The sequence below is a fragment of the Phyllobates terribilis genome, unplaced genomic scaffold (genome assembly GCF_046119375.1).
Source record: "Phyllobates terribilis strain yellow unplaced genomic scaffold, ASM4611937v1 Scaffold_3__8_contigs__length_932513732, whole genome shotgun sequence".
In the NCBI taxonomy this organism is placed as follows: Eukaryota; Metazoa; Chordata; class Amphibia; order Anura; family Dendrobatidae; genus Phyllobates; species Phyllobates terribilis.
The window spans coordinates 19,389,571-19,533,749 of record NW_027362763.1 but is presented as its reverse complement, the minus strand read 5'-3'; the positions used below and the strand labels follow the sequence as shown (position 1 = coordinate 19,533,749).

The window sequence follows — 144,179 nt, the reverse complement described above, 5'->3', positions numbered from 1 at the left end:
ACCTCGTCTCTGGGCGAGGAGATGTTCCGCTACGATAGGCACTATGGGCGTAATCCGGTCCTGCATACTCGTCACATGCTCTATAATGCTTTTATGAGGGGCGGGCTCCTGTTCCCATGTCTCTTTGGCTATGTCCAGCAGGCCCCTGGGATGTCTGCCATATAATAGTTCGAATGGAGAGAGTCCCCTGGAAGACTATGGTACCTCCTGGATTGAGAACGTTACATACGGCAACAACATATCCCAGTCCTTCCCATCTTTAGCTACCACTTTTTTAGCATAGATTTTACGGTCTTATTAAATCTTTGTACTCGACTGTCGGTCTGTGGTTGGTAGACTGACATGAGCTACCGTTTAATCTGGAGCAGCTTATACTTTTGTATAGAGAATTTGGAGATCTGTAAGGATCTACTTAGGTAGCCCAAGGTGGCAGAACATGGCAAGTAGCTCCCGGGCAATACGTTTTGCCGAGGTATGATGAAGAGCAATCGCCTCCGGGTAACTAGATGCGTAATCAACTACAACCATTATGTGTTGGCGGCCACGGGCTGATTTTACTATGGGCCCTCCAGATCCATTGCAATCCGCTCAATAATAATAATCTTTTCATTTATATAGCGCCAACATATTCCACAGCGTTTTACAATTCAAACAATTTACAGACATTATCTGTCCCCATCGGGGCTCACAATCTACATTCCCTATCAGTCTTTGGCGTGTGGGAGGAAAACAGAGAACCCGGAGGAAATCCACGCAAACACGGGGAGAACATACAAACTCCGTGCAGATGTTGTCCTTGGTGGGCTTTGAACCCAGGACCCCAGCGCAGCAAGGCTGCAGTGCTAACCACTGAGCCACTGTACATAGTGCTACCCACTGATCCACCATATATAGTGATAACCACTGATCCATCGTATATAGTGGTAACCACTGAGCCACCATACAGTGCTAACCACTGATCCACCGTATATAGTGCTAACCACAGAGCCACCGTGCCTGCTGTGTAGAATTGCAGTATCACCTATATAATGTATATACAGCAGCAGCAGTATCACAAACAGTATATATTGTATACACAGCAGTCCATATACATTATATAGATGCTACTGCTGTATATGCATACTGTATATGGGGCTGGTGAGCGGCGGATCCCGGCTGGGGCTGGCGAGCGGAGGGTTCCGGCTGGGGCTGGCAAGCAGAGGATTCCGGCTGGGGCTGGCGAGCAGCGTATCCCGGCTGGGGCTGGCGAGCGGCGGATCCCGGCTGGGGCTGGCGAGCGGCGGATTCCGGCTGAGGCGGGCGAGCGGCGTATCCCGGCTGGGGCTGGCGAGCGGAGGATCACGGCTGGGGCTGGCGAGTGGCGGATCCCGGCTGGGGCTAGCGAGCGGAGGGTTCCGGCTGGGGCTGGCAAGCAGAGGATTCCGGCTGGGGCTGGCGAGCAGCGTATCCCGGCTGGGGCTGGCGAGCGGGGAATCCCGGCTGGGGCTGGCGAGCGGCGGATTCCGGCTGGGGTTGGCGAGCGGCGTATCCCGGCTGGGGCTGGCGAGCGGAGGATCACGGCTGGGGCTGGCGAGCGGAGGGTTCCGGCTGGGGCTGGCAAGCAGAGGATTCCGGCTGGGGCTGGCGAGCAGCGTATCCCGGCTGGGGCTGGCGAGCGGAGGATCCCGGCTGGGGCTGGCGAGCGGCGGATTCCGGCTGGGGCTGGCGAGCGGCGTATCCCGGCTGGGGCTGGCGAGCGGAGGATCACGGCTGGGGCTGGCGAGCGGCGGATCCCGGCTGGGGCTGGCGAGCGGAGGGTTCCGGCTGGGGCTGGCAAGCAGAGGATTCCGGCTGGGGCTGGCGAGCAGCGTATCCCGGCTGGGGCTGGCGAGCGGGGAATCCCGGCTGGGACTGGCGAGCGGGGAATCCCGGCTGGGGATGGCGAGCGGCGGATTCCGGCTGGGGCTGGCGAGCGGCGTATCCCGGCTGGGGCTGGCGAGCGGAGGATCACGGCTGGGGCTGGCGAGCGGCGGATCCCGGCTGGGGCTGGTGAGTAGCGCGCGAACTCCGGCCCAAAAACCATTCTGACGCTGGTACAGGCCAGGTCAGCGTCAGACAGAGCCCTGTGCGCTCCGCGGCGGCCCTTTAAATCTTTTGAATAAGCCACTGTGTGCACGCTATCTCCCCTGCACGCGCTTAGAAGGGCCGCCTCTGTTGCTTTATCCACTTCACTTTGGCTTTGGCACGCATAAATCCAGATTAATATAAGTATTATAAATGTATGTACTTTTGTGGTTTTGCAGAAAAAAATAATAGAATCCATTTTTTAATCCTAACAGAAAATCCGAGCAAGAACTGTAAAGAAAACGTCATGTTTCTTCTAAATAATCAAGTGGAAGGTAAAGATATCGTGCATCCCTCTTCTGAAGAAAACCTCATCACCCTTAATGTACGTCCAGGGCACATTGCAGATACATCGTATAATCAGCCTAATCCAGAGGAACTGTCTCCTGACCAAGCGCAGACTGTTACCACATGTACAGGTCTGAATGACAGAAAAAGATTTCAGTGTGGGGAATGTGGAAAACAGTTTTCAAAAAACTCCGATCTCTTTACACACAGAAGAAGCCACACAGGAGAGAAGCCGTACTCATGTTCAGAATGTGGGAAATGTTTTATAGATAAATCCCATCTTATTACACATGAAAGAAGTCACACAGGAGAGAAGCCGTACTCATGTTCAGAATGTGGGAAATGCTTTATAGATAAATCCCATCTTATTACACATGAGAGGTGTCACACAGGAGAGAAGCCATACTCATGTTCAGAATGGGGGAAATGCTTTATAGATAAATCCCATCTTATTACACATGAAAGAAGTCACACAGGAGAGAAGCCGTACTCATGTTCAGAATGTGGGAAATGCTTTATAGATAAATCCCATCTTATTACACATGAAAGAAGTCACACAGGAGAGAAGCCGTACTCATGTTCAGAATGTGGGAAATGTTTTATAGATAAATCCCATCTTATTACACATGGAAGAAGTCACACAGGAGAGAAGCCGTACTCATGTTCAGAATGTGGGAAATGTTTTATAGATAAATCCCATCTTATTACACATGAGAGGTGTCACATTGGAGAGAAGCCGTATCCTTGTTCAAAATGTGGAAAACGTTTTACACATAAATCACATCTAGTTACACATGAGAAAAATCACACAGAGCAGCCGTATGTATGTTCCGAGTGTGGAAAGTGTATTACAAGATTTAATATATTTGTTCAACATCAGAGAAGTCATACAGTACAAGAGATGCATTCCTGTTCAGTATGTGGAAAAAGTTTTACAAAAAAATCCTATCTTGATGCACATGGAATCGTTCACAAGAGTGAGAGGCCGTATTCATGCTCAGAATGTGGGAAAAGTTTCAAGAGTAAAGCAGGTCTTGCTACACACGAGAGACGTCACACAGGAACAGGAGAGAAGCCGTATTCATGTTCAAAATGTGGGAAATGTTTTTCATGCAAATCAAGTCTTGCCATACATCAGAGAATTCACACAGGAGAAAAGCCTTTTGTATGTTTAGAATGTGGGAAATGCTTTACAAATAAATCTATTCTTTTTAGACATGAGAGGATTCACACAGGAGAGAAGCCGTATTCATGCTCAGAATGTGGGAAAAGTTTCACACGTAAATCAAATCATGTCATACATCAGAGAACTCACACAGGAGAAAAACCATTTGCATGTTTAGAATGTGGGAAATGTTTTGTTAAAAAATCCTATCTTACCATACATAAGAGAAGTCACACAGGAGAGAAGCCGTATTCATGTTCACATTGTGGGAAATGTTTTGCCGATAAATGGAACCTTGGTAAACATGAGAGAATTCACACAGGATAAAAGCCATATTCATGTTCAGAATGTGTGATGTTTATGCTGATAGCAGATCATGTTACAGTTGAGTGGCTCAATGGTTGGCTCAGTGGTTAGCATTGTAGCCTTGCAGTGCTGGAGTACTGGGTTTCATAACCCACCAAGGACAACATGTGCAAGGGGATTTTATGTTCTCCCCATCATTGCTTGGGTTTCCTCCCATGCTCCAAAGACATTCTGATATGGAATTTAGGTTATGAGCCCCAATGGGGACAGTGATGACCGCAATCCTTACAGCACGGTTGTGCATATCCCACAGCGCTATCATCCATACTAACTGACATATCCAGCATTACAATAGGAGACCATCTGTACTGATGAAGGCCGTTTGATTGGCCAAAACATCAAATTATATACAGTGGATCAACTGTCTGAAATAAATGTGCATATTTTTGCATCAACTGTGGAGTGCCAAGTTTACTTTTATTTTACACTTGAGTGATGATGTCTGTACAGAGCTGCGGAATATGGTAGTAACATAGGTTGAATAAAGACCTTGGTCCATCAAGTTCAACCTTTCTCCCCTAATTGTACTCCCTACACTAATTTAGTAACTTACTGGAACTAGGCCTCACAAATGTATTATTACTAGTGATGAGCGAACATGTTCGTTACTCGAGGTTTATGAGCATGCTCAGGTGTTTTCCGAGTATCTTCAGGGTGCTCGGGTTTTATGTTTCAGTCACTCGGTACGCATGATTTGCGACTGTTTGACAGCTTTAATACATGTGAGGAATGCTTGTTTGTTGGCCATTCCTCACATGTAGTAAAGCTGTCAAACAGTCGCAAATCATCACACGGAGCGATTCAGACATATCACCCAAGCACGCTGAAGATACTCGGCGAGCACCTGAGCATGCTCTTCGAAAGGGTTAACAGAACATACTCGCTCATCACTAATTATTACCATTTTTATTATTACTGCACTATTACAATTAAAAATTAACCCATTTATGATTTTTTTAATTAGTTTTATATTTTTTATTAGTTTATATTACTCTCGTGATTCTAATAATGGTATTACTAAAATCCCTCTGCCTAAATCTGTTGATCCAGAAGAAGGCAAAAACCCCAGAATATATTCAGCCAATTTGTGTCACGGGGAAAAATTCCTTCTTGATCCCGAGAAAAGGCGATCAGTCCTAGACCCCCGGATCATCCGAATTATGATACTAGTTATCTAATTACTATTACCGTACTAATGTACTACTATAGGTGTAAGATTTTGTCTAATTTAATTATAGCCCATAATGTTACCTGTATCGAGGAATTCATTCAGCACTTGTATAAAGCTGTTATAGTGTCGGCCCCTGTATAAAGCTGTCATAGTGTCGGCTCCTGTATAAAGCTGTTATAGTGTCGGCCCCTGTATAAAGCTGTTATAGTGTCGGCTCCTGTATAAAGCTGTTATAGTGTCGGCTCCTGTATAAAGCTGTTATAGTGTCGGCTCCTGTATAAAGCTGTTATAGTGTCAGCCCTGTATAAAGCTGTTATAGTGTCGGCTCCTGTATAAAGCTGTTATAGTGTCGGCTCCTGTATAAAGCTGTTATAGTGTCGGCCCCTTGTATAAAGCTGTTATAGTGTCGGCTCCTGTATAAAGCTGTTATAGTGTCGGCCCTGTATAAAGCTGTTATAGTGTCGGCTCCTGTATAAAGCTGTTATAGTGTCGGCCCCTTGTATAAAGCTGTTATAGTGTCGGCTCCTGTATAAAGCTGTTATAGTGTCGGCCCTGTATAAAGCTGTTATAGTGTCGGCTCCTGTATAAAGCTGTTATAGTGTCGGCCCCTTGTATAAAGCTGTTATAGTGTCGGCCCCTTGTATAAAGCTGTTATAGTGTCGGCCCCTGTATAAAGCCGTTATAGTGTCGGCCCTGTATAAAGCTGTTATAGTGTCGGCTCCTGTATAAAGCTGTTATAGTGTCGGCTCCTGTATAAAGCTGTTATAGTGTCGGCTCCTGTATAAAGCTGTTATAGTGTCGGCCCCTGTATAAAGCTGTTATAGTGTCGGCTCCTGTATAAAGCTGTTATAGTGTCGGCCCCTGTATAAAGCTGTTATAGTGTCGGCTCCTGTATAAAGCCGTTATAGTGTCGGCCCCTGTATAAAGCCGTTATAGTGTCGGCTCCTGTATAAAGCCGTTATAGTGTCGGCCCCTGTATAAAGCTGTTATAGTGTCGGCTCCTGTATAAAGCCGTTATAGTGTCGCCCCCTGTATAAAGTTGTTATAGTGTCGGCCCCTGTATAAAGCCGTTATAGTGTCGGCCCCTGTATAAAGCTGTTATAGTGTCGGCCCCTGTATAAAGCTGTTATAGTGTCGGCCCCTGTATAAAGCTGTTATAGTGTCGGCCCCTGTATAAAGCTGTTATAGTGTCGGCTCCTGTATAAAGCTGTTATAGTGTCGGCTCCTGTATAAAGCTGTTATAGTGTCGGCCCCTGTATAAAGCTGTTATAGTGTCGGCTCCTGTATAAAGCTGTTATAGTGTCGGCTCCTGTATAAAGCTGTTATAGTGTCGGCTCCTGTATAAAGCTGTTATAGTGTCGGCCCCTGTATAAAGCCGTTATAGTGTCGGCCCCTGTATAAAGCTGTTATAGTGTCGGCTCCTGTATAAAGCTATTATAGTGTCGGCCCCTGTATAAAGCTGTTCTAGTGTCGGCCCCTGTATAAAGCCGTTATAGTGTCGGCCCCTGTATAAAGCCGTTATAGTGTCGGCTCCTGTATAAAGCTGTTATAGTGTCGGCCCCTGTATAAAGCTGTTATAGTGTCGGCCCCTTGTATAAAGCTGTTATAGTGTCGGCCCCTGTATAAAGCTGTTATAGTGTCGGCTCCTGTATAAAGCTGTTATAGTGTCGGCTCCTGTATAAAGCCGTTATAGTGTCGCCCCCTGTATAAAGCTGTTATAGTGTCGGCCCCTGTATAAAGCCGTTATAGTGTCGGCCCCTGTATAAAGCTGTTATAGTGTCGGCCCCTGTATAAAGCTGTTATAGTGTCGGCCCCTGTGTAAAGCTGTTATAGTGTCGGCCCCTGTATAAAGCTGTTATAGTGTCGGCTCCTGTATAAAGCTGTTATAGTGTCGGCTCCTGTATAAAGCTGTTATAGTGTCGGCCCCTGTATAAAGCTGTTATAGTGTCGGCTCCTGTATAAAGCTGTTATAGTGTCAGCCCTGTATAAAGCCGTTATAGTGTCGGCCCCTGTATAAAGCTGTTATAGTGTCGGCTCCTGTATAAAGCTGTTATAGTGTCGGCTCCTGTATAAAGCTGTTATAGTGTCGGCCCCTGTATAAAGCCGTTATAGTGTCGGCCCCTGTATAAAGCTGTTATAGTGTCGGCTCCTGTATAAAGCTATTATAGTGTCGGCCCCTGTATAAAGCTGTTCTAGTGTCGGCCCCTGTATAAAGCCGTTATAGTGTCGGCCCCTGTATAAAGCTGTTATAGTGTCGGCTCCTGTATAAAGCTGTTATAGTGTCGGCTCCTGTATAAAGCTATTATAGTGTCGGCCCCTGTATAAAGCTGTTATAGTGTCGGCTCCTGTATAAAGCTGTTATAGTGTCGGCTCCTGTATAAAGCTGTTATAGTGTCGGCTCCTGTATAAAGCTATTATAGTGTCGGCCCCTGTATAAAGCTGTTATAGTGTCGGCCCCTGTATAAAGCTGTTATAGTGTCGGCCCCTGTATAAAGCTGTTATAGTGTCGGCCCTTGTATAAAGCTGTTATAGTGTCGGCTCCTGTATAAAGCTGTTATAGTGTCGGCCCCTGTATAAAGCTGTTATAGTGTCGGCCCCTGTATAAAGCTGTTATAGTGTCGGCCCCTGTATAAAGCTGTTATAGTGTCGGCCATCACTACCTCTTGTGCTCGGCATTCCACAGTCTGACTGCTCTGACTGTAGAGAATCCTTTCCTGTTTAGGTGCCGGAATCTCCTTTCTTCCCCCCGTAATGAGCCCCCTGGTCCTTAGTATGGTCTTTGGAAGGAATAAGTCCTGTGCCGTCCTTTGTACTGACCACACATATATTATACATGTAATGAGATCCCCTCTGAGACGTTGTTTTTCTAAGCTAAACAAGTCCAACTTTTTCAACCTCTCATCATACGAGAGGCCTCCATCAAGTGTAATAGAGGAGAGGCCTCTATCCCGTGTAATATAGGAGAGGGCTCCATCCAGTGTAATATAGGAGAGGTCTCCATCCCGTGTAATATAGGAGAGGGCTCCATCCAGTGTAATATAGGAGAGGTCTCCATCCCGTGTAATATAGGAGAGGCCTCCATCCCATGTAATATAGGAGAGGTCTCTATTCTTATGTTCTGCTACCAGAGCTAAGGAAAGAGAGGAGATCTGTCCCTACGATAGAACTCAGCTTTATCCCTACGATGTAACAGGGGACCTGATCCTGCGATCAGACCTGCTAAAGTCCTAAGCTAGTCTGTACGGAGACCTATAGATGTGGGGAAGGAATCCCTACAAGTACTAAGGACTGGGAGGAAAATGGGACACCTCCTAACAGAAATAGTAGCAGACAGACAAACAAACAAAATATATAGAACACTGAGGTCCGTAGACCAAGCAAACTAACAGAGTTAGATACAGAGCACAGGCTAGCTAGAAAGTAGTTATACAATGAAGTCCAGCAAAGCCAGAAGGGCGGAGCAGGATTAAATAGGCCAACAAGGTCATGTGACCAGCAAAGGAAAAAACCTAAGAGCAAGGTTCTAACAGTACCCCCCCTTCTAAGAGGATCCTCCGGATCCCCTAGGACCAGGCTTATCAGGAAATCTCCTGTGAAACGCTCTAATAAGTCTGGACGCGGAAACATCATCTGACCTCACCCAAGAGTTATCCTCGGGTCCGAAACCTTTCCAGGCCACAAGATACTGCAAACTACCTCTATACCGTCTAGAGTTAAGGATGCGAGAAATTTCATATTCCCCGTCCTCCACCACCGGAGGAACAGAGGCAGAGGCGTCACCATCCGACACAACAGCTTTTTTTAACAGAGAGACATGAAATACCGGATTAATTCTCCAGGAGGTAGGAACCTCCAACCTAACAGCAGATTTGTTGACAACCTGAAGCACCTTAAAGGGCCCTACAAACTTGGGACCCAATTTCTTAGAAGGAATCCTCAACCGCAGATTCCTAGAGGACAACCAAACCATGTCACCAACAGCGAACAAAACCTCCTGTCGTTTCCTATCAAAGTAGTCTTTAGATTTTCTGTTGGCCTCCTGAAGATTACCACGCACATCCGTCCAAACTCTCTCCAAATCACCGGAAAAATTCTCCTCCTCAGGCACGGCAGATCCCAACTTGGAGAACGACCCAAACGACGGATGTCTCCCAGAACAACAAAAAAAAGGCGAACAACCAGCAGAAGAAGATGTATGATTGTTCAGAGCAAATTCAGCAAGTGGCAGAAACTCAGACCACCCCTCTTGATTGTCTGCCACAAAACAACGCAAGAACTGCTCAACATCCTGGTTTTTCCTTTCTGTCTGGCCATTAGATTCAGGATGATATCCGGACGAGAACGATAAATGAACTCCCAACCTATCACAAAAGGCACGCCAAACACGAGCCACGAACTGAGGACCCCTATCAGAAACAATGTCAGTAGGAACGCCATGAAGTCTGACAATTTCCTTGACAAAGGCCTTAGCGAGAGTTTTAGCGCAGGGCAGTTTGACGAAGTGAACCAAGTGACACATCTTGCTAAAACGGTCCACGACCACCCAGATGACAGTAAAACCCTCAGAGGGGGGAAGGTCAGTAATAAAGTCCATAGCCAAATGTGTCCAAGGAGCACTGGGAACCTCCAAAGGACAAAGCAACCCCGCAGCAGGAGTATGTGAGGACTTAGATCTAGCACATATAGTACATTGACGCACCCACTTAATGACTTCCTTCTGCCATCCAGGCCACGAAAAACTGCGACCCACCAGTCTCTTGGTCTCAGAGATTCCGGGATGACCTGCCAACCGAGATTCGTGACACTCAACAAACAAATCTCTCCTAAAGGTCCCAGGCACAAACAACCTCCCATGAGGAGTGTTAGATGGGGCATTCTCCTGTGCTTTAAGAATCTCATCTTCCAAAACGGAGTCCAAAGCAGCTATCACAACACCTTCTTGTAAAATGTTCTCCTCTTTCTCAGCACCGACTATGGGAGAAAAACTGCGAGACAAGGCATCCGCCTTAACATTCTTAGTACCAGGGATGTAAGTAACGGAGAAATTAAACCGCGAGAAAAACAGTGCCCACCTAGCCTGACGGGCATTCAGGCGCTTGGCAGCATCAAGATATATCAGATTTTTATGATCCGTAAGAACCTGAACGGGAAATTCCGCACCTTCCAAGAAGTGGCGCCAGTGTTCAAATGCGAGTTTAATAGCCAATAATTCCCGATTACCAATATCGTAATTCAGTTCAGTCTCCGAAAATTTTTTTGAAAAAAAGGCACAGGGATGTAATCCATCCCCGTTATCCTGAGACAATACTGCGCCAACCCCCACAGAGGAAGCATCAACCTCAACCAAAAACGGCTTAGTCACATCAGGCTGCATAAGGATGGGAGCAGAGGTGAACCTCTCCTTGAGATACACAAAAGCTTCAATGGCCTCAGAAGACCACTGAACCGCATCAGCACCCTTCCTGGTGAGATCGGTCAGAGGTTTGACAATACTAGAAAAATTTTTTATGAATTTTCTGTAATAATTGGCGAAACCTAAAAACCTCTGTATCGATTTCAAACCAATAGGCCTAGGCCATTCCTGTACAGCTTGAACTTTAACCGGGTCCATCTCAAAACCTTCGCTGGAGATAATGTAACCCAAAAAACTAATTCTCTGTACAGCGAACTCACATTTCTGCAGCTTAGCAAAAAGCGAATTGTCCATTAACAACTGTAATACCTCACGTACGCTCCGCCAATGAGACTCCAGATCCGGCGAATAAATCAAAATGTCATCCAAATATACAACCACATTTTTGCCGATCAAAGGTCTAAGGATGTCATTAATAAGATTCTGAAAAAATGCAGGAGCATTAGTAAGACCAAAAGGCATAACCAGATTCTCAAAATGACCCACAGGAGTGTTAAAAGCAGTCTTCCATTCGTCACCCTCCTTCATGCGCAACAGATTGTATGCCCCCTTAAGGTCAATTTTAGAGAACCACTTGGCCCCCATTAACTGGTTAAACAGATCAGGAATCAATGGCAGTGGGTAAGGATTGCGTACAGTAATTTTGTTAATCTCACGAAAATCCAGACAAGGACGTAAACCGCCGTCCTTTTTTTTTACAAAAAAAAATCCAACCGCCACAGGAGACTTAGAAGGCCTAATGTGACCGGCGGCCAAACTTGTCTGTATGTATTCCTCCAAAGCCTTTCTCTCAGGAATAGTAAGATTAAATAAACGACTTTTAGGAAGAGTCGCTCCAGGGACAAATTCAATAGAACAATCATAGTCTCTATGGGGAGGCAAAACCTGCGATTCCTTCTCAGAAAAAACTCTCCAAAAATCCTGAATAGGAACAGGCAATTCTCCCCTATCCAAAGCTGCAATACGCCCGTTACAACACTTGTCATAACATTTATGGCTCCAGGATTTAATTTCATTGGTAGACCAATCCAGTACAGGATTGTGAAATTTTAACCAGGGCAATCCCAATATTACTGGAGAAGGCAAGTTATTCAAAACTACCAAATCCAATTTCTCATGGTGAACACCATTAATAGTGAGAGGAAATTCACAGACCTTGAGAGTAATATTCTTCAAAGGGGAACCATCCACAGAAACCACAGCAATGGGGGATGATAAAGGTTCGGGTTTTAAATTGAGTCTTTCCAAGAATCCCCCATCAATTACATTCAGAGTAGACCCACAATCAACAAACACCCGAAATTCCATTAATTTTTCCTGAGCAATCGTGGAAGCAGCTAAAAATACACCCTTGGAATTTAAACAGGCAATACGGGCATGACTGACCATTTTTTTTTTCTTTCTTCATACGAAGCACACAGCTTTTAATCAAATGACCAGATTTTCCGCAATAGAAACACAAGCCTTCAAAAAATCTACGGTCTTTTTCTTGAGAGCGAGGTGCCACCGATCCAATCTCCATCGGTTCACCACTGTTAGTACACACATTCTCATAACCAGAAACTGACATAGCAGAGGATTTGCTCTCATTAACCCTTGCACGCAGTCTCCTATCCACCCGTATAGCTAATTGCATAGCCTGTTGCAAATCTTCAGGTGTAGGATAAGCAGTTAGCAGGTCTTTAACCCTTTCATTGAGCCCAGCAAGAAATAGACTTTTCAGAGCAGAATCGTTCCACCCTGTTTGAGTAGACCATCGACGGAAATGAGTACAATATTTTTCCACATTACCTGATCCCTGTCTCAAACGTCTTAACTCAGTCCCAGCTGATGCGACACGGTCAGGATCATCATATAATACTCCCAAAGCAGAAAAAAAACTATCCACTGAACTGAAACATGTATCACTAGGTTGCAAAGAAAAGGCCCACTCCTGAGGCTCTTTGCGCAAAAGTGACATTATGAACCCTATGCGCTGGGATTCATCCCCAGAGGACTTGGGTCTCAAACGAAAATACAATAAGCAAGCATTTTTAAATGAAAAAAATTCTCGGTGTTCACCAAAAAATAAATCCGGCAAACATACCTTAGGCTCCAAGAAATGTGCTCCAGGACAGTTACTCACGTGCTGACGGAGCTCGGCCACCTCCAGAGAGAGTCCCTGCAGGCGATGAGCCAAATCCTGAACCGACACCATGATGGAACAGAAAAATCTTTCCTTAGAGAATTTGCTGGCTGGACTTACTGTTATGTTCTGCTACCAGAGCTAAGGAAAGAGAGGAGATCTGTCCCTACAATAGAACTCAGCTGAATCCCTACGATGTAACAGGGAACCTGATCCTGCGATCAGACCTGCTAAAGTCCTAAGCTAGTCTGTACGGAGACCTATAGATGTGGGGAAGGAATCCCTACAAGTACTAAGGACTGGGAGGAAAATGGGACACCTCCTAACAGAAATAGTAGCAGACAGACAAACAAACAAAATATATAGAACACTGAGGTCCGTAGACCAAGCAAACTAACAGAGTTAGATACAGAGCACAGGCTAGCTAGAAAGTAGTTATACAATGAAGTCCAGCAAAGCCAGAAGGGCGGAGCAGGATTAAATAGGCCAACAAGGTCATGTGACCAGCAAAGGAAAAAACCTAAGAGCAAGGTTCTAACATCTATCCCGTGTAATATAGGAGAGGGCTCCATGCCGTGTAATATAGGAGAGGCCTCCATCCCGTGTAATAGAGGAGAGGCCTCCATCCAGTGTAATATAGGAGAGGTCTCCATCCCGTGTAATATAGGAGAGGCCTCCATCCCGTGTAATGTAGGAGAGGCCTCCATCCCGTGTAATGTATGAGAGGTCTCCATCCCATGTAATATAGGAGAGGCCTCCATCCCGTGTAATACAGGAGAGGGCTCCATCCAGTGTAATATAGGAGACATCTCCATCCCGTGTAATATAGGAGAGGCCTCCATCCCGTGTAATACAGGAGAGGGCTCCATCCAGTGTAATATAGGAGACATCTCCATCCTGTGTAATATAGGAGAGGCCTCCATCCCGTGTAATATAGGAGAGGTCTCCATCCCGTGTAATTGAGGAGAGGCCTCCATCCCGTGTAGTAGAGGAGAGGCCTCCATCCCATGTAGAATAGGAGAGGCCTCCATCCCGTGTAATATAGGGGAGGACTCCATCCCGTGTAATATAGGAGAGACCTCAATCCCGTGTAATAATCTAGTTGCCCTCATTTGAACTGACTCTAACTTCTGAATATTAGTGTTGAGCGAGCACTAAAATGCTCGGGTGCTCGTTGCTCGGGTCAGGCACATTGGAATACTCGGGTGCTCGACCCGAGCAACGAGCCCAATGTAAGTCTATGGGAAACTCGAGCATTTTTCAGGCGGCTGCCCCCGGCGGTCTTGAGAGGGCCTAAAAATTGCCCACATCGATGGGAACAGTTCTCAAATGACATGGGAACAACATGGGGAAGACCCCTGGAAGCATTTTTGACTCCCTGGTCACTGCTGTCAACAATGTTGTCAGAGTATTACGCCACTTTTACGGACTCACAATAAAACATACAAAAACGAAACCAAAATGGATTTTCCTGGGAAATATATTAAGGAACATCCTTTCCAGGGTAATGACTTGTATATAAGGCAAACTACATAACCAAAAACAAAAATGCTCCTCCACACCTTGGGCTATGTTCACACGTAGCGTTTTTGATGCGTTTTTGCACTTTTGCATTGCTTTCAACCAAGACAAATGCATTCACCAGGAAATGTCATTTTAACATTTTACAACCTTATCTGGCCATGTGGTGAGTGACACATCATCAGACACATGCATACAGTGCTGAAAAGACATGGGAACAGCATGGGGAAGACCCCTGGAAGCATCACTGACGCCCAGGTCACTGCCTAAAAGTGTGCCCATCATAAGTGATCCTTGGCGCATGCGAAGATGCCTCCCGCCATGCACCTGTCATTGCAGACTTGCAACAATCACCGTCCACGTCCTTGTCCCACTGCAGCGTTCAGTTGTCCCTACCCCATTCCTTGGAATGCAAGCGCAAGTATGCAGCCAGCCACCCACCCACCCACAGGCTGCAATACTATACTGACAAATTTTTGACAGCTGCTTGCTCTAGAAATGTGGCCTTTTAGGCTCGTGGAGGCGGAAGCTTTTCATAACCTCATGCCGGCGGCAGCCGGGTGTCCATACTCGGTCCCCAACCGCCACTATATTTCCCGGTATCGCCTCCACCTTCCACAAGCACGGGTCCCACAACATTACCCGTGCCCTCCCCAGTGCACTTACTGGGAAGGACCGCCTAACCACAAACACGTGGACAGGTGAATGTGGCCAGGGACGGTACGGAGCCAGTCCACAACTTTTTTTGCTGACAGTTGTATTTAGCTCAGTGAAAGGACTGGCATAGAGGGAAACCGTATCTACCCCGGCTGTCATTTCTCCCAGGAAGTCCTGTAAAGCTGCTTGCACTTGAAATGTGGCCTGAACATTACTGCTGGTACTTTTCTGTGGGAATTTGCTTGGCTCCTACCAGCCTGGAATATTTCCAGCAAACTATGGTACGACGCCATGGTATTAGCACTGCCCCCAGTACCAGTAGCAAAGCCATCCCCAATTTCCTTCTCAGGAATTTTATTTGGTAGACTGAGTGGCTGCCCAAATACATTAGTTTCTCACAAAGGAGCTGAAGATAGAGTGGCAGTAGATACAAGTTTCTCCATCCTGTTAGATATTAGAGGGTGAAAAGCAGCACATTGGATCAGTGGTTAGCACTGAAGACTTGCAGTGCTGGGATTCTGGGTTCAAATCCCAGCAAGGACAACATCTGCAAGGACTTTGTATGTTCTCCCCATGTTTGCGTGGGTTTCCACCTCAGTAAAAAAGCAGCTATAGAGTGTCCGGGAACCTTTCCACACACTTTTCTTAGCCAGGACTGCTTCTCGGCAGGGTTGGACGGTCCCACTAGAGAATCCTCTGGTGTGCCTTGGCTTCTACCTCAGGAAAGTTCATGATAGCCCTAACTTTGCAGCTGCTATGGGGCTCTTGAGCAGGGGAGAAAGGTTAGCCCTCAAAATCAAATCCTCTGGTGGGCACAATGTTTTTCAATCTGAAACAGCTTCTCAGTGGGTGTTGTATTTCACCACAGCCATATTCTTTAGCTCGGTTAAAGGACTGGCATAGAGGGAAACCGTATCTACCCCGGCTGTCATTTCTCTGTCACAAGGTTCCGCCCATTGTCACACATGACCATGCCTGGCTGTATGTTCACCGGTGAGAACCACAGATCAGGCTGCTGTGTTACAGATTTCAACAACTCTGCAGCGCTGGGCGGTTTGTCACCTAAGCATTAAGCATGTTATCTTCAGCACTGCCTGTTGCCGCTTGGCCAAGGCATTGCTGCAGTGCTGTCAGTTTGTGACTGATGTGATCATTTCGGAGATGGAGGAGGAGGTGCATGAGCTGAACAATGTGATTACATTGAGGTTAAATTGGTGACGCTGTATTTTATACTAAAGAAAGATCCTATTGTTTTGTTTTCTTTACGTTTTTTTTAAGACAAATGCATTCACCGGGAAATGTCATTTTAACATTTCACAACCTTATCTGGCAATGTGGTGTGTGACACATTATCAGACACTTCCTGTTTCATTTAGTATGGAGGGACTCTGAAAGTCATAAAGCCTATTTTTATAGGGACATCAGACGGCCCTTACTATTCTTAAAAGGCCAGCAGTCGGCCCTAGCTATTGTTCGAGAGCCATCAGCCGGCTATGCTTTGTTGTTCCCATTCTTAACAAGTGGGTCTCCTATACTGTTATTGTGTATCCAGTGACTGCAAGGGCTGCCAAAAATTTGGACGCAACCCAATACCCCTTTGAAGAGACATAGAGGAGGGTCTCAGTAAAAAAAATGTTCCCATTATAAAGGAGAGGGTCTCCTATAGTGGTAATGCCCATGCTGTGACTGCAAGGGCCGGCAAAATTTGGGAAAAACCCCACTAAGAATTTAAAGACACACGGAGCAGGGCCACAGTAACAAGGTACAACATGTTCCCATTAGAAAGGAGAGGGTCTGCTATACACTTATAGGGTATGCAGTGAGTCCAACGGCTGACTAATTTTAGGAAAAACCCCACTAAGAATTTAAAGACACATAGAGCAGGGCCACAGTAACAAGGTACGACATGTTCCCATTAGAAAGGAGAGGGTCTGCTGTACAGTTATAGGGTACGCAGTGAGTCCAACGGCTGACCAACTTTAGGAAAAACCCCACTAAGAAATTAAAGACAAGAGCAGGGCCACAGTAACGACAAATTCCCATTAGAAAGGAGAGACTCTCCCATAGTGTTGGCCTATGCAGTGAATGCAAGGGCTGCCAAAAATTTGGAGTCACTTCAATGCCCCTTGGAAGAGACGTGGAGGAGGGCCTCATAAAAAAATGTTCCCATTAGAAAGGAGCGGGCCTCCTATACTTGTAATGCCCATGCACTAAGTGTATGGGCTGACAAACATTTACCCCTGGGGGTATACATGAACATACTGCACCAAAAAAAATTTTTACGGGCATCATAAACACCCTTTAAAAAAATTAGGTGGGTGTTGCATCACGGACCACGGTCACCCTGGTGATATGGTGGTGGAGGATGAGGAGAAGGAGGAGGACAAGAGCAAATAGCCAAAATCAGGAAGCATATACCCATGTTTGGGTGTGAAAAGGTGTATGGGAATACACCTCCCAAGAATAGACACTGGATTTGAGTTTATGTTACGCTGCTATCATTTGGTGGTGTTGAGAAGTCCGGCCCAATCCAGCCCGTGTTCATTTTTATAAGAGTCAGCCTGTCAGCATTTTCAGAGTTGACAGGCGGATGCGCTTATCAGTTATAATTCCACCAGCGGCACTAACAAACCCGCTCTGATAAAACGTTGGTGGCAGGGCAGGCCAGGACCTCCAAGCCATAGAGAGCCAGTTCATTCCATGTATCCAGCTAGGATACCCAATAATTATAAGGCACAGCGGAATCACGGAGGACGTTGGTACGGTCGGCAAGGTACTCCCTCACCATCTTCCCAAACTTTGCACTCCTTGTGAGAGTACCCCGCGCCTCAGGGCCTGTGTGATGGGAGGGTCTGAGACAACTCTCCCAGAACTTTGACAGTGTTCCCCTGCCTCTGCTGGATTGAAGTTGTGTCTCTCTCGCCTGTACTCCTTGGTTGTCCAACGAAGTGTGCCCTCTGCCGCCGGCGTTTTCAGATGGGAATTTTTTTAATAGTTCCACAACAAGAGCCTTCTGGTACAGCCCCATTTTTGTAGACCTGTCCGCCTCAGGAATAAGAGATATAAAGTTCTCCTTGTAGCGTGGGTCTAGAAGTGTCACCAACCAGTAATGGCTGTCACCCAAAATTTTGAGAAAGCGAGAGTCATGGGAAAGGCAGCGTAACATAAACTCAGCCATGAGTGCCAGACTGCTAACAGGCAAGACTTCCGTGTCCTCACCAAGAGGATGACTGACCATGCTCTCCTCCTCCTCCTCCTCTCTATCCTCTGGCCATCCATGCTGAACAGACGGTATGACAGCTGTGCAGGTAGTACCATCTATAGTGCATGAAACTAGCTCCTGTCCTTCCTCCTCCTTCTCTTCCTCATTGTCACCCAATCCACGTTGGGATGAGATGAGGCTTGGCTGTGTGTAATCACCCTGTATGGTTCCTTGCTCCACCTCATCGTGCTCTGCCTGCAATGCATCCTCTTTGATTGTAAGCAGAGAGCGTTTCAGAAGACAGAGAAGCAGGATGGTGGCGCTAATTTTGGCGTCATCGCCGCTCACCATCTTGGTGGAGTCCTCAAAGTTTTGGAGGAAGGTAGATATGTCTGACATCCATGTCCACTCCTGAGGTCTTATGTGTGGAGTCTGAACTGAATACCGATGGCCTTTTGATGCTGGTACTCAACAACTGCCCTCTTCTGCTCACAAATCCTTCCCAACATCTGCAGTGTAGAGTTCCAACGCGTGGGGACATCACACATCAGTCTGTGAACCGGAAGCTGCAAACGCTGCTGAAACACGGCAAGGGCGGAGGAAACTGTAGCTGACTTTCTAAAATGGGCACACAGGCGGCGTACTTTAACAAGCAGATCTGGCAGCTCCGGGTAGGATTTGAGAAACTGCTAAACCACGAGGTTAAGCACATGGGCCAGGCATGGTACGTGTGTGAGCTCGCCTCGCCTCAGAGCCGCCACCAGGTTCCGGCCATTGTCACACACGACCATGCCTGGCTGTAGGTTCAGCGGTGCGAGCCACAGATCTGCCTGCTCTTTCAGAGCTGTCCACAACTCTTGAACATTGTGCGTTTTTTCACCTAAGCATATTAGCTTCAGCACAGCGTGTTGCCGCTCGGCCGAGGCAGTGCTGCAGTGCTTCCAGCTTGTGACTGATATGGTAATTTCGGAGATGGAGGCTGAAGAGGAGGAGGAGGCTGAGGAGGATGAGGTGCTGGAGCTGTAGACCATGGGGGCAACCCTGATTGACCTAGGGCCTGCAATCCTTGGCGTCAGGAGGACGTGTTCCGTCCCAAAGTCCGACTGGGTCTCGGCTTCCACTATGTTAACCCAGTGTGCCGTCAGCGAGATGTACCCTCCCTGCTCACAAGCACTTGTCCACGTGTCCGTGGTTAGGTGGACTTTACCGGTAACTGCGTTGTTGAGAGCACGGCTAATGTTTTGGGACACGTGTTGTGTAATGCGGGGACGGCACACCGGGAGAAATAGTGGCGGCTGGGGACCGAGTACCGAGGGACGGCCGCCGCCATCAGGTTGCGGAATGCTTCCGTCTCCACGAGCCTAAAAGGCAACATTTTGAGCGCAAGCAGTCGTGAAATGTGAGAATTTAGTAGTGTGGCCTGTGGGTCGTTGGCTGCATATTTGCACTTGCGTTCCAAGGACTGGGGTATGGAAAACTGAACGCTGCACTGGGACAAGGACATGCACGTGCTTCCTGATGCTGCTACTTGAGAGTGTGCAATGACAGGTGCAGGGCAGGAGGCATCTTGCATGCACCATGGACAGGGGATTGGCTTGCATCCACAACAGCGGAAGAAGCAATGGTGCCACCTGCAGACACTGTTCCTGGACCCTGGGGTTCAGCCCACAAAGTCGGGTGCTTTGCTGCCATGTGCCTGATCATGCTGGTGGTGGTCAGGCTGGTCGTTTTGCCACCCCCGCTGATGAGGCCTGGCAGGTGGTGCAAATGGCCTTTTTGGGGTTATCGGCAGAGTCTTTAAAAAACAACCAGACTCGAGAAGACCTAACAGTTGTACTGGCAACTTCCTTCGTGTTGGTATTACGGGGAACGGTTGCCTGCCTTCTGTCTGCGGCCACCACACTGCTTCTTCCTGCCTGTTGGGGTGCTCTGCCTCCCTTCCCCTGTGTGCTTCTGTCCTCGCTCTGCATATCCTCCTGCCAGGTTGGGTCAGTTACTATATCATCCACCACCTTGTCTTCCACTTCCGCACCCTGGTCCTCCTCCTGACTTTCTGGCAATTATGTCTCATCATCGTCCACCTCTTGTGACACTTTCCCACCGTCGCATTCGTGTCACCGTGGCTGCTCAAATATTTGGGCATCGCTACATGCGATCTCCTCTTGCCCCGCTTCAAGTGAACCGGGCGAGAGGCCCGAATCTATAAATGGAAAAGTGAACAGCTCTTCAGAGTGTCCAAGTGTGGGATCAGTTGTCTCTGGGTATTCGGGATGGTGGGAGGAAGGAGGATCAGGGTGAGGAATATGCGGTCCAGACTCACGGCTACTGAGACTTGACCGTGTGGAAGACAGGGTGGTGGTGGTGGTAAGTGACTGGAAGCATTATCCGCTATCCAACCAACAACCTTTTGAAACTGCTCTGGGTTCAATAGTGGTGTGCTGCGGTCCCCTAGAAATTGGGACAGGAAGGTCAGGCGAGAAGATCTGGGTGTTTGTTGTGGCACAATTTCGGCTTGCCCACGGCCTTGTCCTCGGCCTCTGCATGCACCATTACCATCACGTCCAGTTCCTCGTCCCTTGCCATGTGCCTTGCCCATTTTAAATGGAGGACAGTTTCTTCCATGCTCACTACAAATGATTGAGTTTGGAGCGAACTTATATGTGATCCGTGTGATGGAGAAAACAGAGTTTTAAATACCTGGCCTGTAGGTAAGTAGTTTGAACATCAAACTGGTGTGAATTGCTTCACTGACACACTGAAAGAAATTTTTAATGGAGGCCAGAAATGGCAGTATTTTCTGAAAACGTATATGTGATCCGTGTGATGGAGAAAACACAGTTTTAAATAGCTGGATTTCTGGCGCTCTAATATGGAAGGGACCTGGCTGTATTCTGCAGGGCCAACAAGCAGAAAAACGGTGTTCTCTGGATTGCTTTTTAAGCAAATAATGAGGATTAAGATCCAAAGAAAAGTATTCCTGGCCCCTGAGACCTGGGGCCTTTGAATAGAAATATCTAACAGCAGCAGAAGGCAGAACTGGAATGGAGCCTCTTGTGCTATATGCACTGCAGTCTGCTATATACCATGCCTGCCTGCCTATATACCCTGCCTGCCTGATATATCTGCAGATGGATTGGTCCTCAGAAGGACTGTTTGTTAAGATGGATATGTGTAATGTACGATTTTTCTCCCTACACTACCTAATACATGATCAAATCTCTCCCTGACACAGCAGCAGCTCTCCTTTCACTGTCTGATCCGGAGTGACTGTGATGAGACCTGATATATACCTGATGATGCTGTGCGGCCAACCAATCACTGTAATGCCCACAACCAACATGGCTACGGCATTACAGTGCATGGCAGGCAATCCCTGCATGTTCATTGGCTCTCTAAAGAGCGCCAAACATGCAGGGAGGGGACTCGAGTTCCCGCCCGAGCAACTCGGCGAGCGCGGAGCATCTCGAGCAGTGAGATGCTCGGGCGAGCACCGAGCAGTAGCGAGCATGCTCGCTCATCACTAGTCATCGCCGCTCACCATCTTGGTGGAGTCCTCAAAGTTTTGGAGGACAGCACAGATGTCAGACATCCATGCCCACTCATCAATACTTATGTGCGGAGGCTGACCTGAATGCTGATGGGCATGTTAAAGATGGTGCTCAACAACTGCCCTCTGCTGCTCACAAATCCTTCCCACATCTGCAACATTGATTTCCAACATGTGATATCGCACAACAGTCGGTGAGCTGGAAGCTGCAAATGCTGCTGAAGCACTGCCAGTGTGGAGCAAGCTATAGCTGACTTTCTGAAATGGGCACACACGCGTTGTACTTTCACAAGCAGCTCTGGCAGATCTGGGAAGGTTTTGAGAAACCGCTGAACTACTAAATTGAGCACATTTAGTGCTCTCTCATTACTAATGTGTACCCCTGTATGGAGAACAATATCAGCACCAAAGAATTAAAAGATGAAATATAGCCTGCTTTATATACTACAGTACTAGGAAAACCAATTTCGATTATATCTTGTGTACCCCGTGACAAAAATATCTGCACCAAGGAATCAATTTCAGTAAATTAGAAGTAGTATAATGGGGACAGACACCTTTTCCACTACAGCCAACCCAGTAAATGGAGACCCTATCAGGATTCCCCACATTTCTAAAAATTAGTGCCAGACACCAGCAAAGTGACATCAATTTCACCAGAGTAGAAGTAGTTTAATGGAAACAGAAACCTTTTCCACTACAGCCAACCCAATAGATGGAGACACAATCAGGAGTGTTCACATTTAAAAAAATGAGGGCCTAAAACCACCAAAGTGGCATCAATTTCACTAGAGTTTAAGTAGTATAATGGGGACCGACACTGCTTCCACTATAGCCAACGCACTAGATGGAGACCCATCAAGATTCTCCACATTTCCAAACATTAGTGGCAGACACCTGTTGTGCAGGTGCACGAGCTGGTCTAAAAAATGTGTGATAGGACTGACAGAAATTGCTTCTGCCACTTACACTGCTGCTGCTAATATTTTGGCATTGATGAATTGACGTGCCGGAGGTTGGAAGCGTAGAGTTGCGATGAACTCTGTGTGCCTCACTGTTGGCTTTTACACAACCTATCTTAAGGTTGTGTAAAAGCGTTTTTCAATACTCCAGAATTCGCGGGTCCCTTTCCAGGGCGGGAAGCATCTGGCAAAATTTACTCTTACTCTTTACGTGGATCTAACAGAGTGGCAACCCAGTATAGTCAGCATTATTTCGAATCATAACTATACTGGGATCATGTTGCAGATAGTGCAGCAAGAACGCACTCATATGTTGGGCTCTTTCATGAGGTTCAAGCCCATACGGTGTTGGTGGCTGGGTAATTTTGATGCTTCTATCCTCCGTCCCCTCTCGCCAAACCCAAACAGAGAGGGGATTATCCTCTTCATGTTCTGACTGTTGCTTGCCCATCACCTCTTCCTCTTCCATTTGTTCATCACCTTCACTAACAGTTTTTCTGGTATAGCCAACCCCCCTCGATCACAGTGAACCACCCTCCCTTGGCACCCTGAGATGTCCCCTAGTGTATGTCGTTAGAAACAGAAGAAAGTATTTTTTTTACCGTGGATGAGGCCTGTATAACATAGGAGATATTCTCCAAACTATTTCAAACTCAGATCTAGCCTGCTGTATAATGCTAGCAACGGCAAAAAATAGATTTTTTTGACTTTGCACAAGCTCTGAATACAGCTGAAGTTCACCGCCACTAACGTAGTAGCTGACATATAGTAGAGTGTTTGACGTTTGCTACACAAAAAAATCTTTGGTGGACTGTGTGGCTAGCAACAGAAAAAATATATTTGTTTTACTGTACATACAGCTGAAGCTCACCCGCCAAAAAATGACAAACTGGGCTAACACAGCTTGCACTATCACATAAGCAAATGAAACAAAAAGGTCTTTTGTGCTCTGCACTCAGAAGATCTGCGGATAGCTGAATTTCAACCCCACAAAATCAAAAAGTGGCCTATAAGGGCTTGCTTGCTTTATCACGTTAGCAAGGGCAAAAATAGATTGAAGGTCTACATGGAGCACAGACAGTACAATTCTGTCAGAATCTCAGTAATTGCACAAAAAAAAAGGCTGCAAGGTCGACTGAACAGGTACACAGCACAGGACTTATCTACACTATCTGACTTCCACATCTATCTAGCTAATATCTCTCATTACACAGGAGCACATTCTGCAGCGTCTATCTCCTTCAGTGACATGCATAAAATGGCGCTGAGGGAACATGGCTACTTTTTATATAGAGAGGACATGTGATTTGAGCAACCAATTGCAGAAGCCCTTGTGTCTGGACACTGTGGATGCTTCTTGCACTCTGATTGGTTAGCTGCGCTTTTCCGACTTAAAGTTACTGCCTACAGGAAAAAAAAAAACATAGCGCGCCGCTGATCTGACCTGTTCTGAGCTCTCCCCAGCCCCCCCACTCATCTACCATGTCTCCCCGCTCATCATACACAAGCACTATGCTAGCAAAACTGTTAAAAATGCTGTAGTTGACATAACCATGGAAATTCGCCGAACGTTACCGATTTTCCCGAAGTCAACCCATTTTGCTTGCGTTTCCGATCACGAATCCGAATGTGCCACATTTGTGTCGAACTTAAGTTTGGAACTTAAGTTTGGATTTCGACCATATTCGCTCGACGCTAATTACAGGCACCTTCTTAGATCTGTCTCACTCTAGGACCCAGCGGCTACCTTCCTCTTGCTAGTTAACACCCTGGCCTGGGTGTAGAAATACTTTCACTTTGCAATAAGGAGAAGCTGGTGATATTCACATGACCCCTAGTGAAGGCTTGGAGCAAGTGCAGTGCTTCGTCCTCTCTGGTGCTAAGAGGACATGTGTGCAATCTCTCTGAAGTCGACTCAAGCTAAGCTACTTACCCCGTTTATGTCTCCCCTTGCTGTCTTTAGTGTTAGTGGGGACTGACTAGCGCTCATCCCCCCCATTCCCTAGCCAGACCCTAGCTCTAGGGAGAGACAATGTTTTAGAAACCTGCTCGGCAATTGGTGAGCAACCAATATAGGGACGATACGGAAGTACAGGGTGATATCAGATCAGCCTAGGAGTTCTCCATCCCCTCTGTCCTTAGTGTCCGGGCTCCCTTCCCCTCATCCTTTTGTGTTGCACTTTTTCTTTCCTACACTGTGCGTGACATTATTACTGGCCGTGCACATTTAAAGAAAAAAAACAAAACTGACACTTGGGTGTAATTCTGTGTTGTTGTTTTTTTTTTTCAGGTGTTTTTTTTTTCCTTACTCCCTTTAGTATGGGATCAGTTGCAGAGCTCGCAGAGCAGTTCCACTTCTGTCTCTGGGAGGTGAATGACCTCCGCTGTGAGGTTCAGCAGCAGCATCAGCGGTTACAGGTCGCCAATATGGGAGTCTCTGCAGGTAGGCCTGTCCAGCATGAACCCAAGGTTGCCCTCCCGGACAGGTTTTCAGGAGGTAGGGACAAGTTTTCTGTATTCAATGAGACCTGCAAACTGTATTTTAAACTTCGTCCTCAGTCATCTGGTAATGAGGAGCAACAGGTTGGTATTGTGATTTCTCTACTGCAAGGAGATCCTCAGTCATGGGCATTTTCTTTACCACAGGACTCGGTTTGTCTCCAGTCTGTGGAGGGGTTTTTCCGGGCACTGGCCCTCATCTGTGATGACTCTGACCGAGTTGCCTTGGCTGAGTCTAAGCTACGTCGCCTTCAGCAGGGGATTCGGTCAGTGGAAACGTACAGTTTGGAATTCTGCAGATGGGCGACAGATTCCAAATGGAAGGACTCAGCCATTAGAAGATAATTTTGTGAGGGGCTTACTTAAAGGTTGAAAGATGCCTTGGCTCTATATGAAACCCCTCAATCCTTGGAGGCTGCCATGTCGTTGGCCATATGTCTTGATAGACGCCTTCGGCATAGACGAACGAGACCACCTTTTCCGGGGCCTACTTGTCAGGGTTATGTACCTCTGCCAGGGGAGTGGTCTGGCGGTGAACAAGTACTGGGAGAGGTGGAGGAACCCATGCAGTTAGGGGGTGCCTTGACATCATACATTTCCCCGGACATTTGCAAGAAAAAAGGTGAGGCTTGACGGCTTAAGCAGGGTTCTGGTGAGGCTGAAAAGTATTGCACCCTGTTCAGACGATGGTCCGCAGAGGTCAGATGGAATGACCCAGCACTCAAGAGTCAGTTTCTGGGAGGTTTGAATGAAAGGGTTAAAGATTTGCTCATTGCATATCCTACACCTGCCACTCTGGAAACTGCTATGCAGCTAGCTATCCGTGTGGATAGAAGATTGAGAGCCAGGCAGAGTAAAGAGAAGGCGCTTTTAATGTTAGACCCTGTCTCTCAGGCTAGTCACGCCGTCAGCGGGGAACCGATGCAAGTTGGGGCGATGTCCTCCCGTTCCCAGGAAAGGGAGAGGAGGTTCTCTGGGAGGCTATGTTTATATTATGGTGAGGCTGACCATTTTATTAAGCAATGCGAGGCTCGCATAAGGAAGGAAAAAGAAAGGGTCAGCAGGAGCAACCCTCCTGTTCGTATGGCATTTTTACGTTCCGCAGGAGTGTTTTTATCTGGTAATACCACCTATCATGGTCATTCCATTGATTTTCAGGTAATGGTTGATGGTGGCGCTGCTTTTAATTTGATTGATCAACAATTTCTAGTCAAATATAAGTTTGTTTCTGAACCCTAGTCGTCTTCTTTCCCTGTTGTGGCGATTGATAACACTCCCCTGGAGCAGGGGCGCATTTCTCGGAAGGTCACCGGATTCCCACTAATTATGAATATGGAACATAAAGAGCGTATATACTTATTTGTTCTTGCTAATTTTCCGGCTCCAGTGGTCCTGGGCTTACCCTGGTTAAAGGTGCACAATCCATTGTTGGACTGGTCGTCTAGTACTATAAGGTCCTGGGGTCAGGGGTGTTATGGTAAATGCTGTAATGTTCACATTGCTGCAGTTTTGAAGAGGAAGCTACCTGAAGCCATTCAGGATTTCGGGGAGGTATTTTCGGATGTTGAGTCGCAAGCTCTACTGTCCCATAGAGAGTACGATTGCGCTATTGAGTTTGTCCCAGGTACTACACTCCCTAAGAGTCGTTTATGTAATCTGACGATTCCCGAGAGGGAGGCTGTAAAGGAGTACCTACAGACTAGTTTAGCTGCAGGTCATATAAGACCCTCTAAGTCCCCTGTGGCTGTAGAATTCTTTTTTGTTAAAAAGAAGGATGGGGGTATTAGGCCGTGTTTGGATTTACCCATTGCCGCTGATTCCAGATTTGTTTAATCAGCTAACCGGAGCAAAGTGTTTTTCTAAGATTGACCTTCGAGGGGAATATAATTTGTTGCGGGTGAAGGAGGGCGATGAATGGAAGACAGCCTTTAATACCCCGGAGGGTCATTTTGAGTGTCTGGTGATGTCTTTTAACCTTACTAATGCGCCGGTGTTTTTTCAAAATTTCATTAATGACATTCTGAGGCCGTTGCTCGGTAGGAGCGTTATTGTTTATTTGGATGATATTTTGATCTATTCACCCGATCTGGTGTCGCATTGGCAGAGAGTCCATGAAGTTCTACAGATTTTGAATGAAAACACTCTCTTTGCTAAGCTTGAGAGTGCGAGTTTGCGGTACAGAAAATTAGTTTTTTGGGGTACTTTGTCTCCGGTGATGGGTTTGAGATGGGCCCGGTGAAGGTTCAGGCAGTACTGGAGTGGCCGAGGCCTGAATGTTTAAAGTCCATTCAGAGATTTTTAGGGTTTGCTAATTATTACAGAAAGTTCATAAAGAATTTTTCTGTTATCGCTAAACCTATAACTGATCTCACCAAGAACGGTGCTAAAACGGTCCAATGGTCCACTGAGGCAGTTAAGGCTTTTGAGCATCTTAAAGAGAGGTTTAGCTCTGCCCCTGTTTTGATCCAGCCAGATGAGACCAAGCCATTTCTGGTAGAGGTTGATGCCTCATCAGTCAGTAGGTGGGGGCAGTTCTGTCCCAGGAGGGAAAGGATGGGGTGCATCCCTGTGCTTTCTTTTCTAAAAAATTCTCAGAGACGGAGCTCAACTATGATGTAGGGAACCGAGAACTGATGGCAATTAAACTCGCATTCGAGCATTGGCGACATTTTTTAGAGGGGTCTAGACATCTGATACAGGTTTTTACTGATCATAAAAATCTGATATATCTGGATGCTGCTAAACGTTTGAATGCCTGTCAAGCTAGGTGGGCACTGTTTTTTGCCCGGTTCCATTTCTCCATAACACATATTCCTGGGACAAAGAATGTTAAAGCGTATGCCCTGTCTCGTAGTTTCACTCCAGCAGTTAATAAGGAGAAGGAGGAATATATTTTGCAGAGGGAGGTGGTGGTAGCAGCATTGGGTTCTGAGTTGGAGAATAGCTTCCTGGGGGCCTAGAATGCTGCACCAGCAAACACTCCGTATGGTAAATTATTTGTGCCTAGAGCCTTGAGGAGAGCTTTGTTTGCTGAATGTCATGAGTCTCGGTTGGCGGGTCATCCAGGGATTTTGGAAACTAGAAGGTCGATTGGTTGAAGTTTCTGGTGGCCAGAGTGGCAAAGAGAAATCGTCAAGTGGGTGCGTCAGTGTACTGTGTGCGCTAGGTCGAAGGCCTCACATGCCCCGGCTGCGGGGTTGCTGTGCCCTTTGTAGGTCCCTAGTTAACCATGGACGCATCTTGCTATGGATTTTATCACCGATCTGCCAGTCTATGAGGGGTTTTCTGTCATCTGGGTTGTTGTGGATCGGTTTAGTAAGATGTGCCATCTGGTCCCGTTCAATAAACTACCTTGCGCCAAGACTCTAGCTAATGCGTTTGTGAAAGAGATTGTCAGGCTCCATGGTGTTCCCACGGACATTGTTTCCGATAGAGGACCTCAGGTTGTGGCTCACTTTTGGCGTGCTTTCTGTGACAGATTAAAGGTTCATTTGTCCTTCTCATCTGGGTATCATCCGGAGTCCAATGGATAGACCGAAAGGAATAAGCAAGACGTCGAGCAGTTTTTAAGATGTTTTGTAGCAGATAATCAGGAGATGTGGTCGGAATATCTACCACTAGCTAAGTTTGCTCTTAATAACCATACGTCTTCCTCAACTGGGTGTTCTCCATTTTTTTGCTGTACAGGGAGGCATCCATCTTTCGGCCCATTTTCTAAAATTAGGGCGGCGATGCCTGAGGAGGAGAGTTTCTCGGAAAATTTGGAAAGGGTTGGGACCAAGGTACGCCATAACCTTAAAGAGGTGAATAGGAGGTCCAAAAAATATTTTGACAAAAGAAGGGAGACATTGTTTGCAGTTGGGGACATGGTCTGGTTGTCCTCTAAGAACCTGCGTTTGAAAATCCCTTCTAAAAAACTGAGGCCTAAGTTTGTAGGACCCTTCAAAGTGGTTCAGGTGGTCAACTCGGCAGTGGTGAGATTAGACATTACCTCACCCTGGAGAATTAATTCAGTTTTTCATGTATCGTTACTGAAGAAAGCGGACACGCCAGATAAGGAGGCGATGCCGACTGTCCCTCCAGTTGATGAGGACGGCGAATTTGAAATTTCACGCATTTTAGATTCTAAGTGGCTCAGAGGAGGGTTACCATATCTTGTGTCCTGGAAAGAATTTGGTCTCGAGGATAATTCTTGGGTGAAAGCTGAGGACGTCTCGGCCCCAAGGCTGATTAAAGCTTTTCCCAGGAGATTCACGAATAAGGCTTGGCCGAGAGGATCCTGAGGATCCTCATAAAAGGGGAGGTACAGTTAGAATTTGTTTCTTTGGGACCATCCGCCATTTTGTTGTGGTTTTCTGGCTGTTGGTCTTTTTCCCCTGGTATTGGTTTTGAATAAGGTCATGTGATTGTATCACCCTTTGTTACCCAGCACCTGCCTCCTAGGCCTTGCCGGACAACAGTGTTAATCCACAAAAGTTCTGGCTAGGAGGTTTGGTAGTAGTCATTTCGGTGTTTAGTTTTGTGCAGCTCTTGGATTCTCAAGTTCTGCCTACTGAGATTCCTGTATTCCCTTTTTCGTTTCTGTAGCTTCCTCTAGTTTCCTGCTAGGAGGTCACCTGTTTGTTTTTTCCCAGTCCTTAGTTCTTTCAGTGTCTCCTTTCCCTCTTCCTTTTGGTCTACTTTTGAGTTTAGTTTAGGAAACGTCAGTGGGTCTATTCGCTAGGAATAGGTTGCCCACTCCACCGTCGTCTAGTCCTAGTGCAGGGACAGCTTTTCCCCCTTCTGCCCTAGTGTTCAGTTGCAGTTTCGTAACACAGAGGTGGTGCTAGAGAGCAAAACCAAGAACATTTCTGTGTTTGTTGACAGTGGAGCCAGAGTCAGCATGGCTAATGCAGAGTTTATGAAAACTCATGGTCATGCTTGCTGTACTTTAGCTGAAACTATTTCCATCTTCGCCATTGACTCGGCACCACTTGCACAGAAAGCATTTACTCAGATTGCACATAATGTAAAACTGAGGGTGGGGTCAGTTCATTGTGAAATCATCCCTTGCTATGTCCTGGACAGTCTTCCCACACCGATTGTCTTAGGTATTCCTTGGCTTGTTAAACATAACCCGTTGGTGGATTGGCAAACAGGGGAGATTATTGAATGGGGAGAATACTGCCAGGAGAACTGTTTAGATATTTCCCTCGCTACTGTCTCTATGGAAATATTACCTGTCTGCTTTTGAGGATGTTTTTTCTGAGAGGGGGTGTCAGGATTTGCCTCCTCATGCTTATGACTGTCCTATTAACCTGACCCCCGGAGCTAAACTACCGAAGTCCAGACTGTATAATCTTTCTGGGCCTGAGAGACAAGCCATGAAGGATTTCATTGCGGAAAGTCTGGAGAAGGGACATATCAGACCCTCATCTTCGCCTGTGGCAGCAGGGTTCTTCTTTGTGAAGAAAAAAGATGGGGGTCTACGTCCCTGTTTAGATTTCCGGGAATTAAATCAAATTCCCATCCGTGATCTATACCCTCTTCCTCTGATTCCTGATTTGTTCAGCCAGGTTGTGGGAGCTAAGGTGTTCTCTAAGTTGGATTTAAGGGGAGCCTACAATCTGGTTAGAATGAGAGAAGGGGATGAATGGAAAACAGCGTTCAATACCCCGGAAGGTCATTTTGAGAGTCTGGTTATGCCTTTCGGTTTGACTAATGCACCTGCAGTATTTCAGCATTTCATAAATTATATTTTTCATCATTTAGTGGGCAGGTTTGTGGTGGTCTATCTGGACGATATTTTGGTTTACTCACCTGATTTTGAGACCCATCGAGGGCATGTTAAGCAGATATTAAGGGATGACAAACTGTTAGAAAAATTAACACTTCCTTACTTTAGGTCAGTAAGGGTGAGGATACAGTGGGTACGGAAAGTATTCAGACCCCTTAAAATGTTTCACTCTTTGTTTCATTGCAGCCATTGTTTAAGTTCTAAAAAGTTAATTTTTTTTCTCATTAAAGTCCACTCTGAACCCCATCTTGACTGAAAAAAACAGAAATGTAGAAATTTTTGCAAATTTATTAAAAAAGAAAAACTGAAATATCACATGGTCATATGTATTCAGACCCTTTGCTCAGACACTCATATTTAAGTCACATGCTGTCCATTTCCTTGTGATCCTCCTTGAGATGGTTCTACTCCTTCATTGGAGTCCAGCTGTTTTTAATTAAACTGATAGGACTTGATTTGGAAAGGCACACACCTGTCTATACAAGTCCTCACAGCTCACAGTGCATGTCAGACCAAATGAGAATCATGAGCTCAAATGAACTGCCCAAGGAGCTCAGAAACAGAATTGTGGCAAGGCACAGATCTGGGCAAGGTTATAAAAAAATTTCTGCATTACTCAAGGTTTCTAAGACCACAGTGGCCTCCATAATCCTTAAATGGAAGAAGTTTAGGACCACCAGAAGTCTTCCTAGACCTGGCTGTCCAGCCAAATTGAGCAATCATGGGAGAAGAGTCTTGGTGAGAGAGGTAAAGAAGAACCCCAAGATCACTGTGGCTGAGCTCCAGAGATGCAGTAGGGAGATAGGAGAAAGTTCCACAAAGTCAACTATCACTGCAGCCCTCCACCAGTCGGGCCTTTATGGCAGAGTGGCCCAAAGGAAGCCTCTCCTCAGTGCAAGACACATGAAAGCCTGCATAGAGTTTGCTCAAAAACACATGAAGGACTCCCAGACTATGAGAAATAAGATTCTCTGGTCTGATGAGACGAAAATAGAACTTTTTGGTGATAATTCTAAGCGGTATGTGTGGAAAAAAACAGGCACGGCTCATCACCTGCCCAATACAATACCAACAGTGAAACATGGTGGTGGCAGCATCATGCTATGGGGGTGTTTTTCAGCTGCAGGGACAGGACGACTGGTTGCAATTGAACGAAACATGAATGCAGCCAAGTACAGAGATATCCTGGATGAAAACCTCTTCCAGAGTGCTCTGGACCTCAGACTTGGCCGAAGGTTCACCTTCCAACAAGACAATGACCCCAAGCACACAGCTAAAATAACAAAGGAATGGCTTCAGAACAACTCTGTGACCATTCTTGACCGGCCCAGCCAGAGCCCTGACCTAAACCAAATTGAGCATCTCTGAAGAGACCTGAAAATGGCTGTCCACCAACGTTCACCATCCAACCTGATGGACCTGGAGAGGATCTGCAAGGAAGAATGGCAGAGGATTCCCAAATCCAGGTGTGAAAAACTTGTTGCATCATTCCCAAGAAGACTCATGGCTGTACTAGCTCAAAAGGGGGCTTCTACTCAATACTGAGCAAAGGGTCTGAATAATTATGACCATGTGATATTTCAGTTTTTCTTTTTTAATAAATTTGCAAAAATTTCTATATTTCTGTTTTTTTTTTGAGTCAAGATGGGGTGCAGAGTGTACTTTAACCCCTTTACCCCCGAGGGTGGTTTGCACGTTAATGACCAGGCCAATTTTTACAATTCTGACCACTGTCACTTTATGAGGTAATTACTTTATGATTGTGGTAAAATTTCTTCGATATCACTTGCGTTTATTTGTGAAAAAGTCAGAAATTTGGCGAAAATTTTGAAAATTTCGCGATTTTCAACATTTTTATTTTTATGCCCTTAAATCAGAGAGATATGTTACACAAAATAGTTAATAAATAACATTTCCCACATGTCTACTTTACATCAGCACAATTTTGGAACCAAATTTTTTTTTTAGTAGGGAGCGATAAGGGTTAAAAGTTGACCAGCGATTTCTCATTTTTATAACAAAATTTACAAAACCATTTTTTTTAGGGACCACATCACATTTGAAGTCACTTTGAGGGGCCTTTATGACAGAAAATACCAAAAAGTGACACCATTCTATAAACTGCACCCCTCAAGGTGCTCAAAACCACATTCAAGAAGTTTATTAACCCTTCAGGTTCTTCACAGGAATTTTTGGAATGTGGAAGAAAAAAAGTTGTAACATACCTGGTGGCGTACTTGCATAGTGCACCATCTCCCACTATGCAAGATCGCAGTCTTAGCCTTCAGTCCAGTTTGTAAGCCGTGCTCCTGTTCTTACTGTGTTCATGCTCTGGTCTGACTTCTTAGTGCGGCGGCCCGGTTACTTCCTGCTTCTTATAGCTGCTGTGGGCGCACCTCTAATGCATCTCCAGCCTATTGCTGTGAGTCCCTGGATATTTAAACCCCCTCCACCCAGTAGGAGGTGCCTGAGCAACACCTTCACTCAGTTTGTCTTTGCATACTGTCTTGCCAGGTCCTGTTCTGTTACCTCTGTCTTCTAGTCTGTTTTCGCGACTCTGGGGGCTGTACTCCCAGACTCGCTCCTCTATCTCTCCAGTAGCAGTTCCTGTCTGAACTGCACCCTAGCCTGTTTGTACGTCATTCTGGGAGCCGTATTCCCAGACTCTCTCCTGTATCTCTGCAGTAGCAGTTCCTGTCTGAACTGCACCCTAGCCTGTTTGTCCGCCATTTTGGGGGCCGTATTCCCAGACTCTCTCCTGTATCTCTGCAGTAGCAGTTCCTGTCTGAACTGCACCCTAGCCTGCTTGTCCGCCATTCTGGGGGCCGTATTCCCAGACTCTCTCCTGTATCTCTGCAGTAGCAGTTCCTGTCTGAACTGTACCTTAACCTTTTACCTGTTTTGTCTCTATGTCCGTACCTTCCCTTTTCCTGCATTGTCTGAATCTGCACCTAACTCCTACTCATTGTCTCGGTACTTCTGTTTGTGAGTTTTGTGTCCACTCGCTACTTCATAGTAAGTACCTTGTGTGTATCTGGTTCTGCTTGTCCCCTTTCCCTTCCTCCGTATCTTCCTGTATTTTCCAGTCTGTTCCATGTGAACAGAGCCCTGTCCTCTCTGCCTTGTCCACCGCACTTGCGGTTTCTCTCTGCTCTGACTTGTCCACCGCTCCGGCGGTTTCTCTCTGCTCAGACTTGCCCACCACTCCAGCGGTTTCTCTCTGCTCTGACTTGCCCACCGCTCTGGCAGCTTCCCTCTGCTCTGACTTACCCACCGCTCCGGCGGTTCCTCCTGCTCTGCCCTTGCTCACCGCTCCGGCGGTATCTCTGTGCTCTGCTTTGCTCACCGCTCCCGGCGGTTCCTCCGGCTCTGCCTTGCTCACCACTCCGGCGGTATCTCTCTGCTCTGCTTAGCTCACCGCTCCGGCGGTTTCCTCCCACTCTGCCTTGCTCACCGCTTCGGCGGTATTTCTCTGCTCTGCTTTGCTCACCGCTCCAGCGGTTCCTCCTGCTCTGCCTTGCTCACCGCTCCGGCGGTTCCTCCTGCTCTGCCTTGCTCACCGCTCCGGCGGTATCTTCCTGCTCTGCTTTACCCACCGCTCCGGCGGTTCTTCTCTGCTCCGCTTGTCTACCGCATCTGCGGTTCTGTTCCTGAATCTCAGTCTGTACTGGACCCTATCTAGTCTGCGCTCCAACCTGCTAGTGCCTCCCTGTCGGCACTCCAGCCATGCCGGCCAGTACCCCCACCTGCTTGTGTGCCAGCCTACCTGCCTGTTCCTGCATTCCCCGGTGTGGGTCAACAACTGTGACCGGGGTCTGACCTGGAGTCGCACCTGGTCCCTCTGCTCGGTTCCTCCTTGGTTCATGGAGTCGTTAGCCGCCGTGCGACCTTGGTCGGATCAGGTAGATACTTAGTTATGCCCCTCCAAGCACTCCCCGGTTCATGGTACAGTGGGATCACTAGTCACGCTCACGCCAGTCAGCCCGGGCGAGCGTAACAGTTTGCTCTGGCCATGGTTCCCGCTGAGCCCCACGGCCTTTCGCTCTCAGAGACATTTGAATCCTTGTCTGGCAAATACGTGCACCAAGAAAAATTTTTTTCTCAAGCTATGGCCCAGGCGATTTATGCACCAGCCCAAATGGATCTATCAGCACTCGTTCCTGCGGATCCACCACGGTACTATGGGGATCCAAAACAAAGCCGTGCGTTTGTGGAGCAATGCATGCTGCATTTCAAGTTCTATGCTCACTATTTTCCTACCGATCAGGTTAAAGTGGCATTTATGATGTCGTACCTAGCGGGTGATGCCTTGAAATGGATCACCCCCCCTATGGGAAGCATGGGATCCTATCATCTTTGACCTGCAGGCCTTCCTGGTGGCCTTTCTAATGGTCTTTGATGACCCTAACCCTGAAGTTTCTGCTAAAGCTTCCCTTCCCAATATCCCGGAGCAGCCCCGATGGGTAATGTGTGTAGGCAGCCTACCAGTCCTCCTGCCCGAAGAGACTGCAGCCCACCCAGAATCCACACAGGATGACTAAGCTCCACCGAATACTTCTCTTCCCAACCTCAAGAGGCAGTCCAGACGTGCAAGGCTTATAGGTAAACCATCACGCCAGGTTCTGTCCTCCCAAAGACCTCCTGTTTCCCAGCCTGTAGAGGCAGCTCTCCGCACAGAATCCATGAAGGATGACTATGTTCGTCAGGCAAAGCAAAAGCCAGAACTCAGTCCCAAAAACGAATTGCGGTCCTGCTGCGGTGGTTTGGGACCCCCTGACGGTCTTTGTCCAGCAAAGGTTGAAGAATCCCAAGACATTAGGCCTGTAGGAGAGGCTGCCCTTGACGTTAGTGTTTCCTCTCCACAGATGACCATGACTGTCTCCGTGGCAAGTGAAGGCCTCGGATTAACCGGAAGTTTCGGGCTTAAGACCTTCAAGAGTCGGTGTCTGATTCCCGTCCGACAACTTCAGAAGCTGGTTTGGGCATTGTCAGCTGAAGGACGAGCCCTACTCAGAAACAGTCAAAATATGTCTGTACAAATTAAGCTCCAGATTGGAGCATTACACATGAAGAAGTTCACATTCCAGGTGCTGACTGGCTTACCCACAGGTCGTCCAGAGCCGAGACATCTAGTACCCGCTCAGGTCTGGAGATCCTGCATGGTGTATCCTGGGGGACTGCTAAGGTACAAGGGGTGTCCAGTCCCCATATCTTCAGGACAGTCAGCAGTTTCTTCTTCTTCTTCACCAGATCTGCTAGTCGCAGACTCGCTGTGCGCTGAAGTCTCCGAAGGAAGAGAAGCGGAGGCAATGTCCCCACACAGTCTCGACGATTGTACCAATGATCTGGCTTTAGGTACTGCCCCGCCTCACAGACATGTCATCCCTGAAACCAGATTGAAGATGGTCCCAAAGCCAGGACCCTCCATCTCTAATAAATCTGGTCTCAAGTCCATAAAGGCGGTACCTACCTACAAGTCTCTGCTGCCCTCCAACCAGGAGGAGGAACCCCAGTTGCCTCCTGAATCCTCCGGGGTGCTATTTGATAATAAAGGGAGAGAGACTTTCCTACACCCTGTACCTGGTTCTTCGCCCACTTCATCCAGTAAGCCTGGCAAAGTGAACTCTGAAGCAGTAATTACCCCCGAGTCTCTGCACCCTTCCAACCAGGCGGAGGACCTCCAGTTGTCTCCTGAATTCCCCGGGGTGCTACCTGATAAATGGAGAGAGACTTCTCTACACCCGGTACCTGGTACGCCGCCCACCTCTTCCAGTAAGCTTGGCAAACTGTATGACATGGCGGTGGTAACCCCCGAGTCTCTGCACCCCTCCAACCAGGTGGAGGACCTCCAGTTGTCTCCTGAATCCACCAGGGTGCTTCCTGATAACAAATGGAGAGAGACTTTCCTGTGTACTGTTCCTGGTACTTCACCCACTTCATCTGTTACTGAGGATGGCCCGATGCGAGGAAGCATCCTAGTCACCAAGATGATGAGACCAGTTTCGTTTCCTCTAGTGGACAGAAGAAGTAATCCTCTTGAAGAGAAGGATTGGCCTCCAAATTCTCTACAGATGACCCTTGCAGGCTTGAAGAAGAGGGGGTGTAAGGGGGGGTACTGTAACATACCTGGCGGCGTACTTGCATAGTGCACCATCTCCCACTTTGCAAGATCGCAATCTTAGCCTTCAGTCCAGTTTGTAAGCCGTGCTCCTGTTCTTACTGTGTTCATGCTCTGGTCTGACTTCTTAGGGCGGTGGCCCGGTTACTTCCTGCTTCTTATAGCTGCTGTGGGCGCACCCCTAATGTGTCTCCAGCCTATTGCTGTGAGTCTGAACTGTACCTTAACCTTTTACCTGTTTTGTCTCTATGTCCATACCTTCCCTTTTCCTGCATTGTCTGAACCTGCACCTAACTCCTACTCGTTGTCTCGGTACTTCTGTTTGTGAGTTTTGTGTCCACTCGCTACTTCATAGCAAGTACCTTGTGTGTATCTGGTTCTGCTTGTCCCTTTTCCCTTCCTCCGTATCTTCTTGTATTTTCCAGTCTGTTCCATGTGAACAGAGCCCTGTCCTCTCTGCCTTGTCCACCGCACTTGCGGTTTCTCTCTGCTCTGACTTGTCCACCGCTCCAGCGGTTTCTCTCTGCTCTGACTTGCCCACCGCTCCAGCGGTTTCTCTCTGCTCTGACTTGCCCACCGCTCCGGCGGCTTCCCTCTGCTCTGACTTACCCACTGCTCCGGCGGTTCCTCCTGCTCTGCCCTTGCTCACCGCTTCGGCGGTATCTCTCTGCTCTGCTTTGCTCACCGCTCCCGGCGGTTCCTCCGGCTCTGCCTTGCTCACCGCTCCGGCGGTATCTCTCTGCTCTGCTTAGCTCACCGCTCCGGCGGTTTCCTCCCGCTCTGCCTTGCTCACCGCTCCGGAGGTTCCTCCTGCTCTGCCTTGCTCACCGCTCCGGCGGTATCTTCCTGCTCTGCTTTACCCACCGCTCCGGCGGTTCTTCTCTGCTCCGCTTGTCTACCGCATCTGCGGTTCTGTTCCTGAATCCCAGTCTGTACTGGACCCTATACAGTCTGCGCTCCAACCTGCTAGTGCCTCCCTGTCGGCACTCCAGCCATGCCGGCCAGTACCCCCACCTGCCTGTGTGCCAGCCTACCTGCCTGTTCCTGCATTCCCCGGTGTGGGTCAACAACTGTGACCGGGGTCTGACCTGGAGTCGCACCTGGTCCCTCTGCTCGGTTCCTCCTTGGTTCACGGAGTCGTTAGCCGCCGTGCGACCTTGGTCGGATCGGGTAGATACTTAGTTACGCCCCTCCAAGCACTCCCCGGTTCATGTTACAGTGGGATCACTATTCACGCTCACGCCAGTCAGCCCGGGCGCGAACGTAACACTAGTTTTTACATCTCCATATTTTGAGAGCTATAATTTTTCCAGATTTCAGCCGACAGAGTCATGTGACAGCTTTTTTTTTTGCGGGATGAGTTGACGTCTTTATTGGTACCATTTTCGGGCACGTGACATTTTTTGATCGCTTTCTATTCTGATTTTTAGAAGGCAGAATAAACAAAAACCAACAATTCAGGAATTGTTTTTTTGAGGTTTTTTTTATGCCGTTCTGCGTGTGGTAAAATTGATACGGCAGCTTTATTCTTCGGGTCAGTACGTTTATAGCGGTACTACATTTATATATTTTTTTTATATTTTGGCGCTTTTACACAATAAAAACTATTTTATAGAAAAAAGAATTGTTTTTGCATCACTTTGTTCTGAGAGCTATAACTTTTTTATTTTTCAGCCGTTGGAGCTGTATGGTGGCTTGTGTTTTGCGGGACAAGATGACATTTTCAGCGGTACCGTTTTTATTTACATTTGTCTTTTTGATCACGTTTTATTCCATTTTTTGTTTGGCAATATGATGATAAAACATAGTTTTATGTTTCGTTTTTTATTTATTTTTTTATCATGTTCACTAAAGGGGTTAACTAGTGGGACAGTTTTATAGGTCAGGTCGTTCCGGACACGGCGATACCAAATATATGTACTGTTATTGTTTTTTTGTTTTTTTTTCATAAGATTATTTATTTATGGGTACAATATATTTTTATTTATTTTTATTTTTATTTTTTTAATTTTTACCTTTTTTTTTTTTTTTTCACTTTCTGACATTTTTATTACTTGTTCACATTGTCCCACTATGGGACTTTCACTTTTTGCAGCCTGATCGGCTGTATAGCATAGAGAGCAGCAGCATCCCTGTGCTATGCAGCCTGTCAGCGCTTAACAGGGAGAAGTTGCTTTGGTCGTGCACTGCGCCCATAAGGCCCAGGGCACAGACACGTACTAATACGCCCTGGGCCAGAAGGGGGTTAATGAGAAAAAAAATGAACTTTTTAGAATTTACCGAATGGCTGCAATAAAACAAAGAGTGAAAAATTTAAAGGGGTCTGAATACTTTCCGTACCCACTGTAGGAAGAAAAAGCAATCTTGAACTGTGTGGATAAAACAAGAGCTTATGTAATGTTCATTCAAAAGTGATTACAAAAATGAAGAAAAAAAGTTCATAGCACACAAAAAGTAGTATTAAATTAGAAGAGAGAAAATAATTATAGGTTCTTACGTATCCAGTATAGAAGTATGAGATGGTCCGTGGTGAAGATTCTCAAGGTATGAGCAAAACTCCATACATCTCTGCCTCTGCTTATATACCATCTTGCCTCAGACATACATTGGAGATTAGTTTTACAATTTCATAACCCAATATGGCGACTTGCTGATATATTAGTAGCTTCTAACATATTGGAACAAATCTAGTAACTAGTGAGATATGTATTCTGACTATGTTCACAGTATCACATGAAGGTATATTTTAAACATATGCCTAGTGACCTTTAAAGGCTCATTAGTTATTATTATCATTATTTATTATTATAGCGCCATTTATTCCATGGCGCTTTACATGTGATAGGGATATACATAGCAAAAACATTTACATAATCTTAACAAAACGAGTCAGCGACTGGTACAGGAGGAGCGAGGACCCTGCCTGCGAGGGCTCACATTCTAGAAGGGATGGGTGAGGATACTGTAGGTGAGGGTAGAGGCGGTCATGCAGTAATGTGGTGGAGCGGTGGTTACTGCAGGTTGTAGGCTTGTCTTCAGGTTTCTTTTGAAGGCTTCCATGGTAGGCGAGAGTCTGATGTGTTGGGGTAGAGAGTTCCAGAGTAGGGGGGAAGCACGGGAGAAATCTTGTATGCGATTGTGGGAAGAGGAGATAAGAGGGGAGTAGAGAAGGAGATTTTGTGAGGATCAGAGGTTGCGCGTAGGTAAGTACCGGGAGACTAGGTCACAGATGTATGGAGGAGACAGGCTGTGGATGGCTTTGTATGCCATGGTTAGGGTTTTGAACTGGAGTCTCTGGGCAATGGGGAGCCAGTGAAGGGATTGACAGAGGGGGGAGGCCAGGGAATAGCGGGGGGACAAGTGGATTAGTCGAGCAGCAGAGTTTAGGATAGATTGGAGAGGCGCAAGAGTGTTGGAAGGGAGGCCACAGAGCAGGAGGTTGCAGTAGTCAAGGAGGGAGATGATGAGGGCATGCGCTAGTGTTTTTGCAGAGTCTTTGCTGAGGAATGCACGGATCCGGGAGATATTTTTGAGTTGGAGTCGGCAGGAAGTGGAAAGGGCTTGGATATGTGGTTTGAAGGAGAGATCAGAGTCCCCAAGGCAGCGAGCTTGATGGACTGGGGAGAGTGAACAGCCATTGACATTGATGGATAGGTCAGATGGGGGATATGAATGAGAGGGTGGAAAGATGATGAACTCTGTTTTATCCATGTTGAGTTTTAGAAATCTGGCAGAGAAGAAGGATGAGATAGTGGACAGACATTGTGGGATTTTGGTTAGTAAGGAGGTGATATCAGGTCCAGAGAGGTAGATCTGTCTGTCATCAGCATAGAGGTGATTCTGAAAGCCGTGAGACTCTATGAGCTGTCCCAGGCCAAAGGTGTAGATGGAGAAGAGCAGAGGTCCTAGAACTGAACCTTGGGGGACACTGACAGATAGGGGGCGAGATGAGGAGGTGGTGCGTGAGTGGGAGACGCTGAATGTCCTGTCTGTTAAGTATGAGGAGATCCAAGATAGGGCCAAGTTCGTGATGCCAAGAGATGAGAGAATCTGTAGTAAGAGGGAATGGTCCACTGTGTCGTAGGCAGATGACAGGTCCAGAAGGAGAAGGACAGAGTAGTGTCGCTTGGATTTGGCGGTTAGTAGGTCGTTTGTGACTTTGGTCAGGGCAGTTTCAGTCGAGTGATGCGGTCGGAAGCCAGATTGCAGGCGGTCGAAGAGGGAGAGGTGGGAAGACAGTTCAAGGTGGACATGTTGTTCTAGTAGTTTTGAGGTAAAGGGGAGAAGTGATATGGGGCGGTAGCTAGTCATAGAGGATGGGTCAAGGGAAGGCTTTTTGAGGATGGGTGTGATTGCGGCATGTTTGAAACATGAGGGGAAGACATCGGTTGTTAGTGACAGGTTGAAGAGGTGGGTTAGGGTTGGGATGAAGACTGTGGTAAGGTTAGGGATGAGGTGGGATGGGATTGGGTGAAGTTCGCAGGTGGTGAGGTGTGATTTGGAGAGTAAAGAGGAGACTTGACCTTCTGTAATGGTGGAAAAGTGGGGTTTGGAGGAGGAAAGTTGAGTAGATATGAGGAGGGGTTGTGCGGACTTTAGGCAAAAGCTTTGTCTGATGCTGTCAATCTTCTGCTTGACGAATGAGGCAAAGTCTTCGGCTGAGATGAGAGAAGAGGGAGGAGGTGCTGGGGGACGAAGGAGAGAATTGAAAGTGTTAAATAGCTGTTTAGGGTTGTGAGACAGGGAGGATATGAGAGATGAGAAGTAGGTTTGTTTTTGCTGTAGTGAGTGCGGACTTGAAAATAGTGAGGGATTGTTTGAATGCGATGAAGTACTCGATGAAGTGAGACCTTTTCCATTTCCGCTCCGCAACCTTGGAGGCCCGTCACAGTTCTTTAGTAAGTTTGGTGTGCCAGGGTTGCCTGTTGATTGTGCGAGATTTGGTATGTGTGAGAGGGGTGATCGAGTTGAGAGCTGCAGCTATTGTGGTGTTATATGAAGCGGCAGCAACATCTGCATTGTGTAAAGAATTTATGTCTGTAAGAGGGAGGAGGGATTCAGAAAGTGAGTGTAGGTCAAGGTGTTTAAGGTTTCTGCGAGCGTGTGTAAGTTTGTGGAGTGGGGATTGTGCACCTGGAGAGGAGAGGGTAGAGAATGTGAGGAGGTTATGGTCAGAGAGAGGGAGGGGTGAGTTAGAGAGGTTAGATAGGGAACAGAGGCGGGTGAAGATGAGGTCCAGTGTGTGGCCATCTTTATGAGTAGCTGCCGAAGACCATTGAGCAAGGCCAAAGGAGAAAGTCAGGGATAGGAACTTAGAGACAGACGAGTGGGAAGTGTCAATGGGGATGTTGAAGTCACCCATTATGATAGTGGGGATGTCAGTGGAATGGAAGTGAAGCAGCCAGGTGGTGAAGTGGTCTAAGAAAGTGGTGGCTAGCCCTGGGGGTCGGTAAATGAGGGCCAGTTGGAGGTCAGAGGGGGAATAGATGCGCACACAGTGCACCTCAAAAGAGGGGAGTGTAACAGAGGGTGGCAGTGATATTTGGGTGAAAGCGCAGGTATCGGACAGTAGAAAACCTACGCCTCCGCCATGTTTGCCGTTGGGGCGGGGGGTGTGGGAAAGGTGGAATCCGCCATATGAAAGTGCAGCTGGGGAGGCTGTGTCAGAGGGGGTGAGCCATATTTCGGTGATGGCGAGGAAGGAAAGTTTGTTAGTAATGAAAAGGTCGTGGATGTAGGAAAGTTTGTTGCAGACGGAGCGAGCGTTCCATAGAGCCCCTGTTAGTGTAACTGAGGAAGTGGGGATTAGTTGGATGGGTATAAGGTTAGAAGGGTTGCGACAGTTTGTGGAAGGTCGTGGATAGGAGGTAGAAGTAACTGTGGGGATATGGCGAGGAGGACCAGGATTTGGAGAGATATCTCCAGCAGTGAGGAGGAGCAGAGAAAGTGTTAGCAGGTGGGAGCAAGAGAGCGCATGAGGTGGCTGTCTGTGTTTGGAGATCCAGGATTGAATGTTGAGGAATAATTCGGAGGAGGAGGTGAGATGAATGGGGAGGATGGAGGGAGAGATGAAGAGTTCCTTACTAGGTGTAGGGATTTGAGGGGTTACTAGAAAGTGGAGGGCTATAGAGGAAAAAGTGAGAGCTAACAGAAACATAGTTAAAAGAGAGTAAATGGTCAAAGTGTTGGTTACCTGACTCCTGCCCTGACTAACTGCCTCTGAAATAACTGCCACTTATCTTCGAAGCCACTTTGCACAAGAAGACGCGTGCACAACCCTTAAAGAGCTTCTAAATATATAGGGCACACTAAACCATCAGGTGAGGGGCATTGTGGGAGCTGCTTGTGGCTAAATTAGCAGCTGGTCATCTCACAAGGAGATGGCTGGGTGATCAAAGACAGAGCTAGGACTCTGCAGGCTCTGCAGTTTAGCACCTCTAAACATCAGATAATATCTACAGTGGGGAAAGGACAGACATATGTGAGTATTGAGTGGAATGGGACAGATAAAGCAGAAATATCAAGCAGAGTATTCTACCAGTGAGTTGAATCAGGGGAGCAGAGCATTAGATGGCGGCATATACAGCAAGCAGAGGAATTGTGCAGGAGAAGAGCATGTACCTGTGTGAAAAGAGAAGAAGTTATCTCCAAACCCATTTTGACAAGCGTCCTATAGGTTTGACGTACAGAACCAGAACATAACAGAACAGGTGTCTCTGCCAAGGTCCCCGAAATATCTGCATTCTTTCTCTAGAGTAATTGAATCTAAGCAAGGCTCAAACCAAAGCTTTAGAACTTATGAATATATATTTTTTTATAAGAGATTAATATTTGACAGTCCCCCTTGATTATGATTTAAAAAATATCAATCAATTCTAAACTCATTCTCTCACCATTCGTATCACATTCATTCTTTATTCTGAACACCTTGTATCAACACCTGTACTGAACATTATCTGGGTTCCAAAAAACTTCTAAATTAAAAATAAAAAATTCACTCAAAAAGTTATATTTTTCCTTTTTAGCATTTCTCTTAAAATATCATCCTCCTTTTTCATTTCTGTGTTTATCTTTTTATATATTTTTTTAATTTTACACGTAATAAAAATCTGATAAATAATATACAGCAAGATCAAAATAAATATGATTATGATTGGGTTTGTTAATACATTTCCTGCTGCCATTTTCGCTAAAGACTGTGACCAACTAGTTACTGATCTTCCTAGATTTTTCCACCAAGATGAGCCTGACATACTTGTCCATTCATGTTCAATATCATTTAAATGACCTTGTTCATGTTTGAATACAATTTCAGCTTTTTTTAGTTGTTTTAATAAATTTAACAAACCTTTGTCTTTCTTTATCTCATTTGTCCACATATCCCAAAGGAAATTATTTATTTGGGACAAATTGAACTGTATCGGAAGGATTTTCAGATTTCTTGTCCCTATTGATGTAATATTAAGACTTCCTTCCTTCTTGGAGATAGTTTTCACATTTCCCTCCATACAATATAAGCCTATTGTCAGATCTTCAGCATGGACACAAGATGAGAAGAATGCAGAAACAACTTCTTTTTCAGACATAACTTGGAAACAAATTTTGTTCGAGCCTATTGGAGTCACCAAGTCTTGTATCGTGCGCACATTCTCAACTCTGGCATGACATGAGGTATGATTGATTATGGAAACATGAATGAAAAATGACTTTATCCTGTCCAGGTAGACACTTTATCTTAGAAACAAAATGTAAGCATGAAGAAATGTCTAATTGTTCGGTGTTTGTACCATCTAATGCAAAATATGTGTCCTGTAATTTATAATATAGTAATTGTGTATTACTAACAGGAATGCCCAGAACAGTTATAGGAACCATGGTTTCTTCTCTTCCCGATATTGGGATTAGTGATGTTCCTATCCAACGTTCTGTTCACATCCTAACCACTTATTTACCCACAAATCTGTATGATTTAATGCAAAATTATATTCTGTAGGCAAATTTCTCATTATTCCTAAAGGTGTAATTCCACTTTGCAATGCTTGTGCAATCATTTTCAGATTGGTGGAATATTCAATCTGGATTTCTAGACATGCTCTGGCCACTTGGGATTCCTGTTCACTTTTTACTAGAGCTAAAGTAGCATCTTGTAGATGTGACACTGAAGATCCCAGCACAGCAGCCGTGTTCAAAACCATCTTTTCAAGGAGTTGATTCAAACTTTTCTGAATTTTTACCCCTTTACCTCCAATATACCCAATATTTTCCAAATCTGATTTAAGTGTATGAATGTCCATAGTATTAATTAAACTTCCCACTGTTCCTAATCCCCCCAAAATACCTTCTAATATCCCCCTTACTTCTAACCTGTGTGGAAGTTCTTTTCCCAAAGCATTGTTCTATTCCCATCTCCATGTTAATGAGATGTGATTTACACTGGGGATATCTGGAAGATATTTTCCAATTAGTCATATTGAAAGTCCATATCATGGTCATAAATACTCCATCTCTTAATAGAGGTTTAGATTGGAATTGATTGATTTGGAAAAGGTAGATGGTTGAAACCTTGTCTGCGTACATACATTATCTACTGCTGACCAAACATTAACAACTTACAAACAATGTAAATCTAAAAGTCCAGAATCCTTCGGAGATGGATTCTCTAGAGAAAAAACTAAATTCTTATCCAACCATCTCACATTCCCGTATTGACTTCTATGAATAACATTTGTTGGACCATTTGAAAAACTTCCCAAAAATAATTTGTTTCTGGTCCATGTTAACAAAGACTCAGGAGGTAACTCTAACCTTGTGTTGCATTTTAATAAAAGAGGAGACATATTTTCTTGACTATGTACCGCTTGTGGTGTAACCCTTACTTCTGGAGCGATAGTATTTGTTTTTACCCAATCCTCATCTCCTTCTGTAATAGAAAGTAATGAAGGATCCAAAATTTTCTTTAACACAATCTCTGTTTCGGATGTTCTAACTGTCCCTTTTACGAGCATATCATTAGTAATATCACCCGACCATACAGCTTTCTCTTCACCTCTTATCTCTATATTCCAGTATAACACATCTGTAGGATTGCATTCCCATGTGCCTGTCTTATTATTATGTATATAATCTCCTTGTAACTGTGTAAATTTAGACTTCGGTCCTGTGGCAGCATGTAATATTATGTCAGTGTCGTGTATGAAGTGCAGTTCAATACAGCATTCTACACCATAACCCATGCAAATGTTTCCAGTAATATCTACTGAATCGTCCGGTATGTCTTCATCTATTAGATTTTGTAGACTTGATCCTCTTGGTTTCCGTGAATGTAAAGTTCCTTTGATATGTCCATCCACTTCACTAACATTTATTCCATGATATAAAATGTCTTCTGCGTAGATCACGATTGAAATAGTACAAAGTAGCAGAAATGTGGTTCCCATCAGGTAGTAGCTTTTCCTGGGAAACTTCTTTTCTTGAAGGATTGATATTGAATTCCTTCCATCAAGGACATGGTATTCCGTATTCCAGCTCTTATTGGAATCCATTTCTTCCTAAAAGAAATGCAGTATCATTATTTTGCAATATACAATTTGCATTGATCAACATGTACCCACACTTTGTTGTCTGCGGGTATTTCTAACCACGTTGGATGCTTGTTGCACTAGGATCATAACTCGTCCCATGGTGTCGATTATTTCAAAGGGACCTTCCCAGTTACTTTCCCAAGGTCCACTCTTCCTGAAAGTTTTAATCATGACAAGAGCCCCTTTCTTGAATTTGGATTCATATGGTGGCTCCATCCTCTGCATTCTTGATGCAGCATGTGGAAGAATGGTTTTCAAGTTTTCCTGCAACAATTGCAACCATTTGGACCTTGCAACAGCATCTTTTTGAGGTGTGGACAAAAATGGTTCATGTGGGAAAATCAATGGCATTTTCCTTCCTGTCATTAGTTCAAAAAGAGTATACTGAGTTGTGAAGGAAGTTGTTCCTCTAACACTCAATAGTACAAAAGGTACTACATCCACCCAAGTATTACCTTTGACCAATAACATTTTGGCAATTCTGGATTTTATTGTTCTATTCATCCTTTCCACAATACCAGCAGACTGTGGATGGTAAGGTACATGAAACTGTTGTTGTACCCCTAGAATAATACAAACTGCTCGCATGATTTTTCCTGTGAAGTGACTTCCTCGATCAGACGTGATCATTCTTGGGATCCCCCAAGTACAAAAGACATGATTACTAGTGATGAGCGAGCACTAAAATGCTCAAGTGCTCGTTGCTCGGGTCGAGCACATTAGAATACTCGGGTGCTCGACCCGAGCAACGAGCCCAATGTAAGTCTATGGGAAACTCGAGCATATTTCCGGCGGTCTGCAGAGGGCCTAAAAATTGCCCAAATCTATGGGAACAGTGCTCAAATGACATGGGAACAGCATGGGGAAGACCCCTGGAAGCATTTCTGACTCCCAAATCACTGCTGTCAACAACGTTGTCAGAGTATTACGCCACTTTTACAGACTGACAATAAAACATACAAAAACAAATCCAAAATGGATTTTCCTGTGAAATATGTTAAGGAACATCCTTTCCAGGGTAATGACTTGTATATAAGGCAAAATAAATGTACAAAAACAAAAATACTCCTCCACACCTTGGGCTATGTTCACACGTAGCGTTTTGCTCCGTTTTTGCACTTTTGCATTGCTTTCAACCGCGAAAAATGCATTCACCGGGAAATGTCATTTTAACATTTTACAACCTTATCTGGCCATGTGGTGTGTGACACATCATCAGACACATGCATACAGTGCTGAAAAGACATGGGAACAGCATGGGGAAGACCTCTGGAAGCATCTCTGACTCCCAGGTCACTGCCTAAAAGTGTGTCCATCGTAAGTGATCCTTGGCGCATGCGAAGATGCCTCCCGCCATGCACCTGTTGTTGCAGACCTGCAACAATCACAGTCCACGTCCTTGTCCCAGAGCAGCGTTCAGTTGTCCCTACCCTATTCCCTGGAATGCAAGCGCAAGTATGCAGCCAGCCACCCACCCACAGGCTGCAATAATAAACTTAACAGAATTCATGGAAAAAAGTGGTAGTATAGATAAATAAGCTATTTAGTAGAATTATATATATATATATATATATATATATATATATATATATATATATATACACACACTCTGTTTCATTGCAGCCATTTGGTAAATTCTAAAAAGTTCATTTTTTTCTCATTAAAGTACACTCTGCACCCCATCTTGACTGAAAAAACAGAAATGTAGAAATTTTTGCAAATTTATTAAAAAAGAAAAACTGAAATATCACATGGTCATAAGTATTCAGACCCTTAGCTCAAACACTCATATTTAAGTCACATGCTGTCCATTTCCTTGTGATCCTCCTTGAGATGGTTCTACTCCTTCATTGGAGACCAGCTGTGTTTAATTAAACTGATGGGACTTGATTTGGAAAGACACACACCTGTCTATATAAAACCTCACAGCTCACAGTGACGGAAGCCTCTCCTCAGTGCAAGACATATGAAAGCCGGCATAGAGCTTGCTCAAAAACACATTAAGGACTGCCAGACTATGAGAAATAAGATTCTGTGGTCTGATAGAACTTTTTGGTGATAATTCTAAGCGGTATGTGTGGAGAAAACCAGGCACTGCTCATCACCTGCCCAATACAATCCCAACAGTGAAACATGGTGGTGGCAGCATCATGCTATGGGGGTGTTTTTCAGCTGCAGGGACAGGACGACTGGTTGCAATTGAAGGAAACATGAATGCGGCCAAGTACAGAGATATCCTGGATGAAAACCTCTTCCAGAATGCTCTGGACCACAAACTTGGCCGAAGGTTCATCTTCCAACAAGACAATGACCCTATGCACACAGCTAAAATAACTAAGGAGTGGCTTCATGTCAGGAAAACACCAATTTGTCAGACCTTGCAGCTCTCTGGCGCCCCCTTATCCTGCTGGTCAAACACGGTATTGACCGAGGATAAGCACGGGTGCAGCTGCTCTAATTTATGTCGACAATTGCGGCACGTGATGTGACAGGACGTATATATACCACCAGTTCCTTCCAGGAACGTATATATACCTCCGACCAGCCACCCTCAAACCACAATATCACATAAATACTGGTATACTGCCACCACCGATCGCTTAAGAGGTGGATCGGGTACCCGTTAGGTAACATGAATTAGCGGGTGAGGAACGTGTTTGCTCGACATAGGACAAGAAGAACGAAGCTGGTAAATAATAATGATTTACTCCCGAAAGTGGGCAGTGTTTACAAAAGATATACAAGATATTATAAAAGAGACAATGTACATATATGCATAAAACAGTTATTAAAATAAAAGGGATAAGTAATAGCAAAACCTGTGCCACGTGGTGATGGTCTCAGATTCTGTGGGGGGGACAGCTCCCCGGAAATTAGATGTGATTCTTCCACGCAGCGAGGAGGGCATGCGTCTGACGTCCCGGAGAAGACTGACTTAAAATGGCCATTCTGATTTTTAGTAGAGGGGCCAAAACATTAGGAGACACCCATGGTGTTTACCTCACACGGGGGCTCGGCTTTGTGAACCCACCCAGCTGCAGAAGACCTAAAAATCCTTCATATTTCATATCTTGGTGTGGGGGGGTCCCACATCCAAGATGGAGACATCATGTTTGCCGTCACCACTATTCATGAAGATGGATATTAAATATGAAATCTCTATGATGCTCAGAAGCTCAGAACCCATTTCCCGGGCTTCCGGGGGTTTCCCAGTTATGCAAGATATACTATTATAATTGGAAAAAGGTGAGCATTCCAAAAATGTGGTCCCTGTGTTTGTGACCGTCATGTGCATTATTAAAATCGACATTAAACATTTGTACAGCTAAACAATAGGATCTTTGGAGGGAAAATCCCGTTTAGGCCAGAATGCTTGTTCTCTTGGGCTGAGATTTTTTATGGCGGTTAAAAAAATTCATGAGGTTTGGGGGAAGCTACAGTGAGTTCTATGTAAAACTCATACAAATGGACAGGGGGGTGGAGATTTAAGACCTCTCTCATTTTTAAAACTAGGACAATAATACATTTTGCCTGACACCTCCCCCTTTTAGACTGCGCTATGGAGGTAGGACCTTCTGGTACTCTTCCAAGCGTATCTCTGGAGGCTCCCCTCGCCGGGACAACCCATCGGCATTGCCATGCTCGCTGCCTTTGCGGTGTTGAACGGTAAAGTCGTACTGCTGGAGGGTGAGGCTCCAGCGTAACAACCTTCCGTTAGCACTGGACATGGTGTGCAACCAACTCAGGGGGTTGTGGTCAGTCACGACAGTGAAGGGGCACCCGTACAAGTAAGGCTGTAACCGGTTGAGGGCCCATACAATGGCCAGGCACTCCTTCTCTATGGTGGAATAGGCCACTTCCCTCGGCAGCAGTTTCCGACTTAGGTACAACACGGGGTGTTCTTGGTTCCCCGAGTCGACCTGGCTGAGTACAGCACCGAGGCCAAACTCACTGGCGTCGGTCTGTACGAAGAGGGGCCGTGTGCCGTCGACCGCCTTTAGCACAGGAGATCTGCTCAGGGCAGTCTTCAAAGCCTGAAAGGCCACCTCGCATTCATCTGTCCATTTGACTGAATGGGGTAGGCTCCTCCTGGTGAGGTCTGTCAAGGGCTTCGCAAGGCTACTATAGTCTTGTACAAAGCGTCTATAGTACCCTGCGGTGCCCAAGAAGGACTGCACCTGCTTCTTGGTCCTGGGAGTGGGCCAGGACACGATAGCGTCCACTTTCCCATGGTTCTGGCTTCAGAGTACCCCCACCTACCCGGTGCCCCAGGTAGTGGACCTCGTTCATGCCCATCTGGCACTTTCCTGGCTTAATGGTCAAGCCCGCCTGGTGAATGCACCCGAGCTCCTATTCAGATGCTCGAGGTGATCCTCCCAGGTGGGACTGAAGATGGCAATATCATCCAGGTACGCCACTGCGTACCTCTCCAGTCCCTGGAGCAGGTGGTTGACCATTCGCTGGAACGTTGCAGGGGCATTTTTCATGCCAAAAGGCATGACCGTGGATTCATACAATCCGAAGGGGGTGATAAAGGCGGACTTCTCCTGGGCCCCGGGGCTCAAGGGAATCTGCCAATATCCCTGACTCAGATCCATAATGGAGAGAAAGCTCGTGCTGGCTAACCGCTCCAGCAGCTCCTCAATGCGTGGCATGAGTTGTGCGTCAGAGGCTGTGATAGCGTTGAGCCCCCTGTAGTCCACACAGAACCAGGTGGTCCAGTCCTTCTTTGGCACCAGGACTACAGGTGAGGCCCACGTGCTTTTGGACCGCTTAATCACCCCCTACTTCAGCATCTCCTCGACCTCCTGGCGCATGACATGCTGCACCTCGTCGGAGATTCGATAGGCTGTCCGCCGGAGTGGGGCATGATTCCCGGTGTCCACTTCATGGACCGCCACCTCAGTCCTGCCAGGCATGTTGGTGAACACTGCTTGGAAGGGTTTCAGCACTGCTCGCATCTGAGACCTCTGGGGTGCGGATAGCAAGGCGCTTATCTCTACATCCTCTAGGGACCCGCTGGCCTTCGCTTGGGCCAGCATGTCCAAGAGGGGGTCCACCACCTTATCCGACTGGGAGGTGGGCTTCTCAGCGAGGCTCCTTAACATCCCTAGGCTAGCATCTGAGTGCAGAGCTGCCTGAGACTCCAAGCTGGAGGAAGCCAGAAGTGAGGTTAAGGCCACGTCCTCCCTGGGACCCTCTGGGACCGGCTGTGGGTCCATACCTGATTCTGTTATTCCTTTGTCCGAGGAGGGTCCAGAAGGCAGGGCGTTACTTGCGTTCTGGGCACTCTGACTGCGGGTAACAGCGGCTATATAGGCCGTGTCCCGGGGGAATAACACCGTCCCATCAGCCTGTGCGGCTATGAGTACTACTTCCCCATCCTCCTCCATTACCTCAGGCACAGTGCTACGTATGGGGCAGCTACCATCAGCCAGGTCACCATCTGTTGTGACACTGGTCGCGGGCACAGCACCACCTGCTTCATGGTCCATGTGCCTCTCCCCAATACCCTTAGCACTGACACTTGTTCCTGCTAGGGGATCCTCAGCAATATCACCCCGCAGTGTGACATGGCTGAGTTCTCCTGTACCTTCCAATACATCATCATCATCATCATCATCATTATCAGCAGGAAAAGCATTGACATTCACAGTATCAGCATTAACCTTACCAATCGTATCAGATTGGGGAGGGGGGTCAGGGACATAATAAGCCAACATCCTCCCCAAATCAGTTCCCAGCAAAACAATTGCAGGTAGATTTTCAGATACTCCCACTTCCTTCACCCCACTCCCCGCACCCCAATTAATAAAAACCGGGGCCATGGGCAAGGGGCATCGGACGCCCCCAATCCCGGTGACAGTCAGGGTCTTTCCCGGAATAAGCTCTTCAGCGGACACCAGTTCGGGTCGGATGAGGGTTCGTTCGGTCCCAGTGTCCTTGAGGCCTACAGTGACAGTGTCCCCCACCATGACAGACTGCAAGTTTTCACAGGCCCTCCCAACCGGCCCACCCACCAAAAGAACTGATGCATTAGGCCCTGGGGCCTTGGATGGGGGTTTCTTCCTCTGCTTCTCTGGGCAAGTGGCGCTGAGATGACCAGTCTGGTTGCAGAAATAGCACCTGCGGGCATCAGATGCAGGCTGAGCGTTGGTAAAGGGGACAAGGCCTCCGGAAGGTCGGCTGGCAGGGGCAGGGATGGTGGTTGATGGCTTACCCCCTTTCCAGCTGGCGACGACCGGCTTCCGCACTTCCGGTTGGCCTCGTAGGTGTCTGCGATCTGCGTTGCTTTATTGGCATCTGGTGGCTCCCGATCCATCACGAACTGCCGTACCTCAGTCGGACACAGATGCAGGAACTGGTCTTTCACCATCAGATCCTTTAGCTGCTCAAAGGTGGTCGCTGACAGTCCTTGGATCCACTGCTCAAAGTTGGTTCTGAGCCCATGCACCACATCGCATGTAACTGTCGTGCGGTCCACGGAGGTTCCGGAACTTTTTGCGGTACACCTCAGGAGTCAGTTGGAACCTCTGGATTAGGGCCTGCTTAATGGCATCATAGTTCCCATCGAGGCTCGGATGAAGAGCCACAAACACATCCAGAGCTTTGCCTCGCAGCCCTGCAGTTAAGTATCGGGCCCACTGGCCCTCAGGCAGCTGGTATTGTCTGCAAGTCTTTTCAAAACCCCTCAGAAAGGTGTCGAAGTCGCCATCCTTTTCCATCACAGGAAAATGCTCTGGACGGGGCTTAAACAGGGTCGCATTGTTGGTCTCACCGTTCCGTGAGGTGGATGCTGGGATCCCGAGTTGGGCCATCTGCAGTTCATGGGCCCTCTGGGCTTGGGCCTCTCGCTCGGCTCTCTCGGCCTCTCGCTGGGCTTGGGCCTCCGCTCGCCGCTCGGCAGCCTCCTGGTACTGCTGAATTACTTTCAGCCGTCCTTCATGATCCTCTGCAGGAAGTTGCTGTAGAGCCATCTGCAGATAGGGGTCCACGCTGCCCTGATTGCTGATGCGGCGTGCGTCTACAGGAGGGACCCTTGCATCAGTACTGTTCATATCTCGGCTGACCCCTGGCCCTGCTGAGGTCTGGAGAAGGGCTTGCTCGGTCTGCAGTTGCGCCAGTGCAGCAGCCATTTGTTCGCTGTTTTTGCCGAGGGGGTCAATGCCTTTGGTTATACATATTCCAATAAGAGTGTCCTTTTTCTGCTGGCTGTACCAGAGCTCCTCAACTACGACCATGATCACCAAAATAAAAATAGAAAAGAAAAAACGAAGAAGGGTAGGGGTAACTGCTACACATACAGTATTGTCTCAGATCTAATTAACACTGAGTTCGATCTTGAAAACTTTTGTGCAGGGTCCAGATAAGAACCGTGGAAGTTTTTAGTGAGAGGAATGATTGCTCAAACCAGATCACTAATGTCCTATGATCCCACCGCTGCCACCAATTGTCAGGAAAAACACCTTGCAGCCCTCTGGCGCCCCCTTATTCTGCTGGTCAAACATGGTATTGACCGAGGATAAGCACAGGCGCAGCTGCTCTAATTTATGTCGACTATTGTGGCACGTGATGTGACAGGACGTATATATACCACCAGTTCCTTCCAGGAACGTATATATACCTGCATCCAGTCACCCTCAACCACAATATCACATAAATACACCGTATGCTGCCACCACCGATCTCTTAACAGGTGGATCGGGTACCCGTTAGGTAACGTGAATTAGCGGGTGAGGAACGTGTTTGCTCGACATAGGACAAGAAGAACGAAGCTGGTAAATAATAATGATTTACTCCCGAAAGTGGGCAGTAGTTACAAAAGATATACAAGATATTATAAAAGAGACAATGTACATATATGCATAAAACAGTTATTAAAATAAAAGGGGTAAATGATCGCAAAACCTGCGCCACGAGGTGATGGTCTCAGATTCTGTGGGGGGGACGGCTCCCCGGAAATTAGATGTGATTCCTCCACGCAGCGAGGAGTGCATGCGTCTGACGTCCCAGGGTAAGAATGAAGTAAAATGTCCGTTCTGGTTTTCAGTAAGGGGCCAAAACACTAGGAGACACCCATGTTGTTTACCTCACATGGGTGCACAGTTTTGTGAACCCACCCAGCTGCATAAGACATAAAAATCCTTCAGATTTCATATCTTGGTATGGGGGGGTCTCACATCCAAGATGGAGACATCATGTTTGCCGTCACCAATATTCATGAATATGGATATCAAATATGATATTTCTATGACGCTCAGAAGCTCAGAACCCATTTCCTGGGTTTCCGGTGGTCTCCCGGTTATGTAAGATATACCGTCATAATCGGAAAAAGGTGAACATTCCAAAAATGTGGTCCCTGTGTTTGGGACAGTCATGCACATTATTAAAATCGACATTAAAAGTTTGTACAGTTAGACAATAGGATTTTGGAGGGGATTTCCAGTTTAGACCAGAATGCTTGTTCTTTCGGCTGAGGTTTTATGGCGGTCATAAACATTCCTGGTTTGGGGGAAGCAAGAGTAGATTTCTATGGATGTCCCTTCCAAAAGTGCAGGGGGTGGAGATTTAAGACATCTCTGGCTGTCCTTTTAACATTTTTAAAACTAGGACAAAAATACATTTTGTCTGACACATGTCAGTGAAAGTTCACACTAGAGGATATACGTGGCGGTGCTAGTTCACACTAGAGGATACAGATGTCAGTGCCAGTTCACACTAGAGCATATACATGGCGGTGCCAGTTCACACTAGAAGATATACATGTCAGTGCCAGTTCACACTAGAGGATATACATGGCTGTGCCAGTTCACACTAGAGGATATACATGGCTGTGCCAGTTCACACTAGAGGATATACATGGCTGTGCCAGTTCACACTAGAGGATATACATGTCAGTGCCAGTTCACACTAGAGGATATACATGTCGGTGCCAGTTCACACTAGAGGATATACATGGCGGTGCCAGTTCACACTAGAGGATATACATGTCAGTGCCAGTTCACACTAGAGGATATACATGTCGGTGCCAGTTCACACTAGAGGATATACATGGCGGTGCCAGTTCACACTAGAGGATATACATGTCAGTGCCAGTTCACACTAGAGGATATACATGTCGGTGCCAGTTCACACTAGAGGATATACATGGCGGTGCCAGTTCACACTAGAGGATATACATGGCGGTGCCAGTTCACACTAGAGGATATACATGTCAGTGCCAGTTCACACTAGAGGATATACATGGCGGTGCCAGTTCACACTAGAGGATATACATGTCGGTGCCAGTTCACACTAGAGGATATACATGTCGGTGCCAGTTCACACTAGAGGATATACATGTCGGTGCCAGTTCACACTAGAGGCTATACATGGCGGTACAAGTTCACACTAGAGGCTATACATGGCAGTGTCAGTTCACACTAGAGGATATACATGGCAGTGCTAGTTCACACTAGAGGATATACATGTCGGTGCCAGTTCACACTAGAGAATATACATGTCGGTGCCAGTTCACACTAGAGGATATACATGGCGGTGCCAGTTCACACTAGAGGATATACATGGCGGTGCCAGTTCACACTAGAGGATATACATGTCAGTGCCAGTTCACACTAGAGGATATACATGTCAGTGCCAGTTCACACTAGAGGATATACATGTCAGTGCCAGTTCATACTAGAGGATATACATGGCGGTGCCAGTTCACACTAGAGGATATACATGGCGGTGCCAGCTCACACTAGAGGATATACATGGCGGTGCCAGTTCACACTAGAGGATATACATGGCGGTGCCAGTTCACACTAGAGGAAATACATGGCGGTGCCAGCTCACACTAGAGGATATACATGTCAGTGCCAGTTCATACTAGAGGATATACATGGCGGTGCCAGTTCACACTAGAGGATATACATGGCGGTGCCAGTTCACACTAGAGGATATACATGGCGGTGTCAGTTCACACTAGAGGATATACATGTCGGTGCCAGTTCACACTAGAGGATATACATGGAGGTGCCAGTTCACACTAGAGGATATACATGGCGGTGCCAGCTCACACTAGAGGATATACATGGCGGTGTCAGTTCACACTAGAGGATATACATGTCAGTGCCAGTTCACACTAGAGGATATACATGGAGGTGCCAGTTCACACTAGAGGATATACATGGCGGTGCCAGCTCACACTAGTGGATATACATGGCGGTGCCAGTTCACACTAGAGGATATACATGTCAGTGCCAGTTCACACTAGAGGATATACATGTCAGTGCCAGTTCACACTAGAGGATATACATGTCAGTGCCAGTTCACACTAGAGGATATACATGTCAGTGCCAGTTCACACTAGAGGATATACATGTCAGTGCCAGTTCACACTAGAGGATATACATGGCGGTGCCAGTTCACACTAGAGGATATACATGTCAGTGCCAGTTCACACTAGAGGATATACATGGCGGTGCCAGTTCACACTAGAGGATATACATGTCAGTGCCAGTTCACACTAGAGGATATACATGGCGGTGGGACGCATTGAAAACGACACAAGTCAGCAGAAGGGTTAGAATGTGGGATAAACAGCACAATATACTATAGACAATGTCCAGATATGAGAAGGAGAAGAAAATCTCCAGGAGTGAGGAGCCCGGCTGTACAGACACAAGATGGAGGGGGAGAGGGAGGACAAGAGGGAGGAGCAGCACGTAAGGAGGAGACGACCGCCCCTCACTGAGCAACAAGGGGCTGACGTCATCACAGGTCCTTTACCTCCACTAGTAAGATGAGCTCCGCCCCTCCTTGTCACATGGTGCTGACGTCATTACAGGTCCTTCAACTCCACTGGTAAGATGAGCTCCGCCCCTCCTTGTCACATGGTGATGACGTCATCTTAGGTCCTTTATCTCCATCAGTGCAGCAGCTGCAGGTTATTGTCTCTGGTGTCAGCCGCTGATCTACAGAAGCCTCCAGGTCTCCATCTTCTAATATCATCCAACAGCTTCTGTCTCCTGAGCGACGACCGAGGATGGAGGCCGAGACGTCCCGAAGAATCATCCAGTGCGCCCTGGAGATCATCTCCCTGCTGAGCGGAGAGGTAAACCCTAATATATATCTATAATCTGCTGAGCGGAGAGGTAAACCCTAATATATATCTATAATCTGCTGAGCGGAGAGATAAACCCTAATATATATCTATAATCTGCTGAGTGGAGAGGTAAACCCTAATATATATCTATTATCTACTGAGCCGAGAGGTAAACCCCAATATATATCTATAATCTGCTGAGTGGAGAGGTAAACCCTAATATATATCTATAATCTGCTGAGCGGAGAGGTAAACCCCAATATATATCTATAATCTGCTGAGTGGAGAGGTAAACCCTAATATATATCTATTATCTACTGAGCCGAGAGGTAAACCCCAATATATATCTATAATCTGCTGAGCGGAGAGGTAAACCCTAATATATATCTATAATCTGCTGAGCGGAGAGGTAAACCCCAATATATATCTATAATCTGCTGAGTGGAGAGGTAAACCCTAATATATATCTATTATCTACTGAGCCGAGAGGTAAACCCTAATATATATCTATTATCTACTGAGCCGAGAGGTAAACCCTAATATATATCTATTATCTACTGAGCCGAGAGGTAAACCCTAATATATATCTATTATCTGCTGAGCGGAGAGCTAAACCCTAATATATATCTATAATCTGCTGAGCGGAGAGGTAAACCCCAATATATATCTATTATCTGCTGAGTGGAGAGATAAACCCTAATATATATCTATAATCTGCTGAGCGGAGAGGTAAACCCTAATATATATCTATAATCTGCTGAGTGGAGAGGTAAACCCTAATATATATCTATAATCTGCTGAGCGGAGAGGTAAACCCTAATATATATCTATAATCTGCTGAGCGGAGAGGTAAACCCCAATATATATCTATTATCTGCTGAGTGGAGAGATAAACCCTAATATATATCTATAATCTGCTGAGTGGAGAGGTAAACCCTAATATATATCTATAATCTGCTGAGCGGAGAGGTAAACCCCAATATATATCTATAATCTGCTGAGTGGAGAGGTAAACCCTAATATATATCTATTATCTACTGAGCCGAGAGGTAAACCCTAATATATATCTATTATCTACTGAGCCGAGAGGTAAACCCTAATATATATCTATAATCTGCTGAGCGGAGAGGTAAACCCTAATATATATCTATAATCTGCTGAGCGGAGAGGTAAACCCTAATATATATCTATAATCTGCTGAGCGGAGAGATAAACCCTAATATATATCTATAATCTGCTGAGCCGAGAGGTAAACCCCAATATATATCTATTATCTGCTGAGCGGAGAGGTAAACCCTAATATATATCTATTATCTGCTGAGTGGAGAGGTAAACCCTAATATATATCTATAATCTGCTGAGCGGAGAGATAAACCCTAATATATATCTATAATCTGCTGAGTGGAGAGGTAAACCCTAATATATATCTATAATCTGCTGAGCGGAGAGGTAAACCCCAATATATATCTATAATCTGCTGAGCGGAGAGGTAAACCCTAATATATATCTATTATCTGCTGAGTGGAGAGGTAAACCCTAATATATATCTATTATCTGCTGAGCGGAGAGATAAACCCTAATATATATCTATAATCTGCTGAGCGGAGAGGTAAACCCTAATATATATCTATAATCTGCTGAGCGGAGAGGTAAACCCTAATATATATCTATAATCTGCTGAGCGGAGAGGTAAACCCCAATATATATCTATAATCTGCTGAGCGGAGAGGTAAACCCTAATATATATCTATTATCTGCTGAGTGGAGAGGTAAACCCTAATATATATCTATAATCTGCTGAGCGGAGAGGTAAACCCTAATATATATCTATAATCTGCTGAGCGGAGAGGTAAACCCCAATATATATCTATAATCTGCTGAGCGGAGAGGTAAACCCTAATATATATCTATTATCTGCTGAGTGGAGAGGTAAACCCTAATATATATCTATAATCTGCTGAGCGGAGAGGTAAACCCCAATATATATCTATAATCTGCTGAGCGGAGAGGTAAACCCTAATATATATCTATTATCTGCTGAGCGGAGAGGTAAACCCTAATATATATCTATAATCTGCTAAGTGGAGAGGTAAACCCTAATATATATCTATTATCTGCTGAGCGGAGAGGTAAACCCTAATATATATCTATTATCTGCTGAGTGGAGAGGTAAACCCTAATATATATCTATCTCGTCCTGCTCTACTCACGCTCACCGCTCCAGGCGGTCTCGTCCTGTCCTGCTCTCTCTCACCACTCTGGGCGGCCTTACTCTGCTGTGTTTGTCCGCCACATCTGTGGTTCTGTTCCTGAGTCCCAGTGTGTACTGGGTCCTATCCCGCCTGTGTTCTTACCTGCTAGTGCCTCCCTGTCTGCACTCTAGCCGTGCTTGCCTGTACCCCCCTGCCAGCATACCCGCCTGCCTGCATACCAGTCGTGCCTGCCTATACCCACCAGTCTGTGTGCCAGCCTAACCTGTCTGTTCCTGTATTCCCCTGTGTGGGTCAACAGCCGTGTCCGGGGTCTGTCCTGGAGTAGCACCTGGTCCCTCTGCTCGGTTCCTCCTTGGTGCACTGGCGTCGTATGCCGTTGTGCGACCCTGGTCGGATCGGGTGAATACCTAGTTACGCCCCTCCAGGCATTCACTCTCCGGCACGGTCCAGTGGAATCACACGCACACGCCGCTCAGCCCATATATAATGGGAAAAATGGGATGTTAATCAGATTGACATGTTTCTTACATAAAATGTTTGCTATTTGTCATTTTATATATAATAATTTATATAATATATATATATATATATATATATGTATATATATATATATATATATATATATATAACTGAGAACAATGCAGGATGAAGCACTCCTCCTCTTCCTCTTTTTGTAACACCTCCCTCTCTCACTCTGGCAAAGGGCTATAAAAGAAGGGTCAAGTTAATTTTTTCCATACACCTGAAGAAGGCTGTAAACAGCCGAAACGTGTGTGTGTGTGTGTGTATATCGGTTTTATTGTTTTATATTAGTGTGATTAATAATTTTTTTTTTATTATTTTTTTTTTTTTACTTACGAGCAACCTGAAGCTCTTGCACCTTGATCTCACTTGGTGGCAAAGATAGCGTCATCACCTGGTTCTCCCTTTTGGCACAAAAAAAGAGAATGATATTCCTGATACATGAAAATATATAAAGCTTTATATATTTTATAATAGGGAGCATCGTTATACTAAAAGAACTAAAAGAGAGATTCCCTCTAGAGGAAGAAATATATCTAAATATTGGTCAGAAATACCAAAAGTAGATATCCAGGTGGCTAACTTGGCAAAAAGACAAGACAACATTTGAATATTTCTCGCAACTAAGGGACCCAATGGCTCGTATAATGGACAGTCTGCTAAAGAAATCCTGGGAGACTTCAGCAGCCCGACTGAACACAAATGTGGTATCTATGTGTATAGCAGGGACTATGTTCTTCCAGCTGCTTCTACCATCGGGACACTAAAGCATGGGAACCTCAAGGGTAGAGCTGCTCGAATCCCTACCTCTTACTCCGAAGGTTACAGGATTCTTAGCTGACTCCTCTGCAGAGTCGGTAAGAACAGCGGCAAGGTCTTCAGTCTTGTCAAATTCAAGGAGACGAGCACTATGGCTAAAATTGTGGAGCGGGCACATAGCCTCCAAGATTACACTCTGCTCTATTCCCTTTAGAGGAAAATATGTGTTTGGATAAGTTACTGGAAAAGGTGTCTGATAAAAAGAAAACACTGCCGGAACCTAAGGTCATCAGGAAGCGGCACAAAGTCCCCTCCATATAGGGGGAACAGGAAAAACTGGGTGCTGGAGCTATCCTAACAGATGTAGAGGCACAAACATCACGCTTTCCCAGAGTCAATGTCTGGAGCGACAATAACTCCAATTTAGTAGGGGATTGGATTTCAGGATTCTTTTCCCAATGGCAGATGATCACTTCAAATCGCTGGGCTCTAGAATCTGTCAGAGAAGGAATAAAAGTCTAATTCTTCTCCAAACCTCCACTGATTCTGAGAATAACTTCCCTGACTTCACTGCAGTTAAACGCCTTAGCATCAGGAATCCCAAAATTATTAGCTACAGGGTAATAATAAACTTAAAATACCTGAACGTACAGAAGATTCAAGATGGAATCATTAAAATCTACTATTCCCCTAATAAAGGAAATTTTTGCGATGGCGACTGTCAGGACGACACCGGCAGGATCACACAGTATCCCACCGCTGCCACCAATTTGTCAGGGATTCCACCCACACAGTCAGGACGACACCGGGGAGATCACACAATATCCCACTGTGCCGTCACGCTGTCCGTATTTCATCCGGAGTTGCGAGCACGAGATCCAGACTACTCTCTACGTTGGTATCGGTAAGCGACCAGTGAGCGTATGGCTCAACACCCTGGGTTCCACAGCCTGGAATCCTTGTTTAACGCCCTCCGTACGGTCACTGTCAGCTTCACGATAGCCCAGTTATTAATACTCTCTGCCACCACCGGCCGAGTTTAAAGTATAATACAGGCCTGGCCGGACGCCTGCTTTTTGGTAGCGTATATGGCTTCGGGGAAGGGAACGATTACAGAACAAAAGAAACCGAACTATTAAATTTTATATTTAGTCCAAAAGGGAGGCAGTGTTTAGGAAAAATATATACAAGGATGTTACAAGGGAGACATTAAAATACATAGGCAGTTACATAAAATAAACAAGAGGAAAGAGAAGATAACTTGCTTACACTATACGATCGCGGAGACGATTGAATATAGGTGGAGGAGGGGCTCTCCAGATTATGCTGTTATTGAACAGGACCCGTTGCTTATAGTTCTTATTCCCCCCTGGCAATGAGTGCTCCTGTCTTCTCCATGCAGTCTCTTATACCTAAGGGGAGATCTGGCCACACGCCCCTTGTGGTGACATCATGTGGGCCTGTCTCCAGCCTGTACATTTTTATTAAAAACGCTGACTTCTGCGATAACTCGTCGCTCGTTGATCGCAGAAGCTTGCAAAGTACGCCATTTTTTCCATTATGATTTTATCTTTATTTAGATATCACATGTCTGCTATTGTGGTTTTGCGCTGCAGCTCCCTGATTTTGGTAACAGCCCTGGAAAACTACCTATACATTCCTGGGCTGATTTGGTCACTACACATATGGGTCCCGTTACTGTTGGACCTATGGAACTCACAAGATTTCATATTTCAGATCTGAGTCAGTGCGTCTAGAAATTTTCCTTTGAGGCTTGGGAAGCCGCTTCAACAGTTACACGCAAATTAGTGCAAGCCTGCGTTTTAATTACCTCCTGCATCTTTCAGAGACAAGATGCTTGCTTCCTAACGAAGTTATAACACTCCTTGGCTGGCCTTGTTTGCATAAACTATTTCCCAGGCGTGTTTTAATTGGGGCTTTTGTGCTGAGCAGAAGGGGAATAAGGGAGGGAGGTGAACATCTATGTCAGGCAGATATAGACGAACATTTCCCTGATAGTTACATAGTTAGTAAAGCCGAATAAAGACTTGCGTCCATCAAGTTCGACCTGTTAGTTCTGTAATTGCTAAAGTTGATCCAGAGGAGGGCAAAAACCCCAAATGATTTAGCCAATCTTCACCTGAGGAAAAATTCCCTCCCGACTCTGAAACCAGCAGTCAGAATAAATCCCTGTATCAACCTACTATTTTATTTTATTTTTAAGTATATGCTGAAATCTGCCTGGTATCTAGAAAAGCATCCAGTCCCCGCTTGAACTGGTTTAGTGAATCCGACATTACCGTCTCCTCACTCAGTGAATTCCATATTCTCACTGCTCTTACCGTAAAGAACCCCTTCCTATGCTGGTGCTGAAACCTTTTCTCTTCCAGTCTTAGTGAGTGCCCTCTTGTTACCGTAATATCCCTCCTTTTGAACAAATCCCGGGCAAGGTCTCTATACTGTCCCCTAACATATTTGTACACATTTATTATGTCCCCCCTCAACCTTCTCTTTTCCAGGCTGAATAGTCCTAGTTTTGCCAACCTCTCTGGGTATTGCAGTCCCTCCATTCCCCTTATTAATTTTGTTGCCCTCCTTTGTACCTTTTCAAGCTCATTTATATCCTTTCTATATATTGGGGCCCATAACTGAGCACAGTATTCCAAGTGTGGTCTGACCAGTGCTTTGTACAGTGGAAGAACAATGTTCTCATCCTTTGCAGCTATACCTCTTCTGATACATCCCATTACCCTGTTTGCCCTTACAGCAGGTGATATTTAATATTTTATAATATTCCTGACATCTTCCCCTCTTTGAGGTGGCATAAGGGGTGATTTACAGATCGCCCCTTCAGCCCACCTCCTGGCCCACCCTTCCTGCTGATCCGACAAACCTCAGATCCACTTGCCCACGAATCTGAGGGTCCAGCTTTCTGAAAACCCTGACTGGTTTGGGATACATTTTCCCCACACCTCTGACAGGCTATGGGTACCTTCCTCCCATACTCCTGACAGACAGGGGGACACACTGTCCTGTCTCCTGGTTATGCGGCCTACCTTTTTACCTGCCATCTTTTTTACCATGGGAGCTGTGCTCTCTAAGGGGGAGCTATGACTGGCCATGTCCCAGTTCGTCGTGACACTGGTCTTTGGCACGGGACCACTTTACCTATGATCCCCGTGTTTCTCCACGTCCCTGCTCATCACCTCTGGAGCCGTGCTAGTCATGGGGCAGCTACCACCGACCATGTTACCCTCTGGCGTGACACTGGTCACCTGCACGAGACGGCCTGCTTCCTGGTGTCCGTACCTGTTCCCCTTGCCCATAGCACTTATGCTGGCTCGTGTTAAGGGATCCTCAGCAGCATCACCCCGCGGGGTGAGGTGGCTGAGTTCCCTTTTACCACAACACACACTTTTATTAGACATCACATTGACATTTTTGACAGCGGCATTACATGACTCATCCGAGATCAACCAACCGTCCCAGATCAGTTCCCAATAGCACATTAGTGGGGAGATTCTCCGACACCCCCACTTCCCTTAATCCCCTCCCCGCACCCCAGTCCAGGAAAACTCGGGCCATCGGTATGGGACGGCGAACTCCCCCCAAACCCGGTGACAGTCAGGGTCTTCCCAGGAATGAGCTCCTTTGGTAACACAAACTCAGGGCGGATCAGTGTGCGTTCTGCGCCAGTGTCCTTAAGGCCGACAGTGACTGTGTTTCCCACGGTAACGGGTTGTAAGTTCTCCCGGGCCCAGCCAACCGCCCCACCCACAAAAAGAATGGCTGCAGTAGGCCCTGGGGCCTCAGGTGTGGGGTTCATCTTCTGCCTCTCCGGGCAGGCAAGGCTGATGTGACCCGTTTGGTCACAAGTATAACACCTATGGGAGTCAAATGCAGTCCAGGTGCTGGAAGATGGGGCAGGCCCTGCTGAGGGCCGGCTGGCTGGAACACTGGGGGTGGTCGTCGGCTTACCCCCTTTCCAGCTGGCAGTGGCTGACTTGCGCACCTCTGGTGTGCGGTTGGCCTCATAGGTATGCGCAATCTGGGCTGCTTTGGCAGCTTCCTTCGGCTCCCGGTCAAGCACAAACTGCCTCACTTCCACTGGGCAAAGATAAAAAAAACTGGTCCTTCACCATCAGATCCTTCAGGTCCTCGAAGGTGGTGACTGACAGTCCTCGGACCCACTGCTCAAAGTTGGTTCTGAGCCCGTCTACAACATCACTGTAGGTGTCATGTGGTCCATGTTGGAGGGCTCTGAACTTTTTCCGGTAAACCTCCGGAGTCAGCTGGTACTTTTTTTTTATCAGGGCCTGCTTGACTGCCTCATAGTCTCCATCTTGTTCTCGAGGGAGGGAAGCAAACACCTCCAAGGCTTTTCCTCGGAGACCTGGAGTTAAGTACCTGGCCCACTGGTCCGTGGGCAGCTGATACTGCCTGCAGGCCTTTTCAAAGCCTCGCAGAAATGTGTCCAAGTCCCCATCCTTTTCCATCACAGGGAAGTGCTCAGGACGGGGTTTCAAGCAGTTGGCACTGTTGGACTCACGGGTCTGCATGGAGGATGACTCCTTCTGAATCAGGGCTAGCTCCAGCTGGTGTTGTCGGTCAGCTTGGGTCTGGCGCTCCTCCCGGTCAGCTTGGGCATGGCGCTCAGCAGCCTCTCGGTCAGCTTGGGCATGGCGCTCCTCTCGGTCAGCTTGTCGCTCAGCAGCCTCTCGGTCGGCTTGGGCCCGTTGCTCTGCTCGCTCCTGGAATTTCAGGATCCGCTGCAGTCGTCCATCACGATCATCTGCGGCGAGCTGCTCCAAGGCCATCTGCAGGTGGGGGTCCACACTACCCTGGTTGCGGGTATGGCTGGCAATCACAGGTGGGACCCTTGCAGCAGCGCCATCCGGGCCTTGGCTGGCCGCCCCATCATCAGGGCTCTGCTGTCGGGCAGGCTCTGCATCACCTTGCAACAGTTCAGCAATCATTTGGGCCTTGTTTTTGCCTGTGGGGTCAATCTGAATCAGCTCACAGAGGGCGGTGATAGTGGTCTTCACCTGCTGGTGATACCAGGGCTCTCCACTTGTAGCCATTATTGCCAAATAAAAGATAGGATAGAAAAACAAGAGAAGGGGAGGGGATGCAACTGCTACACGTACAGTAATGTCCCAGATAAAAAATTAAAACACGGAGTCTGATTTCTTAAAATTCTGCACAGAATTCTCGCAAGAACCGTGCAAGTTTTCAGTGACGGGAATGATTGCTCAATCCAGCCACTGATGTTTTGTAGTATCCCACCGCTGCCACCAACTTGTCAGGAACGGCACCAGCAGGATCACACAGTATCCCACCGCTGCCACCAATTTGTCAGGAACGGCACCGGCAGGATCACACAGTATCCCACCGCTGCCACCAATTTGTCAGGAACGGCACCAGCAGGATCACACCGTATCCCACCGCTGCCACCAATTTGTCAGGAACGGCATCGGCAGGATCACACAGTATCCCACCGCTGCCACCAATTTGTCAGGGATTCCACCCACACACAGAGGGATGACACCAGGGAGATCACACAATATCTCACCGTGCCGTCACGGTGTCCGTATTTCGTCCGCAGTCGCGAGCACACGATCCAGACTACTCTCTACGTAGGTATCGGTAAGCGACCAGTGAGCTTATGGTGCAACACCCTGGGTTCCACAGCCTGGAATCCTTGTTTAACGCCCTCCGTACGGTCACTGTCAGCTTCACGATAGCCCAATTATTAATACTCTCTGCCACCACCGGCCGAGTTTAAAATATAATACAGGCCTGGCCAGACTCCTGCGTTTTGGTAGCGTATATGGCTTCGGGGAAGGGAACGATTACAAAACAAAAGAAACCGAACTATTAAATTTTATATTTAATCCAAAAGTGAATCAGTGTTTAGGAAAGATATATATATATATATATATATACAAGGATGTTACAAGGGAGACATTAAAATACATAGGCAGTTACATAAAATAAACAAGAGGAAAGAGAAGATAACTTGCTTACACTATACGATCGCAGAGACTATTGAATATAGGTGGAGGAGGGGCTCTCCAGATTATGCTGTTATTGAACAGGACCTGTTGCTTATAATTCTTATTCCCCCCCCTGGCAATGAGTGCTCCTGTCTTCTCCATAGATTCTCTTATACCTAAGGGGAGATCTGGCCACACGCCCCTTGTGGTGACATCATGTGGGCCTGTCTCCAGCCTGTACATTTTTATTAAAAACGCTGACTTCTGCTATAACTCATCGCTCGTTGATCGCAGAAGCTTGCAAACGACGCCATTTTTTTCCATTATGATTTTATCTTTATTTAGATATCACACATCACATATCTGCAGTCTGCTATTCTGGTGTTTTTGCGCTGCAGCTCCCTAATTTTGGTTACAGCCCTGGAAAACTACCTATACATTCCTGGGCTGATTTGGTCACTACACATATGGGTCCCATTACTGTCGGACCTATGGAACTCAGAAGATTTCATATTTCATATCGGAGTCAGTGCGTCTAGAAGTTTTCCTTTGAGGCTTGGGAAGCAGCTTCAACAGTTACACGCAAATTAGTGCAAGCCTGCGTTTTAATTACCTCCTGCGTCTTTCAGAGACAAGATGCTTGCTTCCTAACGAAGTTATAACACTCCTTGGCTGGCCTTGTTTGCATAAACTATTTCCCAGGCGTGTGTTAATTGGAGCTTTTGTGCTGAGCAGAAGGGGAATAAGGGAGGCAGGTGAACATCTATGTCAGGCAGATATGGATGAACATTTCCCTGATAATATTTTATAATATTCCTGACATCTTCCCCTCTTTGAGGTGGCATAAGGGGTGATTTACAGATCGCCCTTATGGACTATGGACCTACAGGACACCTATTATCACATTCACCTGGCCCATCGCAAATACCTGAGCTTTGCAGTTTCCCAAGGACAAAAAAAACGTAATATATGCTTATCTATGTGTTCACCAAACTGAGAACCTAGAAAAAGACACATAGAAGTGTAGTAAAATATATCAAATTTTGTTCATCATATTAAAATGGTAAACAGTATGAGGTAAGGGAAATTAAAGGAAAGAAGTTGCCAACATTAGGTGGCACCATGGGCTCTGGGATGTAACATTCATAAGAAAAGCTCATGTCGGATCCATCTGTTTATAACAAAATACACTTATGTACCAAATGCTTATCTGCTACAGGACAGTGGTAGCAAGAAATAATTAAAACAGAGGCACCAAATAATGGTGACTGATGAGTGGTATGCTGAAGTAGTCATCCAGACCCTCCAATGGGATGAAACCTAGCCAAAGCCAGCGTAGAAAGAGATATGTCCACCAGGCGAAAGAACTAGGAAAAGAATATAATTTGAGAAGTTAAAACCAAAGAGATGGGAGGGTCCGGATGACTACTTCAGCATACCACACATCTGTCACCATCATTTGGTGCCACTGGTTCATGTTCATTATGTATATAGCATTTATGTATCACGCTTGGCCTTATTCTTATTGTTTAATATTATTTTTATTATTGCGCCATTTATTCTGTGGCGCTTTACAGGGGATAAAATGGGTATACATAGCAAAATTAATTACAATAATCTTGATCAAAACGTGACTGGTACAGGAGGAGCGAGGACCCTGACTGCGAGGGCTCACCGTCTACAAGGGATTGGTGAGTATACAGTAGGTGAGGGAAGAGCTGGTCGTGCAGCGGTATAGTGGAGTGGTGGTTACTGCAGGTTGTGGCTTGTCGGAAGAGGTGTGTCTTCAGGTTCCTTTTGAAGGTTTCCACGGTAGGCGAGAGTCTGATGTGTTGGGGTAGAGTTCCACAGTGGGGGGGGATGCACGAGAGAAATCTTGTATGTGATTGTGGGAAGAGGAGATAAGAGGGGAGTAGAGAAGGAGATCTTGTGAGGATTGGAGGTTGCGTGCAGGTAAGTACCGGCAGACTAGGTCACAAATGAATGGAGGAGACAGGTTGTGAATAGCTTTGTATGCCATGGTTAGGGTTTTGAACTGGAGTCTCTGGGCAATGGGGAGCCAGTGAAGGGATTGACAGAGAGGAGAGGCCGGGGAATAGCGGGGGGACAGGTGAATTAGTCGGGCAGGAGAGTTTAGGATAGATTGGAGGGGTGCGAGAGTGTTGGAAGGGAGGCCACAGAGCAGGAGGTTGCAGTAGTCAAGGAGAGAGATGATGAGCTCATGATCTAGTGTTTTTGTAGATTCATGGTTGAGGAATGTGCGGATCCGGGAGATATTTTTGAGTTCTAGTCGGCAAGAAGTGGAAAGGGCTTGGATATGTGGTTTGAATGAGAGATTAGAGTCCAGGGTTACCCCAAGGCAGGGAGCTTGAGGGACTGGGAAGAGTGGGCAGCCATTAACTTTGATGGATGAGGTGATTGAGGGAGGTGGGGGAAAGATGATGAATTCAGTTTTATCCATGTTAAGTTTTAGAAATGTAGCAGAGAAGCAGGATGAAATAGCGGACAGACCTTGTGCGATTCTGGATAGTAGAGAGGAGATATTAGGTCCAGAGAGGTAGATCTGTGTGTCATCAAGCATAGAGATGATACTGAAAGCCGTGAGACTCTGAGCTGTCCCAGGCTGAAGGTGTAGGTGGAGAAGAGCAGAGGTCCTAGGACTGAACCTTGAGGGATTCCAACAGATAGGGGGTGAGATGAGGAGGTGGTGTGTGAGTGGGAAACAGTATATTCAGTGTCTGTTAGGTATGAGGAGATCCAAGATAGGGCCAAGTCTGTGATGCCGAGAGATGAGAGAGCCTGTATAAAGAGGGAATGGTCCTGTAATAATTATAATGGATACCACAGGAGTCTTTTTGCGTGCAACAAAGATACAACAGAACACAACTTCTAGGTGTCAAAGTGTATATTATAAACACACTGTGTTTCAAACAAGTGCAGACGAAAACTCAAGGTCCATAAACACTGGGGAAAATGCAATTAGCAGAGCAGTTTGTAAAGCACAGTTCACACTAGAGCATGCTAGAAAACAAGGAAGTCCTTATCAAGTCCATACAATATATATATTAGATAATCCAGGGAGGCCTGGGTAGGAAGTCCCTGATAGTGCAGCACAGTTCCGTGCTCTGCAACTATATAATGCAGGTAAGTCAGAGCAGAAACCAGCTTACTTGTTAGCAGAATGCAGGTGAAGACTGAGGCTCAGAGGTAGCAGCAGGAGCAGCCAGGAGAAGGAGGAATACTGGTAACAACTGAATGCAGCAGAGTCTCTGAGAGCAGGTTACAGAAGATCCACACAAGTCTGCAGGGCAGAGCAGGAAACTAGGAAACCACCAGGAACAGGTCACAGGCAGAATACTTTAGCACTGATTAGAGGCTGGGGTGGAGTTATAAAGCAGGAAGACAAGGGGCACACAAGACAAAAGACACCATCTTGAAAGAGGGCAAAAATGGGCAAAATGTAATTTAAAATATTCGCAGTCCTGACATCACTCCCTCCTTAGAAGCGGCCTCAGGACGATCCTGGACCCGGTTTCTCAGGGAATCTCTGATGGAAACGAGAAATCTTCTGTTGGGCATTGATGTTTTCCACAGGTTCCCAAGAGTCTTCTTCAGGGGGATACCCCTGCCATTTTATCAGATATTTGAGCCGATTCCTGCGAAACCTAGAATCAATAATCTCTTCCACAACAAATTGTTCCTGCCCATCAATCACCACAGGCTGCGGAGGTGGCACAACACGTCCCTGGATGGTATTAGGAGATACAGACATTATAAAGAAACATGGAAAACTGGGTGTACCTTCATAGTCCTAGGCAACTTCAGATGGCAGGCCACAGAGCTCACAATACCGTTGATCTTGAAAGGGCCGATGAATTTCTGTCCCAAGTTGCTGTGAAGGAACGTTCAACTTCAGATTTTTAGTGGATAACCACACGGAATCTCCTACCTTGAACATGGGTGCCGGTTTACAGAATCTATCAGCCGATTTCTTGTACCGTTCCTGAGCTGAGGTCAAAGATTCCTTCAGAACCTCCAGATTTTGCCTCATCGCAGTCAGCCTCTCCTCTACAGCTGGAACCGGAGCATTAATCGGAGATCTAGGTAAGATACTCGGATGGTAACCCAGATTAGCAAAGAAAGGTGTGAACTTAGTGGAGGCACTCTGAGAATTCAGCTAATGGAAGTAACTCCAACCAATCATCCTGAAGATGGCTGACATAGCTTCGTAAATATTGCTCCAAGGTCTGGTTGGTATGCTCTGTTTGACCGTTCGTCTGGGGGTAATAAGCGGAAGAAAGACAGACATTAATATTGAGTGCAGAGCAAAACTCCTTCCAGAATCTTGAGGTAAACTGCACTCCACGGTCAGAGATGATTTCATCTGGGACCCCATGCTGCCGAAAAAACATTCTGTATAACCAAGTTCACTGTATCCTTAGCTGAGGGAAGACCAGGGCAAAGAAGAAAATGAGCGGCTTTAGTCAGGCGATCCACTACCTCCAGGATCGTATTCATGCCACCTGATGTAGGCAGCTCCACAATGAAGTCCATTGAGATAGACCCCCATGGGCGGGACGGAACAGGTAATGGTTGAAGAAGACCCGTAGGTGACATACGAGGAGTCTTATAACGAGCACATACCTCGCAAGAGAGAACATAGTCCTTAGTATCCTTCAGGCAAGTCGGCCACCAGAAAAATCGGCTTAGGAACTCTTCTGTCTTCTGTACCCCCCCTGTGACCAGCCACCTTGGAGTCATGGACCAACTTGAGATCTGCAGACGAACGGCCTCAGGGACGTAGATATGTCGATCCCTGAACCACATGCCACCCTTAAGGACAAGATTAATAGCAACAGGTGGATTGGCCAGAAATACATCACCGTCATAGGCCTCCTTGTACTCCTTCCACAAGTCCTGATCGTGGATAACTCCGATGAAGTTGGCATCGGATAGAATGGTCTTGGACGGGGCTCCAGGTACGGAATCCGCAGCATGGATTCGGGATAAAGAATCAGCCTTCCCATTACGAGAACCTGGACGGTACGAAATAACAAAATTAAATTGATTTAAAAATAGGTTCCAACGAGCCTGACGAGGAGAAAGACCTCGAGCGGATCTGAGAAACTCCAAATTGCGATGGTCAGTCAGCACTATGATCTGTTGTGTGGCTCCTTGCAGATGATGCCTCCATTCTTTGAAAGCTACAATAATAGCTAGCAGTTCCTTGTCTCCCACATCGTAGTTTTTCTCAGCTGAAGTAAGTCTACGGGAAAAGAAAGCACAAGGCTATAGCAGACTCTTCTCTCCAGTTCTTTGGGAGAGAATGGCCCCTAAAGCATTATCAGAAGCGTCCACCTCCACAATGAAAGGAAGTGCTGGGTCTGGATGGATCAACAGCGGTGCTGAGGTGAAACAAGCCTTAAGTCGATCAAAAGCCTCTTGAGCCTGTGATGACCACTTAAAGGGCTTTTCCTTCTTTGTCAAGGAAGTAATGGGACGGACAATGTCAGAAAAATTTCTAATAAAACGTCTATAGAAATTTGCAAAACCAATAAAACGTTGGACCTCTTTAACGTTCCTGGGTACTGGCCAGTCAAGGATTGCCTGAATCTTACCAGATTCCATGTTCAGCCCCTGAGGAGAGATGACATAACCTAAAAACTGTATCTCAGAACGATGGAACTCACACTTCTCCGGCTTAATATACAGATGGTTCTCTTTCAGACGTTTCAAAACAGTTTTGACATGTTCATGTTCCTGTAGAGAGTCAGAAAAAATTAAAATATCGTCCAAATAAATCACCACAAACTGATCCAATAAATCTCTAAAAATGTCATTAGCCAGATGTTGAAAAGTCGCAGGGGCATTACAAAGCCCGAAGGGCATCACCAGATATTCAAAGTGTCCATACCGGCATCTGAATGCTGTCTTCCATTCATCACCGGAACGAATACGCACCAAATTATAAGCCCCACGAAGATCTAGTTTAGAGAACACCTTGGCATGGTGGACTCTTTCCAATAATTCTGGAATCAAAGGCAAAGGATAACTATTCCGTATGGTTACCTTATTGAGTTCCCGATAGTCAATACTGGGTCTTGGGGTCCCATCCTTCTTTTTTACAAAAAATATAGGCGCCCCTGCTGGTGAGGAAGAAGGACGTATAAAGCCTTTGGCCAGATTTTCATCAATATACTCCTTCAAGGCTTGAAGCTCAGGTGCTGCCAAAGGATATACGTTGCTAAAAGGAATAGCCGCCCCAGAAAGCAGCTGAATGGGACAGTCATAATGCCTATGTGGAGGGAGCTGATCTGCTTTCTTCTTGTCACAGATGTCAGAGAATGCTTTATACGCTGAAGGTAAAGTGAATACCTGTACAGTAGATTTTGTATCCGTGGACTCAGGGATAGCTTCAGTTATCGCTGGGTTGCTCCTAGAAAGATAATCTCCTTGGTCTCCCAGTTGATAGTCGGGTTCTGAGAACGCAACCAAGGGATGCCTAAAATCACAGGGAAATGAGGAGAAGAAATTAACAAGAAAGAAAGTTGCTCCTGATGATTAGGCTCCAACAAAATCTTAAGAGGTACAGTCTCCTGATCCACAGGCCCAGAGATTAAAGGTGACCCATCCACTGTTTCCATGGTAATTGGAGAGGCTCTTCACTGTATCTCAATACCATGTTTTTGGGCCAATGTAATGTCCATAAAGTTGCCCCCTGCACCGGAGTCAATCATAGCTGCACTGGAAATCCACTGCACTGAACACAGGATCTTAATAGGGAGAGAATAGTGAGAGTTCTTTTCCTGCAGCTCCTTGGGAGGTGTAGTCATAGAGAGAGAATGGAATGCAGCATTTAATGGCAGGCTACATTCAGAGATGCCAGATTCATCATCAGTGTTATCATACTCTCCTACCTCTGCTAACACCTTGTTAGGCCGCTTAGGACAGTTGATTAGGAAGTGGTCAGATTGGCCGCAGTAGAAACATAGCCTCTCTCGCAGACGGTGCTCCCGGCGCTCATTACTCTCACGCCTCTGCACAGAATCTATTTGCATGGGCGCTTCTTCTACCTCCCGAGATGTTTTACCTGCAGGCTCTTTGGGAGGAAGGGAAAAGTTAGACATACGATTGAATACATCCAATTTCTCCTGCCTACATTCAGTAAGGCGAATGTCTATGCGTACACAATGCGGTATAAGCATTTCTAGCTCTTGTGGTGACTCAGAGCGGGCCAATTCATCTTTTACAATGCTAGACAGACCTCTCTTAAAAATAGGTAATTGTGCATAACTGTCCCAGTTGGTATCTACCGCTAATCTCCTAAATTCAGTAGCATATTCAATAACAGAACGTTTACCCTGGCGTAAAGATAGTAAAGCTGACTCAGCGGTGGCGCGGCGGTTAGGGTCATCAAACATTAATGCCATAGCGGCTAAGAACTCATCCAAATCATTTAACCGTGGGTCACGAGACTCGATCATCGGATTCGCCCAGGCAAGTGCTCGTGAGGTCAGCAGCATAATTACACACAATACCTTAGATCTATCAGTGAGGAAGCGGTCAGCATGTACATCAAAATATAGCATACACTGATTCACAAAGCCACGAAATTTGTCATATTCACCGTTAAAACTGAACGGAGGCAACTTAGGTGGGCTAGCTGGTGGCGGTATCCCAGAAGGTAAAGTCACTTGTGCCGCCATTTGAGTACTAATGTCCTGGAAAGCCCGTCCGTACTGGGAGTCCAAGCCCGCAAGTTTGTTTTCCTGGGCCGCCATTCGGGTATTTAAGTCCTGTAAAGTTTGTCCAAATGCTTGTTCATTACGTTCAATGCCTCCAAGTTTCTTTTGCAGATCTTCCACCTCCTTCTGAAGAGATCTAATTACGGAATACACCTGCTCTAATTTGCTTTCTGCAGACATTGTTCAAGCAGACTCCTTACTTTTTGGCTAGAGTATCCTGTAATAATTATAATGGATACCACAGGAGTCTTTTTGCGTGGAACAAAGATACAACTTATAGGTGTCAAAGTGTATATTATAAACACACGGTGATTCAAACAAGTGCAGACGAAAACACAAAGTCCATAAACACTTAGGGGTAAATGCAATTAGCAGAGCAGTTTGTAAAGCACTGTTCACACTAGAGGATGCTAGAAAACAAGGAAGACTTTATCAAGTCCATACACAAATATAAATATAAATGCAAGGAAGTCCAAACAATATATATTATATAATCCAGGGAGGCCTGGGTAGGAAGTCCCAGATAATGCAGCACAGTCCCGTGCTCTAAATGCAATCTGTAAAGCACAGTTCACACTGGAGGATGCTAGGAAACAAGGAAGTCCTTATCAAGTCCATGCAAGGAAGTCCATACAATATATATATATATTAGATAATCCAGGGAGGCCTGGGTAGGAAGTCCCTGCTAGTGCAGCACAGTCCCGTGCTCTGCAACTATCTGATGCAGGTGAGTCAGAGCAGAAACCAGCTTACTTGTTAGCAGAATGCAGGTGAAGACTGAGGCTCAGAGGTAGCAGCAGGAGCAGCCAGGAGAAGGAGGAATACTGGTAACAACTGAATGCAGCAGAGTCTCTGAGAGCAGGTAACAGAAGATCCACAACAGGTCTGCAGGGCAGAGCAGGAAACTAGGAAACCACCTGGAGCAGATCACAGGCTGAATACTCTAGCACTGATTAGAGGCTGGGGTGGAGTTATAAAGCAGGAAGACAAGGGGCACATGAGACAAAAGACACCATCTCGAAAGAGGGCAAAAAGGGCCAAAATGTAATTAAAAATATTTGCAGTCCTGACAGGTCCACTGTGTCAAAGTTTGATGACAGGTCCAGGAGGAGGAGGACCGAGTAGTGCCGCTTGGATTTGGCGGTTAGTAGGTCGTTGGTGACTTTAGTTAGGGTAGTTTCAGTAGAATGGTGCAGTTGGAAGCCAGATTGTAGGCGGGCCATAGGGGAGAAGTGATATGAGGCGATAGCTAGTCAGAGAGGATGGGTCAAGGGAGGGTTTTTTGAGGATGGGTGTGATCGAGGCATGTTTAAAGCATGAGAGGAAGACACCAGTTGATAGTGACAGTTTGAAAAGGTGGGTTAGGGTTGGGATGAAGACTGGTAAGGTTGGGGATGATGTGGGACGGGATTGGGTCAAGTTCACAGGTGGTAAGGTGTGAATTGGATAGTAAAGAGGAAAGTTGATCTTCCATAATAGTGGAGAAGCTGGTATTGAAGGAGGACGATGGAGTAGATGTGAGGAGGGGCTGGGGGGACTTTAAGCAAAATCTTTGTCTGATGGTATGAATATTCTTCGGCTGAGATGAGAGGAGAGGGAGGAGGCGCTGGTGGACAAAAGAGAGAATTGAAGGTGTTGAATAGCTGTTTAGGGTTGTGAAACATGGAGGATTTGAGAGCTGAGAAGTAGGTTTGTTTTGCTACAGCGAGTGTGGACTTGAAGGTATTGAGGGGCTGTTTGAATGCAATGAAATGCTCATTGGAGTGGGACCTTTTCCATCTATGCTCAGCAACCCTGGAGGCCCATCGTAGTTCTTTAGTTAGGTTGGTGTGCCAGGTTTGCCTGTTTGTGCTAGCTTTGCTATGTGTGAGGGGGGCAATTGAATTGAGAGCTGCAGCTGTTGTGGTGTTGTATAAAGTGGCAGCAGCATCTGCATCATGTAAGGAGCTAATGTCTGTAAGAGGGAGGAGGGATTCAGAGAGTGAGTGTAGGTCAAGGTGTTTGATATTTCTGCGAGGGTATGCAAGTTTGTGGAGTGAGGATTGTTGCCCTGGAGAGGAGAGGGTAGAGAATGTAAGTAGATTGTGGTCAGAGAGAGGGAGAGGTGAGTTAGATAGGGAACAGAGGCTGGTGAAGATGAGGTCCAGAGTGTGGCCATCTTTATGGGTGGCTGCGAAAGACCATTGAGCAAGGCCAAAGGAGTAAGTGAAGGATAGAAGCTTAGGGACAGATGAGTGGGACGTGTCAATGGGGTTGTTGAAGTCACCCATGATGATAGTGGGGATGTCAGCAGAAACGAAGTGAAGCAGCCAGGTGGTGAAGTGGTCAAAAAAGGTGGTGGAGGGGGAATAGATGCGCACACAGTGCACCTCATAAGAGGGGAGAGTTACTGAGAGTTGCAGTGGGATTTGGGTGAAGGAGCAGTTATCTGACAGTAGAAAACCTACTCCTTCACCATGCTTGCCCCTTGAGCAGGGGGATGTGGGAAAGATTGAATCCACCGTACGAAAGTGCTGCTGTGGAGGCTGTGTCCGAGGGGGTGAGCCAGGTTTCGGTGATGGCGAGGAAGGAAAGTTTATTGATGAAAAGATCATGAATGTAGGAAAGTTTGTTGCAGACAGAGCGAGCGTTCCATAGAGCTCCTGTTAGTGGGACTGGGGGAGCGGGGGCTGGGCGGATGTGTCTGAGGTTAGAAGGGTTACGAGAGTTTGTGATTGATAGATCCTGGATAGGAGAAGGAAGTGACCTTGGGGATGTGGTGAGGAGGACCAGGATATGGAGAGATATCGCCAGCAGTGAGGAGGAGCAGAGAAACTGTTTAGTAGGTGGTTAGTAGGTGTTATAAAAGAACATTATATGTTATATATTATGATCACGTTTTGTAATCACTATTTTTTCCCCCCTCCTTTCTATCACATTCTGACATGATCTGTATATATATATATATATATATATATATATATATATATATATATATATATATATATATATATATATATTGCTTAAAAAAATAAAGGGAGCACTGAAATAACAGATCCTAGATCTGAATGAATGAAATCTTCTCATTGAATACTTTGTTCTGTACAAAGTTGAATGTGCTGACAACAAAATCACACAAAAATCATCAATGGAAATCAATTTTATTAACCAATGGAGGCCTGGATTTGTAGTCACCCCCAAAATTAAAGTGGAAAAACACACTACAGGCTGATCCAACTGTGATGTAATGTCCTTAAAACAAGTCACAATGAGGCTGAGTATTGTGTGTGGCCTCCACGTGCCTGTATGACCTCCCTACAACGCCTGGGCGTGCTCCTGATGAGGCTGAGTATTGTGTATGGCCTCCACGTGCCTGTATGACCTCCCTACAACGCCTGGGCATGCTCCTGATGAGGCTGAGTATTGTGTGTGGCCTCCACGTGCCTGTATGACCTCCCTACAACGCCTGGGCATGCTCCTGATGAGGCTGAGTATTGTGTGTGGCCTCCACGTGCCTGTATGACCTGCCTACAACGCCTGGGCATGCTCCTGATGAGGCTGAGTATTGTGTGTGGCCTCCACGTGCCTGTATGACCTCCCTACAACGCCTGGGCATGCTCCTGATGAGGCTGAGTATTGTGTGTGGCCTCCACGTGCCTGTATGACCTCCCTGCAATGCCTGGGCATGCTCCTGATGAGGCTGAGTATTGTGTGTGGCCTCCACGTGCCTGTATGACCTCCCTACAATGCCTAGGCATGCTCCTGATGAGGCTGAGTATTGTGTGTGGCCTCCATGTGCCTGTATGACCTCCCTACAACGCCTGGGCATGCTCCTGATGAGGCTGAGTATTGTGTGTGGCCTCCACGTACCTGTATGACCTCCCTACAACGCCTGGGCATGCTCCTGATGAGGCTGAGTATTGTGTGTGGCCTCCACGTACCTGTATGACCTCCCTACAACGCCTGGGCATGCTCCTGATGAGGTTGCGGATGGTCTCCTGTGGGATCTCCTCCCAGATCTGGACTAAAGCATCCGCTAACTCCTAGACAGTCTGTGGTGCAATGTGACGTTGGTGGATGGAGCGAGACATGATGTCCCAGATGTGCTCAATCGGATTCAGGTCTGGGGAACGGGCGGGCCAGTCCATAGCTTTAATGCCTTCATCTTCAGGAGCTGCTGACACTCTCCAGCCACATGAGGTCTGGCATTGTCCTGCATTAGGAGGAACCCGGGGCCAACCGCACCAGCATATGGTCTCACAAGGTGTCTGAGGATCTCATCTCGGTACCTAATGGCAGTCAGGCCACCTCTGGCAAGCACATGGAGAGCTGTGCGGCCCTCCAAAGAAATGCCACCCCACACCATTACTGACCCACTGCCAAACCGGTCATGCTGAAGGATGTTGCAGGCAGCAGATCGCTCTCCACGGCGTCTCCAGACTCTGTCACGTCTGTCACATGTGCTCAGTGTGAACCTGCTTTCATCTGTGAAGAGCACAGGGCGCCAGTGGCGACTCTGCCAATCCTGGTGTTCTGTGGCAAATGCCAAGCATCCTGCACGGTGTTGGGCTGTGAGCACAACCCCCATCTGTGGATGTCGGGCCCTCATACCACCCTCATGGAGTCGGTTTCTAACCGTTTGTGCAGACACATGCACATTTGTGGCCTGCTGGAGGTCATTTTGCAGGGCTCTGGCAGTGCTCCTCCTGTTCCTCCTTGCACAAGGGCGGAGGTAGCGGTCCTGCTGCTGGGTTGTTGCCCTCCTATGGCCCCCTCCACATCTCCTGGTATCTGCTCCATGCTCTGGACACTACGCTGACAGACACAGCTACCCTTCTTGCCACAGCTCGCACTGCGGTGCCATCCTGGATGAACTGCACTACCTGAGCAACTTCTGTGGGTTTTACTGTAGACACCGCCTCATGCTACTGTACCTCTAGGGGAAAGGGCAATGGCAAAATGAAAAAGTGACCAAAACAGCCAAAAATGATGAGAACAGAGAAATGGTCTGTGGTCACCACCTGCAGAACCGCTCCTTTATAGGGGGTATCTTGCTAATTGCCGATCATTTCTACCAGTTGTCTGTTCCATTACACAACAGCAGGAGACATTGATTCACAATCAGCGTTGCTTCATAACTGAACAGGTAGATTTCACAGAAGTGTTATTGACTTGGAGTTACATTGTGTTGTTGAAGTGTTCCCTTTATTTTTTTGAGCAGTGTATATATTTTGATATCTTTCTTGACATATGATGACACTTACCTGTTCTTTTTGCACTTTTGGACTACGTTTACTCTGTCACTTGCTGTTTAATCAATTATTTGTAATTTATTATGTTCTGCATATGAATATGCTGAATGTGAGTCAGGCTTCATTAACCTTAATATATGTATGGATATTATGATGATTTGTCTCCTCCTGTAGCACCTCTACTTCTCCCACTATTAACACACTGCATCACGCACTCTGCGCGTTCCACTGCGGTACGCAATGTCCTCACTTCATGTGCTTTCACATTCCACATGATGAGTCATTTACAGCTTTATACATTAAGTCACTTCTGGCTCCGGCCCTGTACTTTCCACTATTACACACATAATGTCTTTTTACCCTGGGCGGATCGCGCTCCTAGGGGACGCGTCCATCTGGCAGAAAATGATGCCGGGTACACCATGCATGGTGATCTCCAGGCAGCAGCGCGTAACCTCCCTGATTGGCCGCCAGCCCTTTCCCTACCACCCTCACGAATTACTTATACATCCTCGTTAAAGCATACGGCGAAACGCACGTCGCATGAGTGGTGGCACCCTGCGGTCAGTATTGTCTTCTTGTAAAGATCAACAAGCAACAGCGGGCACTACCCTATAAATTTTGAATAATGAGGGGTGCAATGGTAACCATGCAAAAAATAAACTAGATGAAGAACAATTAGAGAAAGCTTGCACAGTAAAAAAATGCACACTCAAGACAATAATGTTTAGATAGAAAAAAAATTTTGGCAACTTTATTAAATTTATGAAAAAATGCTCCAAAAAATTAAGACGATTAAAAAACAAGTAAAAGCAGCAGCAAAATGCTGGACACAATACACATGAGGTGCTGGAAAAATGCAGAATATCCGAGGGTAAGATATATTGTCAAAAAGTCAAGCACCTACTTGTAACAGTGGAAACAATGTATTAGAAATAGCAAAATCCATACCAGTACATAGAAAAAATGGCCAGCTGATATATACATCTTTCTACTATCAGCTGGCCATTTTTTCATGTTTTGTTCAATTGCAACCAGTCGTCCTGTCCCTGCAGCTGAAAAACACCCCCATAGCATAATGCTGCCACCACCATGTTTCACTGTTGGGATTGTATTGGGCAGGTGATGAGCAGTGCCTGGTTATCTCCACACATACCGCTTAGAATTATCACCAAGAAGTTCTATCTTCGTCTCATCAGACCAGAGAATCTTATTTCTCATAGTCTGGGAGTCCTTCATGTGTTTTTGAGCAAACTCTATGCGGACTTTCATATGTCTTGCACTGAGGAGAGGCTTCTTTTGGGCCACTCTGCCATAAAGGCCTGACTGGTGGTTGGCTGAGGTGATGGAACTTTCTCCCTTCTCCCTATTGCATCTCTGGAGCTCAGCCACAGTGATCTTGGGGTTCTTCTTTACCTCTCTCACCAAGGCTCTTCTCCCACGATTGCTCAGTTTCGCTGGACGGCCAGGTTTAGGAAGACTTCTGGTGGTCCCAAACTTCTTCCATTTAAGGATTATGGAGGTCACTGTGCTCTTAGGAACCTTGAGTAATGCAGAAATTCTTTTGTAACCTTGGCCAGATCTGTGCCTTCCCGCAATTCTGTCTCTGAGCTCCTTGGGCAGTTCCTTTTGAGCTCATGATTCTCATTTGGTTTGACATGCACTGTGAGCTGTGAGGTCTTCTATAGACAGGTGTGTGTGCCTTTCCAAATCAAGTCCTATCAGTTTAATTAAACACAGCTGTACTCCAATGAAGGAGTAGATCCATCTCAAGGAGGATCACAAGGAAATGGACAGCATGTGACTTAAATATCAGTGTCTGAGCAAAGGGTCTGAATACTTATGACCATGTGGGATTTCTGTTTTTTTTCAGTCCAGATGGGGTTCAGAGTGGACTTTAATGAGGAAAAAAATGAACTTTTTAGAATTTACCAAATGGCTGCAATGAAACAGAGTGAAAAATGTAAAGGGGTCTGAATACTTTCCGTACCCACTGTATGGTTCTGGCACATTGCACTTTATTATCTATTATTTATTTCTTGCTATCACTGTCCTGTAGCAGCTTACCATTTGGTACATAAGTGTATTTTGTTATAGCAGATGGATCCGACATGAGCTTTTCTTATGAATGTTACATCCCAGAGCCCTTGGTGCCACCTAATGTTGGGCACTTCTTTCCTTTAATTTCCCTTACCTCATACTCTTTACCATTTCAATATGATGAATAAAATTTGATTTTTTTTACTACACTCTTATGTGTCTTTTTTCTAGGTTCTCAGTTTCCCAAGGACATCAAGTTCTCCAATTTCAGTACAACATCCTCCCATTCGGGATTTCATCAAAGCCTCGAGTATTTACAAAGATTATGGCGGAGGTAGTAGTGTCCATCTGCAACTGAAATATCTTGTTACTGAGCCGGGTGGTGTAACCAGTGTGCCGTGGAACGAGGAGGGACCGAAAGGGTGTAACTAGGGCCTAACCCTGACCGACCTTGGCTATACAGCGGCTAGTCGACTCCGTGAATCAAGGAAGGACCTTGAAGGTGGATCAGGTGCTACTCCGCGACCTACCTCATGTGAGAGTAGGAAACTCCCAAGGGACTGAGGGCAGGCGCCGAGTGGCATGACGGATAGGCAAGCAGTCGAGCACTGCTGATAGGTGGGCAAGGCTGGTATGCAGCCTGGCGGGCCCGGCTGATAGACAAGCTGGCGGGCAGTACTGGGACCTGAGGGCTGACAAATATATTGGGAACAAACTTACAACATTGCACAGGCACCTCCATGTGCCTTAAATAGTAAATGTCCTCCGGCCACTGACTGGGTACATCTTAGCATGGCACGCGTTGACCCTTTAAGAGACAGGGAGCATGCCTAAGCACAGTACCCGGGAATCCGTGTGCGGTTCACCCACCCCGAGCAGGCACAGCGTGGAGGTGAGCCGGCGGCGTGGGACATTCTGGCTGGGGGCCGTGGTGGTAAGGGGGCGCTACACATTCTCAAGATATCCCGATTACCGAGAGACAAACAGGTCTAGTTACGTTCCAAGTATCTCTGAGATTCACAATGTCTGTTCTGGGCTCTATGACCTCTTGTATCCAGGCAGTTGCTTGGTCTCAGGCCCTTACAAGAATCCTACAGACTCGCATCCTATCTTCCTGGGATGGATTCCTTGGATCTCTAAACAAAACAATCCATTTACCTGGCCAAGTAAGTGTCACTCATCTGGTGTTGCAAAAGAGGATGGGGAGCCACAATGTTCCAGGGGATATGGTCTTAAGACATCAGTCTTCGGTCATCTAATTTCAGAGAATTTAAAGCAGTGAAGAAGCTTTTGCATGACACTGGGATTTCAAACTAACATATGTTTTCCCACCAATTCCTGTTCTGCCAAGAACATCACAGAAAATCAGAACAGACAAGATAAGGACAATCCTATTGGCACCTCTCTGGCCAAAGAGAAGCTGGTTCGGAACACTGAACAGTCTAAAAAGAAAAGGTCCCCTGATTCTCCCATCAATCAGCAACCTTCTTCATAAAGGGCCAATTCATCACCCAGATCCTCAAACCTTTTGGCTTGGAGCCTGGCTTCTGAGTCCATAATCCTAAAATCTAGGGGTCTCTCAGACAAAGTTGTAGATACGCTTCAGAAAAGTAGAAAGCCTTTAACAAGTTCCATTTATAACAAAATAAGGAAAGCTTTTATATCCTGGTGTGGCTCTAGCCCTCCGGATCCTCTACATTCAAACATAGTCCAAATTCTAGACTTCCTGCAGAGTGCGATGGAAAATGGTTTAAAGACTAGCACTCTTTAAAGTCCAAGTTGCAGCCATTAGTTCATATATGCCTGTTCATTAACCCATTAAACTGCGCTCTACCAGAGCCTGTCCTGTTATCCTGAACTTTCTCTACCTACAACTAATCCAGTACCTGAACCCGTCCTGTCTAAATTGGTCATTCTGTCCGTCTGAACCTACACCAGTATTCATACCGACTATGACCCTGATCCTGTCTGGCCTGAAATTCCACATTTTTACCCATGTCCCTGACCCTTGAAGTCAGCTGCTGCAGTACTGGGGACTGCCCTGAAGTGTGTACCTGGTGGCTACCTGCAGCTCAAGCCTAACCTCACCGTCAGAGCCTCTAGTGAAGACCAGATAGCCTCTTAGTTATGTCCCTCCAGGGTAAGCCCAGACCATGGTGCAGTGGGACCACAATCCACCAGTGTGACACTCCTGCTAAGTGGAGACGTAAACTCTACTATAGTTCTATACCGCATTTTGCAGACTATAAGGAGCACCCCATATTTTGGGGATGTAACTAGAAAAAAAAAGTTTTTAATAAAATGGGGGTCTGTCTTATAGTCCTAATTTATGGTAGCTTACTGGGGTGGCGGTGGAGCGGGGTCACAGGAGGAAGGGTCGCTGCTGTAGGAAGCAGTCGGCAGTGGCAGAAGTGAGTCGAAGCTGCAGGTACTGGGCTGGGAGTAGGGGGTGTTCCAGCAGAGTGAGGATGCGGGCCCTGGGTTACAAGAAAATGTCACAGGCAGGAGCAGAGTCCATTGACTTCCCGGCGGTGGGATTCATGAAAATGGCTGCTGGAGACGGTGCGTGTGCAGATTGGGATCTTGACTTGTGATCTTGGCTTATGATTGGGAGGAAAAAATCTTATCTGAAAAATACGGTATATTCCATCATGCTGATGAAGCTCCTCTTTCATGATTTGCATTTTTCTATTAGAAGATGGATTACCGGCTAGCATGGTGGCTCAGTGGTTAGCACTGCAACCTTGCAGATAGGGAATGTAGATTGTGAAACCCAATGGGGACAGTGATGATGATGTCTGTAAAGCTCTGTGGAATTAATGGCACTATATAAGTGAGAAAAATAATAATAAATTACAGAAATATCTTACTAGAGGAGTACCAAACTTGAAGATCGATTGGACACCGGAAGTGGCGTCTTATTTGGGGTCTCTTATTGAAGATAAAAGAAGGTTGCCTTCAAGTCTCTGGGATAAATGTGAAATGCTCCACCATAAAGACGTCTAATAATGACAGTCATATGAACTTGCTCAGGATGAACCATCTTCTGTTTCAGAAGCTCTTAGGTGATGAATTCGTACAAGTATCCATTACATCACTGAACCTTCAGCCAGGACCGAGTCGTCGTCGGCGCTCTTAGTGCCCGATCCAGGTCATGTGCTATTCACATTCTGATTTTGGGTTCTTCGCTTTATTCAGAGCTCTCTCACCATCAGAGAGGCTTTGTTACTCCTGGGCAATTGTTGTCATCCTGCATTCCCGCAGCTACGTGGTGTTCATGCCATTTCCGGCCTTCTTCAAGAAGACCTCATTCGCACTTTGGTTAATAAGGGCCTCTTGTAATATGTCTACCTATATCTAAATCCTGGAGATCGGCCTCTCATCTTTGCATCTTATCAAGGTCTGGAAGGTGACAAACTTCAATTGTCCAGTGGCTCAAGTGCTATTTGTGAAGCCTATAGAGCGGTCAAAGAAGCTTCTTCTCGAGGCTCTTTACATTTGAGCAGCTGCTGTTCTTGGTCTGATCATCTGTAGAAGAGATTCCAAATCAGCAAAATGGTGAAATCTTCACAGCTAATGTCAGCGTTTATCTCTTGGCAGAGTGGTGTTCTGCCCTAATTCCCTTTCCATCCGGCATGTCTCATGTGTTGACAGAATGTAAAGGTAGATTTAGACCTCCTGATAATTTGATTTTCGTCCAGCCACCATGACCTCTGCATTATTTTCCTTCTGTTTGTTTCTTATGCCTGACGTCCATTATGTTTATTTTGACCGCACATTCTCCGATTGTCGAGCATTTTGTCTTCTTTGTCTATCCGGCATAGCCTCCTGTCTGGGTCCTTACTGCCCCATGTGCCCTCCTGCCTGCTGGGTACGAGTGTCCGCTGTCATCTGCAGCTTTGTGGATCCACCTCATCAGATGGCACTGAGAATTATAGAGTGGACAATCCCATGTGCTGCTGGTGGACTCGTCACCACCGAGTAACCAAAGGAACATCTCAAAGCGAACCTGTCATCAGGATGTTACCCCCACAACCAATGGCATGAAGGTCAACGTCTATAACGCTGAGGGAATCCTCACCTTCTTGTAGAAATCCGTTTTGCTGTTTTAGCAGAATCCATAGTGGAAATGACATGCTAATGAGCTGTATGTGGAGGGGGCGGGCTGCCGCTCTACCGGCTGCCCGCCTGCTGCCTGCATTATGTCTCTGATTGACAGCTCAGGGATGACCTACAGCAAGGAGGAAGACAGCAGCTGTGGAGAAGGGGAGGATCCAGAGAGCTGTCAGAGCCCGCCCACTGCATGTGCATCTCATTAGCATATCAGTTGATTCATGGAGTTTTCTAAAAAAGAAATGAATCATCAGTAAAGCTCCTTTATATAAATGCCATTAGTCGGGATATACAATGCTGATGGCAGGTTCTCTCCTCCATGGTCTGTCCATACAGGATTACACAATGGTGAGGAAGACGGCGAACGACTGTGTGACCCCCATCATCCATCTCCATGAGCCTGGAGGACGGAGCAGGAAGACCACCGCAACACATCCCCCGCACTCCCCAAACCATGAGGAGAAGATCCTAGAGCTCACCAACAAGATCACTGAGCTGCTGACCGGAGAGGTGACTGCTGGGAGATTATACACTGGAGGATTCTGGGTGATGAGTTTAGACTGCTGGGAGATTATACAGTGTACACTGGAGGATTCTGGGTGATGAGAGGAGACTACTGGGAGATTAGACAGTATACACTGGAGGATTCTGGGTGATGAGAGGAGACTGCTGGGAGATTATACAGTATACACTGGAGGATTCTGGGTGATGAGGAGACTGCTGGGAGATTATACAGTATACACTGGAGGATTCTGGATGATGAGAGGAGACTGCTGGGAGATTATACAGTATACACTGGAGGATTCTGGGTGATGACCGGAGAGGAGACTGCTGGGAGATTATACAGTATACACTGGAGGATTCTGGGTGATGAGAGGAGAGGAGACTGCTGGGAGATTATACAGTATACACTGGAGGATTCTGGGTGATGAGAGGAGACTGCTGGGAGATTATACAGTATACACTGGAGGATTCTGGGTGATGAGAGGAGACTGCTGGGTGATTATACAGTATATACTGGAGGATTCTGGGTGATGAGAGGAGACTACTGGGAGATTATACAGTATACACTGGAGGATTCTGAGTGATGAGAGGAGAGGAGACTGCTGGGAGATTATACACTGGATTCTGGGTGATGAGCGGAGACTGCTGGGAGATTATACAGTATACACTGGAGGATTCTGGGTGATGAGAGGAGACTGCTGGGAGATTATACAGTATACACTGGAGGATTCTGGGTGATGAGAGGAGAGGAGACTGCTGGGAGATTATACAGTATACACTGGAGGATTCTGGGTGATGAGAGGAGACTGCTGGGAGATTATACAGTATACACTGGAGGATTCTGGGTGATGAGAGGAGACTGCTGGGAGATTATACAGTATACACTGGAGGAATCTGAGTGATGAGCGGAGAGGAGACTGCTGGGAGATTATACGGTATACACTGGAGGAATCTGAGTGATGAGCGGAGAGGAGACTGCTGGGAGATTATACGGTATACACTGGAGGATTCTGGATGATGAGAGGAGACTGCTGGGAGATTATACACTGGATTCTGGGTGATGAGCGGAGAGGAGAGTGCTGGGAGATTATACAGTATACACTGGAGGAATCTGAGTGATGAGAGGAGAGGAGACTGCTGGGAGATTATACAGTATACACTGGAGGATTCTGGGTGATGAGAGGAGACTGCTGGGTGATTATACAGTATATACTGGAGGATTCTGGGTGATGAGCGGAGTGGAGACTGCTGGGAGATTATACAGTATACACTGGAGGATTCTGGATGATGAGAGGAGACTGCTGGGAGATAATACAGTATACACTGGAGGATTCTGGGTGATGAGAGGAGACTGCTGGGAGATTATACAGTATACACTGGAGGATTCTGGATGATGAGAGGAGACAGCTGGGAGATTATACAGTATACACTGGAGGATTCTGGGTGATGAGAGGAGACTGCTGGGAGATTATACAGTATACACTGGAGGATTCTGGATGATGAGAGGAGACAGCTGGGAGATTATACAGTATACACTGGAGGATTCTGGGTGATGACCGGAGAGGAGACTGCTGGGAGATTATACAGTATACACTGGAGGATTCTGGGTGATGAGAGGAGAGGAGACTGCTGGGAGATTATACAGTATACACTGGAGGATTCTGGGTGATGAGAGGAGACTGCTGGGAGATTATACAGTATACACTGGAGGATTCTGGATGATGAGAGGAGAGGAGACTTCTGGGAGATTATACAGTATACACTGGAGGATTCTGGGTGATGAGAGGAGACTGCTGGGAGATTATACAGTATACACTGGAGGATTCTGGGTGATGAGAGAAGAGGAGACTGCTGGGAGATTATACAGTATACAATGGAGGATTCTGGGTGATGAGAGGAGACTGCTGGGAGATTATACAGTATACACTGGAGGATTCTGGGTGATGAGAGGAGACTGCTGGGAGATTATACAGTATACACTGGAGGAATCTGAGTGATGAGCGGAGAGGAGACTGCTGGGAGATTATACGGTATACACTGGAGGAATCTGAGTGATGAGCGGAGAGGAGACTGCTGGGAGATTATACGGTATACACTGGAGGATTCTGGATGATGAGAGGAGAGGAGACTGCTGGGAGATTATACAGTATACACTGGAGGATTCTGGGTGATGAGAGGAGAGGAGGCTGCTGGGAGATTATACAGTATACACTGGAGGATTCTGGGTGATGAGAGGAGACTGCTGGGTGATTATACAGTATATACTGGAGGATTCTGGGTGATGAGCGGAGACTGCTGGGAGATTATACAGTATACACTGGAGGATTCTGGATGATGAGAGGAGACTGCTGGGAGATAATACAGTATACACTGGAGGATTCTGGGTGATGAGAGGAGACTGCTGGGAGATTATACAGTATACACTGGAGGATTCTGGATGATGAGAGGAGACAGCTGGGAGATTATACAGTATACACTGGAGGATTCTGGGTGATGAGAGGAGACTGCTGGGAGATTATACACTGGATTCTGGGTGATGAGCGGAGAGGAGAGTGCTGGGAGATTATACAGTATACACTGGAGGAATCTGAGTGATGAGAGGAGAGGAGACTGCTGGGAGATTATACAGTATACACTGGAGGATTCTGGGTGATGAGAGGAGACTGCTGGGTGATTATACAGTATATACTGGAGGATTCTGGGTGATGAGCGGAGTGGAGACTGCTGGGAGATTATACAGTATACACTGGAGGATTCTGGATGATGAGAGGAGACTGCTGGGAGATAATACAGTATACACTGGAGGATTCTGGGTGATGAGAGGAGACTGCTGGGAGATTATACAGTATACACTGGAGGATTCTGGATGATGAGAGGAGACAGCTGGGAGATTATACAGTATACACTGGAGGATTCTGGGTGATGAGAGGAGACTGCTGGGAGATTATACAGTATACACTGGAGGATTCTGGATGATGAGAGGAGACAGCTGGGAGATTATACAGTATACACTGGAGGATTCTGGGTGATGACCGGAGAGGAGACTGCTGGGAGATTATACAGTATACACTGGAGGATTCTGGGTGATGAGAGGAGAGGAGACTGCTGGGAGATTATACAGTATACACTGGAGGATTCTGGGTGATGAGAGGAGACTGCTGGGAGATTATACAGTATACACTGGAGGATTCTGGATGATGAGAGGAGAGGAGACTTCTGGGAGATTATACAGTATACACTGGAGGATTCTGGGTGATGAGAGGAGACTGCTGGGAGATTATACAGTATACACTGGAGGATTCTGGGTGATGAGAGAAGAGGAGACTGCTGGGAGATTATACAGTATGCACTGGAGGATTCTGGGTGATGAGCGGAGAGGAGACTGCTTGGAGATTATACAGTATACACTGGAGGATTCTGGGTGATGAGAGGAGACTGCTGGGAGATTATACACTGGATTCTGGGTGATGAGCGGAGAGGAGAGTGCTGGGAGATTATACAGTATACACTGGAGGAATCTGAGTGATGAGCGGAGAGGAGACTGCTGGGAGATTATACAGTATACACTGGAGGATTCTGGGTGATGAGAGGAGAGGAGACTGCTGGGAGATTATACAGTATACACCGGAGGATTCTGGGTGATGAGAGGAGACTGCTGGGAGATTATACAGTATACATTGGAGGATTCTGGGTGATGAGAGGAGACTGCTGGGAGATTATACAGTGTACACTGGAGGATTCTGAGTGATGAGAGGAGACTGCTGGGTGATTATACAGTATACATTGGAGGATTCTGGGTGATGAGAGGAGACTGCTGGGAGATTATACAGTATACACCGGAGGATTCTGGGTGATGAGAGGAGACTGCTGGGAGATTATACAGTATACACTGGAGGATTCTGGGTGATGAGAGGAGACTGCTGGGAGATTATACAGTATACACTGGAGGATTCTGGGTGATGAGAGAAGAGGAGACTGCTGGGAGATTATGCAGTATACACTGGAGGATTCTGGGTGATGAGAGGAGACTGCTAGGAGATTGTACACTGGAGGATTCTGGGTGAGAGGAGAGGAGACTGCTGGGAGATTATACAGTATACACTGGAGGATTCTGGGTGATGAGAGGAGACTGCTGGGTGATTATATAGTATATACTGGAGGATTCTGGGTGATGAGCGGAGTGGAGACTGCTGGGAGATTATACAGTATACACTGGAGGATTCTGGATGATGAGAGGAGACTGCTGGGAGATTATACAGTATACACTGGAGGATTCTGGATGAAGAGAGGAGACAGCTGGGAGATTATACAGTATACACTGGAGGATTCTGGGTGATGAGAGGAGACAGCTGGGAGATTATACAGTATACACTGGAGGAATCTGAGTGATGAGCGGAGAGGAGACTGCTGGGAGATTATACAGTATACACTGGAGGATTTTGGGTGATGAGAGGAGAGGAGACTGCTGGGAGATTATACAATATACACTGGAGGATTCTGGGTGATGAGAGGAGACTGCTGGGAGATTATACAGTATGCACTGGAGGATTCTGGGTGATGAGCGGAGAGGAGACTGCTTGGAGATTATACAGTATACACTGGAGGATTCTGGGTGATGAGAGGAGACTGCTGGGAGATTATACACTGGATTCTGGGTGATGAGCGGAGAGGAGACTGCTGGGAGATTATACAGTATACACTGGAGGATTCTGGGTGATGAGAGGAGACTGCTGGGAGATTATACAGTATACACTGGAGGATTCTGAGTGATGAGAGGAGAGGAGACTGCTGGGAGATTATACAGTATACACTGGAGGATTCTGGGTGATGAGAGGAGACTACTGGGAGATTATACAGTATACACTGGAGGATTCTGGATGATGAGAGGAGAGGAGACTGCTGGGAGATTATACAGTATACACTGGAGGATTCTGGGTGATGAGAGGAGACTGCTGGGAGATTATACAGTATACATTGGAGGATTCTGGGTGATGAGAGGAGACTACTGGGAGATTATACAGTATATACTGGAGGATTCTGGGTGATGAGCGGAGTGGAGACTGCTGGGAGATTATACAGTATACACTGGAGGATTCTGGGTGATGAGAGGAGACTGTTGGGTGGTTATACAGTATATACTGGAGGATTCTGGGTGATGAGAGGAGACCTCTGGGAGATTATACAGTATACACTGGAGGATTCTGGGTGATGAGCGGAGAGGAGACTGCTGGGAGATTATACAGTATACACTGGAGGATTCTGGGTGATGAGAGGAGACTGCTGGGAGATTATACAGTATGCACTGGAGGATTCTGGGTGATGAGCGGAGAGGAGACTGCTTGGAGATTATACAGTATACACTGGAGGATTCTGGGTGATGAGAGGAGACTGCTGGGAGATTATACACTGGATTCTGGGTGATGAGCGGAGAGGAGACTGCTGGGAGATTATACAGTATACACTGGAGGATTCTGGGTGATGAGAGGAGAGGAGACTGCTGGGAGATTATACACTGGATTCTCGGTGATGAGCGGAGAGGAGACTGCTGGGAGATTATACAGTATACACTGGAGGAATCTGAGTGATGAGCGGAGAGGAGACTGCTGGGAGATTATACAGTATACACCGGAGGATTCTGGGTGATGAGAGGAGACTGCTGGGAGATTATACAGTATACATTGGAGGATTCTGGGTGATGAGAGGAGACTGCTGGGAGATTATACAGTATACACTGGAGGATTCTGAGTGATGAGAGGAGACTGCTGGGTGATTATACAGTATACACTGGAGGATTCTGGGTGATGAGAGGAGACTGCTGGGAGATTATACAGTATGCACTGGAGGATTCTGGGTGATGAGCGGAGAGGAGACTGCTGGGAGATTATACAGTATACACTGGAGGATTCTGGGTGATGAGAGGAGACTGCTGGGAGATTGTACAGTATGCACTGGAGGATTCTGGGTGATGAGCGGAGAGGAGACTGCTTGGAGATTATACAGTATACACTGGAGGATTCTGGGTGATGAGAGGAGACTGCTGGGAGATTATACACTGGATTCTGGGTGATGAGCGGAGAGGAGAGTGCTGGGAGATTATACAGTATACACTGGAGGAATCTGAGTGATGAGCGGAGAGGAGACTGCTGGGAGATTATACAGTATACACTGGAGGATTCTGGGTGATGAGAGGAGAGGAGACTGCTGGGAGATTATACAGTATACACCGGAGGATTCTGGGTGATGAGAGGAGACTGCTGGGAGATTATACAGTATACACTGGAGGATTCTGGGTGATGAGAGGAGACTACTGTGAGATTATACAGTATACACTGGAGGATTCTGAGTGATGAGAGGAGAGGAGACTACTGGGAGATTTTACAGTATACACTGGAGGATTCTGGATGATGAGAGGAGAGGAGACTGCTGGGAGATTATACAGTATACACTGGAGGATTCTGGGTGATGAGAGGAGAGGAGACTGCTGGAAGATTTTACAGTATACACTGGAGGATTCTGGATGATGAGAGGAGAGGAGAGGAGACTGCTGGGAGATTATACAGTATACACTGGAGGATTCTGGGTGATGAGAGGAGAGGAGACTGCTGGGAGATTATACAGTGTACACTGGAGGATTCTGGATGAGGAGAGGAGACTGCTGGGAGATTATACAGTATACACTGGAGGATTCTGGGTGATGAGAGGAGACTGCTGGGAGATTATACAGTATACATTGGAGGATTCTGGGTGATGAGAGGAGACTGCTGGGAGATTATACAGTATATACTGGAGGATTCTGGGTGATGAGCGGAGTGGAGACTGCTGGGAGATTATACAGTATACACTGGAGGATTCTGGGTGATGAGAGGAGACTGCTGGGTGGTTATACAGTATATACTGGAGGATTCTGGGTGATGAGAGGAGACTGCTGGGAGATTATACAGTATACACTGGAGGATTCTGGGTGATGAGCGGAGGCTGCTGGGTGATTATACAGTATATACTGGAGGATTCTGGGTGATGAGCGGAGTGGAGGCTGCTGGGAGATTATACAGTATACACTGGAGGATTCTGGATGATGAGAGGAGACTGCTGGGAGATTATACAGTATACACTGGAGGATTCTGGGTGATGAGAGGAGACTGCTGGGAGATTATACAGTATACACTGGAGGATTCTGGATGATGAGAGGAGACAGCTGGGAGATTATACAGTATACACTGGAGGATTCTGGGTGATGACCGGAGAGGAGACTGCTGGGAGATTATACAGTATACACTGGAGGATTCTGGGTGATGAGAGGAGAGGAGACTGCTGGGAGATTATACAGTATACACTGGAGGATTCTGGGTGATGAGAGGAGACTGCTGGGAGATTATACAGTATACACTGGAGAATTCTGGGTGATGAGAGGAGACTGCTGGGTGATTATACAGTATATACTGGAGGATTCTGGGTGATGAGCGGAGTGGAGACTGCTGGGAGATTATACAGTATACACTGGAGGATTCTGAGTGATGAGAGGAGAGGAGACTGCTGGGAGATTATACAGTATACACTGGAGGATTCTGAGTGAGAGGAGAGGACACTGCTGGGAGATTATACAGTATACACTGGAGGATTCTGGGTGATGAGCGGAGTGGAGACTGCTGGGAGATTATACAGTATACACTGGAGGATTCTGAGTGATGAGAGGAGAGGAGACTGCTGGGAGATTATACAGTATACACTGGAGGATTCTGGGTGATGAGCGGAGAGGAGACTGCTGGGAGATTATACAGTATACACTGGAGGAATCTGAGTGATGAGCGGAGAGGAGACTGCTGGGAGATTATACAGTATACACTGGAGGAATCTGAGTGATGAGCGGAAAGGAGACTGCTGGGAGATTATACAGTATACACTGGAGGATTCTGGATGATGAGAGGAGAGGAGACTGCTGGGAGATTATACAGTATGCACTGGAGGATTCTGGGTGATGAGAGGAGACTGCTGGGAGATTATACAGTATACACTGGAGGATTCTGGGTGATGAGAGGAGACTGCTGGGAGATTATGCAGTATGCACTGGAGGATTCTGGGTGATGAGCGGAGAGGAGACTGCTTGGAGATTATACAGTATACACTGGAGGATTCTGGGTGATGAGAGGAGACTGCTGGGAGATTATACACTGGATTCTGGGTGATGAGCGGAGAGGAGAGTGCTGGGAGATTATACAGTATACACTGGAGGATTCTGGGTGATGAGAGGAGAGGAGACTGCTGGGAGATTATACAGTATACACCGGAGGATTCTGGGTGATGAGAGGAGACTGCTGGGAGATTATACAGTATACACTGGAGGATTCTGAGTGATGAGAGGAGAGGAGACTGCTGGGAGATTATACAGTATACACTGGAGGATTCTGGGTGATGAGAGGAGAGGAGACTTCTGGGAGATTATACAGTATACACTGGAGGATTCTGGATGATGAGAGGAGAGGAGACTGCTGGGAGATTATACAGTATACACTGGAGGATTCTGGGTGATGAGAGGAGAGGAGACTGCTGGGAGATTATACAGTGTACACTGGAGGATTCTGGATGAGGAGAGGAGACTGCTGGGAGATTATACAGTATACACTGGAGGATTCTGGGTGATGAGAGGAGAGGAGACTGCTGGGAGATTATACAGTATACACTGGAGGATTCTGGGTGATGAGAGGAGACTGCTGGGAGATTATACAGTATACATTGGAGGATTCTGGGTGATGAGAGGAGACTGCTGGGAGATTATACAGTATATACTGGAGGATTCTGGGTGATGAGCGGAGTGGAGACTGCTGGGAGATTATACAGTATACACTGGAGGATTCTGGGTGATGAGAGGAGACTGCTGGGTGGTTATACAGTATATACTGGAGGATTCTGGGTGATGAGAGGAGACTGCTGGGAGATTTTACAGTATACACTGGAGGATTCTGAGTGATGAGAGGAGAGGAGACTGCTGGGAGGTTATACAGTATACACTGGAGGATTCTGGGTGATGACCGGAGAGGAAACTGCTGGGAGATTATACAGTATACACTGGAGGATTCTGGGTGATGAACGGAGACTGCTGGGAGATTATATAGTATACACTGGAGGGTTCTGGGTGATGAGAGGAGAGGAGACTGCTGGGAGATTATACAGTATACACTGGAGGATTCTGAGTGATGAGAGGAGAGGAGACTGCTGGGAGATTATACAGTATACACTGGAGGATTCTGGGTGATGACCGGAGAGGAGACTGCTGGGAGATTATACAGTATACACTGGAGGATTCTGGGTGATGAACGGAGACTGCTGGGAGATTATACAGTATACACTGGAGGGTTCTGGGTGATGAGAGGAGACTGCTGGGAGATTATACAGTATACACTGGAGGATTCTGGGTGATGAGAGGAGAGGAGACTGCTGAGAGATTATACAGTATACACTGGAGGATTCTGGGTGATGAGAGGAGACTGCTGGGTGGTTATACAGTATATACTGGAGGATTCTGGGTGATGAGCGGAGTGGAGACTGCTGGGAGATTATACAGTATACACTGGAGGATTCTGGGTGATGAGCGGAGAGGAGACTGCTGGGAGATTATACAGTATACACTGGAGGATTCTGGGTGATGAGAAGAGACTGCTGGGAGATTATATAGTATACACTGGAGGATTCTGGGTGATGAGAAGAGACTGCTGGGAGATTATATAATATACACTGGAGGATTCTGGGTGATGAGAGGAGACTGCTGGGAGATTATACAGTATGCACTGGAGGATTCTGGGTGATGAGCGGAGAGGAGACTGCTGGGAGATTATACAGTATACACTGGAGGATTCTGGGTGATGAGAAGAGACTGCTGGGAGATTATATAGTATACACTGGAGGATTCTGGGTGATGAGAGGAGAGGAGACTGCTGGGAGATTATACAGTATGCACTGGAGGATTCTGGGTGATGAGCGGAGAGGAGACTGCTGGGAGATTATACACTGGATTCTGGGTGATGAGCGGAGAGGAGACTGCTGGGAGATTATACAGTATACACTGGAGGATTCTGGGTGATGAGAGGAGACTGCTGGGAGAATGTACAGTATACACTGGAGGATTCTGGGTGAAGAGAGGAGACTGCTGGGAGATTATATACAGTGGTGGCCAAAAGTATTGGCACCCCTGCAATTCTGTCAGATAATACTTAGTTTCTTCCTGAAAATGATTGCAATCACAAATTCTTTGGTCTTATTGTCTTCATTTAATTTGCTTGCAAGGAAAAAACACAATAGAGAATGAAGCAAAAATCAAATCATTGATCATTTCACACAAAACTCCAGAAATGGGCCAGACAAAAGTATTGGCACCCTCAGCCTAATGCTTGGTTGCACAACCTTTAGCCAAAATAACTGCGAACAACCGCTTCCGGTAACCATCAATGAGTTTCTTACAATGCTCTGCTGGAATTGTAGACCATTCTTCTTTGGCAAACTGCTCCAGGTCCCTGATATTTGAAGGGTGCCTTCTCCAAACTGCCATTTTGAGATCTCTCCACAGGTGTTCTATGGGATTCAGGTCTGGACTCATTGCTGGCCACCTTAGAAGTCTCCAGTGCTTTCTCTCAAACCATTTTATGGTGCTTTTGGAAGTGTGTTTTGGGTCATTGTCCTGCTGGAAGACCCATGACCTCTGAGGGAGACCCAGCTTTCTCACACTGGGCCCTACATTATGCTGCAAAATTTGTTGGTAGTCTTCAGACTTCATAATGCCATGCACACGGTCAAGTAGTCCAGTGCCAGAGGCAGCAAAGCAACCCCAAAACATCAGGCAACCTCCGCCATGTTTGACTGTAGGGACCGTGTTCTTTTCTTTGAATGCCTCTTTTTTTTTCCTGTACACTCTATGTTGATGCTTTTTCCCAAAAAGCTCTACTTTTGTCTTATCTGACCAGAGAACATTCTTCCAAAACGTTTTAGGCTTTCTCAGGTAAGTTTTGGCAAACTCCAGCCTGGCTTTTTTATGTCTCGGGGTAAGAAGTGGGGTCTTCCTGGGTATCCTACCATACAGTCCCTTTTCATTCAGACGTCGACGGATAGTACGGGTTGACACTGTTGTACCCTCGGACTGCAGGGCAGCTTGAACTTGTTTGGATGTTAGTCGAGGTTCTTTATCCACCATCCGCACAATCTTGCGCTGAAATCTCTCGTCAATTTTTCTTTTCCGTCCACATCTAGGGAGGTTAGCCACAGTGCCATGGGCTTTAAACTTCTTGATGACACTGCGCACGGAAGACACAGGAACATTCAGGTCTTTGGAGATGGACTTGTAGCCTTGAGATTGCTCATGCTTCCTCACAATTTGGTTTCTCAAGTCCGCAGACAGTTCTTTGGTCTTCTTTCTTTTCTCCATGCTCAATGTGGTACACACAAGGACACAGGACAGAGGTTGAGTCAACTTTAATCTATGTTAACTGGCTGCAAGTGTGATTTAGTTATTGCCAACACCTGTTAGGTGCCACAGGTAAGTTACAGGTGCTGTTAATTACACCAATTACAGAAGCATCACAGGATTTTTCAAACAGTGCCAATACTTTTGTCCACCCTCTTTTTTAGGTTTGGTGTGGAATTATATCCAATTTGGCTTTAGGACAATTCTTTTTGTGTTTTTTCATTGAAGACAAATGAAATGAAGAGAATAATACCAAAGAATTTGTGATTGCAATCATTTTCAGGAAGAAACTGAGTATTTGACAGAATTGCAGGGGTGCCAATAATTTTGGCCACCACTGTATTATACACTGGAGGATTCTGGCTGATGTCGCTCTCGTTGGTTGTCAGGTTACTCTCCGGTGTCAGGACGTCGCTCTCTATTTCTCCATGGAGGAGTGGGATTATGTAGAAGGACACTGGGATCTGTACTCGGACGTTGTCGTGGAGGTGCACCGGGATCTGTACTCGGACGTTGAGGTGGAGGAGCACCGAGATCTGTACTCGAATGTTGCGGTGGAGGAGCACCGGGATCTGTACTCGGACGTTGTGGTGGAGGAGCACCGGGATCTGTACTCGGACTTTGTGGTGGAGGAGCACCGGGATCTGTACTCGGACGTTGTGGTGGAGGAGCACCATTTTCGTACATCACCAGGTAAGCGGAGACTTGTGTATTATACATCATTACTGTGGGCACAGGCTGCACTGGAGTCTTGTCGGACCCTCTGTCTCGCCATGTACAGGGCATACACACAGGGGTACAATGCCCGGTGATGTAGAAGATCCCGGTTTTGGGTCTTGTTCAGGTCCTACATCTGCAGTGTGTCAGGCTCGGGGTCGCCCGTCTCTATACATGGCAGAATGTGCACTTATCTGATCAGCGCCGCCTCGATCTGTTCATCGCGCACAGACTTGTAAACTTTAAAAGCAGAATAACTTGTATCTCTCTCTATGACTGGACCACTAGTTCTGTCTTCTTCTGGGACATGAAGCCTGGATCAGTGGATCTCTAGTCAGGTGGCTCTCCTGTTCATCCTCCTCATTCATCAAAAAATGGAGCTACAAAGTCATAGTCCCAGTATTACTATATGAGCATATAAACCCCTACACCTAAAAAATGAGCATTACCGGCAGCTCAGGCTTCAGCTTCTATGTGAGGTCATAGATGGAGAAAAGGAGACTGATTTCATGGCCGACCAGCAGTGTAAGGAGGGGACTTTCATGTCTGTTAGAAGGTCATCTAGATGCTACTCCCATCACCCCATGTAACAATCTCTTGTCCGGCTGTTTCCTACAGATGGACTCTGTGTAAGAAATCCCCCGGAGAGATGTCCGGCTCCTCCGTATTCCCAGGACTGTCCGGAGAGTCACCAGGTAGATGAAGCTGCGCCTCCACCACATCTATATGGGGGCACGCTCAGAGATTTGGGGGCTTCTGATAATGTGTCTGTTGTATTGTACTGAGCTGTTATATATGTGACATCAGGGTGGACATCTGACTGATATTAAAGTGGAGGATGAAGAAAAGCAGATGATGGACGATCAGCCGTGTATGAGGGATGTGAAGGAGGAGACTCCAGGAGATGATACCGCAGGTATGTAATAATGGGGTCACCGGTGTCTTCTGGTGAATCTTCACCTTACAGCTACATGACAGTTCTGTAAATTACACCTCAGATGAGCATTAGCACATGACAAATTACAGTGTTATGTATTTACCAAAATCTAAGACAAAGTGCAGAAGCAATTTTTGAAAAATTAAGTACACCCCTTTCTGTGTGTTGTATTTATGTGTGTGTATATATAATATATATTGTGGAGTTTTACTCACTCATCTGCGGTTAAGGAAGGCACAGGAAAACTGTTTCATTAAAATGGCCAGTCTGGTTTATTAGAATTTCATAAACTGCTCAGCATAAGCCAACAAAACGACAGCCTTTTTCCAGCACAGCGTGAAAACAGAAAATAAACAGTCCATACGCTATGGCGGGTTCGCTGACTCGGGTCAGTGTCTTTAGCAAACACTCTGGAGGTCTCCACACCTCCAGTCACAGACATTGAATGAAACACTTGGTCTCCATTTTATCTGCCAAAGTATGCCCCCGGGGTGTGGAATATGTGAGCAGCCACTCCCACCCATCTCTATGACTGCTTGTAAAACCCCTCCCTGACATGCCCTACTAACTCTCTCAGCACTATACGTGCTGGAGCATGCTTTCCCAGGCTAACATCACTGAAGCTTCCAACCTCGATGATGCTTATCTCCCCAAAGGACCTGTACGGCAGCCATCTTAATGGAGGCAGCTCACCGATTTAGATGAAAAAACTTGTGCTTTTGATACTTATGTTACGGATCCGGATGGTGGAACCACTGTGCCGTAGTACAAGGAGGGACAAGAGGGGCGTAACTAAGTGCCAACCCGGACCGACCCTGGCTACACGGCGGCTTAGTCGACTCTGTGAACAAAGGAGGGACCGGGAAGATGAACCAGGTGCCGCTCTGGGACCGACCTCGTGCGAGAGCAGGTGGCTCCCACGCAACTGAAGCCAAAGCTGACAGGCACGGTGGGTGGACTGGCAGCGCTGGAAGACTGACAGGCGCTAACGGCTGGTAGTCAGGCTGGCGGGCTTGGCTGCTAGTCAGGCTGGCGGGCACGGCTGGTAGACAGACAAGCTAGCGGACACGGCAGATAGACAGACCGGCTGGCGGGCAGCACGGGGACCTGAGGACTGGAGAGGCAGTTTAATACAGACAAACTTCAACGGTCCACAAGCACCTCCATTTTGGAGGAAGTGCCTTAAATATCATCTTTCATCTGACCATTGGCCAGGGACATATTAGGACGGCGCCCTAAGCACAGAGGCCGGGGATCTGCATGCAGTGCGAGCACCCCGGGCACTCGCAGCCAGAGCAGTAGGAAGAGGAGCTGGACGCCGGACCAAGGCCGCGGCGGTAAGGGGGTCGGCGTCTCTTATCAGCATGTTTCTTCATCCGCTCAGAGGATTGCAGTAGTGCCGTTCTAGTGTCCTCCCAAATCACCGAAAACTCTCTGACGAGAGACTCCGCAGCAGGATTGTCAACCGAAGTAGAAATAGGAAACTGAATATTGGGATGCTGACCGTACACCACAAAGAATGGAGATTTGGCTGAGGATTCACTCACATGGTTAATGTAGGTAGGAGCTCCACCCAGTCGCTATGGTGAGCGTTGACGAAATGCTGAAGAAAACTAGTGAGGATCTATTTGATACGCTCAACCTGACCATTGGACTGATGATGATAGGCCGAAGAGAAGTGCAAAGCAACATTCAGCAGCTTACATGTGACTCTGCAGAAGTGTGAAATAAACTGAACTCCTCTATCCGAAATAATATGGAGAGGTAGGCCGTGAAGATGGAAGATGTGAAGTATGAAGACTTGGCAGGGGAATGAAGTGAGCCATCTTGGAGAAGCAGTCAACAACCACTCAAATGACAGTACAACCGGCCGATACGGGAAGATCCGTGATGAAATCCATCGCGATATGTTGCCACGGAGCAGAAGACACAGGAAGAGGCAGAAGAAACCTGGGAGTCTGAACTGAAACGTAAATTGATGTGCATGCAAAATGTAAATGCATGTTCACATAAGGCCTCTAGACAGAGAAAAACCAAAGACAAGCAAAATACCCAAATATCTGGAAGTAAATGGGTAAATCGCACAGTGCAAAAATAATGATAAATAATAAAGGGTATTTAGTTAACATAATTTTGATCAAAATAATGTAAAAGCCATCCCACCACGTCACGGTAACCCTTATGGGACAGTCCTAGCTCTAATATTAAAAACCTTACCATTTGTCAAGTGACATACATATGGATAAGGGCAGAGAGACTGAACCCCTAGTAGAAACATAGACCTGTGAGGCAGAATGAACCTTTCAGCTCAAAGGGCGGCCACACCCTTTATATACACTAAAGCACACTAAACTGCAAAGAAAAAACCTGGGAGTCTGAACTGAAACAGGAAGAGGCAGAAGTCGACCAGTTGGAAGTTGCCTAGGCGACTTGTTACGGGCAGAGGAATAGCAAGCAGAGACAAAATCCACAATGTCCTTGCGCAGAGTCGGCCACCAATCATGTCGAGAAATTAGCAGAAGCGTCTTTCTCTGACCGGCATGTTCCGCCAGCTTGGACGAATGACCCCAGAGTAAGCCTAACCCTAACCCTCCTCCTATCTGGAGCTGCCACAGAGGTCTTACCAGGAGGAAGATGAGACAGGTCAAACTGGGCGACAGTCATTATCCTGGAGAGATCAATGATGTGCAGAGGCTCCTCCTCTTGATCGGCAGACAGGAATGAGCGGAAGAGCTCGACAGCCTTAATATTCTTGTCTGCTGGACGGAAATGGAGAGTGAAGTTGTAGCGAGCAAAGAACAGAGACCATCTGGCCTGACGAGGATTGAGTCGTTGAGCGGATTGCAAGTGATTCTTGTGATCCGTGTAGATGACCACAGGGTGCAAAGCCCCTTCTAGCAAAAACTGACACTCCTCCAATGCCAGTTTAATGGCAAGCAGTTCTCGATCTCCAATGGAGTAGTTGCGCTCCGAAGGAGAGAAGAGCTTGGAAAATAAGCCGCAGGTTACCATTCGCCCAGACGAGGACCTCTGGGTGAGAACTGCTCCGGCCCCAGAGGAAGAGGTGTCAACCTCCAGGAAGAACTGCTTGTTACAGTAAGGACACTGAAGCACCAGGGCAGAGGAAAAGGCTTGTTTCAAGGATACAAAAGCGCTTTCCGCCTCGGGAGTCCATTCTTTGGGGTCAACCCCTTTGCGGGTAAAAGCAGAGATGGGAGCTGTCCGGGAGGAAAAATGAGGAATGAACAGGTGGTAATAATTAGCGAACTCCAGAATCCGCTGAATAGCCTTCAACCCCTCAGGTCTGGGCCACTTTAGAACAGCAGACACCTTTTCGGGATCCATCTTAAGCCCGCCACTGAGATTATGTATCCCAGGAAGGGAAGAGAAGTCTGTTCAAAAACGCATTTCTCGAATTTGGCAAACAGACGATTCCTCCTGAGCCTCTGCAATACCTGTCGAATGTCTCTTCGATGCGAGGACAGATCAGAATAGAACACCAGGATGTCGTCCAGATGCACTACCACACACGAGTACAGGAGATCTCAGAAGATATCATTCACCAGTTCTTGGAAGACTGCTGGTGCGTTGCAGTGTCCGAAGGGCATCACGTGGTACTTGTAGTGGCCATCCCCGGTGTTTGAATGCCGTCTTCCACTCGTCACCCTGGCGAATCCAGATTAGGTTGTATGCACCACGGAGATCGAGCTTAGTAAAGACCTTGGCCCTTGAGGCGGTCAAACAACTCGGAGATGAGAGGCAGAGGATACTTGTTTTTGATAGTGATTTGATTTAGGCTCCTATAGTCAATACACGGGCGAAGAGAGCCATCCTTCTTATAATAATAATAATAATTTTTATTTATAAAGCGCCAACATATTCCGCAGCACTTTACAATTAGGCGGGGACATGTACAGACAATAAATTCAATACAAGGTAAGACAGATTAAACAGTTACATCAGGAGTGAGGTCCCTGCTCGCAAGCTTACAATCTACAAGGAAATGGGGGGACACAATAGGTGATCAGTGCTTGTTATTTCAGGTCAGGCAATTATAATAAGTCGGGATTATCATATAAAGTGTAACGGGTCTGGGAGGTGGAACCTCTGAGCAACGATACAAAAGGGGCAGTCCTTGTAAGGAAGCGGGTGGCTCCCAGGGTAGGTGGGCAGGTAGTCACGGCAAGTGATGGGGACAGTCTCTGGGTAGAAGGGCCGGAGGTCACGGCAAGTAACGGGGACAGTCTCTGGGTAGAAGGGCAGGAGGTCACGGCAAGTGACGGGGACAGTCTCTGGGTAGAAGGGCAGGAGGTCACGGCAAGTGACGGGGACAGTCTCTTGACAGGCGGGTGGTCACGGCAAGTGACGACTAAGCCTCCAGATAGGCTAGCAGGCGGGTAGCAGGTGGACGCTCCCAGGTGAGCGGGCAAGAGTCTCTGAACAGGCAGGTGGTCACAGCACGTGACGGCAGAGCCTCCAGGTAGGCTAGCAGGCAGGTAGCAGGCGGACGCTCCCAGGTGAGCGGGTAAGAGTCTCTGGACAGGCAGGTGGGCACAGCACGTGACGGCAGAGCCTCCAGGTAGGCTAGCAGGCAGGTAGCAGATGAGCGCTCCCAGGTGAGCGGGCAATCAGATCCATAGACTGGCAGGGCTGGTAGGCAGACTGTCGGACCGCAGGAATGCAAGTAGAAAGACAAGTAACAGGCAGGTATCAAGCAGGAATCTGGCAGGTAACTGGTAACGGGACCTGAGGGCTGAAGCAGAGTGATAGGCTATGCAACAACATTGCTTGAGCACCTCCATTTTGGAGGAGGTGCCTTAGATACGGTGAGGTCCTCCGGCCATTGGCCGGGGACTCCTTAGGACGGCGCGCGCGGCCCCTTTAAGAGAGGGGGAGCGGGCGCGCGCCCTAAGCACAGTGGCCGGGAAGCAGCGCGCTCTGCCAGCAGAGCGGGAGGAGGACGCCGGGCACGGAGCGGAGAGGTGAGGGGAACAGCGTCCCTGCCTAGCCGGAGGCAGGGACGCCAACGCTACAGTACCCCCCCGTTAGGCCCCCCCTTTTTTAGGCCAGACAGAAATTTATCAAGGATGAGAGGGGCATGGATGTTCTCCCGGGGCTCCCACGTTCTCTCCTCAGGACCAAACCCCTTCCAATCCACTAGAAAAAAGGTCTTTCCTCTTACCCTTTTGGTGGCCAGAATGTTCTCTACCTCAAACTCGTTTTCAGCGGAAACCGGAGCAGGAGGCGTACCTGTAGACTTGGAAAAAGAGTTAAGTACCACGGGTTTGAGGAGAGATACATGGAAGGAGTTAGGGATCCGCAAGTTGGCCGGGAGTTTCAATTTATAGGCCACTGGGTTGATTTGTTTGATAACTTCCAGTGGGCCGATGAACCGAGGCCCTAACTTGTAGGAAGGAATCTTGAGCCGGACACACTTGGACGAGAGCCAGACTTTATCTCCAGGACTTAATTGTGGAGGATCCAGGCGTTTTTTGTCAGTGTGTCTTTTCATCCGCTCGGACGACTGAATGAGTGCGGATCGGGTACTCTCCCAAATGGAGGAGAATTCGCTAACGAGAGATTCCGCAGCCGGATTGTCCACCGAGGTGGAGACGGGAAATGGGATCCGAGGATGCTGACCGAAGACTACAAAAAACGGGGATTTGGAGGAAGATTCGCTCTCGTGATTATTGTAAGAGAACTCGGCCCATGGTAGGAGATCCACCCAGTCCGAATGGTGGGCATTAACGAAGTGCCGGAGATAACTGGTCAGGATCTGATTGATCCGCTCCACTTGACCATTGGACTGTGGGTGGTAAGCGGAGGAGAAGTCCAGGGTGACGTCCAGCAGCTTACATGTGGCTCTCCAGAAGCGTGAGGTGAACTGAACCCCACGATCCGACACGATGTGGAGGGGCAGACCATGGAGACGGAAGATGTGGCGGATAAAGTCTTTAGCCAGCTCGGATGCAGACGGGAGGCCCGGCAGGGGAATGAAGTGAGCCATCTTGGAAAAGCGGTCAGCGACCACCCAAATGACCGTACAACCGGCAGAGACAGGGAGATCCGTTATAAAGTCCATAGCTATATGCTGCCACGGGGCAGCAGGTACTGGAAGAGGAAGGAGGCGACCGGCTGGCTGATGTCTCGGAACCTTGTTGCGGGTGCAGGACACGCAGGCTGAAACAAAGTCTATTACGTCCTTGTGCAGGGTAGGCCACCAGTAATGCCGGGTAATAAGCTGGAGGGTCTTTTTCTGACCGGCATGGCCAGCTAGCTTAGACGAGTGACCCCAGTGTAGGATCTTCTTCCGATCAGGTACTGTTACGAACGTCTTACCGGGAGGGAGACGATTTAGATTCACGGGGGCCACCTGCATTACTCTGGCGGGATCAATGATGTGCTTAGGCTCCTCCTCTAGATCAGACACCAGGAAGGATCGGGACAAGGCGTCAGCTTTGATGTTTGTCTGCCGGGCGAAAATGAAGAACGAAATCAAAGCGGGCAAAAAACAAGGACCACCGGGCTTGGCGCGGGTTAAGTCTCTGGGCGCTCTGGAGGTAAGCCAAGTTCTTGTGGTCCGTGTAAATAATTACCGGGTGAAGAGCCCCCTCGAGCAGGTAACGCCACTCCTCCAGTGCCAGCTTAATGGCCAATAACTCTCGGTCTCCTATAGAATAATTGCGCTCAGAAGGGGAGAAGAGTTTGGAGAAGAAGCCGCAAGTTACCATTCTTCCGGAAGACGACTTTTGGGTAAGTACCGCTCCGGCTCCAGAGGAGGAGGCGTCCACTTCCAGGAAGAATTGTTTGTTGCCGTCCGGACGATGCAGCACCGGGGCGGAAGAGAAAGCCTGTTTTAAGGAAAGAAAGGCTTCCTCTGCTTCGGGCGGCCATTCTCTGGGATTATTGCCCTTACGGGTGAGCGCAGAGATTGGGGCAGTCCGGGAAGAGAAGTGCGGAATGAAGAGGCGGTAGTAGTTGGCGAAGCCCAGGAACCGCTGAATAGCTTCAACCCCTCTGGTCGGGGCCACTTCTGGATGGCAGACAGTTTCTCAGGATCCATTCGTAGGCCGGTCTGAGAGATTATGTAGCCCAAGAACGGAAGCGAGGTCTGCTCAAAGAGGCACTTCTCATATTTAGCATAGAGGTGGTTCTGCCTGAGCCTGAGCAGGACCTGACGAACATCCCTCCGGTGAGTGAGAAGATCCGGAGAGAAGACCAAGATGTCGTCCAGGTACACCACTACGCAGGAGTAGAGAAGGTCCCGGAAGATGTCATTGACCAACTCTTGAAAGACGGCGGGAGCGTTACAGAGACCGAAGGGCATTACCAGGTATTCATAGTGGCCGTCCCGGGTGTTGAATGCCGTCTTCCATTCATCCCCCTGACGGATACAGACCAGGTTATACGCCCCACGGAGGTCCAGCTTGGTGAAGATTCTAGCCCCCCTCAGACGGTCAAATAATTCCGGAATGAGCGGAAGGGGGTATTTATTCTTCACCGTGATCTGGTTAAGGCCTCTATAGTCTATACAGGGACGGAGTGAGCCGTCCTTCTTTTTGACGAAGAAGAAGCCTGCTCCCGCCGGAGAGGTCGATTTCCGGATAAATCCCCAGGCCAGATTCTCCTCAATATATTCAGACATGGACCGGGTCTCAGCAGCGGACAAAAGGTAAATACGCCCACGGGGAGGAGTAGCGCCGGGCATCAGGTTGATTGGGCAGTCATATGGTCTATGAGGGGGTAATGTCTCTGCCACCTACAGTCATATGAAAAAGTTTGGGCACCCCTATTAATCTTAAGCTTAATGTTTTATAAAAATTGGTGTTTTTGCAACAGCTATTTCAGTTTGATATATGTAATAACTGTTGGACACAGTAATGTTTCTGCCTTGAAATGAGGTTTATTGTGCTAACAGAAAATGTGCAATCTGCATTCAAACAAAATTTGACCGGTGCATAAGTATGGGCACCCTTATCATTTTCTTGTTTTAAATACTCCTGCCTACTTTTTACTGACTTACTAAAGCACTTTTTTTGGTTTTGTAACCTCATTGAGCTTTGAACTTTATAGCCAGGTGTATGCAATCATGAGAAAAGCTACTTAAAGTGGCCACTTGCAAGTTGTTCTCCTGTTTGAATCTCCTCTGAAGAGTGGCATCATGGGCTCCTCAAAACAACTGTCAAATGATCTGAAAACAAAGATTATTCAACATAGTTGTTCAGGGGAAGGATACAAAAAGCTGTCTCAGAGATTTAACCTGTCAGTTTCCACTGTGAGGAACATAGTAAGGAAATGGAAGAACATAGGGACAGTTCTTGTTAAGGCCAGAAGTGTCAGGACAAGAAAAACATCAGAAAGGCAGAGAAGAAGAATGGTGAGATCAGTCAAGGACAATCCTCAGACCACCTCCAGAGAGCTGCAGCATCAACTTGCTGCAGATGGTGTCACTGTGCATCGGTCAACTATACAACGCACTTTGCACAAGGAGAAGCTGTATGGGAGAGTGATGCGAAAGAAGCCGTTTCTGCAAGTACGCACAAACAGAGTCGGCTGAGGTATGCAAAAGCACATTTGAAGAAGCCTATTTCTTTTTGGAAGAAGGTCCTGTGGACTGATGAAACCAAGATTGAGTTGTTTGGTCATACAAAAAGGCGTTATGCATGGTGGCAAAAAAACACAGCATTCCAAGAAAAACACTTGCTACCCACAGTAAAATTTGGTGGAGGTTCCATCATGCTTTGGGGCTGTGTGGTCAATGCCGGCACTGGGAATCTTGTTAAAGTTGAGGGACGCATGGATTCCACTCAGTATCAGCAGATTCTTGGCAATAGTGTTCAAGAATCAGTGATAAAGTTGACGTTACGCAGTGGATGGATCTTTCAGCAAGACAATGATCCAAAACACCGCTCCAAATCTACTCAGGCATTCATGCAGAGGAACAATTACAATTTTCTGGAATGGCCATCCCAGTCCCCACACCTGAATATCATTGAACATCTGTGGGATCATTTGAAGAGGCTGTCCATGCTCGGCGACCATCAAACTTAACTGAACTGGAATTGTTTTGTAAAGAGGAATGGTCAAAAATACCTTCATCCAGGATCCAGGAACTCATTAAAAGCTACAGGAAGCGACTAGAGGCTGTTATTTTTGCAAAAGGAGGATCTACTAAATATTAATGTCACTTTTCTGGTGAGGTGCCCATACTTATGCACCTGTCAAATTTTGTTTGAATGCAGATTGCACATTTTCTGTTAGTACAATAAACCTCATTTCAAGGCAGAAACATTACTGTATCCAACAGTTATTACATATATCAAACTGAAATAGCTGTTGCAAAAACACCAATTTTTATAAAACATTAAGCTTAAGATTAATAGGGGTGCCCAAACTTTTTCATATGACTGTATTTATTAAAGACGTCCGCATAAGACCAATAGGGAACCGGAAGACCAGGCAGATTGGCTGGGGTAGGAGAAGGACGGACAGGATGGACGGGAACTAAACAAGTCTTATGGCAGTCCTGTCCCCAGCGAAGGACTTCTCCGGTCTGCCAATCAAGTACGGGTGCATGTTTCTGAAGCCAAGGTAGGCCTAGCACGAGGGCGTGAGAGAGTCCAGGCAGAACATGAAAGAAGATGCTCTCTGAGTGCAGCATTCCCACCTGCAGGGTTATGGATTCGGTGATGAGTTGGATGGGATGTGGTAAGAGGCCCCCATCTACGGCAGCGACAGATAAGGGTACAGCTAGAGGTTTGGTGGGAATGCGGTATTTCTCTACCAGGGACTGAGAAATGAGATTTCCGGCAGCTCCAGAGTCAAGTTGGGCTAGTTCAAAATAACTGTTCTCCCCGCAGATGATAGAGACCGACAGCAACAGAGATGGAGAGGGTTTACTCTTATCTAGGACGACCTCTCTGAGCGATCCTAGACACAGGCGTTTCCCAACCTCTCCGGGCAGGAACGGATCCGGTGCTCCTTACTGCCACAGTAGAAGCAGCTCCCCTCGGCTCGGCGTAACTCTTGACGGGTCTTGACCATCTTGGTCTGGTCGACCTGCATAGGCTCGGGTGAGTGCGCCTGGGGAGTAACGGGAGAAGTGACGGGTTTCTGGAAGGTAGGGGCTAGACGTGGAAACCTCCTCTCACGGGTGACCTCTTTGGCGCTCTCCTGGAACCGGATGTCTATCCGGGTGGCAAGAGTTATTAAGTCGTCGAGAGTGGTAGGAATGTCCCGACCGGCGAGTTCATCTTTAATACGGCTGGATAGACCCTCCCAAAAGACAGACACCAGGGCGTCGTTATCCCAGGCCAGCTCCGAAGCAAGGGTACGGAACCGTATGGCATATTGGCCCACGGTGAGATTTCCTTGACGGAGGCGTAGCAGAGATGATGCGGATGAGGTCTTCCGTCCTGGTTCGTCGAAGACTTTCCGGAAAGCCGTGAGAAAGGCTGGCAGGTTGGACACCAGGGGGTCTCCTCTCTCCCATAGAGGATTTAGCCAAGCCAGTGCCTTTCCCTTGAGATGGGACATGATGAAGGCTACTTTGGCTCGGTCGGTGGAAAACTGGTGTGCCAACAGTTCGAAGTGCAGAGTGCACTGGTTAATGAAGCCCCGTGCCTGGCTGGGATCTCCGCCAAAACGAAGAGGAGCGGAGAGGCGGGGACCGGGAAGAGATGCCATGGTGTTGATGGGCTGCAGCGGTGCCGGGGTAGTAAGTGTGGGTGTGGAGGCAGCTCCCGAAGAGGTAGACAATGTGTCCAGGCGGGAGTTAACACTACGCAGGTGACTCAGGATGGACTCCTGTTGGGACCTCTGACGGGAAAGTTCATGACACAAGTCCGAGAGCGAGGGAGCTTGGGTGCCACCGGGTTCCAGGGCCCGAGCAAACTGTAACGGGTCTGGGAGGTGGAACCTCTGAGCAACGATACAAAGGGGCAGTCCTTGTTAGGAAGCGGGTGGCTCCCAGGGTAGGCGGGCAGGTAGTCACGGCAAGTGACGGGGACAGTCTCTGGGCAGAAGGGCAGGAGGTCACGGCAAGTGACGGGGACAGTCTCTGGGTAGAAGGGCAGGAGGTCACGGCAAGTGACGGGGACAGTCTCTTGACAGGCGGGTGGTCACGGCAAGTGACGGCTAAGCCTCCAGATAGGCTAGCAGGCGGGTAGCAGGTGGACGCTCCCAGGTGAGCGGGCAAGAGTCTCTGAACAGGCAGGTGGTCACAGCAAGTGATGGCTAAGCCTCCAGGTAGACTAGCAGGCAGGTAGCAGGTGGACGCTCCCAGGTGAGCGGGCAAGAGTCTCTGGACAGGCAGGTGGTCAAAGCAGGTGACGGCAGAGCCTCCAGGTAGGCTAGCAGGCAGGTAGCAGGCGGACGCTCCCAGGTGAGCGGGTAAGAGTCTCAGGACAGGCAGGTGGTCACAGCACGTGACGGCGGAGCCTCCAGGTAGGCTAGCAGGCAGGTAGCAGGCGGACTCTCCCAGGTGAGCGGGTAAGAGTCTCTGGACAGGCAGGTGGTCACAGCACGTGACGGCAGACCCTCCAGGTAGGCTAGCAGGCTGGTAGCAGATGAGCGCTCCCAGGTGAGCGGGCAATCAGATCCATAGACAGACTGGCAGGGCTGGTAGGCAGACTGTCGGACCGCAGGAATGCAAGTAGAAAGACAAGTAACAGGCAGGTATCAAGCAGGAATCTGGCAGGTAACTGGCAGGTAACTGGTAACGGGACCTGAGGGCTGAAGCAGAGTGATAGGCTATGCAACAACATTGCTCGGGCACCTCCATTTTGGAGGAGGTGCCTTATATATGGTGAGGTCCTCCGGCCATTGGCCGGGGACTCCTTAGGACGGCGCGCGCGGCCCCTTTAAGAGAGCCAGCAGAGCGGGAGGAGGACGCCGGGCACGGAGCGGAGAGGTGAGGGGAACAGCGTCCCTGCCTAGCAGGAGGCAGGGACGCCGACGCTACATAAAGCTGTATGATCCGGTCATCAGCCTGTATGTTCAAGTGCAATACTCAATTACCGAGTGCAGTTATCATGTGCACGGAGGGTGTAGAGACAGATGAACTGTAGGGAGCAGATTCTGAATAGTATTTAGGAGGGAACAGGGGAAGGTTAGGTTACTGGGTATTTGAGGTGTTAGGCTTGTTTAAAGAGATGGGTTTTTAAAGTGCGCTTGAAGACATGGGGGCTAGGCATCAATCGGATCGTCTGGGGTAGAGCATTCCAGAGAACTGGTGCAGCACGAGAGAAGTCTTGGAGACGGAGGTGCAAGGTTCGGATTATGGGGGATGTTAGTCTTAGGTCATTTGTGGAACGGAGGCAAATGAGCTTTAATGGGGATAAATGTAAGGTAATGCACTTGGGCAGAGGAAATAAAATGTATAATTATATGCTTAATTGTAAATCACTGGGCAAAACTGTTACTGTAAAAGACCTGGGTGTATTGGTGGACGACAAGCTCACGTTTAGTGTCCAGTGTCAAGCAGCTGCTGCAAAGGCAAATAAAATAATGGGATGCATTAAAAGAGGCATAGATGCTCATGAGGAGAACATAATTTTACCTCTATACAAGTCACTAGTGCGACCACACTTAGAATACTGTGTACAGTTCTGGTCTCCGGTGTATAAGAAAGACATAGCTGAACTAGAGCGGGTGCAGAGAAGAGCGACCAAGGTTATTAGAGGACTGGGGGGTCTGTAATACCAAGACAGGTTATTAGAGGATTGGGGGGTCTGCAATACCAAGACAGGTTATTAGAGGACTGGGGGGTCTGCAATACCAAGACAGGTTATTAGAGGACTGGGGGGTCTGCAATACCAAGACAGGTTATTACACTTGGGGTTATTTACTGTGGAAAAACGAAGGCTTAGGGGTGATCTTATTACTATGTAGAAGTATATGAGGGGACAGTACAAAGACCTTTCTACTGATCTTTTTACTCTGAGGCCTGAGACGGGGACAAGGGGGCATCTTCTACGTCTGGAGGAAAGAAGGTTTAATCATAATCACAGACGCGGATTCTTTACTGTAAGAGCAGTGAGACTATGGAGCTTTCTGCCGCATGATGTGTAATGAGAGATTCACTACTAACATTTAAGAAGGGCCTGGATGCCTTTCCTGAAAAGTATAATATTACGGGTTATATATACTAGATTCCTTGATAGGGCGCTGATCTAGGGAACTAGTCTGATTGTCGTATGGAGTCGGGAAGGAATTTTTTCCCCTTTCCTGTTTAGGTGCCGGAATCGCCTTTCTTCCACCCGTAATGAGCCCCCTGGTCCTTAGTATGGTCTTTGGAAGGAATAAGTTATGGGCTAGATCTTTTGTACTGACCACACACATATTATACATGTAATGAGATCCCCCCTGAGGCGTCGTTTTTCTAAGCTAAACAAGCTCAACTTTTTCAACCCTCTCATCATAGGAGAGGCCTCCATCCCTTGTAATATTCTAGTTGCCGCCTTTGAACTGACTGTAACTTCTGAAGATCTTTTTTAAAATGTGGAGCCCAAAACTGGATCCCATATTCCAGATGTGGCCTCACCAGTGATTTATAATGAGGTAACAGTACATTGGGATCACAACATTTTATTTCTCTTTTTATACACCCTAAAATCTTGTTTGCTTTTGCGACAGCTGCCTGACATTGAGCTGCTGCTCAGCTTACTCGTAACCAAAATATCCAAATCCTTCTCCTGTTCTGTAGTCCCGAGTATTCTCCCATCTAATGTGTATGTAGCAATAGGATTCCTCCGTCCTCGGTGCATTACTCTACATTTATCTACATTAAACCTCATCTGCCGAGTGTTGCCCATCCAGTCTCTTATCCAGATCGTTCTGTAATATCGTAATGTCAAAGTCAGATTCTAATATCCTACATAGTTTGGTGTCATCAGCAAAGACTGACACTTTACTCTCAATCCCATCTACTAAGTCATTAATAAAGAGGTTAAAGAGAATCAGTCCTAGCATAGATCCCTGCGGCCCCGACTGCTCCCGGTACAGATCCCTGCAGCCCCCACTGCTCCCAGTACAGATCCCTGCGGCCCCGACTGCTCCCGGTACAGATCCCTGCAGCCCCCACTGCTCCCAGTACAGATCTCTGCGGCCCCGACTGCTCCCGGTACAGATCCCTGCGGACCACACTGCTCCCGGTACAGATCCCTGCGGTCCCCACTGCTCCCTGTACAGATCCCTGCGGACCACACTGCTCCCGGTACAGATCCCTGCGGTCCCCACTGCTCCCTGTACAGATCCCTGCGGTCCCCACTGCTCCCAGTACAGATCCCTGCGGTCCCCACTGCTCCCGGTACAGATCCCTGCGGTCCCCACTGCTCCCGGTACAGATCCCTGCGGTCCCCACTGCTCCCAGTACAGATCCCTGCGGTCTCCTCTGCTCCCGGTACAGATCCCTGCGGCCCCCACTGCTTCCGGTACAGATCCCTGCGGCCCCCACTGCTCCCGGTACAGATCCCTGCGGCCCCCACTGCTCCCGGTACAGATCCCTGCGGCCCCCACTGCTCCCGGTACAGATCCCTGCGGCCCCCACTGCTCCCAGTACAGATCCCTGCGGCCCCCAATGCTCCCAGTACAGATCCCCAAGGCCCCCAATGCTCCCAGTACAGATACCTGCGGTCCCCACTGTTCCCAGTACAGATCCCTGCGGCCCCCACTGCTCCCAGTACAGATCCCTGCGGACCCCACTGCTCCCAGTACAGATCCCTGCGGCCCCCACTGCTCCCAGTACAGATCCCTGCGGCCCCCACTGCTGACTATATTCCATTTAGAGAATATACCATTTATGATGACCCTTTGATTCCTATCATTTAGCCAATTTCTTACCCATCTGCATATAGTTCCCCCAGTCTCGGCTTCTGTAGCTTCAGTATAAGGCTGTCATGTGGTACAGGATCGAATGCCTTCGCAAAGTCCAGGTAAATCACATCCGCTGCATCCACCATCCAGATCTGCACTCACCTCCTCATAGACCCGACATGTTGTCAGACACGACTGATCCTTCATGAATCCGCGCTGATTATCATTTATTATATTATTCTCTGGGATATAACTCTGCAGTTCATCTCTTATGCTGCCCTCATATATGTCACACACTACTGATGTCAGACTTACCGGGCGATAGTTACCTGGATCCACCTTCTTACCTTTCTTAAAAATCGGTACCACATCAACCTCCTCCAATCCTGTGGCACTACCCCTGTTACCAGAGATTCTAAGAATATGAGATATAGCAGTTTATTAATTACTGAGCTCAGCTCCCTCAGTATCCGTGGATGAATGCCATCTGGGCCGGGGGATTTGTCAATGTTTAATTTGCTCAGACGCAGGCGTACTACTTTTTGTGTTAAACTAGTTATATTAGGAGGTGAACTTTGATTTTTGCCTTGTTGAAAGATCCCTGGATTGGATGGTTTATTGGTGAACATGGATGAAAAGTGTCTGTTTAATATCTCAGCCTTTTAGTTTATCTTCTATAATTATCTTATTATTATCATCTTTTAAGGGGCCAATACCATCTGATTTTCTCTTTTTGGCATTCATGTATGTATAAAAAATTTTGGGATTTAATTTAATGTCCCTAGTAGTGTTGAGCGAGCATGCTCGACACAGCTCGGTACTCGCCCGAGCATCACGCTACTCGGGATGTTCGGCGAGCACCGAGCATTTCCGGGTTACTCGGGCGGGAGCTCGGGTCTCCGCCCTGCATGTTTGGCGCTCTTTACAGAACATGCAGGGATTGCCAGCCAGTCACTGTAATACCGCAGCCATGTTGTTTGTGGGCATTAGTGATTGGCTGGCCGCACAGCGTCACCTCGAGTATTTAAAACCGGGCGCCGCCATCTTGGACACAGTCGCTCCGGATCAGACAGTGTAGGGACAGCGCTGCTGATTTAGGGAGAGATATAAATTGCGAAATAGTTAGTGTAGGGTCTGTAAAGGCTGCCAGATCGAACAAACAGTCCTTCTCAGGACTAATATCCATCCCAGATATCAGGCAGGCAGGCAGGCTGTATAGGCGACACAGTGGTTATACCAGCAAACGCTGCATTACACTCCTGTGTGCTCCTGTTGGTCAAATCGCTAGACTTAGCCCCGGTCTCAGGGGCCAGGAAAAATTATTATTTTTTTCATCTAAATCCTGTATTTTTTTTTTTCCTCAGTCAGACTGTCCAAATGTGCGTCTTATTAACCTTTTGGTATCCCCCCCCCCCCCCCCCCCAAAAAAAAAAACAAAAAAAAACTTGAGTGCGTCTGTGACTGTTCAGGCACCAATATATCTGTTTTAAAAGAGTCGGGTGTAGGCCAGAGAAACAGAACTGTGGTTCTGCAGTTCCACAGTTCAAATCTCTGTATTATCCACTTTTGGGCCTTTTTTACATAAAAAAAAACAGTTTGAGTGTGTCGCTGACTGTTCAGCCCCAAATATATCTATTTAAAAAAGTGTGGTATACGCCAGTAAATTAGAGCTGTGGTCTTGCAGTTCCACGGTTCAAATCTCTGTATTATCCAGCTTTTGGCCTGTTTTACTTAAAAAAAACAGTAATAGTGTCTCCCTGTCTGTTCAGTCACAAATATATCTGTTTAAAAGATTCTGGTGTAGGCCAGACAAATAGAACTGTGGTTTTCCTCTACCACGGTTCTAATCTCCTTTTTATTACCCTTTTTCCATTGATAGTGCGAGTGTAAGCTATTTTACTTCATTTACAATGGGCAAGGCGCGTCGCAAGGGACGTGGAACTGGACGTTCTGGTGATGGTTCGTGCAGAGGACGGGGCCGTGGCCAAGGTGAAAATGTGCCACAACCAACAGCCACATCTTCTCGCTCCCACTTCTTGACCGAATTACTAGGGAAGCACAGAACAACACCAGTATTGGGAACTGATCAGTGTGAACAGGTTATTAATTGGATAGCAGATAATACTTCCAGTTACCTGGGCACCACCACCTCCGGTCTGTCTTCCACACGGTCAACTCTTAGTAGCCGTGAGTCTCGACCGCATACTCCTCCTCACCCTGATGCTCCTTCCTCCCACCATGCCGAGTGTCGTCAAACAGCAATTGATCCCACACTTGGACACTCTGAAGAGCTGTTCACTGGTCCATTTCCATATTTGGGCCCCTCGCCTGCTCCGCTTGAAGTGGTGGAAGAGGAGATCCCATGTAGCGATGGCCAAATATTTGAACAGCCACGGCCAGAGGAATTCGACGCTGGCGATTTGTCACAAGAGGTGGACGATGACGAGACACAATTGCCACGAAGTGAGGAGGAGCGTCGTGATGCGCAAGTGGAAGAGGAGGAGGTGGTGGATGATCTAGTAACTGACCCAACGTGGCAGGAGGACACGCAAAGCGAGGCCAGCAGCACACAGGGGGAGGGAGGCAGAGTACCCCAACAGGCAGGAAGAAGCAGCGTGGTGGCCGCACACAGAAGGCGGGCAACAGTTCCCCGTAACACCAACATGAGGGACGTTGCCAGTACAACCGATAGATCTTCCAGAGTCTGGAATTTTTTTAAAGACTCTGCTGATAACCCCAAAAAGGCCATTTGTACTACCTGCCATGCCAGCATCAGCAGGGATGACAAAACTACCAGCCTGACCACCACCAACATGATCAGGCACATGGCAGCAAAGCACCCGACTTTGTGGGGCGAACCCCAGGGTCCACGACCAGTGTCAGCGGGTGTCACCACTGCTTCTTCCGCTGTTGTGTGTGTAATAGAACCCCTTGTTGTGCGTGCAAGGCAATCCCCTGTCCATACTGCATGCAAAGATGCCCCCTCCTCTCAGTCTTCACTTGTTATGGCAGTTTCTCAAGAAACAGCATCAACGTCCACGTCCCACCGCAGCGTTCAATTGTCTATATCCCAGAGCTTTGAACGAAAGCGCAAATTCGCAGCCAACGCCCCACAGGCCACAGTCCTAAATTCGCACATTTCATGACTGCTTGCGTTGGAAATGCTGCCTTTTAGGCTGGTGGAGACGGAATCCTTCCGCAACCTTATGGCGGTGGCCGTCCCTCGGTACTCGGTCCCCAGCCGACACTATTTTGCCTGGTGTGCCATCCCCGCACTACACAAGCACGTGTCCCAAAACATCTGCCATGCCCTCAACAACGCAGTTACTGGGAGAGTCCACCTTACAACGGACATGTGGACAAGTGCTTGTGGCCAGGGACGGTACATCTCCCTGACGGCACACTGGGTAAACATAGTGGAAGCCGGGACCCAGTCGGACCTTGGGACAGAACACATCCTCTCCACACCCAGGATTGCGGGCCCTATGTCAGTCAGAGATGCCCCCACAGTGTACAGCTCCTGCGCATCCTCATCCTCCTCCTCCTCATGTTCAGCCTCCATCTCAGATATCAGCACATCAGTTACAAGCTGGAAGCACTGCAGTACTGCCTCAGCCAAGCGGCAACAGGCTGTGCTGAAACTCATAAGCTTAGGTGATAAACCTCACACTGCTTGTGAGTTGTGGACAGCTGTTTAAGAGCAGGCAGATCTGTGGCTGAGACCGCTGAGCCTGCATCCAGGCATGGTCGTGTGTGACAATGGCCGTAACCTCGTGGCGGCTCTGAGGCGAGGCGAGATCACACACGTACCATGCCTGGCTCATGTGCTTAACCTCGTGGTTCAGCGGTTTCTTAAATCGTACCCCGAGTTGCCAGATCTGCTCGTCAAAGTACGCCGCCTGTCAGCTCATTTTCGCAAGTCGGCTACAGCTTCCTCCACCCTTGCTGTGTTGCAGCAGCGTTTGCAGCTTCCGTCACACCGACTGGTGTGTGATGTCCCCACACATTGGAACTCTACCCTCCACATGTTGCAAAGGATTTGTGAGCACAAGAGAGCAGTTGTGGAGTGCCAGCTGCAACAAGGCCGTCGATATTCAGGTCAGACTCCACACATAAGACCTCAGGAGTGGACCTGGATGTCTGACATATGTACCATCCTGACAAACTTTGAGGAGGCCACCAAGATGGTGAGTGGCTTTGACACCATCATTAGCGTCAGCATCCCACTTATCTGTCTTTTGCAACGCTCTCTGCAGAGAATTAGAGGAGGCATTGCAGCCAGAGTATGATGAGATGGATCAAGAAGCCGTAGCGGGCAATTACACACAGCCCAGCCTCATCTCATCCCAATGTGCATTGGGGGACAATGAGGGAGAGGAGGAGGAGGAGGAAGAACAGGAGCTGGTATCATGCGCTGTAGACGGTAGTACCTGTACAACTGTCATACCGTCGGTTCAGTGTGGGTGGCCTGAGGACGGGGGAGGAGGAGGAGGAGAGCATGGTCAGTCGTCATCTTGGTGGGGACACGGAAGTCTTGCCCGTTACCAGTCTGGCACGCATGGCTGACTTTTTTACGCTACCTTAACCGTGACCCTCGCATTGTCAAAATGTTGGGTGACAGTCATTACTGGTTGGTGACACTTTTAGACCCCCGCTACAAGGAGAACTTTTACTCTCTTATTCCTGAGGTGGAGAGGTCTACAAAAATGGGGCAGTACCAGAAGGCCCTTCCTGCAGAACTGTTAAAAAAATTCCCATCTGAACACGCTAGCGGCAGAGGTCACAGTTCGTTGCCCAACCAAGGCGTACAGGCGAGAGAGACGCAACTCCAATCCAGCAGAGGCAGGGGAACACTGTCAACGTTCTGGGACAGTTTTCTAAGACCCACCCAGCTTACAGGCCCTGAGGTTTGGGGTACTCTCACAAGGAGTGGAAAGTTTCAAAAGATGGTGAGGGAGTACCTTGCCGACAGTACCAGCGTCCTCCGTGATTCCTCTGTGCCTTTTAATTTTTGGATATCCAAGCTGGACACTTGGAATGAACTCGCTCTGTACGCCTTGGAGATCCTGGCCTGCCCTGCTGCTAGCGTGTTATCGGAGCGTGTTTTTAGTTCCGCTGAGGGAATTATAACTGATAAGCGCACTCGCCTGTCAACTGACAAGCTGACCCTTATCAAAATGAACAAGGGCTGGATTGGGCCAGACTTCTCATCACCACCAAATGACAGCAGAGTAACATAAAGTCAAATCCACTGTGTTATTTTGGGAGGTGTATTCCCATGCACCGCTTCACACCCACACATGGGTATACGCTTCCTCATTTCGGCTGTATTTTGCTCTTCTCCTTCTCCTCAGCCTCCACCACCACTATACCACCAGGGTGACCTTGGTCTGGGTTGCCAGCATTGCAAGTTCCTCCATCCTAATTTTTGACAGCTTTTGCTTGGAAGGCATAGGCAAAGACTATGGGAGACCCACTCCTCAATAATGGGAATAATGTTTTTAAGATGCTCTACTGCATGGCTCTTGTTTGCCATCATTGCAAGTTCCTCCGTCCTAATTTTTGGCAGCTTTTGCTTGGAAGGCATAGGCAAAGACTATGGGAGACCCACTCCCCAATAATGAGAATAATGTTTTTAAGATGCTGTACTGCATGGCTCTTCCAATGGGCATTTAAACTGTCTTGTTAAGCTACTGTAACCACCACTTTTCCAAGGGGCATTAAAACCGTCTTGTTAAGCTACTGCGACCTCCACCGCTCTTCCAAGGGGCATTAAAACCGTCTTGTTAAGCTACTGCGACCTCCACCGCTCTTCCAAGGGGCATTAAAACAGTCTTGTTAAGCTACTGCGACCTCCACCACTTTTCCAAGGGGCATTAAAACCGTCTTGTTAAGCTACTGCGACCTCCACCACTCTTCCAAGGGGCATTAAAACCGTCTTGTTAAGCTACTGCGACCTCCGCCACTTCTCCAAGGGGCATTAAAACCATCTTGTTAAGCTACTGCGACCTCCACCTCTCTTCCAAGGGGCATTAAAACCGTCTTGTTAAGCTACTGCAACCTCCACGTCTCTTCCAAGGGGCATTTAAACCGTCTTGTTAAGCTACTGCGACCTCCACCGCTCTTCCAAGGGGCATTAAAACCATCTTGTTAAGCTACTGTAACCTCCACCACTTTTCCAAGGGGCATTAAAACCGTCTTGTTAAGCTACTGCGACCTCCACCGCTCTTCCAAGGGGCATTAAAACCGTCTTGTTAAGCTACTGCAACCTCCACGTCTCTTCCAAGGGGCATTTAAACCGTCTTGTTAAGCTACTGCGACCTCCACCGCTCTTCCAAGGGGCATTAAAACCATCTTGTTAAGCTACTGTAACCTCCACCACTTTTCCAAGGGGCATTAAAACCGTCTTGTTAAGCTACTGCGACCTCCACCACTTCTCCAAGGGGCATTAAAACCGTCTTGTTAAGCTACTGCAACCTCCACGTCTCTTCCAAGGGGCATTTAAACAGTCTTGTTAAGCTACTGCAATCTCCACCACTTTTCACAGGGGCATTGATATTGTCTTTTTATTCCACTGCGACCTCCACCACTTTTCCAAGGGGCATTAAAACCGTCTTGTTAAGCTACTGCGACCTCCACCACTTCTCCAAGGGGCATTAAAACCGTCTTGTTAAGCTACTGTAATCTCCACCACTTTTCCAAGGGACATTTAAACCGTCTTGTTAAGCTCGAGTGCCTCGAAATTTTTGGTAGGCATTGCACTCACTGCATGCCCTATAACTGTGTAGCCGAACCTCTCCTTTTGGTACAGAAACATATCCTACTAGACATGTGTGGCTGACTGGCCTGATATTGATGTGAATGGTCCCTGTTCCTCCTGCTCTTTCTCCTTTGCCACCACCTCATTCATCACCTGAAGCTTTGTTTTAACGGGAGTCATAGAACTGGGATAGTAGCAGGAAAACATCCAGCAATACTCGGAGGAGGTAGGATATGCGCCAAAACGCTGACCACCTCAGGCCTAGCCGCTACTACATACATGCACTTGCATTCCAAGAAAACAAAGCAGATGCTAACTTCTATCATCCTCATCATGCTCCTCACCTTGGCACTCTCAACTCCCCTGATGGAAAGGCCAGGGCCCACCGGAGGAGTCTGGTTCTCTGGTGGGCTCATCCAATGCTGCCCTAAAGCAGGCCGGGCTAAGAAAAGTGTGTGGGGGAAGTTCAGCGGAGAAATATGGGCAGCTGGGGACCGTTTATGGACACCTGGCCGCCCCCTGGCGGCTGGGGACCGTGTGTGGACACCCGGCCGCCGGGCGGCTGGGGACTGAGTATGGATACCTCGCTGGTAGTGGCCAGATTCGGCCTCCTCCAAACTAAAAGGCCCCATTTCAAGTACAAGCTAGCAGTATGGTATTGCAGCCTGGGTGTGGGTGGGTGGCAGGTTGCACACTTACACTTGCATTAAAAGAAAACATAGCAGATGCTAACTTCTGTCATCATCATCATGCTCCTCACCTTGGCACTCTCAACTCCCCTGATGGAGAAGCCAGGGCCCACCAGAGGAGTCCAATGCTGCCCTAAAGCAGGCCGGGCTAAGAAAAGTGTGTGGGGGATGTTCCGCAGAGAAATAGGGGTGGCTTGTGACCGTTTATGGACACCCGGCCACCCCCAGGCGGCTGGGGACCGTGTGTGGACACCCACCCTCGGGGCGGCTGGGGACCGAGTATGGACTCCCGGCCACCCCCCTGACGGCTGGGGACCGTGCTTGGACACCCGGCTGCCGGGCAGCTGGGGACTGAGTATGGATACCAGGTCGCCAACGCAGCCATGACATGGTGGCCGGCGTCTGCCTCCACATGCCTAAAAGGCCCAATTTCAAGTGCAAGCAAGCTAGCAGTATGGTATTGCAGCCTGGGGGTGGGTGGGCGGCAGGCTGCATACTTGCGCTTGCATTGCAAGGAATGGGGGAGGTACAATTGAACACTGCCCTGGGACATGGACTTGCACGGGGATAGTTGCAAGTCTGCATCTTCTGATGCGGCAAGGATCACTTCTGATGGGCACACTTTTAGGCAGTGACCTGGGTGTCAGAGATGCTTCCAGGGGTCTTCCCCATGCTGTTCCCATGTCTTTTCAGCACTGTATGCATGTGTCACACAGCACATGGCCAGGTAAGGTTGTAAAATGTTAAAATGACATTTCCCGGTGAATGCATTTGTCACGGTTGAAAGCAATACAAAAGTGCAAAAACACATAAAGAATGCTACTTGTGAACATAGCCCAAGGTGTGGAGGAGTATTTTTGCTTTTGATTATTTATTTTACCTTATACACAAGTCTTTACCCTGGAAAGGAAGTTCCTTAACATATTTCACAGGAAAACCGTTTCAGTTTCGTTTTTGAACGTTTTATTGTGAGCCCGTAAAAGTGGCTTAATACCTCTGACCACATTGTTGACACCATTGACCTGGGGGTCAGAAATGCTTCCAGGGGCGATCCCCATGCTGTCCCCATGTCTTTTGAGCACTGTCACTATCGTTTTGGGCACTTTTTAGGCTTTCTACAGACTGCTGGAGGTGCCGCCGCAAAAATGCTCGGGTCTCCCATAGACTAACATTGGGCTCGTTGCTCGGGTCGAGCACCCGAGTATCACAGTGAGCTCGGCCCTAGCTTTGAGCACCCGAGCATTTTAGTGCTCGCTCAACACTAGTCCCTAGTAGTGATGAGCGAGTATGTTTTGTTAACCCTTTCGCCAAGTATACTCGGGCGAGCACCGAGTATTTATAGCGTGCTCGGGCTTTAAGTTTTCGTCGCTCCATGAACATGATTTGCGACTGTTTGACAGATTTAATACATGTGAGTAATGCCTGTTTTTCCATCATTCCTCACATGTATTAAATCTGTCAAACAGTCGCAAATCATGTTCACGGAGCGACGAAAACTTAAAGCCCGAGCACGCTATAAATACTCGGTGCTCGGCCGAGCATACTCGGCGAAAGGGTTAACAGAACATACTCGTTCATCACTAGTCCCTAATGATTTGTTGCTCTGCAGATAATTTTGCAGCTTGATTTCTTTTTTACATTTCTTATTTAGGTCTTTATAGTCCTGAAATACTATTTCTGTATTCTCGGCCCTTTGTTTTTGTCTTATTAAACTTTGTACTGTCTTATTTATCCATAATGGTTTATTTTTATTCCCTGACATTTTATTACCAGAGGTATACATTTCCTACAGGATTCTAGTAGTAGTTCCTTAAACATGCCCCATTTACGTTCGGTATCCCCAGTTACCATGACATGGTCCCAGTCTACACGATTAAGCTCTTCCCTGAATTTGTTGAGATCAGTTTTCCTAAAGTTCCAGGTTTTTGCATTTCCCTTTTGAAATGTTCTATTGAATATTACATTGAAACTTACCATATTATGGTCGCTGTTTCCCAAATGCACCTGGACCTGTAGATCTGAGATTGTATCTGGTCTATGTGACAGCACCCGATCCAGAAGATTACCAGATCCAGCAGATTACCTCCCTGGTTGGTTCATCTACAGCTGAGAGAGGTCATTGTCCTGAACTATGGATAAGAACTTGCAGCTTTTAGCACAACTGGATGATTCTATGTCCCATTGAATATCTGGATAGTTAAAATCCCCCATAATAAGGACCCTATTATTATTTGCTGCCTTTTAAATTTGTTGCAGCATTTCGTCCTCTACCTGTTCCTCTATATTAGGAGGCTTGTAACAAACGCCAATTAGCAGCTTTCCTTTATGGCCCTCCCTATGTACATTTACCAGACTGACTCTACATTGTCGCAGCGCCCCCCATTATTGTCATTGAGCACAGGTTTTAAGTTGGATCTTACAAGAATACACACCCCTCCACATTTTTCGTCTTTCCTGTCCTTTCTAAATGTAGTGTAACCCTCTACGTTTATCACCCAGTCATGGCTTTCATCCAGCCAGGTTTCCGTAATACCCACCATATCGTATTCTGTGACCGACATAAGAGTCTCCAGTTCAGCCATTTTGTTTCCGAGACTTCTTGCATTTGCCAGCAGACATTTAATACAATTAACACATTTGTTACTCCTACTCAGCTCCCTACTTTCCTTGCGTATCCCAGCACCCCTAGATCCTCTATGACCCCTACTGTCCCACTCTCTCTGTCTACTCTATCTGTCATGAAACACACCAATTTGGTCAGATCTTGCAGCTCTCTGGCGCCCCTTTATCCTGCTGGTCAAACACGGTATTGACCGAGGATAAGCACGGGCGCAGGTGCTCTAATTTATGTCGACTATTGCGGCACATGATGTGACAGGACGTATATATACCACCAGTTCCTTCCAGGAACGTATATATACCTCCGACCAGCCATCCTCAAACTACAATATCACATAAATACTGGTATACTGCCACCACTGATCGCTTAACAGGTGGATCGGGTACCCGTTAGGTAACGTGAATTAGTGGGTGAGGAACGGGTTTGCTCGACATAGGACAAGAAGAACGAAGCTGGTAAATAATAATGATTTACTCCCGAAAGTGGGCAGTGTTTACAAAAGATATACAAGATATTATAAAAGAGACAATGTACATATATGCATAAAACAGTTATTAAAATAAAAGGGATAAGTAATAGCTAAACCTGTGCCACGTGGTGATGGTCTCAGATTCTGTGGGGGGGACGGCTCCCCGGAAATTAGATGCGATTCTTCCACGCAGCGTGTAGGGCATGCATCTGACATCCCTGGCAAGAATGACTTGAAAAATGGCCCTTCTGCTTTTTAGTAAAGGGGCCAAACGATTAGGAAACACCCATATTGTTTACCTCACGCGGGGGCTCGGTTTTGTGAAACCACCCAGCTGCATAGAACATAAAAACCTTCAGATTTCATATCTTGGTGTGGGGGAGTCCCACATCCAAGATGGAGACATCATGTTGGCCGTCACCACTATTCATGAAGATTGATATCAAATATGAAATCTCTATGACGCTCAGAAGCTCAGAATCCATTACCCCAGTTCCCGGTCGTTTCTCAGTTATGCAAGATATACTATTATAATGGGGAAAAGGTGAGCATTCCAAAAATGTGGTCCCTGTGTTTGTGACCGTCATGTGCATTATTAAAATCTACATTAAACGTTTGTACAGATAGACAATAGAATTTTTTGGAGGGAATATCCAGTTTACGCCAGAATGCGTGTTCTCTTGGGCTGAGATTTTTTTATGGCGGTTATAAAAATTCCTGAGGTGAGGGAAAGCACTGAGTTCTATGTCTTACAAATGGACAGGGGGGTGGAAATTTGAGACAGCTCTCATTTTTTAAAACTTGGACCAAAAATACATTTTGCCTGACACTATCCCCTTATAAGCACAAATACCCTCCCTCCCCCCAGATCCTAGTTTAAAAGCTCCTCCATCCGTCTGACTGTAGAGCCTGTAGCCGACAGCGAAGTCGGCCCAGTTCTCCAAGAACCCAAACCCTTCCTTCCTGCACCAATTTCTGATTCACTTCTTTATCTCCCTAAGCTCCCGCTGTCTATCTAATGACGCATGTGGCATCGGCAGTATTTCTGAAAACACCACCTTGGAGGTCCTGGCCTTCAGCTTCTCTCCTAGTTCCCTATAATCATTTTTAAGGACCTTCCACCTCCCTCTAACTTTTTCATTAGTACCGATGTTTACCATGATGTGTAACTTATTGGGCTATGTACTGTAGTTTCAATACAATGAGTGTTTTATCAGCAGGAGAATAACAATAGAGGACTAGATATCGCGTGCAAGCTAGTCAGGCTTATCTGTGTAACCCCGCCCCCACCACTGATTGGTAGCTTGCTGACAATACACAGTGTACACAGAGCTGACAATCACGAATGTGGGCTTGGATATACAGAGCTCAGCATTCATAGCACTGCTATATCTACTGCAGAGAAAACAGGGATCCTATCAAAACTGCAGCTAGCAGCCCAGTAAGTGAGACATCGTTGGAATCAGTGTCTCAATCCCTATATTATGCTGCTCTCAGATAACCTAGCAAAACCTGCTGACAGATTCCTTTCATGTTGATTTATTAAAGTGCTGCCCAGTTGGTGTTGAAATCCGTGTAGGCAGAGGACAGGCTGGGCTTAGTCTAGGTTTATGTAAGTCACTCACTGCAGATTCAAATCCATCTAAGAGTGTTATACAAAACTTTATAGGACTGGATTCACACATGCAGTTTTTTTTTTCAGTTTTCTTGGCCAGATCTAGTAGTGGATTAAAAAGGGATATAAATATAAAAGGTGTCATGCTCATCTTTCATGCTTTATCCACTTCACTTTGGCTTTGACACGCATAAATCCAGATTAATAGAAGTATTATAAATGTATGTACTTTTGTGGTTTTACAGAAAAAAATAATAGAATCCATTTTTTAATCCTAACAGAAAATCCGAGCAAGAACTGTAAAGAAAACGTCATGTTTCTTCTAAATAATCAAGTGGAAGGTAAAGATATCGTGCATCCCTCTTCAGAAGAAAACCTCATCACCCTTAATGTACGTCCAGGGCACAGTGCAGATACGTCGTATAATCAGCCTAATCCAGAGGAACTGTCTCCTGACCAAGCGCAGACTGTTACCACATGTACAGGTCTGAAAGACAGAAAAAGATTTCAGTGTTGGGAATGTGGAAAACAGTTTTCAAAAAACTCCGATCTCTTTACACACAGAAGAAGTCACACAGGAGAGAAGCCGTACTCATGTTTAGAATGTGGGAAATATTTTATAGATAAATCCCATTTTAATACACATGAAAGAAGTCACACAGGAGAGAAGCCGTACTCATGTTCAGAATGTGGGAAATGCTTTATAGATAAATCCCATCTTATTACACATGAAAGAAGTCACACAGGAGAGAAGCCGTACTCATGTTCAGAATGTGGGAAATGCTTTATAGATAAATCCCATCTTATTACACATGAAAGAAGTCACACAGGACAGAAGCCGTACTCATGTTCAGAATGTGGGAAATGCTTTATAGATAAATCCCATCTTATTACACATGAAAGAAGTCACACGGGGAGAAGCCGTACTCATGTTCAGAATGTGGGAAAGGTTTTATAGATACATCCGATCTTATTACACATGAAAGAACTCACACAGGAGAGAAGCCGTATCCGTGTTCAAAATGTGACAAACGTTTTACACATAAATCACATCTAGTTACACATGAGAAAAATCACACAGAGCAGCCGTATGTATGTTCCAAGTGTGGAAAGTGTATTACAAGATTTAATATATTTGTTCATCATCAGAGAAGTCACACAGTACAAGAGATGCATTCCTGTTCAGTCTGTGGAAAAAGTTTTACACAAAAATATCTTCTTGTTAGACATGGAAAAGTTCACACAGGTGAGAAGCCGTATTCATGCTCAAAATGTTGGAAAAGTTTCACAAGTAAATCAAGTCTTGTTGGACATGCGAGAAGTCATACAGGAGAGAAGCCGTATTCATGTTCAGAATGTGGGAAATGTTTTGTTAAAAAGTCATATCTTACCATACATAAGAGAAGTCACACAGGAGATATGCCATACATATGTTCAGAATGTGGGAAAGTTTTTGCACATAAATCTATTCTTGTTAAACATCAGAGAACTCACACAGGAGAGAAGCCGTATTCATGTTCACATTGTGGGAAATGTTTTGCAGATAAATGGAACCTTGGTCAACATGAGAGAATTCACACACGATAAAAGCCATATTCATGTTCAGAATATGTGATGTTTATGCTGATAGCAGATCTTGTTAAAGTTGAGTGGCTCAATGGTTGGCTCAGTGGTTAGCATTGTAGCCTTGCAGTGCTGGAGTACTGGGTTTTATAACCCACCAAGGACAACATGTGCAAGGGGTTTTTCTGTTCTCCCCATCATTGCTTGGGTTTCCTCCCACGCTCCAAAGACATTCTGATGTGGAATTTAGATTGTGAGCCCCAATGGGGACTGTGATGATGTTTGTACAGAGCTGCGGAATACGATGGTGCTATATAAGTGAGTAAAGTAAATAAAAATTATCCACAAAGGAGAGAAGCCACATTCATGTTCTGAATGGTGGAGACACTTTACAAGTATTTGAGGTCAGACATGAGAGCATTACCATAGAAGAGAAGAGCTCTTTATATTAACCTCCTGTAAGAAAAGTTTCTTACTAAAACCCAAATTAGACAAAACCAGAAAAGTCAGAATGGAGAGCAGCCATGTTCATAACATTGCAAGTGTTTTACAGATAAATCTGATCCTCTGGTCAGAACCCATTCATCCGAAGATGGTGGGATGTGACTTTAATTTAGTTTATGACATTAGAGAAGATAGGAGCCAAAGGCAGATTACACCTTTCTAGTGACAGTGGACAAGGTAAGTGTATGGGGCCCTCTATGGACTTATCCTCATGAACTATCCGCAAGCCCAGCTCTTGTGCCCCAGAACAGACTGTTATTTCACCATTCTTCACATCCAGTTCTACACTCGGCAGAGACAGGTGTTATGACTATTGCTCATCATCCCCCAATCCTGACGTTACTTGGGAAACATTTTTCTCAGGAAGGTGATTGCATCTGTCACTTCCCAGCCCATTTGGCAGTAGTAGAGAAAGTTGCGTGACTAGTCTGGGGGTTGGGGTTAGAGATTATTTGTGACAAGGATCTTCACAGAGGGAATATGACTTTGTGTTTGGATACTGCCAAGTCGGTGTTGAAGAGCTGAATAAATGTCCTGTGTAACCAGGAGAAAACGAGACCATACAGAAATGTAGCTGCTGGTAAAGCCCTGCAAGTAACATGGACTATTTGTTTGAGTGTCACATCTCTAGAAACCAGGTCAGCTTGGATTAAAGCGTAACAAAAAGTTAATGATTGGATGGTGCATACCTAACATCCCGGCATCCTGATTTTGGGCAACACATATTGCATCTCAATAAATCGACCAAACCTGGCCAAAGGCACGGACAGCTTTCACACTTCACCTCTCAAATACCCGGGACAAACAATCACAAACTGATGTGATTTAAGTATTGGGTCAATATAGTGAATGCTATGGAGATTTCCCCCATTTACACCTACCAGAAACATTATTAGATATGATAAAGTTACCAAAAATCACAGGGGATCCGCTGTCCAGAATAAATGTGGTCACCACAAGCCAGGGAGAAGATTTACACCACCAAACATGGAGAACTGTTGAGGTACCAGGTAGGCTTAATGGGGAGTTTTGTAAGATTAAGAGGGAACAAGTTACCTGCATAATGCTATGTAGCACTTTTTATAATGCATTGGGTGAAGTGGGCTGCTGCTGTTGGCAAATGTGTAAAATGAAAAGCTTAGGAATTACAGCTCTAATATGTAGCTGCCTCTTTTTAAAAGACTAAATGTAATTGGACAATTATCTGGCAAGCTCTTTAATAGGCTGCATGGGCTTTTCCCTCATTAATCCATCATCAATTAAGCAGGTAAAAGGGTTGAAGGTGATTCCAGGTGCAGTATTTGCAGTTGGAAACTGTTGCTGTGAACTCACAACATGCAGTCAAAGGAGCTCTTAATGGAAGTGCAACAGACCAACATTAGGCTGAAAAAATGAAATGCATTACAGAGTGTGACAGTCACTGGTGATCTATGTGAGGGGAGATACAGTGCCTACAAGTAGTATTCAACCCCCTGCAGATTTAGCTGGTTTGATAAGATGCAAATAAGTTAGAGCCTTCAAACTGCAAACGAGAGTAGGTTTTATGAACAGAAGCATAAATCTTACAAACCAAAAAGTTATGTTGTTCAGTTGAATTTTATTAAATTTGAAAGTGTGGATCAATTATTATACAACCCCTATGTTTAATATTTTGTGGAATAACCCTTGTTTGCAATTACAGCTAATAATCGTCTTTTATAAGACCTGATCAGGCCGGCACAGGTCTGTGGAGTTATCTTGGCCCACTCCTCCATGCAGATCTTCTCCAAGTTATCTAGGTTCTTTGGGTGTCTCATGTGGACTATATTCTTGAGCTCCTTCCACAAGTTTTCAATTGGGTTAAGGTCAGGAGACTGACTAGGCCACTCCAACACCTTGACTTTTTCCCTCTTGAACCAGGCCTTGGTTTTCTTGGCTGTGTGCTTTGGGTCGTTGTCTTTTTGGAAGATGAAATTACGACCCATCTTAAGATCCTTGATGGAGGAGCGGATGTTCTTGGCCAAAATCTCCAGGTAGGCCGTGCTATCCATCTTCCCATGGATGCGGACCAGATGGCCAGGCCCCTTGGCTGAGAAACAGCCCCACAGCATGATGCTGCCACCACCATGCTTGACTGTAGGGATGGTATTCTTGGGGTCGTATGCAGTGCCATCCAGTCTCCAAATGTCACGTGTGTGGTTGGCACCAAAGATCTCGATCTTGGTCTCATCAGACCATAGAACCTTGAACCAGTCTGTCTCAGAGTCCTCCAAGTGATCATGAGCAAACTGTAGACGAGCCTTGACATGACGCTTTGAAAGTAAAGGTACCTTACGGGCTCGTCTGGAACGGAGACCATTGCGGTGGAGTACGTTACTTATGGTATTGTCTGAAACCAATGTCCCCACTGCCATGAGATCTTCCCGGAGCTCCTTCCTTGTTGTCCTTGGGTTAGCCTTGACTCTTCGGACAAGCCTGGCCTCGGCACGGGAGGACACTTTCAAAGGCGGTCCAGGCCGTGGAAGGCTAACAGTAGTTCCATAAGCCTTCCACTTACAGATGATGCAGTGGAGACAGGTAGGCCCAACTCCTTGGAAAGGGTTTTGTACCCCTTGCCAGCCTTGTGACCCTCCACGATCTTGTCTCTGATGGCCTTGGAATGCTCCTTTGTCTTTCCCATGTTGACCATGTCTGAGTGCTGTTCACAAGTTTGGGGAGGGTCTTAAATAGTCAGAAAAGGTTGGCAAAAGAGATCTTTAATCCACACATGTGAAGGTCATTATTCTTGGTGCCTGAACTACTTCTTAATACTTTAGGGGGACCAAACAGAATTCTTGTGGTTTGAGGGGTTGAATAATAAATGACACTCTGAATTAACTTTTAACGTTTTAAAAAAAAAAAAAAACAATATTTGCTGCAGTGCATTTCCCACTTCCAGGCTGATCTACAGTACAAATGTCACAATGCCAAGTTAATTCCGCATGTGTCAACCATCTAAATCTGCAGGGGGTTGAATACTACTTGTAGGCACTGTATGTTTCACTGTGGCTGTTAGCTTCAGTGAACTGAACCTTGAAGTTTTCTCCAGCATGTTATATGCTGGGGGGGTTAAACCACTATTTTAAAAGAGCTTGTTTTTTTGTGAATGACTATAGAGCGGGAGAGGGGTCATTCACCATATCTCCACCTCAAGGATGTGGCTGGAGAGGTTAACCCGGAGCTGGTGAAACCCCGCTCACCTATGAACTGACTATTCTATACTTTATCTTTTTGTTTCCTGTTATCCCGGAGAGGCTGTGTTTATTTTGTGGAACCCTGCCGTGGTTTACGCCATACTTTATTAAACCAGCAGGAAGTTAACCCAAGAAGTGTTTCCTGTGTGTTCCTCTGTGAGAGCCGAGCAAGTCACTTTACCACAGTTGGTGTAAGAGTGCGGGAAAGATTCCAGGAACACGTGTACCTGCCATAGAGAATGATAGATGTCCTGGGTGAAGACCGTCAGCCAGCCAGAGATGTCCAGCAACATGGAGGAGCTCATCAAACATTTAGTCCAGAACCAGCAGCAACTGCACCTGCAGCAGCTCCAGGAGCTACATCAGCAGTAGATCCTGCAGTAGCTGCAAGCTCCGCAAGAAACAACCAAGCTGTTGCTACAACAGACCCAGTTGCAGCAGCAGAAGATACAGCTTCTGGTGGATGCCATCCAAGGCAGACCAGTAGATAAATCGGCGTGCACTCTGTAATTAGGCAAGGTGCAGATGCAATGGACTGGTGAGCCCAAGACCATGTACTAGCGTTAATTCATCGCACTCTCTTAGTTGTGATAAAGTGTAATTTATTGATACAGCATAAATCAGATTAATCAGACCAGTGATGGGTGGCGACAATATATTGGGACGTTTCGGCCTAAATTGGCCTTATTCAATCCAGTCGCTAATGCTGCTGGCTGATGTAGGGGTTCAGGATTTAGGCTATTCTTAAGACCAGGCGTGAGATCTCTGTAGGGATAGACTCTTAGTGATCCAGGTAATGCTGGTTTCAGTAGTTTAGTAGAAGTCAGTGACTGGCCGACGGCATGGCTGAGCTGGTAGTGGTGAGTAGCGGCGCGGGCTACGCCTTGCTTATGGGAGGCCTGACCGCCCGACCCCCAGGGCCAACTGATGACTCACGCGTCAGGAAGGTGGTAAGACTGGCCTTGCAGAAGATGACCCCGGGGGGATGATGTGGAAGCCTTTCTGACAGTTTGAGAGGGTGGTTGAGCCGAAAGCTTCCACCAGAACAGTGGGCAGAGGTTCTGGCACCATATTTGTCGGGTGAACCCCAAAAGGCATATTATGACTTAGCACTGCACGATGCCAAGAAATATGCCAAACTAAAGACCAAGATCTTTTCATGCCTGGGAGTGAATATGGCGGTGAGAGCCCAACGAGTGGACCACTGGGTGTATTCCGGCGCCAAACCCCCTCACTCGCAGATGTTTGACTTACTGCATCTGGTCCAGAAGTGGTTGCAGCCGGAGTCTTCCACTCCTTCCCAGATGGTCGAGCTGGTGGTAATTGACAGATTCATACACTCCCTTCCCAGGTCGGTACAGACTTGGGTTGCCCAGGACGACCCTCAGAATGCCGATAACCTCGCCGGACTAGTAGAGAGGTACCAGGTGGTTGAAAAATCCCTCTGGAAACCGGACATAGTCACTTGTCCGTACTGGAATACCCAAAGGGGGGTGGGTTCACCATAGAGGGGTCTAGAACCACAACTGGGGGATGTCCCATTTCCACTGCGGGTCCCACAAAGACTGTTGTTAAGGATGTGGTCTGTTGGAGTTGTCACAATCCTGGACACATAGCCACCAGGTGTCATATGTCCCCTGAGCCAATGGACTGCTGCCTAGGCCAGCGTTGTTCCTATTATGCTTATCTGGCCTGTATTGATTGCCAACCTGGCGAGGGGCCACAGGCGTGTGCTGTGTCCATTAATGGAGTCAGGGTGCTTGGACTGTTAGACTGTGGGAGTCTGGTGACCCTAATCAGTGCTACCCTTCCCTACCAGTTGGTCCCTGCCAAAACCGTGGACGTTTGTTGCATACATGGGGACTCCAAGGACTACCCTGTGGCCCAAGTGACAGTCGGAACAGACTGGTGCCCAGTCCCACAAGATCAGGGTGGTCAAGAACCTGATACATCCCGTCATATTGGAGCACAATTTTTTCTTTTCTTGGGACTTGTAGGAAAAGGGAACCATACTGAGTTATGTGGACAAAAGCCAGGCCCCTAGTGAAGAACCCCCATCGAAATCTTAAGTGGATGAGTTCCCACTGTGTGTCCCTGCCGAAGGCGAGGATGAGACGGTGACTGAGGAGGCCGACCTCACTGAGTTAGAGGTGTCCGGAGAGAACTTTGGGACTACTCAAGTTCGGGACCTGACCTTAAAGGGGGCGTTTTACTAGGTTACTGTCTGTAATGGAGTTGTTCAAGAGCCGGGGGCCGACACCAGATTCTCCCACTTCGCAGTTCAGGGGGGAGTTATTTTGTCGGATGACCAAACTAAGGGGCGGGGAGATAGGGGAACAGCTGTCAGTTCCAGGGCTGTACAGACGGAGGGTATTAGATATTATCCATTCACATGTTCACAGGGGACACCAGGGGGTTGAGAAAACTCAGGAGAGGATAATGAGGAGGTTTTATTTGCCAGGGTGTTATCGAGAGATCCCAAACTATTTTAGGTCCGGCCCCACCTGCCAGATAACCCCACTACCTGTGATAGAGATCCCCTTTGAGAGGATTGCCATGGCCCTAGTGGGGCCCTTAGTCAAATCGGTCAATACATCCTGGTGGTCATGGAGTAGGTGACCCGGTACCCAGAAGCGGTACCACTAAGAAACTCGTCGAGTGGGAGCTTAGCCCAGAAACTTGTCCATATACTTGCCAGGACTCGACTGCCGAAGAAGATATTAACCGACCAAGGAACCGAATTCATGAGCAAGGTAATGAAGGAGCTGTGTAAGGTTCCAGCTTACCCAGCTGCGAACCTCATTTTACCATCTGCAGATAGTCGGCCTAGTCGAGCGCTTTAATAAAACATTAAAGACAATACTCAAAAAAGTTGTGGAGAAGGATGGTCATGACTGGGACTACCTGCTGCCGTTACTACTCTTCTTGGTGAGGGAGGTTTTGCAAGCCTCTACTGGTTTCTCCCCGTTTGAGCTACTGTATGGCCGACTTCCGCAATGGCTCCTGGATATTGCCAATGAAACCTGGGAAGCCGAGGTTACGCCCCACCGGAGCATCATAGAACATGTCGCCCAGATGGAGGAGAGAATGGCGAAAGTGATGCCTCCAGGCACAGGAGGCACAGGAAAGGGTCTGTAACTTATCAGCAAGGCTGAGGCAGTTCCAGCCTTGGCATTGTGTTCTGGTGCTAATCCCCACAGTTGAGAGCAAGTTCCTGGCCAAGAGGCAAGGCCCGTATGAGGTGGTGGAGACTCAGCAAAATTAATTATAAAGTCTACCAATCAGGCCGAAGAAAGCCACACTAGATATATCGTGAACTTGCTCAAGCTGTGGCGAGATCGGGAACCCGTGGGAGCTCTTTGCTTCGGAGCCGGTCCTGACGTCAAGGTGGGGTCACGACAGCGGAGACTCTATCGCCAGCCCAGAAGCAACTGTTAGAACCTTGCTCTTAGGTTTTTTTTTCCTTTGCTGGTCACATGACCTTGTTGGCCTATTTAATCCTGCTCCGCCCTTCTGGCTTTGCTGGACTTCATTGTATATCTACTTTCTAGCTAGCCTGTGCTCTGTGTCTTGCTCTGTTAGTTTGCTTGGTCTACTGACCTCTATATATTTTGTTTGTTTGTCTGTCTGCTACTATTTCTGTTAGGAGGTGTCCCATATTCCTCCCAGTCCTTAGTACTTGTAGGGATTCCTTCCCCACATCTATAGGTCTCCGTACAGACTAGCTTAGGACTTTAGCAGGTCTGATCGCAGGATCAGGTTCCCTGTTACATCGTAGGGATTAAGCTGAGTTCTATCGTAGGGACAGATCTCCTCTCTTTCCTTAGCTCTGGTAGCAGAACATAACAGTAAGTCCAGCCAGCAAATTCTCTAAGGAAAGATTTTTCTGTTCCATCATGGTGTCGGTTCAGGATTTGGTTCATCGCCTGCAGGGACTCTCTCTGGAGGTGGCCGAGCTCCGTCAGCATGTGAGTAACTGTCCTGGAGCACATTTCTTGGAGCCTAAGGTATGTTTGCCGGATTTATTTTTTGGTGAACACCGAGAATTTTTTTCATTCAAAAATGCTTGCTTATTGTATTTTCGTTTGAGACCTAAGTCCTCTGGGGATGAATCCCAGCACGTAGGGTTCATAATGTCACTTTTGCGCAAAGAGCCTCAGGAGTGGGCCTTTTCTTTGCAACCTAGTGATACATGCTTCAGATCAGTGGATAGTTTTTTTTCTGCTTTGGGACTATTATATGATGATCCTGACCGTGTCGCATCAGCTGAGACTGAGTTGAGACGTTTAAAACAAGGATCAGGTAATGTGGAAAAATATTGTACTCATTTCCGTCGTTGGTCTACTCAAACAGGGTGGAATGATTCTGCTCTGAAAAGTCTATTTCTTGCTGGGCTCAGTGAAAGGGTTAAAGACTTGCTAATTGCTTATCCTACACCTGAAGATTTGCAACAGGCTATGCAATTAGCTATACGGGTGGATAGAAGACTGCGTGCAAGGGTTAATGAGAGCAAATCCTCTGCTATGTCAGTTTCTGGTTATGAGAATGTGTGTACTAACAGTGGTGAACCGATGGAGATTGGATCGGTGGCACCTCGCTCTCAAGAAAAAGACCGTCGATTTTTTGAAGGCTTGTGTTTCTGTTGCGGAAAATCTGGTCATTTGATTAAAGGCTGTGAGCTTCGTATGAAGAAAGAAAAAAAAATGGTCAGTCATGCCCGTATTGCCTGTTTAAATTCCAAGGGTGTATTTTTAGCTGCTTCCACGATTGCTCAGGAAAAATTAATGGAATTTCGGGTGTTTGTCGATTGTGGGTCTACTCTGAATGTTATTGATGGGGGATTCGTGGAAAGACTCAATTTAAAACCTGAACCTTTATCATCCCCCATTGCTGTGGTTTCTGTGGATGGTTCCCCTTTGAAGAATATTACTCTCAAGGTCTGTGAATTTCCTCTCACTATTAATGGTGTTCACCATGAGAAATTGGATTTGGTAGTGTTGAATAACTTGCCTTCTCCAGTAATATTGGGATTGCCCTGGTTAAAATTTCACAATCCTGTACTGGATTGGTCTACCAGTGAAATTAAATCCTGGAGCCATAAATGTTATGACAAGTGTTGTAATGGGCGTATTGCAGCTTTGGATAGGGGAGAATTGCCTGTTCCTATTCAGGATTTTTGGAGAGTTTTTTCTGAGAAGGAATCGCAGGTTTTGCCTCCCCATAGAGACTATGATTGTTCTATTGAATTTGTCCCTGGAGCGACTCTTCCTAAAAGTCGTTTATTTAACCTTACTATTCCTGAGAGGAAGGCTTTGGAGGAATACATACAGACAAGTTTGGCCGCCGGTCACATTAGGCCCTCTAAGTCTCCTGTGGCGGTTGGATTTTTTTTTGTAAAAAAAAAGGACGGCGGTTTACGTCCTTGTCTGGATTTTCGTGAGATTAACAAAATTACTGTACGCAATCCTTACCCACTGCCATTGATTCCTGATCTGTTTAACCAGTTAATGGGGGCCAAGTGGTTCTCTAAAATTGACCTTAAGGGGGCATACAATCTGTTGCGCATGAAGGAGGGTGACGAATGGAAGACTGCTTTTAATACTCCTGTGGGTCATTTTGAGAATCTGGTTATGCCTTTTGGTCTTACTAATGCTCCTGCATTTTTTCAGAATCTGATTAATGACATCCTTAGACCTTTGATCGGTAAAAATGTGGTTGTGTATTTGGATGACATTTTGATTTATTCGCCGGATCTGGAGTCTCATTGGCGGAGCGTGCGTGAGGTATTACAGTTATTAATGGACAATTCGCTTTTTGCTAAGCTGGAGAAATGTGAGTTCGCTGTACAGAGAATTAGTTTTTTGGGCTACATTATCTCCAGCAAAGGTTTTGAGATGGATCCGGTTAAGGTTCAGGCTGTGCAGGAATGGCCTAGGCCTATTGGTTTGAAATCGATACAGAGGTTTTTGGGTTTCGCCAATTACTATAGAAAATTCATAAAAAAATTTTCTAGTATTGTCAAACCTCTGACCGATCTCACCAGGAAAGGTGCTGATGCGGTTCAGTGGTCTTCTGAGGCCATTGAAGCTTTTGTGTATCTCAAGGAGAGGTTCACCTCTGCTCCCATCCTTATGCAGCCTGATGTTACTAGGCCGTTTTTGGCTGAGGTTGATGCTTCCTCTGTGGGGGTTGGCGCAGTATTGTCTCAGGATAACGGGGATGGATTACATCCCTGTGCCTTTTTTTCAAAAAAATTTTCGGAGACTGAACTGAATTACGATATTGGTAATCGGGAATTATTGGCTATTAAACTCGCATTTGAACACTGGCGCCACTTCTTGGAAGGTGCAGAATTTCCCGTTCAGGTTCTTACGGATCATAAAAATCTGATATATCTTGATGCTGCCAAGCGCCTGAATGCCCGTCAGGCTAGGTGGGCACTGTTTTTCTCGCGGTTTAATTTCTCCGTTACTTACATCCCTGGTACTAAGAATGTTAAGGCGGATGCCTTGTCTCGCAGTTTTTCTCCCATAGTCGGTGCTGAGAAAGAGGAGAACATTTTACAAGAAGGTGTTGTGATAGCTGCTTTGGACTCCGTTTTGGAAAATGAGATTCTTAAAGCACAGGAGAATGCCCCTTCTAACACTCCTCATAGGAGGTTGTTTGTGCCTGGGACCTTTAGGAGAGATTTGTTTTGTTGAGTGTCACGAATCTCGGTTGGCAGGTCATCCCGGAATCTCTGAGACCAAGAGACTGGTGGGTCGCAGTTTTTGGTGGCCTGGATGGCAGAAGGAAGTCATTAAGTGGGTGCGTCAATGTACTATATGTGCTAGATCTAAGTCCTCACATACTCCTGCTGCGGGGTTGCTTTGTCCTTTGGAGGTTCCCAGTGCTCCTTGGACACATTTGGCTATGGACTTTATAACTGACCTTCCCCCCTCTGAGGGTTTTACTGTCATCTGGGTGGTCGTGGACCGTTTTAGCAAGATGTGTCACTTGGTTCCTTTCGTCAAACTGTCCTGCGCTAAAACTCTCGCTAAGGCCTTTGTCAAGGAAATTGTCAGACTTCATGGCGTTCCTACTGACATTGTTTCTGATAGGGGTCCTCAGTTCGTGGCTCGTTTTTGGCGTGCCTTTTGTGATAGGTTGGGAGTTCATTTGTCGTTCTCGTCCGGATATCATCCTGAATCTAATGGCCAGACAGAAAGGAAAAACCAGGATGTTGAGCAGTTCTTGCGTTGTTTTGTGGCAGACAATCAAGAGGGGTGGTCTGAGTTTCTGCCACTTGCTGAATTTGCTCTGAACAATCATACATCTTCTTCTGCTGGTTGTTCGCCTTTTTTTTGTTGTTCTGGGAGACATCCGTCGTTTGGGTCGTTCTCCAAGTTGGGATCTGCCGTGCCTGAGGAGGAGAATTTTTCCGGTGATTTGGAGAGAGTTTGGACGGATGTGCGTGGTAATCTTCAGGAGGCCAACAGAAAATCTAAAGACTACTTTGATAGGAAACGACAGGAGGTTTTGTTCGCTGTTGGTGACATGGTTTGGTTGTCCTCTAGGAATCTGCGGTTGAGGATTCCTTCAAAGAAATTGGGTCCCAAGTTTGTAGGGCCCTTTAAGGTGCTTCAGGTTGTCAACCAATCTGCTGTTAGGTTGGAGGTTCCTACCTCCTGGAGAATTAATCCGGTATTTCATGTCTCTCTGTTGAAAAAAGCTGTTGTATCGGATTGTGACGCCTCTGCCTCTGTTCCTCCGGTGGTGGAGGACGGGGAATATGAAATTTCTCGCATCCTTAACTCTAGACGGTATAGAGGTAGTTTGCAGTATCTTGTGGCCTGGAAAGGTTTCGGTCCCGAGGATAACTCTTGGGTGAGGTCGGATGATGTTTCCGCGTCCAGACTTATCAGAGCGTTTCACAGGAGATTTCCTGATAAGCCTGGTCCTAGGGGATCCGGAGGATCCTCTTAGAAGGGGGGGTACTGTTAGAACCTTGCTCTTAGGGTTTTTTTTCCTTTGCTGGTCACATGACCTTGTTGGCCTATTTAACCCTGCTCCGCCCTTCTGGCTTTGCTGGACTTCATTGTATATCTACTTTCTAGCTAGCCTGTGCTCTGTGTCTTGCTCTGTTAGTTTGCTTGGTCTACTGACCTCTATGTTCTATATATTTTGTTTGTTCGTCTGTCTGCTACTATTTCTGTTAGGAGGTGTCCCATATTCCTCCCAGTCCTTAGTACTTGTAGGGATTCCTTCCCCACATCTATAGGTCTCCGTACAGACTAGCTTAGGACTTTAGCAGGTCTGATCGCAGGATCAGGTTCCCTGTTACATCGTAGGGATTAAGCTGAGTTCTATCGTAGGGACAGATCTCCTCTCTTTCCTTAGCTCTGGTAGCAGAACATAACAGCAACAGTGTCGAGAACTGCTGCAGCGGAATCATGAACTGTTCTTGGAATTGCCGGGGCATATGCAAGTAGTAGAGCTTGATGTGTTAACAGCCGCATATATAATAGTGAACCTGAAACCCTATAGGATTCCTGAAGCACGTTGTGAGGTGACCTCAGCGTGATAGAGGAGTCAAAGAGTGGATGGTCGAGTCCTATTGTTCTCGTGCCAAAGCCCAATGGGGAGTGGAGGTTTTGCAATGACTACCGCTGGCTGAATGAGGTATCATATCCAAGTGTGACGCATACCCGATGCCCCACGTTGATGAACTCATCGAGAGGCTTGGACCTGCGAAGGTATATTACCACCCTCGACCTGATAAAGGGCTACTGGCAGATCCCCATGTCCCAGAGGGCCATGTAGAAGATGGCTTTCTTAACTCCTGATGGGTGTTTCCAATACACTCGAATGCCTTTCGGACTGCAGGGGGCCCCAGCCACCTTCCAGAGGGCCATGGATTGCATCCTAGCCCTACTTGAGAAGTATGCCACAGCCTACCTTGATTATATTGTAGTCTTTAGCCCAGACTTGGCTAGTCAGCTACCAAAGGTACAGGTGATTCTAGATGCTCTGAGAAAGGGGGGATTTACTATAAATCCAAAAAAATGTGCCATTGAGAATGAGGAGGCCAAATACTTAGGCTATGTCATTGGGAGAGGCGAAATTAAGCTGCAAGTCAATAAGGTCGAGGCAATATAGATATAAAGAAATAGTCGGCACTCCGTAGTCCTTATTAGTGGTTGGTGGTGCACGTGGAGAGAGAGACTGCAAGCAAAGTAGAAAGATGCCGGCACTCACAATTGTTATAATATATCGTGATAAATATATACGCAAGATCCAGAGACAATTGACTGATATTGAAACTTATATGCCCTTAAAAAAGAATCCATTACAGGAAATACAAATTAAAATAAAAAATGTGGTTGATAGACATAGGTCCAGGGACATTATTGATACTAAATTGGTGGAATATTTGATTAAATCAGATCCTATTACCCCTGTGATCTATGTATTACCTAAAGTCCACAAAACTTTGATTGACACCCCCCCCCCCCCCGGCAGGCCCATAGTGGCTTCGTCTGAATCTGTGTTGAGCCCCTTGTCAATTGTTTTGGAACGAATTCTGACTCCTTTCACTAAAAAAAGCAAGTCTTTCTTACTTGATACGGGTGATTTTTTTTACAAAAAATTAAAAATGTTGATGACATCTCTGAAAATACTGTTTTGTTACCATTGATGTAGTTAGTTTATATACTTCTATTGAACATCAAAAAGGATTAAGTGCAGTTAATTGGACATTAGAGGAATTTCGAGTCCCTGAGACACAGCGAGAATTTATACTTGACCTGTTGGAAATTGTTCTGTATGAGAATTACTTCTTATTCCAGGATGTTTTTTATAAACAGAAAAGGGGATCAGCGATGGATGCGAATGTGGTCCCCCCATATGCAAATCTTTATATGACATTTTTTGAGAAGTTTGTCTATTGTCATGATCTATTTAAAACCTATGCCAAAATTTGGCTGAGATTTATAGATGATATTTTTTGTGTATGTTTGGGGCCACATGAGACACTAATGGAATTTCAAAACTATCTAAATAGTGTATGGACAGAATTACATTTTACTCTATCATATAATGGTGAACGTATGAATTTTTTGGACACAATGGTCATCAAGACTGGCACCGGACGTGTGGATGTCGATCTATATAAAAAGAATACAAATAGGAACAGTTTTTTACATTTTAAAAGTGCCCATCCGTATTCCATGAAACAGGCGATTCCTAGATCGCAGTTTTTGAGGGTAAAAAGAATTGTTACAAATCCTTTAATCTGTAAGCAACGTATAACAGAAATGAGGAATAACTTCCAGCATCGTGGTTATCCTAAACATGTCTTTGATCAGGCAGAGAAAGACATGGGACTTGAAAGGGTTAAAAGAGACCGCAATATGCCACGAATACCTTTTGTAAGACAATACCATCCAATCAATGTTAGAGTGGATAAAATAATTAAAAAACATTGGCATATTTTGAGGGAAGCTTTTCCAACTGTGAATGAATTTCAAACACCTCCCCAAATTTGTAATAAAAAGGTTCCTAACATTAGGGATAAATTAGTGCTGATGTGGGTAGTGATTTACTGATCCCCAGACAGACATTCCTTAGTACAAAAAGCAAAGGAACATATCCGTGTTTGGGATGAGCGCAATGTAACAACGTTATCAGAGGAGAATATTTCTGCCACCCCCTTACTGGGAAGAGATTTTATATCAAAGGTTTCTTTACCTGTAAATCTGCCAATGTTACCTATGTGATAAAGTGCCCTTGTGGCTCTATTTATTTAGGCGAGACTACACAGGCAGTCGGTGTACGCATTAACACACAGAAATCTACTATTAGATATTGCGATACTACACTTCCTTGTACTACACTACACTTGTAAAGGACATATTAATATTCATGATATCCAAGTGTAAAGGACATATTGATACTCATGCTATAGCAACTCCATTTTGTCTGCTTGCTTTAAAATCATGTTATTATACTCCTTGCATAACATACATTCTTTCCTTCTTTTCTCATGCTTCCCATGCATCTTTTCCCACACTAACCTTTTCTCACAAGAACATTCTGTGAGACACCCTGCTCCCGTTACCTGACTAGTCTGAGCCGGGATGGGTAACCTTGTAAATTTCCATCATGCGTCGAACTAACAATGATATATGACCATATGTGCATTTCCGTAATAATTGCACTAACATTGGCTCAAGTCTGTAGTACTGTAGTATGGCAGTAGGTGATTGGACATTAATAAACTCAAAACAATATAAAATGCTAAGTAGAAATAAATGGGATTAGAGATTCACTGAATCCTCTCATACAGAGCATTGCCTCCGTTTGGTTTTCTGTGGATTGCAATCAACCTTATAACATAATAATTTGACACTCACTTGGTCAACCGTGAAGGGCTATTGCCCTCCCTCAACAGCTTGGTGCCGTGACTCGGATCCCTAACCAGGGACGCCCCTCCACCTCTGGACGTCCACAAAGAGAGACTTGCTTTCAGCCTCCCCCACTGGAATTGGGATTGATCATCCCCCACAAAAAGCCACGGTAAGTGCACGAGTTCTTTACTAGTGATACTGACCGTTTGGCGTGGTTTCCACGTGGTGTGTGGTTGTTTGCAGTATCTCCGGACGTCTTGGATATAGTCAAAGGTGAGACTATAGGGGTGTAGTCCCATTAGAGGTCTGATATTGATAACTTTCAAAGCAGTATCACCTCGGATTGACAAGTGAATATTGTATGAATCTTCCTCAATTTCTGCCAAAGATCCTTAGGAGACTGAACACGGTTAGGTTCAGTCGCAGCAGGTGATCGAAGATTGGGTAGGACACGCATACAGATATACATATATCTAGTGTCCAGAGAGCTGCGGACGAGAGTTCTCCTCCTTTCATCTGTGCCGTTCAAGATTACCCCAACAGGAGGGGTGAAGTGAAGTCAGTGGAACAGCAGATGAGGTCCGGCCGGACTCGTGCTGTGCACAAATTAAGGATCTTTTGTCAGTTGTAGTGATTAATCAATGTTTCCATGGAGCAGAAAGAAATTGTCTCCCCTGCAGGAGGGAGAGGATGTGATGAATATCATGGTCGAGAGGGGAAAAGATCATTTAAGAATG

At 46.8% G+C, this 144,179-nt stretch overlaps 1 protein-coding gene and 1 pseudogene across 1 annotated transcript; both read left to right on the top strand.

The window, feature by feature from the left end:
* The first annotated feature begins 2,321 nt into the window (after window positions 1-2,321).
* Window positions 2,322-4,317, top strand: LOC141258711 (uncharacterized). Its single transcript, XM_073673733.1, has one exon. It carries the CDS (start codon window positions 2,351-2,353, stop codon window positions 3,881-3,883), a length of 1,533 nt encoding a protein of 510 aa, XP_073529834.1. The 5' UTR covers window positions 2,322-2,350; the 3' UTR covers window positions 3,884-4,317.
* Window positions 4,318-57,347: 53,030 nt separating this feature from the next.
* LOC141257883 (uncharacterized) lies at window positions 57,348-128,453 on the top strand (annotated as a pseudogene).
* Window positions 128,454-144,179: the final 15,726 nt, after the last annotated feature.

Coding starts and splice junctions, on each gene's coding strand:
- LOC141258711 (XM_073673733.1), top strand. CDS start 2,351: ATGTTTCTTCTAAATAATCAAGTGGAAGGTAAAGATATCGTGCATCCC.